Here is a 125,658-nt window from a genome sequence, read left to right on the forward strand (position 1 = left end):
CCCTCCCTTAGACTTCGGAGAGCAAACTTGCTCCCAAGCCACCGGAGGAGAGGTAGAAGAGCTACCCCAAAAGAAATTCCTCATTTCCTTGTCAATGGATTTGGAAACCGAAGAAGGGCATTTAAAGCAAGAAAGAACATGGTTAGGGACAGCAGAAGCACTGGACTGCAGAAGAGTTAGACGACCAGCCCTAGAAAGGGTAGAACTCTTCCAACCACTAAGCTTTTTAGAAATCTTAACAAGCAATTCTTTAGCATTCAGGAGGTCTTTCCAGAAAATAATATTGTGAATACCTAGATACTTGCCTATAGTCGTTCTATGTTGTATACCCAAAATATTAGCGATCTGGAATTTAGTTGAGGCATTTAAGTTTGAGGAGAAATAGATAGAAGACTTATCTAAATTAATGTGCTGGCCAGAGCAATTAGCAAATCTGGTAAGAATCCGTGTGATATTCCGAGCAGCTTTAGGAGAACCCCTGGCGAAGATCATACTCAATTTGCTTTGATGTAGCAGTGTCATACCAGAAAGATAACTCTATAATGAAGAAGCATAATTATGAATAGCACAGCTTTCCCACTATGCTGCCGCACGGAAATAAATCCGGCGACACTCAATTTCATCTTGCCACTAGGAGGTTGTGTCCATTTGATCAAGCAAATAGCTCACAGCCTCGCTAGGCCAAACAAGGCACAATTAGTGTGCATATCGGGACAAAGCCCGTATTACCCTACCGAATTATGATAGGGTACTATTGCCGGCATAAAGCCTCTTACCAAATATTAAAAACAAAAATTAAAAAAAGAACAATAATTTGGGCCCAGAGCCGAAGCCCAGGCCCAAGTACCAGCTTTCCCACGCTAGAGAGCTCGAATCTGCAGTTGGCACAACGCCACAATCCCACCGGCGCCCTCTCCTTCCGACCACTGACAGCATCGCCACCTCTACTAGCTTGTTGACGAGAGACCGCAATCCGTTCATGTTCCCCGTTACGCTAGCTAGAGGAAACGTTGCACCCAAGATTGACCACAAACCGTCGAAACCAAATCGGATCCAATTGATCCGATCTCAACGTCGATCCCAAAGCTTCCGCCACCCAGTCGTCACCTTCAAGTGATCGCCGATCTCACAACAGCAACCCGGATTGACCCTGCCTCGACCGTCTGCGCTCTGCTCTCAAGTAAGGCAACACCGCATCGAACCGCCGCAATCATTCACCATTGGAACCCCCACTCGGTCGAGACAGTGCAGCCATCCCCCCACAGCCCTCACTCCGACTAGGCTACTCTCCACCGGACACTAGGTCCCCTCGGGCCCGTCCGTCAACGACGTTGCGAGGGCGTGCTGTCGGACAGAGCATCTCTCAATGCAGTCTATGTTTTCTCCTCCGATACTTCTTTATAATTCAAAAATAGACTAGCCTGCTTATCAACTAAATTGTTTAAGAACTTACACAAACAAATATCAAATGGAACAGAAATCAAATAAAAAATTAGACCACAAAATTTTTCGGTACATAAATTACACCAATTTTTATTAAGAGTTTTTCTATTGGAACCTCCAAATTTACTCACTTGACCTCTATACTTTTTACACCTCTTATCAAATTTTCAAATACTAAATTTACTCACTAAACCTCACTAAACTTCCATGGTGCTGGCACGCCTGCGCAATCACACGCTCAAAAGAGACAGTTTGCACACCAACTGGTTTTGGAGCCAAACAGCAAGGTCGGGATTGTTGATCTCCTACCTCTGTTTTTAGCTTTTCAGTATGTAATAGATTGGGACTTCCTATAATCTGAGATCGATATGGTAGAGGACCAAATATTCAATCTTCTTTTGACTTTGTTAGTATAAGGAGTGACAAAATAATGTGAGTTTGTTTTTGTGCCTACAATTTAACAAAGTCAGATATCATTTTGCATATCAATTTGGATAGGATGATCATAGTATGAATTGGTTTCTTTTGCCACTTTCCGCCTACAACTTAACAAAGTCAGATATCATTTTGCATATCATTTGGATAGGACAATAATTGGTTTCTTTTGCAGGGTCTATTAGCAGAATGCTAGAAGAGATCAGAAATAGGAACTTCTCCTTCTTGCCACCTGTCCTGTCTTTCGACGTCAAGTAATATAACTATTTTCCTCTGTTTTTCATTTTTATGTCATTGACCTTGGCTTCAAACATCATGTGCTTTTTGCATATCAGTACAGTACCTGATATTTTAGATAGTTTTTGATTCTTTGCTTGGATAATTTCGAAGTTTTTAAATTATTTGGGTGCATATGCTTTGGGAATTATTTTTGGTAGTCATTCATGAACATGGACCTTTCTTATGAGGAAATTGAGACAGCAAAAAATTCTACATGTCAAAATTTGTCATTACAAAATAACTACAGTTTTAAATTTACGAGTAATAGTGGTAGACTTTTTAATTATTTATCATTTATGCTCATTTGTAATAGTGGTATTAACCAGGAAAGAGGAAGGGTTTTTTGGGGGTAAGCTTTGTTTTTTTTTTTTTTTTTTTTTTTTTTTTCGGGTTGTCATCGGCTCTGAAAGCTTCCAATATGTCTAATTTTTGTTCAGTGCGGTTTTGTTGCAGTTGGCTACTATTTGATTGGATTCAATGGATTATTGTTTGAATAAAGAGTGTAGGGATTCCTCGGATGGTAAACTTTTTTCATCAATAATATCTTATTTTTCAGATACCTGTTTATGTTTGATTGGATATAAATTTGATTTAACAACTATATATTTGTTTGCAAGTCGTATGATTTGTAAAGGATGCATTTCAATATAGCATGCAGTATGTCATATAGTTACATAGCCATTGCAATGATTATCTTCAGTGGGATATATAGCACCAAATACAGCAACTTTCTGCATCCTTATCTTTACAAACATGCATGTTCTATGACCTTCTATGGGCAGAATTGTATACTATAAAACCAATCTACTAACTTCTATTTGGGGGTTTGATTGAATTACATACAAGCTATATATGTATACTATATATTAATAGGCTATCATCATTCCGATGCTTTCAGAGTTTTACCAATTTCAACAAACTTTCTATAGGAAGGATGTAACTGAGAACTCTCAGAGGAAGGGGTATCTTTTAAACACAAATCTATTAACAAACTAAATATATATACTATAAAACCAACTGCATTGGTTTCTCATCTTAGACATAATTCATTATTAGTTTAATGCAAAAACAGCCAACTGGAAAGCAATAGTCATGTTTCTAATCCTCCAGTCAATAAATCTATGTAGCAAGCAGCGAGTAGCAAACACAAAATATGTTGTGCTACTTAATTTACATGGTGGTATGTCATATACATTTATTCATGTTCATATTGATGAGAGCCCTTTGCTTTCAAAGATCCAGTTTTACAAATTAAAAATGATAATTCCTGTGTTTGGATCATTTGGTTTATCTTACGTGGTTGATGCCATTTGGGAAACATCGGTGTATGGGGACGTCATTATGTAGGATTGGTATAACCATCTGCTGGTTTTCCCTTCAGGTAGGCTGTTTTTGCATTAAACTAATAATGAATTATGTCTACGATGAGAAACATATGCTAATTATTTGACATTTGTTTGGTTATGCCATGTAGACAAATGATGAAATGAAAGTGGCTGAATTGGAAGCTAAAGTTGGCAAGTGAGATGGCAAAATTGAAGGCCTTACTTATTGGCAAGTCTTCCAAGCTACTAATATTTTGGCGGCCAAATTTAATTTGCTGAGCGTGATTTCTTCCCATGTCACAGAAAAAGAAAAAGGGATTGTGTCTTAAATCTTTTAGAGCATGACACTCATGGCTTATTGAAAAAAGGAACTATTAATATGTAAAAGATTTCCAATAACCATTTATATTTGTTCCAAGAGTGATTGTCAATAAGAATACACTATTCTTATAATTCCACTGGTTTGTCTCATTCATGTAATGTCAATACATTACTATAAAACCCGAGGCAACGCGCGGGGTGCTGTTTGTAGTTCTATGTTGTTTATGATTCATGATACTACATGGCCATCATAAATTGTGTACATGCATATTTTATATTTTTAATCATAAAAGAACATTGAAAGGTTAAAGGTAACAAAGTTAGAGTTTTTCTCTTTCTTGACTAAAAAGTTAACGTCTTCATAGCACATATTCACATAAATATTGAACACTTCAACAAATGTAAGATTGTAACCACAGAAAAAAAAAAATCAAATCCTGCCATTAGAAATACATTCAAAGTTAGAGTCTTTCTTTTCTTTAACTATAAAAAGTTAAAGTCTTTTTTCTCGTTGACTAAAAGTTTAACGTCTTCTTTTTTAATAAAACTTAACGTCTTTGTAATCCATAAATATTGAACACTCTTACAACTGTAAGATTATAACTATAAACGAAAATCAAATCCTACAATCAAAAACGCGTTTAAAATTCATATCAATCAACGAAAGAAATGTCCAAACTTTAACCCAAAAGGCCAAGACACACGCACAAGTATCACCTCAATCAAGTCTACAAGATTTAATGTTTCATTTTAACTTTAGTCACACTTTGGTAATAACGTGCCCTCAACTTGGTCTAAAGAAATCAAACCTTTCTATTTCTGTTCATTCCCTATCGAACCCACCCTTTGTCTCCCTCACTATAAATACACCACGCTCTCAATTTCTCTCCTCCAAGACTGTCTCTCTCTCTCCCCTCCTTTTTCTTGTTTCAACCACTGAAACCTCATCGATTCAATGGGCTCCGTGTTGAAGAAGCTGAAGAAGGCTCTGACTCCGAAGCAGCGCTGCTACTCCTCCTCCACCGCAACCTCTCCGCCTCACCCCTCCGAAACGGCGTCGTCGTCTGAGCTCTCCACTACATCTTCCAGCTTCTCCCGCGAGGTCGATTCCGATTCCTTTATAAATTTCTCGTTCCTATATACATGATCTGATCGATTTTCATGTTTGTATTGTGGTTGTTTCCATGGAAATTCTTTATTTTTCATTTTCTTTTAGTTTTAGCTTCTTCTTCTTGTTTTTTTTTTTTAATTTTTGTCCTTTGACCAGGGTTATTTTTGTCCTTTGACCAGGGTTTTTGTTACCTGGCAAGGTTTTTTATTGAGGCAACGATCAAAGCGTCATCACCAAGTTTGAGCGGCACAAGGGTGAGTGTTGAAGGATGTCGACATCATGTGTGCTTCTTCAAACTAGGGTTTAAAGTTGTAATAGGAAAGTGTTCTAGGTATCCAATTGTATTCGGATTCTATTACCTTTTGTGTACCTTGTAACTCCCTATATAAAGAGCTCCTATTATCAATAATAAACACACAATTCTAATTCTCTACAACAGCAACTAATATCTTAATCAAGATTACATTTATCCTTGCAACTTATAAGTTTTTTTTTTTTTTTTTCCTTTTCTTGAGACGACGAATACAACTTTATTGGATAAAGAATTACAACAGAACGATGAAAAACTCATCCATTACGAGAGGGGCTATATCAGCCTGTTCGCAACTAACTAACCAGATAAGTTTAGCATCATGAATTTCATAAACGAAGATAATTTCACACAACATATTAAAATCACATTACATGCAGCAGTTCAATAAATGGACGAGACACGTACATACTACACTCAACTGATGAAAGCAAGTAAAGCAACCGAAGCAAACTACGAACAATTCAATACATCGATCAATAGCTATATATGAAATATCAAGAAGCTAATATTAATCAACTATCGGCCTCCATCATAAGGCTTCATCATCAGGGGTTGAATCTGGATGCACCGGTCGTAGTCAATACTGGTTATAACTTCACCTTCATCACCTCTAACATCAACAACGTAGAAAGTGTGAGCTCATAGAATTATAACCCTAGGAGAGCCTCCCTCTCGAACCTAGAGAGAGCCTCCCTCTCGACTTTAGAGAAAACCCTAGCGCCGCTCCCATGGTCCAGCTTCTATGGAGGCCTTTGCCGCCTCCACATCCTCGATTGCTCCAGGTTGTTGATCGGCCCTTTCCTCGTTTCAGGGAAGGGTGGATGGCATGTTATTTGGATTGGCTCAGCTTCCGGCGGGGATGGTTTCTTGGTTGGAGGAGGAGACCCGAGATCGGGTTCAAGCGGCGTCTCCCTTCTTATAGGGATTGGAAGATTTTCGATGGAGGTACAAGAATGGCAGCAGAGTCTTTGCAGAAGGGAATCAGAGCCTTACTTTGGTGGAAGATCATGATGTTGTGGTTGTTGTTGGTGAAGATCGATGGCGGCGACGGGATTGGTCAAGCACTGAGTCTGGATGCCGTGTTCTTGGGGGTCCAGATCAGTGTGATGGGGTACTCACGAGATCTATGGAAGATCTGGGTTTGGGACCCAGGGATTAACAATCTGCCCGCTGGTTTTGCCAGATTTTGGTGGTTTTTTGCCACCGGGAGAGTAGTCTCCGATCATATTCAAGGGCAAGGAGGAGAGGATCGAGCTTGGGTCGTTTGGGCCTTAGTTCGAATATGGTGTCAACAAACCATATCTCGTGACCTGCTGGATCTTCTATTTGTGGGAGACTCTTTACAATCTACTAGTATTTTCGTACACCAATTGAGGTCTCTAGGCGAACTTACTTGTTGTTCAGTTGCTTTGAGTCATGTATCTTTCACTAGGTTGCGATTTTCTCTTGTTTGTCGCTTGTCTAATTGTGCGTATTTGTTTGCAATGAGGGTCACCTGTCATATGTTTGGCGGCTTGTGCCATTCGAATTCTGTTGGTATGAGACAACCTATGATGTACGTGCCTTCTGGCCACGGATAAGTAATGAAGTTATCTATTTCTCAAAAAAAAAAAAAAACATCAACAACGTAGGCTTTTGAATGTGACGCAAGCTGCAAGTAATCAGTCTCTTTTGGTGAGGCATCAGCCTTTCCCCATGGATGCTTTGCCATAACTTGCAATACTCCCTCTAGCTTCATTGCTACTTCTTTCATGGCAGGCCTATCGCTCCCTTTCAAACTTAAACAACTTTTGGCCAGATGGGCTACTTGTTCAGCTGTTTCAAAGCTCCCCTCTTTGATTATTTCATGATCGAGAATCTGATCTAGGCGATTCTCTTCCACAGAAGTAACAAAAATTTTTGCTAAGCTTCTCTCCGCCTCAGGCTTCTGATAAGAAATTGCCACTTGACTTGTTATTAGCTCCACAAGGACTACGCCGAAGCTATATACGTCACTTTTCTCTGTCAGTGTGTTTGACTGAAGATATTCAGGGTCCAAGTACCCTATCGTCCCTGATGCAGAACAGATGGCAGCCCAATTTGAAGAACAGTTGGATCGTGTTAAAGGAGGAAAACGAAAAGTGACTAGTAGACTCGAAACGGGCTTTCAGAGTCCGATTGGGACGTACCTTACCTTTCCGGAAAGGGAATCGCGCCAGAAATTAAACTCGTTGCTTAGCCACGACCTGTGGTCTTTTTCTGGCTTTCAGGGTCGTTTAGGGCCTTAAGACTGCATTTTTCTATTTTTCGGTATTTTGGTTTTCCTAGTTATTTTCAGGTTGTTTTCGTTTTTACCCATGGGCTTTAGGGTTTCATTGTTAGTCGCCCTAGGGTTTATTTTCTTATAAATAAGCCGCCTTAAGGCTGCAGAATGGATCTTTTTTTATCTTTTATCAATAAAATTGAGATTATTCTCTTTTATCTCTGGTGGACTCCAGAATCCTTTGCTTAAGTTTATTGCTGGTAAATCTAGATATCAATCCGTCTGCGTCAGTCCCTTGCACTAAAGTAGACAGTTGATTTTGATCTTCGGGAACCAATTTTGAAGCTCCAAAGTCTGACACTTTCGCTGTGAAATTCTCATCCAGTAGAATGTTTGCTGCCTTCACATCTCGGTGCACAATTTGCATCGAAGTAGAGTAGTGCAAAAATGCTAGTGATGCTGATGTTTCTGTTGCTATCTTCATTCGTAGCCCAAAGGAAAGCGGTCCCTTGCCATTCTTTTTATGAATATGCTCATAAAGTGTGCCGTTGCTGACGAACTCATACACTAATAAAGGCGTTTGGGTCTCCAAACAACAACCTAGAAGCTTCACCGCATTTCTGTGGTTGATCTGAGAAAGAACAATCACCTCATTAATGAACTGATTACTTTGGGTCATTGGGGCACTACTTTTTGACACCTTTATGGCAACCTCATTTCCATTTGATAATGTTCCTTTGTAAACAAATCCATAGCCTCCTTCACCAATTTTTAAACTGTCATGGAAGTTGTTTGTGGCCTTCTTAAGTTCTTCTCTAGTAAATATTTTGGCTGCTTGAGGTCCATCGAAATTCTCCAATTTTTGTTGTAACAAGAAGCCACCATTGTCTTTGAAGTACTTCTCTTTGAGTATCTTGAACTTTCTTCTCTTCAGTCCGCAGTATATCCAAAATGTTACAAGCAATACCCCTAAGAAGCTGAGGGAGACACCTACGCACGAATTCAACCAATCACTATAATTAGGGATACCAAGGTGTCATGACCACGAAAATATAACAGACACACTAACCGTCGCAACAATTCTAAACTGCAAAAAGAATGCAACACATGCTAGCTAGCTAATTAACATGTAAATCAAATTGCTATCTAGTGCAAAGTGAAAACCAATGAAATTTGCAGTAAAGGAAGTTCCATTAATGATTTTGATAGAAACTTTTTTTGTTATTTCCTTGTTTTGGTTGTAGTGGAGGGGGATCGAATCCCTAAGCTAGCATAATCGTAAGTTCCTAACCTTATTTCATAGTTCATGCCCTTCTTGGATAACCCCTATAAGAGCATTGTCATCATTCATTGTCTCGGTTTATATTGTTGTTTATATTTTATATTTAAGAAAAAAAAAAAGACCATCAAGTTTTTCAGATTATCACATAAAGTCAAAAATGCATAATTGTTCAAAAAATTACAAAAGAGTTTAAATCATAGCTAGGTAGCTGACATAAATACGTGATAAGAACATATTTAGCAATTGTAGAGGAAAAAATACCCAAGGAAACTTTCAGGGACTTGTTCTTTGATATAGGAGTGTTCTGTACGCAACTCTTTGGGTTTTCGTTTCTGAAATTACATGTACATGTGTAATCTCCATCTGAATTTTTGCACGTTCCATTGTTGCAGGGGTCCGTTGAGGCGATGCACTCATTAATATCTGATAAAGTCAAGCAAGATAAACTAAATAACCAATTTCGAGCTGCAAAACTGACCTGCATATATATATATATATATATATATATATATATATATATATACACAGGTCCCTTCTAGTGAGGGATCCCTTTTTTTTGTCTTTTATAGGGATAAGTATTAGACCAACTTTTTGATCATATTTTCACATCTTAACCGTTCAGTTTTTAGGTCCTAATATATAGATCATTTATGCAAATTTTCAGCCAAATTGGTGATCGTTAAGGCATCCAAAAATGCAATTTACACGAACGGACCGAATCTGTCGAACCGGAACCGTTCGTGTTTATAATGGTAAATTGCAGTTTTGGATGCCTTAACGATCATCAAATTGGCTGAAAATTTGCAGAAGTGATCAATACATTAGGACCTAAAAACTGAACGGTTAAGATGTAAAAATATGATCGAAAATTTGGTCTAATACTTATCCCTATAAAAGACCAAAAAAAGGGATCCTCACTATATATATATATATATATATATATATATATATATATATATATATATATATATATATATATATATAAGAGATAAGGATCACGCACCTTGACAGCCATCTGGGAGATATGGGTTGCCTTGGTCCATCTGTGCAAAACCTAGCGCATGCTGCAATCTTTCAAACTCTTCCCTGCGGCTTATTTTTGTCTCATAGAGAAACACAATATGGGGCCTATTTTGAGTAATCAAATCCTTCAGCACCCTGACCGTTGCATCATTACATATTCCTCCACAATTCCAGCTGAGTACGTCCAGATTCATAGTAGACCAATTTACTTTCTACCAACGAGAAAGTAACCCTAAGGCCAGAACGGCTTGGTCAAAGGAAATTTCAAAAGGGTTTATAATATATATTTGAACACATATTATTCTTACCTCCACGACAAACCTCTTCAATTTTTCTGTTTACTTGTAAAGTATATATATTCTTCCTCCATCATCTTCCTTTTTACTCTTTCTGTTTTCATTCAAAGAGAGAAAAAAGATGACGCCAAAACATTAACCCAAGTTATTATTGAATCCCAAATATGATTGCAAGAACAACCCAATCCAATTGGAGTACCATCAACCCAAAAAAAAAAAAATTTGGAGTTCCAAATTCATGGAATCATGGCTATAGTCTCCAAACCCATCTTACAAACACAGACTTAAGATTCCAAATTCAAAGGTCCTTCTAACCTTCTCCAAATTGTACAAAAACAAAAATTATATCTTGAGAGAGTGCCTGAAGAATTATACTTCCGTCTTTCAAACTCCAACCCCATAGTTAGGAAATACATGAATAAAGAGGGTACATCGACTTTCATAATCACCGAATCGGATGAGTCTGATGGTTAGAGAATGGTGGAAGATGATGATACAGAATCTGGGTTTTAATAAAAGGATGGTAAAAAGGTTGTGGGTGGAGATCTAAGATTAACTTGCTTAAACCAAATTTCCATTCGAGTGAGATCACTTGTTTCAACTTCACGTTATTGTATGTAGTTCATGATTATCAATAAAAAAATTTCTTCATGTTAGTTGTGTAAGGGTATTTTGGTAAAATTAAGAAGGTCTAATTAGCTATATAAGTATTCAAAAAAGTGATTTGGAGGTTTAATAAGCAGGATAGGTCCAAATATCAAATTTGGAGGTCTAACTAGAACGACCCTTCAAAATATTACTTTTGCACATCACTTGTTCAATTTTGATAAAAATATGGAGGAATATATGAAATTTGGCCAACGACTTCATCATTTAGTAACTAAATATTCTATATTGGTTAATTATGATTCATGATACTACATGGACCATCTTAAATTGTGTACATGCATATAGAAAAATGTATTTTATATTTTTAATAATAAAAGTACATTGAAAAGTTAAAGGTAACAAAGTGTAACGACCTGTACTTTTAATAATATTAAGAAAGTAAGATATAGTGAATATTTTATTTTTGCTTGAGTATTAACTTATATTCTTAATTATGGGTGTGTGTATATGTATAATTATTTTATGGTGTGATATATATAAATATACACACACACACATCACCAAGACGTGTTGTTTAGATATAAGTATACATGCTATCTCTATATTTTTAGACCAGCCCATTATTTGTTTTATTTATTTATTTTTTTAAAGCCCATTATTTGTTTTTTTTTTTTTTTAAACCCAAGTTAATTTTAAAAGCCCAAGACCAATTGATTTATACTTCTGTTGGATGTCGTTTAACGACAAACCAATCTCAAAACCCTCGTCTGCTACCTTCATCGTCTTCCTCCCCTATTTTTCTCCTTGCAAGCACCACTCCACCTAAACCAAAGGATCAGTACCACTACGATAGACCACCCATATAAGAATAATCTTAGAAGCTGGAGGTGTCGATGTTGCTGAAGAGCCTTGGAGAGTCAGTTACCAGAGTTGTGAGTCATCAAAGCTAGACGCAGGAGGTGGATCCCTAGAAGCATGTGGTGGAGACCTAGAACCAGGAGGTGGCAGTCCTTATCGAAACATAGAGGAAGCCGATAGTGTTGGCATCCAAATCTACTCTCTGTTGTGCTTATCTAGAATTAAAATATGACCTCTTTGCCATACACTATAAATATCCAGGTTTGTTCTACTTTCTTTATTGCGTTCCCCTATATTTGTTTACAAAAAAAAAGGGAGTGAGGGAAGGAGAAATTTTGAGACTAAGGAGGAACCTGAGAAGTATAAACTAATTTCCGAAACAAGGTAGGGGGATCTGGGGAAACCTCTATTTAATTTGTTTGGTTGCTGTGTTGCTATATGTGATTTTAATTATGAAATTTGATTGATGGTTGAGTTAATGGGTGTTATCTGTTGTTTATCATATTGTTTCATTAGCATGTTCATGAAGGTTGAGGCATGGTTTTGATAGAATAGAATGGGAATGAAATATGTGGGAGTATTCTTTTGTGTAGTTGAGCTTAATCCGTAAGGACCAAATTTCAGGTGGGCTAATAGAGCTGTACGATTTTGGTGATCGAGATTAAGTAAGATGACTAGCAAAAAGGGAATCATGGTTTGGGTTGTGGGGTTAATTCATATGTTATTTCATCTAGAGTCACCTCAAAAAGGTAAATTACATGGTATGGGACATGTAGACTCTTTGTGTCTTAGCATGTGAGTTAACAGGTAATAGATGAAAATAGCATTGCATACGTCCATGTATTACTGTTTTGATTGTTACTGGTTTGTGTTGTTTATTTAAAGAGGCTTAGCCTCCTACTGAGCTGTTGATGCTCACCCCTATCAAATATTGCAGGTACTGAACATGAAGTTTAATTTTCCCTTTTGAAGAGCTTGTGATTAATATGAAGGAAGTGTGAGACTTGTTTTGTTTAGTTTCCTAGAATAAGAGCAAAGGCTGCCAGTTTGTAGTTTGCCTTTGAAGTATAGGTTTGAAATTTCTGTGGGAATAATGAACTATCAAGAAAGTTTGTACTATAATTGTGTTTGTTGTATTATAAAGTTCTTCTTTTTTTTCCATAATCCATGCTATGTTCATTGATTCTGTTATGTCTTTTAATTGATTCTATGTTCTTTGATTTGTTTCATTATGTTCCAGCTCTTATATTTAAAATTCATTGGCTAAATTCAAGGTAGAACAAAGGTCAAATCTGAATTTGTGTTTCTGGACTTTTGATGCAGTTGCCTTTTTACTGAAAACTGTACATTTTGGTTGGGTATTTGAAGTTGGTGTCTTCATGAAAGTTGCAGTAGACATATTAAAGATCATTTCAGAATTGGAATCTCTTGAAAACGATTTTTCTAGAATTAGTTATGATTTTTCAAAGTTACAGGTCTGTTGCATGATTTTTTTAAAGACAGCAGCACTGTCATGTTCTTGGTATTTCTTTTACTAGCTTTCTATTCAATCTTGCTTGGAGGCACCAGCATTTTAAAACTAGACATCCCCATGTTTCAAATGAAACAAACCTTTTCCTTTTTGGAATTCATATATACAAAGGATTTATGTCACCATGAAGTTAGCATTTTGCATGAGTAATTTTGCTGGAAAGGCAACTTGGTTATTTCTTTCAGTACTTCAAATCTGATTCAAATGGACTACGAATTTTCTTTATTATGTTTCTATTCTTTAGTACAAGTCATACCTTCAACTCAAAAAAAAAAAAAAAAAAAATCCCTGAGTTGGGGTGTGACAAAGTGGTATCAGAGCATAGGGATTAGATTCTTAGAATAGGTCAGAGCATAAGATCAGTAGTAAGTCTAAATTTTGTGTAGTCTTCGCATAAAAAAATAATTTTGGAAATCCTCAGAGTTAGATTACTTTTCATTTGGCTTATATGGTTTAAAAGTGGTCCGGAGTACAATTCACTTTCATGATGATCAATTTGTGGTTTGATTTCTATGCTGATTGTAATACACTTTCTGTGGAAGAAGGTTATTCAACTTGTCTTTATTTCAGTAGTAGCTCCACACGTATTGATTGCTAGAGTGGCATTGCTTTCATATGTTTCAGGGCACCTTATTGTCAAGGTTCGGTAGCTTTGTTTAGTCCCTGTTTTGCTGGAGTCTTGTGTGCAGTCTGCCCTTGGTATTGTTCTCTGTTGCTCTTAAGTTGTTTAGTACCAGTATGATTATGTTAGTCTGTTATATTAAAACATTGGTTTGATTTAGTTTCTCTTATTTTCTCCTTCATCTAGTAACCATAGAAATTTATAGGGGAGAGAGTCATCTCTCACACAACGCAACAGGAGTGAAAAGATGTGTGGGTCTAGACTTCATCTTTATTGTTTGATTAAAAAAAAAAAAGGAGTATATATCTATTACTTGATCCATTTTACATTATTTTCTCTGGTTTTTGCTGAAGCCAGGTGAATAGCTGAGTGTCATATGGTTGAAATAGTATTTACAGAGTTATAGGCTACCATGCTTTAATCCTACTGATGACTTCACAATCAACTATTGTCTAGGGAGGGAGAGAAGTACCATTTTTTTTGTTAGCAAGATTTTCCGATTTAAGTAAGTAGAATTTGACATCTCTTTGATGCTGCATTTTGAGAGACGTGTTTTATGTTATGTAGTAATCATTATTAGTATAGGTTATGCTTCTTGAGTATGATACCACATAGGAGACAGTTTTGTACATGCAATTTAGTATTCCTAAGTTTGGTTGGTTGAGCCATTTGATTTATTCAAAGCTCCAGTAAGATTTGGTTGTGAGTTGTATTCATTCTGTGTGGAATTCATGTATATATATATATATATATGTATATATATATTTTAATACTTGTTCTGTGCTTGATTACTACTTCTATCCTATTTGATATGTTTCTCATATATGTGTTTTGAGCTTGATTTGTTTTAAGAGCTGTGATATTTTATTTTGTGATTTCAGTAGCATTATATAATAAGTTCTATTGTCAAATTTTTCTTAACTTATAAATTTCTTGACTAAGAACCTAAGTAGCATCAACTAGTTATTAGTTAAACAACAGTTTGGTTGTTTATTTTTATAAGATGGCTGGAATAGAAGGACATGACAATAGTACTTCTGGAGTTCTTGAAGCCATACAGGACATGGCTAGTGCGATCAGGAAAAACAATAATTCTCATCAAGAAGATGCTGGAGGAAGAGTTATGAGGATTCAAGGAGAATTCCGCAAGTGTCAACCACCAATATTTAAGGGAGTTCCTGATCCAATGGCTGCAGAGGATGGATACGTCAGATTAAGAGAAAACTGAAAAATCAAAGGGTTCCTGAAGAACTAAAGGTAGAAATTGCTTGTACTTATCTGGAAGAACAAGCTTACCATTGGTGGGAATCTGTTTTGAGTATGCCAGATACAGAGATTACAACTTGGGATGCTTTTGAGAATATTTTCCTAGAGAAATATTTTCCAAGTACGGTGAAAGGGATGAAGGCTAGGGAATTTGTTAATCTTGTTCAAGGTGAGCTGTCCATAGCTGATTATCAAGCAAAATTTGAAGAACTGATGCGTTTTGCACCGAATATGATTCTTGATGAATATACTAAAGCAAAGAGATTTGAAGATGGTCTTAAGCCAATGATTCGGGAAAAGGTGGCAATTCTGAAATTGAATAGGTATGCTGATGTGGTGGAACGAGCTCTTATAGCAGAACAGAGTGTTTTAGAATCTTTGAAGACATTAGATTTCAAAAACCCAAGTCCACCCACAAGCGAGTCTCAAAGGGAAGGACAAAATGGTAGACAGCCTAAACCTGATTTTCCCTCTTATAGGCAAACACAGAGGTTAGAGAGGACCGCTCAAGATCCCCGAGTTTGTTTCCAATGTGGAAAATTTGGACATATCCAAAAGAACTGCCCACTGTTACAAATCCGTGCCCCACAACGTCATACATATGCTCCTTACCCACCTCAACAGAATTACCAGAGGCCACAGTATGGTCAACATCCTAGACATCAAGGAGGAGTACCTACTCAAGCTAGGCCAAATGGACCAACAAGTGGAAGACAACCTGCACAACTCGCACAGGGTCGAGTGTATTGTTTGGGTCAAGTTAATAATCAGACTGATCTCGAAAGGGTGGAAGGTATACTTTTAGATAAAATGTGACTTAGTTAAATTTGCTTTCCTAGTCTAAATTCACATGCTGAGCAGTTTCTACTATTAATTGAGTTTTTCTTAGATTTATTCATTATGTAGAATTGTCTTTATGGAGTTGTGCCAAAAGCATACGGGATCTTGTAGTCACTAAATTGTTTTTTTTGAACAAATGTTTTTCCACTTAAATGAATTTTGTTGACACTGTTGTAGGTAAATTTCGGGACGAAATTTTTTTTAAGGAGGGTAGAATGTAACGACCTGTACTTTTAATAATATTAAGAAAGTAAGATATAGTGAATATTTTATTTTTGCTTGAGTATTAACTTATATTCTTAATTATGGGTGTGTGTATATGTATAATTATTTTATGGTGTGATATATATAAATATACACACACACACATCACCAAGACGTGTTGTTTAGATATAAGTATACATGCTATCTCTATATTTTTAGACCAGCCCATTATTTGTTTTATTTATTTATTTTTTTAAAGCCCATTATTTGTTTTTTTTTTTTTTAAACCCAAGTTAATTTTAAAAGCCCAAGACCAATTGATTTATACTTCTGTTGGATGTCGTTTAACGACAAACCAATCTCAAAACCCTCGTCTGCTACCTTCATCGTCTTCCTCCCCTATTTTTCTCCTTGCAAGCACCACTCCACCTAAACCAAAGGATCAGTACCACTACGATAGACCACCCATATAAGAATAATCTTAGAAGCTGGAGGTGTCGATGTTGCTGAAGAGCCTTGGAGAGTCAGTTACCAGAGTTGTGAGTCATCAAAGCTAGACGCAGGAGGTGGATCCCTAGAAGCATGTGGTGGAGACCTAGAACCAGGAGGTGGCAGTCCTTATCGAAACATAGAGGAAGCCGATAGTGTTGGCATCCAAATCTACTCTCTGTTGTGCTTATCTAGAATTAAAATATGACCTCTTTGCCATACACTATAAATATCCAGGTTTGTTCTACTTTCTTTATTGCGTTCCCCTATATTTGTTTACAAAAAAAAAGGGAGTGAGGGAAGGAGAAATTTTGAGACTAAGGAGGAACCTGAGAAGTATAAACTAATTTCCGAAACAAGGTAGGGGGATCTGGGGAAACCTCTATTTAATTTGTTTGGTTGCTGTGTTGCTATATGTGATTTTAATTATGAAATTTGATTGATGGTTGAGTTAATGGGTGTTATCTGTTGTTTATCATATTGTTTCATTAGCATGTTCATGAAGGTTGAGGCATGGTTTTGATAGAATAGAATGGGAATGAAATATGTGGGAGTATTCTTTTGTGTAGTTGAGCTTAATCCGTAAGGACCAAATTTCAGGTGGGCTAATAGAGCTGTACGATTTTGGTGATCGAGATTAAGTAAGATGACTAGCAAAAGGGAATCATGGTTTGGGTTGTGGGGTTAATTCATATGTTATTTCATCTAGAGTCACCTCAAAAAGGTAAATTACATGGTATGGGACATGTAGACTCTTTGTGTCTTAGCATGTGAGTTAACAGGTAATAGATGAAAATAGCATTGCATACGTCCATGTATTACTGTTTTGATTGTTACTGGTTTGTGTTGTTTATTTAAAGAGGCTTAGCCTCCTACTGAGCTGTTGATGCTCACCCCTATCAAATATTGCAGGTACTGAACATGAAGTTTAATTTTCCCTTTTGAAGAGCTTGTGATTAATATGAAGGAAGTGTGAGACTTGTTTTGTTTAGTTTCCTAGAATAAGAGCAAAGGCTGCCAGTTTGTAGTTTGCCTTTGAAGTATAGGTTTGAAATTTCTGTGGGAATAATGAACTATCAAGAAAGTTTGTACTATAATTGTGTTTGTTGTATTATAAAGTTCTTCTTTTTTTTCCATAATCCATGCTATGTTCATTGATTCTGTTATGTCTTTTAATTGATTCTATGTTCTTTGATTTGTTTCATTATGTTCCAGCTCTTATATTTAAAATTCATTGGCTAAATTCAAGGTAGAACAAAGGTCAAATCTGAATTTGTGTTTCTGGACTTTTGATGCAGTTGCCTTTTTACTGAAAACTGTACATTTTGGTTGGGTATTTGAAGTTGGTGTCTTCATGAAAGTTGCAGTAGACATATTAAAGATCATTTCAGAATTGGAATCTCTTGAAAACGATTTTTCTAGAATTAGTTATGATTTTTCAAAGTTACAGGTCTGTTGCATGATTTTTTAAAGACAGCAGCACTGTCATGTTCTTGGTATTTCTTTTACTAGCTTTCTATTCAATCTTGCTTGGAGGCACCAGCATTTTAAAACTAGACATCCCCATGTTTCAAATGAAACAAACCTTTTCCTTTTTGGAATTCATATATACAAAGGATTTATGTCACCATGAAGTTAGCATTTTGCATGAGTAATTTTGCTGGAAAGGCAACTTGGTTATTTCTTTCAGTACTTCAAATCTGATTCAAATGGACTACGAATTTTCTTTATTATGTTTCTATTCTTTAGTACAAGTCATACCTTCAACTCAAAAAAAAAAAAAAAAAAAATCCCTGAGTTGGGGTGTGACACAAAGTTAGAGTTTTTCTCTCCGTTGACTAAAAAGTTAACGTCTATATAGCACATAAATATTGAATACTTCTACATATGTAAAATTGTAACCACAGAAGAAAATCAAATCCTAAAATTAGAAATGCGTTCAAAGTTAAAGTCTTTCTTTTCCTTAATAATAAAAAGTTAAAGTCTTTCTTCCTGTTGACTAAAAGTTTTAACATCTTCTTTTTGAATAAAATTTAACGTCTCTGTAACCCATAAATATTGAACACTCTTACAACCGTAAGATTATAACCATAAACAAAAATCAAATCCTACAATCAAAAACTCGTTCAAAATTCATATCAATCAGCAAAAGAAATGTCCAAAATTTGACCCAAAAGGCCAAAACACACGCACAAGATTTAATGTTTCACCTCAATCAAGTCTACAAGATTTAATGTTTCATTTTAACTTTAGTCACACTTTGGTAATAACGTGCCCTCAACTTGATCTAAAGAAATCAAACCTTTCTATTTCTGTTCATTCCCTATCGAACCCACCCTTCGTCTCCCTCACTATAAATACACCACGCTCTCAATTTCTCTCCTCCAAGACTCTCTCTCTCTCTCTCTCTCCCCATTCTTGTTTCAATCACTGAAACCTCATCGATTCCATGGGTTCCGTGTTGAAGAAGCTGAAGAAGGCTCTCACTCCGAAGCTGCGCTGCGACTCCTCCTCCTCCACCGCAACCTCTCCGCCTCGCCCCTCCGAAACGACGTCGTCTGAGTTCTCCATAACATCTTCCAGCTTCTCCCGCGAGGTCGATTCCGATTCCTTTGTAAATTTCTCGTTCCTATATACATGATCTGATCGATTTTCGTGTTTGCATTGTGGTTGTTTCCATGGAAATTCTTTATTTTTCATTTTCTTTTAGTTTTAGCTTCTTCTCCTTCTTTTTTTTTTTTTTTTTTTTAAAAAAAAAAAAATCTAGATGCTCGTTGTCGAGCTTTAACATATCGTATCTCCATTTTGTCGTCACTGAGATTCTCGCCGAATCTTTTGCCGCGAAGACTCTAGCAGACTACCGGCCCTACCAACTTTCTCACTTGTATAGACCAAAATACCCTACTGCGATTCGTTTTTATCGGTTCCATGTTTATAGTTTAAAGCTTTTCTTCGTGGTAGATTTGGAAATTCCAGTTGCGCATTTATTCTGCATTTAGGCGCATAATTTTTGTTTACGTGTGTAGTTAAGTGATTAGCAATAAAGGGATTTAATTCGGTGGAAATCTTTCCTTTTTCTTTTTCTTTTTCTTTTAATTTAATTTTATAGGAGATCCAACTTTATAGAGTTGCCTAATTTTTTTAAAAAAAGAGCTTTCCTCCTTTCGAAAAAGAAACTTTTTTTTTAGAAAGAGCTTTTATACAAAGGAAAAAAGAACAGTTTGAAACAAGGCATTTTGTGCATTTTTTTATTTTGACTATTGAATTTTGATATGAAATTGAACATTTGTTTGGGGAGGGCAGAAGTCCTAAAGGTTATATAGGGCTACACATGGTAATGTTCATTGTCCTTGAACTATCTTGTAGTAATTTGAATTTGGAACCTCTAGTATTAAAATTTAGAGGAGAAATGTTGGGCCAAAGAGGCCAAGAAATACCCAAAGATACATCACTTAAGGAGATTTTTCTTTGGAATATATCTTGGATAGAATGATTACATTTTACTGTGAAATTCAAATATGATATTTGCCTTTTCCACTCTATTTATTTTGGTTTCCAGTTGGCAGAGTTACCCTTTAGCTGACTTTTAGATCACATTTACTACAGAGGACGTCTTTCCATGTTTGTTCTTTTTGGATGTTTTGTCTTGGTTTGGGCCATTCTCGTTTCCAGTATATATTCTGTAAAGAGCATTACTTATTTTCTTCTCTTTCTCAAATTTGGAAACAAAATGACAAGTGCCAGTTGTATATTTATTGTGTGCTCATTAGTATCTGGAAATGTTAAAGTTGATGAGAAATGGTGGAAGGATATTATGCTTTGTTGGAGGTCTTCATCTTGGAACCGTCTGACCTTGTCCTTTCTCCCCTTTTGTTTTGTTTAATGTTTACAGTCTCTTTTTTGAAGCAGAAATACACTCTCTCATGCTGAGACTGATGAGTGAAATGTACTGTTTCATAGGTGTCCTCTCAGTTTCAGTGCTAGCCAGGTTGATTAGCAACAGTTCTAGTTATATTCTGTGTAAGTCTTTATTTTCCTTGCATTTATTCAAATTGGCCTCATGTCATCTCTCCTTTTCAAGTGGAAAAGATTCGTTCCATCAAGTTCATAGTGTGACTTTTGAGGTTTGACTGAAGTAGTGCTATACAGGTAGTTGCTTTTTACTTTCTTTTAGAATAACATGTGTTGCTTGTGGCTTTACACTTGGGTTGGCAGGATTGGCAAAAGCAAGGATCTTGCCTTGGTTGGCAACCTCCATCCAAGGTTCGAGCCCCAGGTTGTCAATTTTTCCCTCATTGGTAGGTTGCTGAGTGCTGGGGTCTTGCGGGGCCCATGTGAACGCTGGTGAAATGTGCCAACTTCACGGGTGTCTAAGTCATCTTGAGGCTTGATTGCGGATGCCTACGGGTCCTATCACCTTCAGTGGGGCAGTGTGGGCTTTGGGACGTTGCGGGGTTTGTCTACTCTCAAGGAAAACGGTCGATCATAAAGTTCCTGGGCCGGGGGACCTGCCTCCCCCCTCCCAAATACTTTTCACCACTTTTGACTACTTAAAGTACGAATTTAAGGCACTTGAGTACTCATGCACAGCACTTGATTTACTTCCGTCTGAATGTGGCAAGATTTTTCTTTCTTTCACCCAATGTTAGTGTTAAACTCATGCCCATTTTCTCTGTGTGTTATTGTTGAGACAACTGTGCAAATATTATGCAGATTTCTTTTTCCTTCGAGTGAATTTTACTGGAATATTGGAATGTGACTGACTGATTATTGAATATATTTTTCCTGTACAGAAATGTTGCACCATTTGCCTGAGTAACGTGAAAAGAGGGCAAGGCCAAGCCATCTTCACTGCTGAGTGTTCCCACTCTTTCCACTTCGACTGCATTGCCAAAAACGTCGAGCATGGAAATCTTTGCTGCCCTATCTGCAGGGCCAAATGGGATAGAATTAATGTACCGTTCCAAGCTCCCAATGATAGTGTGGATCCTCAGCGAAACCACTTGGGCAGTATCCATCCTCATCCTGAGCCCTTCTCTGACGATGAGCCTTTACTTACCACCTCTTCTACTCAGTCATCTGTCTCCCAGAGTGTGACAATTAAGACTCACACAGAGTCACCTGCGATCTCTGCTTCAGAATCACGGGCAAATTTTCCTGTGCTTGTCAGCATTCGTGCACCACCTCTTGAGGACCCTAATGGCCACAGTCGTACACCCGTTGACCTTGTAACAGTTCTGGATGTAAGTGGCAGCATGGGTGAAACAAAGCTTTCCCTTGTCAAGAGTGCTGTCAAATTTCTCATCCAAAACTTGGGGCCTTCAGACCGGCTGTCTATAGTATCATTCTCAACAACTGCTACAAGGGTGTTTCCTCTACGAAGAATGTCTGATGATGGCCGTGAGAGTGCCATCCTAGCTGTTGAATCACTTAGATCAAGTGGTGGAACTAGCATTGCGGAAGGACTCAAGAAAGGAACTCGAATCCTTGAAGAACGAAGGGAAAGGAACCCAGTAGCTAGCATCATGCTCTTATCCGATGGCATCGATTCATACTATCCAGGTGGAAGCCAACTGAAGAAGCAATTGCCTGCCTCCATTTTTTCTAGCAAAACAGAACATGGAATTCCAGTCCACACATTTGGGTTTGGCAAGGACCATTGTCCAACTACTTTGCATACTATATCTGATGCATCAAGCGGAACCTTTTCCTTCATTGAATCAGTTGAGATGATACAAGATTCCTTCGCTATATGCATTGGTGGTCTTCTCAGTGTTGTGACTCAAGAATTGCGACTGACACTCAAGTCAGCAACACGTGGGGTGATGATTGTAGCAATACCATCAGGGAGATATTTCAGTGAGATTTCTGACGAGGGAAAGCAAGGTGTTGTTACTGTTGGAAATATGTACGCAGAAGAGGAGAAGCAATTTCTGGTATACCTCTTTGTTCCGAAATCCTCAAGAAGTGCCACCAAAACATCATTGTTGGAGGTGTTATGTATGTACAAAGATCTAGCTGCAAATGAGTTGATTCAGGTTCCAGGTGAAAGAATAGAAATACTGAGACCTAAGGTTTGTTCCCCTGCTGAAAAGGCAGTGTCTTTGGAGGTTGATCGGCAGTGCAACAGGGTTTCAGTCGCTGAAGCTATTGCAGAGGCACAACGGATGGCTGAGATGGGAAATCTGAAGGGTGCAAAGGCGACTTTGGCTCAAGAAAGATCAACTCTCTTGTCATCACCAGCTGCCCAAGCCGGGGACAGCCTCATTACTTTGCTTGAAGCTCAGCTCACCGAAGTCATTCATAGAATGGCAACAATGGATTTGTATACACTGACCGGCCGTGCTTACGCTCTCTCAGAAATGAGCTCGCACTCATTGCAAAGAGCCGCAGCTACAGGTGACTCGACAACCTGGAGTCTCACCATGAGTGAAGGTGGAAATTCTGCCACCAGTAGTCGTGCGTTTGAAACACCTCATATGAGCAGAATGCTGAGGTTATCGCACAATCTTGGGACTAATCCTGCAGCATGACAACAACTAGTATACTGATTAACTAAATAAGTCTTGGCTTGACCCCAATTTGGTTAGCTATGGTGTGACTAGGATACAGCATTAATCATCGACTGCTTCATCCTTCAGTAATAGACTGATCGGAAACTCAAGAAATGTTTTATATTTCCGATCAGGAATCGTCTTCATAGTTTGTATGGATTGGATTTATCTTATAATAGAGGATCAGTACTAATAATTCGATTTTCTATTTATTCATATCTTGTTGCAGGAATTTTCATACTTGGTATTTTCTGGTCTGTGCTTCTATTGAGATGGTTTCACAGAAAAGCTTACATTGTCAAATTCATTCATTGATAACAGGTCTGGTCCTTGTAATAGAAGAACATTCTTGTAATAAAAAAGTGAAAGAAATAGATAGCGATGAGTACAATGAGGCCCGAATATACTTCCATAGTTTGAAATTTATTTTGGGTGAGGCTATTGACACCCTATCATTTTCTTTGTTCACCCTACTTGCTCATTACACCCTACGTTTTAATTTCAATTATTAAATTTACTTATCTAACCCATTTCTCTTTCCAAAAATATCCTTATATGACATATCCAATTAAAAAAGAAATTTTTTTTAACGAAATCTCTAATTTAATTTGTATCAATAAAAATTAAAATATATTAAAGTTTTCTGATAAAATCATAATCTGATTTACTTTTATTTTTTAAAATTTTTTCTTTCAGTTTCAATAGTTGTCTATTTCAATCTATGTCAAAAGTTTAGTAAGTCAACAACTATGAGCAATGAAGAAGATATTGATTTTTTTTTTCCGTGTGTTCTATTTTTACATTTGGTATTTTGCCAATTAGAGATAATTTGCAACGCAAAGGTTATACGGGTGATATGGAATGCTTGATGTGTCCCCATCAGTTGGAAGATAGTTTGCATTTATTTTTCACTGCCCATATGCTCAGGAGACATGGAATGCTGCAGCTATTAATATGCATGTGCCAGCCAATATGACGTTCCAAGAGTGCTTCTTGCACTTAGCGACTTCTCTCTCCAAAGATGCTTTTGCTAAATTTCTTGTGATTGTGTGGGCTCTTTGGAAGAATAGGAATAGCCAGTTGTGGGATAATACAAAGCAATGACCAAGTGAGGTGTCTATGCCTAGTTTGGGCTGGCTTCATGAATTTTCTAAAGCTAATGAAGTGAGTAGTGGAGGCACTAGGCCCCGGCAACATGCATGGACACAACCTGCTACCGGTTGGAGGAAGTGCAATTCTGACGGTGCTTTCATGGCTGGAACGCGTCGAGGCAGTAGTGGGGTGATTATAAGGGATGAATTTGACCATTTTAATGCAGCTGCGGGCCGGCCTTTTGTTCAGATCACATCTCCTTTCCACGCCGAGTTGAATGCATTAAGTGAAGGTATGAAGTTAGCCGAAACATTGAGCTATGAGCAAGTTATTTTTGAAGTAGATTGTATGCTCTTAGTGCAAGCCTTGGTGCAGCAAGATGCTGATTTGTCAAGTTTGGGTATACTCATCACAGAAGTGAAGGAGATTATGAGCAGGCATGTAGATTATAAGGTAGTTCATGTCTCTCGTGAGGCTAACAAAGTAGCTCATGTATTAGCTAACCATGCTTTGCACTCGAAGGAGAGTCAAAGTTGGTTTGCTGTTGCTCCCGATTGTCTTAGTGATGCCATTCTAAGTGATTATAATCACTAATTGATTCAATGAATTCCAGTTCAAAAAAAATAAGAGTATTGCAAAGATTTTAATAATCGAAGTTAACACTAATGGTTTTGTGAATTGAATAACGAATTAACGATAAGAATGCAACAAAAAGATAAAAAATAAATAATAAATTCAAATTTGGACGGAGAAGATGAAGATTAATGCTATCCAATGACTACTTAATTATTTAATAATTGGTTATATATTTAGATATCCTTACATATTTAGATTTTAGACAATTAATGTATTTATTAGTCATTTTACACTTGGGTAATATGGTCTTTCAATAATTCAAATATTTGTAGGGTGAACTAAGAAAATGATAGGGTGGCAATAGATGCACCCTTTAATTTTTGCTCTACCATGAGGCTTATGATATTTACACCCATCTATTGCTCATAATACTATTCACAACCCATTTTCTCTTTATCAAAAGGCACAAAAATGAGTATCGATGTTTTGAAGAGAAAATAAGGACTTCACATATTTGGTCGACATTTTTTTTTGGAAAATTGACTGGTGCGACTGCCCTCAAATTTTGATTAATGAAACTACAGAATATAGGGGGGACGTGTTGAGCCTAAACCCCACATTACTATAAGCGTAAAGAGAACATCCTGAAATAATACCAGAAGTCTCCATTAAATCTATGTATTCTACAAAGCACCAATTAGCAAAGAGTGCAGAGCTAGCAACTCTATTTGTTTTGACAAAGCGATGACATAACAGAAAGATTACTCTATCACGAAGAAGCATCATTACAAATAGCACAACTTTCCTACTATGTTGCCACATGGAAATAAATCTGGCAACACTCCATTTTATTCTGCCACAAGGAGGTTGTGTCCATTTGAATAAGAAAATGGCTTGTCACCTCGCTAGGTCAAACAAGGCACACTGAGTGTGCATACTGGGACTAAGCCCACGTCACCCTATTAAATAGTAATAGAGAATTATTACCATCATAAAGCCACGTTTAACTAAAAGTAAGAGCTAGAAAACATAATATAAAAACAGTGTGAGACTTGAGCCCAAGCCCAGGCCTACAAACCATCTAGCCCAAGTGAAAAAAGTTGACTGCTTGAGTGACCGCGCTGCTGTTGAATAAAAATTACACACAGTGAGCATAAATGTCACCCAATATAATTTCACTCGTATTCATTTAGTAAATAGAATTTTTAATATTTCGTGTTCGACCCATTCAAGACAGAATATGTCTCTTAATTATATCCCCTTGTTATAGGGAAACACGATTTGTTTCCATTTATGAAGAAATCAATTGTGGATGTGTGTTTGTTTGTTTGTTTTTGCGGCTGCACCCAAATATTTGAATGGATTGCCTACGTACCCTTGGAGAGGGATCAAGTCACTCGTAATTCAAGAGTTCCAATGGGTGTACGCATTGGAGGGTATTGCTTTTGGGAATGAGAGTAGTTTTTAGACGAATTTGGTGTGAGAGAACCAGAGATTCGATTTTCTTAGATTTGTGTTTGATGTCATTTTGGGAATGATTTGACTTTTCTGGTGTTTGGATAAATTTGACTGGTGGAGTCAGGGATTCTGTTTGGACTTGCGGTTACATCTAGTGGGTTGCTAGATTACCTACGTACCCATTGTGGGATTAAACCGACTGTAGTTCATATGAATTTGTATTTCTAGTGTTGGGAGAATTTGACTGGAGTCAGTGATTCAATTTAGGACTGGCTAAATTTGACTGGTGGAGTCAGGAGTTCTGTTTGGATTTGTGTGTGAATTTGACTAGTGGAGTTAGAGATTCGATTTGAAATTGTGGTTGCATCTAATGGGTCGCTAGATTGCCTACATACCCTGTAAAGGGATCAAACCATTATAGTTCAAAAGAATTGGTATTTCTATTTTGTACCAACTCTCATGTTTGACTGATGTATATATTTCTTAAATCCATCAAATGTATTTCTTTTGCAGGCATTCAGATTTGTAGAGTGTCTGTTGATTTGATCCGATGATCCGATGTACCAAGCTTTGCAGTGGGCCCATAATTTGAAAGCTTTGCACTGATTTTCCCTTTGTCATCGGACCATAATTAAAGTGATATACTTCAAGTGGGTAATTGCTTTAGACACCCGAGTTGGGCTTCAAATCAGCCCAACTAAATTTCCTCCGTATGTATTGATCCAACCTTATCCGGTGAATGATATCTCCACTCTGTATAGGAGGGGGGGGGGGGGGGGGGGGGGGGGGGGGCGCTACATACTCCCTGGATTCTACACCTCTTGCATCATGGGAAAAGACCCTTCTCTCTGAGCGTCTTTGATATTGAGATCGAGTTTTCTTGTCCTGCACGTATTTGACAATTGACCTTTCTTGTTTTCACTTGTTAGTGCTATTTGTCGAAAAACCACATACTCATTGATCTTTTGGCTCTTCTTTGAGCATTCGGTGAGAACCTCTTTTCATTTTGGAGTTCTCTTCCACCAAAATTGGGACCTGCAATCATCTGGACATTGTCTTTGCTAATTAAGTTGCATCCCTACATTTTTTTTTCCACAATTGCTTTTATATTGATTTCAAAAGCATCTGTCTTTTGTATGCAAGCTCTAATTACTTAATTCTCTACCATTTGACTTTTCAAGTTGGTATCACATGCAGTAGGAGGTGTGATGGCTTTGTCCAATGCTTGTAGGAGCAATTTGAACCAATGTCAAGTACATTGTCTCTTTTACTTTGCATAGAGAAAAGAATGCCATAGCACTTTATTATTTTCTCTCATTCACAAATGAAGAGTTGCAAGAACTATTATTCTTCTGCTTGTTTCATTCGAGAACGACGACAGTGTCAGTTTAGATGAACAACCAATTCTATGCATCGAGCCATGCACGAGCAACAATATTTCAAGGGAGCTTTGAGCATTGAAATGAGGCTGTTCGTGAACAACCGTATTGTTTCGATGCATTAAACATCGTCTTATAGACACTGGAAAAACTCTAATGGTTGTGGTTGTTCATGAATGGCCTATTAGAGTTTTGGAGGGCAACAAGATATATGAGGATCAATTGGAGAAGGTTGTATCACAGGGAAGGCAGACTTGTTTTTCCTGTCATTGACATCATTTGGGAAATTTTGTCTACGAAAAATTAACCATAATGTAGCCTTATACCTGTAGACTTCTCTTTCTCTTTCTCTTGTAACGAGACTTAGCTTCACTGCGTAGTTGTATCTCCTTTTCCTCTTTTTTCTTTCTGTATTTCTGCTCTGTAACTTTTGCTCCTCTCTCTCTCTTTCTCTCTCTCTGCTGCGTGTGCTCTCTGTATTTCTTTTTTGTTCGCCCCTCTATAGCTCTTTCTGCCTACCATTGCTCTTGAGGATGAGCCCTTTTATAGGTAGCTGAGAACCAAACAGTTGGTTGAAGATAAGGATGACTTGGAATTTAAATTCAAACTCTTGAAGTTATAATTTGTTACTTCCAAGATGATCACAGCAGCAACGAATCTCCAACTTTCATGTTGGAAGCTTGAATTGGTAGCTTCCTTGTTTATTCAAACTTTGGATAGGTACAAATCTCTTCCATCATGACTTGGTCTTGAGTTTGTAAGAGGTGGATATGATCCTAATTTGATGCCTTCACATTGAAAACTAGTTCACATGAGGCTGATTGCTTTTTCTTCATTCATTGAAAGAATCATGGTCAAAGCCAACTCTTCATTTCTTGTTGGTTTACTGTTTCTCTTCCTTGAGAGATAGGCATAGAGACCAATCACATTTAGTTTGGCCTACCTCCCTTCGTATTTGTCTCTTATATGCTTGGACATTTGATTTTTATTTTTTTTGATCTCATCAGCTGCCATCTTGCATGCCGAGTCTCCGACGATCCACCATCGACGGCATACCCGCCGCATCAAGCACACGCCGGCTGTTCCTCCTCCCCGTCATGTCAGCAAGCGTCGCCGCCCCATCTAACCAGCCTCCTCCACAGGACGGCTTCAACCGACCCAAACAAGATCGAAGCACTCCAATCCGATCTTACCCTTATTGAATCTGTCACCGCCTCCGTCCCCTTGTCACCACCAGGCAACCTCCACTCTACTCTTGAGGAGAACGACACCAACCCTCCCTGCCAAACACCGAACCCGACAGAGCCTCCTCGTGATTTGGTCAATGCAGCCACCACCACACAGCCTTCCCTTTGACTGAGATTATTCCAGGAACAACAACTACTGGACATGGAGTCCACTCTGACCCATCTGACGACGACGCCACGAGGACGTGTTGCCGGATGGAATTTGGTTTTCTCTTGAAACTGCAGAGGCGACGCTCTCTAGGTTTTCGCTCTCAATCCTCATTGGATTTTGTTGTTATACTAGCTTATTTACTAGATACACACCCCCATGTTTTTTGAATTTTTTATATATATTACATTTGTACTCTTTTGACATGACAAGGAAAAGAAACAAAAGCACAAGAACTTAGAGCAAGTTCACCTGTAGTCAAGAAATGTCAAGGTCGAGAAGTCAAGAATTCGACCAGTCAAGTTACTGTTTACTGCTACTGGACTTGGGTTTCCACCTGTTTTTTTTCTTGACCGGTCAAGACAGTTCATTTTAACTGTTCATGTAATTTCACTGTTCATCCAGTTGTTTTTTCTGTTCATTGAATTTTTTTTTTGGCATTTTTTTTAAAAATAAAATGTATTTGATGCTAATAATGGAGATTTATGGATAATTAATGTCATAATTATGCAATTTACTTTTTTCAAAAATATTTTCGGTGGACAAATTATGAGCCACCGACAATTTATCTTGAAATGAGTGAAGGCACAACTGACAATTTATCTTGAAATGAGTGAAGGCACAACTGACAATTTTCCTTGAAATGAGTGAAGGCACCACCGACAATTTTTTTGAAACGTTTGAAATAACAACCGACATCTTTGAACGGACCAGATCATTTGCATACTATTCAATCTAACGGTTATTGTTGATGTAATCTTATCTAAGATTTCAGATCAGATTAAGTCGAACCAGGAGTGGACAAGTGTCCTCGAAGTATGATCACGTTTTATGTGAAAATTGTAAACAATTACTACAATTAAAACGATATTATAATTACTACATTATTTATCAAGACATATTTTACTATAATGTATCAACAAATTAAATGATTTATCAACAAATACATACCTCATCAACCGCATTCTAACCGCTCTTGTACCAATTTTTCGCTTGCCTTAATGCACAATGCCACTCAAAGAGTTCAATCTTCAAAATTTTCCACCTTCCCTGCAAAGAGGAAGCTGATCGGCTCTAGGGCAAATTTGAGTTAAAGTGTCGCTTCACGCAATCACGCGCCTCCATATCTCCTTTTTTTTCTGATTTGTGCCCACAGCCGGATCTTGGCTTACAATTTTCCAAGACTTGCACAATTGAACATCTTCCTCATCCGTCCATCTCCTTTTGTCTTGGATATTATCATCTTCACTTTGATCTCCCTCTTGTCCGGCCACTGGAAGTATGTTTCCCCTTTGTTCAGCCATATTGGATATAAATAAATTTGGAAGATGAGAGCTATATGAAGAGAAGGAAGCACAAAATTGGGTTACTATGAAAGATAATTTTTTGGGTGTGAGATGTAAAATAAATTGTAGGTATTTATAGAGAAATATTTTTAAAAAATTTAAATTTTTTTTGTTACCGTTTATTAACGTTACAAACATATATATACATGTTAATTGTAAGCCGTAGGATTGGCCATTTAATTGAAATGAAGGGCTGGGATTAATTGACCGTTAGGCCCAGATTTCAAATAGGACCAACGACTATCTTCCACGTGGTAGGCCAGCCCCCTCTCTCTGTCGCTACACGACAAGCGATTGGCTTCACGCCTAGTCTCTTTGCGGCGCCACGCTTCGTCAAGCTGTCGTCCACGTCCCTCCCTCGGCGCGTCGTCGTTTGCTAAGATAGTGATCATGTCAGCCACGATCAGGCCTGGGCCGAGCTGGCATGTGGGCTTGGTCGATCATGGAAATAGTCATGGACTTGACTATTTTCTTGGCTGTAGTCAAGAAGGGGAGGTGGCTGTAGTCAAGAAGGGGAGGGTTTTGCCCGGTCAAGCTTCCACCGCTGGAGCTGCATAAATTCCACAGTCGGTCACCACATCAGCTTTCTCTTAACTATGACCAGTCAAGTTCACACCGGTGGACTTGCTCTTGGATAAGAACCTCATAGCAAAGATGAGAACCATGGTCACATCACTCAATCGCGTGTGTTATTCAAGCCCAATCTTCAATAAAAGATTGAAAAAATAATAATTAAATACAGCAAAGCCCGGTGCATAAAGTCCACTACTTCTCCAAGTTCTTTACCATTCTCTTTATATTTTTTTTCTTGTTTTTATTGGCAGGTTAAAAAAAAAAGTACTAATGGGTCAATTTTTACAAAGCCCAATAGGTTAAGAAGAGTAGCGGAATACAAATCTTAATGAGGCTAGGAAACCAAAGGCTTCATATACATTGATTATATTCTCCTATATATAAGGCCACAATAAAACCATCTCTATCCTCCAATACATCGATCATGTCGCGACAGTATAGTTTACGGTCTCAGGGTCCATCTTCTCATGTAAGTAATTTTGTGATTTGTGGTCGAAATATGTAACTGTTAGGGTTTTTATGGTGTTTGTGAGAAAATAACCAATCTTTCTGCCCCGGCCACTTCTTCAGGAAAATGTGAATTCTATAGATTAAGGTCTCATCATGAGTTTCAAGTTAGTTTTTCTGAAGCTAGCTGCCGATATTGGGTAACTTTGGTGTTGGTTTGGAACATTCTCGTTTCAAGTGATTAGTATATATATATTCCCTAAAAATCACTATTTTGTTTTGGTTCCAGGGTACGTTGTTCAACCTCATAGAATCATGTTCATTACAACTTTGATTTTTGATTGCATTGATTTTAATCAAGGCTGGCCGGTGCAAGTTATGTTCCTATAACATGGTTCAGGCATGCATGTTCATTCCTTTGTTTGCTGGGATGGGTCAAAGTTTTTCTTCACTCAAATTTATGTGGCACAGTATCATGTTTATTTATTCCTTTCTTTTAATTGTGTGTTGTTCTTGAGAAAAAGGTCCAAATATGTTGAGCAGCTTTAGATTCCTCTACCTCGGCCTTTCGCCTTTTGATGAGTTTTGTTTTCGTGTACAGAACATTTGCTCCATCTGCTGGAGTAACTTGACAAACGGGCAAGGCCAAGCCATCTTCACTGCCGAGTGCTCACACTCTTTCCACTACCATTGCATTGCCAACAATGTCCAGCATGGAAATCTTTGCTGCCCTGCCTGCAGAGCAAAATGGAATAAAAATAATTTACCTTTCCAAGTTCCCCCTCTTCAACAAAATAACAAGAGTAAACATGGCTTCGCCGATGATGAACCTCTCTCGTCCGCCACACTCCTCAAAACTTCTGGCCCCCAGAATGTAACAGTCAAGACTCATACAGAGACCTCTGCTATCTCTGCTGCCGAATCACGCCCCCATTATCCTGTTCTAGTTAGCATTTGTGCACCACCCCTTCAAGATCCCGATGGTGAAGGCCGTACACCCATTGACCTTGTTACAATTCTGGACGTAAGCGGTAGCATGCTTGGCCAAAAGCTTGAACTTGTCAAGCAAGCTGTCAAATTCGTCATTGAAAACATGGGGACTTCGGACAGACTGTCTATAGTATCATTCTCAACAACTTCTAAACGACTCCTTCCTCTCCGTAGAATGACTGTTAAGGGCCGTGAAAGTGCAATCCAAGCTGTCGAATCTCTTAGAGCAGATGGTGGAACTGACATTGCAGAAGGACTCAAGATAGGAACTCATATCCTTGAGGAGCGAAGGGAAAGGAACCCTGTTGCTAGCATCATCCTCTTATCGGATGGCCAAGATAACCACTGTGACAACCCAAGCCAAATGTTGAAGAAATTGCCTGCTTCAATTCGTTCTAGTGACATGCAACATGAAATCCCAGTCCACACATTTGGGTTTGGCAACGACCATGATGCAAAGATTATGCATGCTATATCTAATGTATCAGGGGGAACGTTTTCGTACATTGAATCAGTTGGCATAATACAAGACGCTTTTGCTCTGTGCATTGGTGGTCTTCTCAGTGTTGTGGCTCAGGAACTTCGCTTCACGGTGAGGTCAGCATCACCTGGGGTGAAGATCGTGGAAATACCATCAGGGAGACATGTCAGTCAGATTTCTGATGAGCAAGGTGTTGTTGATGTTGGAAATATGTATGCAGAAGAGGAGAAACAGTTTCTGGTGTACCTCTCAGTTCCACAATCCGCAGCTCCAGATACCAAGACGTCTTTGGTAGACGTTTTATGCGTGTACAAAGATCTTGGTTCAGATGAGTTTATCCCGGTCCAAGGTGAGAAAGTAGAGATAACGAGACCTGATTTTTGTTCTCCTGCAGAAATGGCAGTGTCTTTGGAGGTTGATCGGCAGCGGAACAGACTTTTGGTGGCTGATGCTATTGGAGAGGCACAAAGGTTGGCTGAAATGGGCAATCTGGAGGCTGCACGGGCGGTTTTGACTCAGCGAAGAGAAACTCTCATGACATCAACAGCAGCCAAAGCTGGGGATGATCTGAGTCATATGTTTGAAACTGAGCTTAAACAAATCATGGATAAAATGGCAAGTATGAATTTGTATGAAGAGGTGGGGCGTGCTTACGCTCTCTCAGGGATGAGTTCCCATGCACGGCAGAGGGCCTCGGCTAGGGGTAACGCAGCAGGCTCGTGCCTGGCCGACAAGGCAGGTCGCAAACAACTTGCTACTAAAGCAGCGGGTCGTGCTACTTTTGAAACACCCGCTATGGTTAGAATGGTAAGAAAATCACAGAATAAGAGGAAGTCTGGTTCTAAATAAATAGAAGGTTAAGTTCGTTTTGTTAGCCTTCAGGCTGGATTTTGTTTCAATTGATTAAACAACTATGATTTTGTTTTTGTTTTTCTGCGGTCTATGATAGATTAAATTCATTGGGATTATTTATATTATTACTATTACTAAGTTTATAATCAATGCTGTGCTTGGATTATTGAGATCTGCCAACAGATAAGTGTTTTTACTTTGTCCTTCTAGGAAAATATATAATGAGAGGACAAATTAGGAAACAAATGCTTGTTACATTTTAAAAAGGCAGAAATATCACTTTGGTCATCGAATTATGGTTTGCTCGACACTTTGGTCATCCAACTTTTAAAAACTTCATTTTGGTCATCGAACTATATGACTGTATATCACTTTGGTCATTCTGTCTGTTTTCTCTTTAACTCCAGGGGTATTTTGGAGATTAAAAGGTTTACTTGCCATTTTTATAACTTAATCCAATTTTTCCCGCCTAAACATAAAATTTCATCCAATTTTGCCAACTTTTCCCTCCTTTTATAATTCCTCGATGTATTAAATCAATCTCTTTCTTCCTCTTATATTCCCTCACTTTGAATCATTCTTTGACTCGATCATTTTTCTCCGTTGTATGCTTTGATTACTGATAATGAATGCATGAATAAAAAGAGGGAAAAGTTGGCGAAATTGGATGAAGTTTTATGTTTAGGTGGGAAAAATTGGATTAAGTTATAAAAATGGCGGGTAAAATATTTCATCTCCAAAATACCCCTGGAGTTAACAGAGAAAACAGACGGAATGACCAAAGTGATATACGGTGATATAGTTTGATGACCAAAATGAAGTTTTTAAAAGTTGGATGACCAAAGTGTCGAGCAAACCATAGTTTAATGACCAAAGTGATATTTCCCCTTTAAAAAACTTTATAGAGTGCCCTTCCACTAAGGGATTCCTTTTTTGGTTTTTTCTAGGGATAAACATTAGACAAACTTTTCGATTACATTTCGGTATCTCAACCGTTCAGTTTTTAGGTCCTAATGTGTAGATCATTTCTGCAAATTTTCAGCCAAATCGGTGATCGTTAATATATCAAACTAGATTAAATCAATGGATGAACCAAATCTGTCAAACCTGAACCGTTCATACTTATAATTTTAAATCCCAGTTTTGAATGCCTTAATGATAATCAATTTGGCTGAAAATTTGCAGAAGTAATCTACACATTAGGACTTAAAAACTGAACAGTTGAGATGACGAAATTTATTCGAAAAGTTGGTCTAATGCCCTATTCCTGGAAAATACCCAAAAAATGAATCTCTCACTAGAATGGCCCTGTGTGTGTGTGTATATATATACCGCTGAAGTCTTCCAAATCACACCCTTTTGAAGCTCCTTTGATCTAAATGGAAGAATATTTTTGTGCTTCTATTGAGATGGTCTGACTCCTTGATCTCGTTGCTTTTGTTAGCTTGTCTCCAAATAGTTTCATGCGTTGATCTAATCCAGACTACGTACACTTGAGACATGATACATGAAGATAAAGGGCACTCTTGATTAATGAGAAAAGAAAAGAAAATCTACCATCGAATATAGATTGAGATTTTGAAATTAGCCTTACTAATGAGAAATATATGTTGATTGTCATGGAGACTCCAATAATGATGAAATCTCGACCAGAGCAGCCTAATTCCATTCTGATAATTTTGATAAGTTATTGTTAACTAAAATTTATATATCATAAATTGTGTTGTCAGCTATTCGATTCACTGAGTTATAACTCTGAAAAAAAATGAGAGCGAGGGCTCTCTCCTTTCCGCCCATTTGGCTGTGGAGAATCCTAGCTTTAGGCTTTCGTCCGTCGCAATCTTTGGCTCCTGTGGAGGCCCCCCTTCCTCGTGGTGCCTATTGACATGGTCAATCTCCCTAAGATCACTTCTCTCCCATGTTCAACTCATTGGTTGTTGCACCTGGTTCTCATCGGCTAGTTATACCCTGATTACTTTTTAAAATTAGATGTGCTTGTGCATCATGTTGTGTTTTATTGCTTTCTTTCAATGCGTTTGCATCGTTCCATGTACTACTCAGTTTTACTTATAATAAAATTTGTCGTCTTTCTCTTTAAAAAAAGAAAAAGATTATATTCTTGTGCAACTTGTAACCAAATTGAAAACAGATGAAATATATCTGACTATCGATTTATCAATTTTTTTTTTTAAAAAAAGAAAAAATCGATTTATCATTTTATATAACTAAACGCATCTCCCAATAATAAAATAAAACTTGCAACAACGAATAGTGATACACTATTCGAGCCTCTAACCACTCGAATCAACCATGATAATGTGTATCTATAAATTAGTAATGGGTCTTATTGGCTTCAAAGTAGACGAGTACAAGTCCCCTAGTCCTAGTGGGTTAAAAAATCGATTTTGACCCAGCCCCAACCAGCTCCCAAGTTCTAAATAGCGCTCCAGTTCCTCCAAACTCATCGTCTCCACCACTCCTCCGCCGCAAACCGACCAGCTCCTTACCGCCATCTCTCTCCTCTTCCGCAATTCCAAGCTCTCCGGCATCTTCAGTAACCGCACATCTAAGGTCAGCTTAATTGATCTTTCACACTCTCTCTCATAGCTAGTCTCATTCATATGTAGACGATATGATCAAAATACTTTTCAGTTGTTTTGCCCGGAAAATCTTTAACTCGGGAATCTCGGCATCGAGATTTTGACTCAAGGTTTTTCCGCCGCTGGTTTTGCCGCGAAAAATGGGGACTGGCGATTGTTTCTCTCCACTAAACCGACGTCCATTTCTCACCGTAATACCCCTCCTCTTCCCTCTTATTTACTGTTCTATGCTTTCTATATGTGGCGCTATTAGATGGCAGATTGGGAAAGTTAGATGTACGCCTTTAATCAAGGTTTATGATAAATGTTTAAGAGTTCAGATAAAGAGGAGTCCGGCAATTAAGGCTTTCTAAATGGAGATTGAAAATCTTATTAATAACATAACTTGAAGCCCAAGAAAGTTCTCTATTCTCCTATATATTGGCCGCTATATCTCCTTTCTTCAAAGAATACCTTCTTCTCCATTAGAAAACAACATGTCGTCTCAGGATGCATCTGCTCAAGTAAGTAGTTTTGTGATCTTTGCAACAAAAATTCTGGGTTTTAATGAGTTGTATAGATTAATTTTGGGTTTTGATGAATTTGCTATAGATTAATTGAAGTTTTGAGGTTTCTTTATGATGAATACACTTCGATCTTAATATGAGATTCACTAGACGTCTTTTTAGAAAACAAAACTGTTGCCCTAAATATCTCTATATACTTGGTTTTGGTTGCTACGAATTTTTCATACGTTTACAGTTCGGTTCGATTAAGTGACACTACCATGTTCATAACAACTTTTGTGTTTGGACTGAACTTAGACAGGAACTTTTTGTTATTAGATCGTGCATCCACAGTATCATGTTCAGTTTTGTTCACCAGGATCATGTTCATTCTTTTGTTGGGATCGGGGAAATTTTTTTTTTTTCAGTGATGTCGATGAATATGTACTGCTTAATTTGGCCTTTGCATGATTGCTAATATTGTATTAAATTGTTGCTTTCGTGTACAGAAAAATTGCGCAATCTGCTGGAGTAACGTGACAACAGGGCAAGGCCAAGCCATCTTCACTGCTGAGTGCTCACACTCCTTCCACTACCCTTGCATTGCCAACAATGTCCAGCATGGAAATCTTTGCTGCCCCATCTGCCGAGCAAAATGGGATAAGAATAATGTTCCTTTCCAAGTTCCCCCGCTTCAACAAAACAACTTGGGTGCACATGGCTTCGCTGATGATGAACCTCTCCCGTTCACCTCACCGGCTCAATCTTCTGTCCCCCAGAATGTCACAATCAAAACTCATACAGAGACCTCTGCTATCCCTGCTGCCGATTCACGCCCACAATATCCTGTTCTAGTCAGCATCTGTGCACCACCCCTTCAGGATCCTGATGGCGAAGTCCGTACACCGATTGACCTTGTAACAGTTCTAGACGTAAGTGGCAGCATGCAGGGCCAAAAGCTTCACCTTGTCAAGCAAGCTATCAAATTTGTCATAGAAAACATGGGGTCTTCAGATAGACTTTCTATAGTTTCATTCTCAACAAATTCTAGAAGAGTCCTTCCTCTTCGAAGAATGACCGTTGATGGCCGTGAAAGTGCAATTGAAGCTGTCGAATCTCTTGTAGCAGGTGGTGGAACTGACATTGCAGAAGGACTCAAAAAAGGAACACAAGTCCTTGAAGATCGGAGGCAAAGGAACCCAGTTGCTAGCATCATTCTCTTATCCGATGGCCAAGATAACTACTGTCGAAGCCCAAGCCAAATGTTGAAGAAATTGCCTGCTTCAATTCGTTCCAGCGACATGCAACATGAAATCCCTGTCCACACATTTGGGTTCGGCAACGACCATGATGCAAAGATTATGCATGCTATATCTGAGGAATCCCGGGGCACCTTTTCATACATTGAATCAGTTGGCATGATACAAGACGCCTTTGCTCTGTGCATTGGTGGTCTTCTCAGTGTTGTGGCTCAGGAACTTCGCCTCACAGTGAGGTCGGCATCACATGGAGCGAAGATTGTATCAATACCATCAGGGAGATATGTGAGTCAGATTTCTGATGACGGCTCGCAAGGTTTAGTTGATATTGGAAATATGTACGCAGAAGAGGTGAAACAATTTCTGGTGTATCTCTTAGTTCCACAATCCTCAGCTTCAGAGACTAAGACATCATTGGTGGACGTCTTATGCGTGTACAGAGATCTAGCTTCAAATGAGTTTATCCAGCTCCAAAGTGGGAGAGTAGAGATATCAAGACCACAGTTTTGTTCTCCTACAGAATTGGCAGTGTGTTTGGAGGTTGATCGCCAGCGGAACAGACTTTTGGTGGCTGATGCTATTGGAGAGGCTCAACGCTTGGCTGAAATGGGAAATTTGGAGGGTGCACGCGAAATTTTGACTCAACGAAGAGAAACTCTCTTAGCATCAGCAGCAGCCAAAGCTGGGGATAGTCTCAGTAATATGTTTGAAACTGAGCTTAAAGAAATCAGGGATAAAATGGCAAGTATGAAGTTGTACGAAGAGGCGGGGCGTGCTTATGCTCTGGCTGGAATGAGTTCACATTCACGCCAGAGGGCCTCTGCTAGGGGTAACGCAGAAGGCTCGTGCCTGGCCATGAAGGGTCGCAAACAACTTGCTACAAAAGCAGCGGGTCGTGCTTCCGGGGGTCGCGGTGTAGCAGTGACTCTTGCTGCCGGGGGTTTTGGTGGCAAGGGTGGTCCCAAAGGCAAACGCTCTGCAATGGATCACTTAGTGGCTGCTATGGGAGACTCTGATGAAGATGATGATATGGGCTTTGCTTTATGTGACGGAGGTTCATTTGACGGAGGCAATGATGTCCATCGAGGTGCTTTTGAAACACCAGCAATGGTAAGAATGGTACAGAAATCACAGCAGAAGAATCAATCTAAATAAGTCCAAGCTCTGGTCGTTTTGGCATTATACTCGATTTTGAGAGTATTAGCCTTGGGGCTACTTCTTGGTTCAAACCATGATTTGTTTTTGTTTTCCAGCTTATTATAGACTGAATTCATTGGGATTATTAATATTAATATTACTAGAAGTTCAATATTAAGACCCTGTGCTTGGATTGAGATGGTTTGCCAGCTGTGCTGCTCCATACTTATTTGTTCATTTTTCTTTTGGCGTGCCTATATCTACTGTAATTTTGTTTGGGAGAAATGTCTTATATATTACTAAACTAAATGTTAGTCACCTTTATATATGACTAGCCTTCCTGGGCCATGCTCGTACTTGCTATTAGGTGGTTTCTTATGAATACAATTATACCACAGAATGCTCATTTGAAGTTTATACACACACACACATACATGCGCGCGGATGCACACTTAAAATGCGTAATACTTTTTGTGTACGTGCACCCTCTGTTTCAAACTGCCAAGAGTAATCATGTTAAGAAAAAAGAAGAAGAAAACTATATTTTAGAACAAAATTGGATTCAAAGATGGAACAAACTCGGGATCAGTTTACAAACTGAATGACAAAAGAATATCAAACAAATTCGAAGACGTAAAACATTTACCCAGATGCCGTAAGATAACATTGATCATATTGAATTATTGATCAATGATTTTAATTAAAAACATTCTTTGTTGCCTTTTATTCAAAAAGAAATTGTAGTAGGAATTCCTTGAAGCGCACTACACAAAGAAGGAAGAGAGGAGTTCGTGAATCAGAACAGCCAAACTAATTTTTTGAGTTCCGAATAGTGCAGAGATTTCGATCAACCAAAGTCAATTCATTAGCTTGTATGTGGGTACTGGATTAGATCTTGCTTATATCTGTGACAGATTACTTCCTACAGAAAAACAGAGCAACTTGATGGAAAATTTAAAATACAAACTATAGCCATTGCTCCAATTACTAAACCTGAAAAAAGAAAACCTCCGAAATCAATAACCTTCCTACAATCCCCGTCTTTGGGTGCAATAAAATGGGCGAGAAGCTTAAAGCGAATCAGGGATTAAGATCGGCAAAAAATGAAATTCATAAACTCCCTTAAATTTCAAAAGCAGACCTCATCTTTCTTTCACATTTCCAGTTCTCACTTTCTCCTTTACGCTTGGTGAGCTTGACCGGATTAGATAAGTAGATAGGATAGGATTGGATTTGATTGTAATAGATGTGTTTGGTGCAGCAGGATTTCAGGATTTCTTAAGGGATATTGAAAATATTAAAATATATATATATATATATATATAATTAAAAAAAAGAACCTCCTCCGCTCGACGATTCCTCCGGTCACTTGCTCACCGTCGAGATCAGCAGCCCCGGTGCCGATCGGACTGTCGGCAAAGACCGCTCCCGGAGCGCCTGCCAGGTCTCCTGGCTCTGGCTTCTCAAATTCCAACAAATCACCGCCTCCTTCGCCTTCGTCACCAATTCCTTCGTAGCCCCCATCCGCACCGCGAACTGCGTCTCCCGATTCGCAAGCCGAGTCGGCCTCGTTGCGGCTCTACCGAGTCATCAAGGGCCTTCTGATCTTCGTGCTCTTGTTGCTCTGCGTTGAGCTCGTCGCCTACTTTAATGACATTTCAGTCCGCCGTCGGAATCGTCTACGCCAATTGGCTCCACGTCAGAGTCAATTACCTGGCGCCGCCGCTGCAGACCTTCACCAACGTCTACTCTGCATTGTGCTGTTATCAAGTAGAAGAGGTCGAAGAGAGTAGAGAGATAACCGGTTGGATTTGATTTATCTTACCTTTTCAAGAGGATTTCTAATCCAAGTCTGATTGGAAACAATATTTCCGGCCCACACTTAACTGGGCTTCCAAACATGACAACTTGCCTGATTGGCAATTTCTTTTCATATCCATCCCTTATATCAGGGCAAACAAACGCAGCCTTAGTTCGTTTGCATTTTGAATGAAAAGAACCACTTCTGAAGGTGGGAGATGGCTGACTCAAACCATTGAATCACGCTTTGCTGTTAATTTTCTAGCTCCCACGTCTTTTTTAATTTCTGAGTTGCTTTTGTTTGACATGGACATCAATAGCCTTCAAATTTTATTTTTTCTACTATAGGCTTTCTAACCTATAGTAGGGTGTGTACTTACATAAGCATTTGCAAGCATAATTAGCTATAATGAGCCACGCTCATGATACAGCCAGCGGTACCAACTACCGCCAACTGTGTGACATACGGAAACACAGCCAAACAGGCTATCGCTTAAAAACTGACTTTTTTTAACATCACTCTAATATTAATAAGGACTAAATTAATATTACTAACAATTCATAATGGACCTTTTTATCAAAAGGGAAACTAGGTGACTTTTTTATCATTTCACACTCTAATGTGACATTTTCCATCATTTCTCTATGTTTATTTTTCAAAAAAGATACGTGGGCTTGTTGTAGCCTTGGTAACCAGTTCATAGATCTACCATTGACACGTGTCTACTAGTGTTCATGACTCCATGTATAGAACTGATTCGACTTGAGATTTTTATAACCGGTTTAGTTTTCACTTACTTTTTAAAGGTAGTTCGCAACAAATTTGTATTGCCCATAGTAAATATTTAGCATGATGAGCCCAAGTTACGGCAGGTCGCCATTCAAAATATGCAAACAAACATAATCATTTGTCACGGATTTGTGAAAGGGACCGTGAACACTTACCCAATTTCAGCTTTAAAATTGCCCACTTACTCCACTAAGAGTTTTTTAACCTCATTTACCCAATTCAGTGTTAAATGACAATTTCAACCTTCAACTAATTAAAAAATTACAGGTTCACTCTCTCTCCTCTATCTCTCTCTACAGCTGCAAACTCTCTCCCTCTCTCTCTCTCTCATCTCTTTCCGGCGAGGAACATCCCCATCGATTTTGGCGGCGCAGGTTCGGATCCTGATGGCGACGGAGACGGCGACAACACGGTGAGGCTGAGTGACGCCGACGACGCTGCTTTTCCCTTGCGGCTTTCCTTTCCCGGACAGAGGCGAAGCTTCGAAGCTCCACGCTCCAAGTTCGGGTCTGGGCTTCACTCGGACGCTTCAACATCGCTCAGACGACGTCGTTCTCCAAGTTCAGGTTTGGGCTTCAAGTTCTCAGAGAGTCGTTCTCCAAGTTCTCGAACGTTGACGCTTCAACGTCGCTCAGACGCATCGTTCTGTTGGATTTTTTTTGGGGGTAAATTTGGCATAAGGCTTATACATGTCTAAGGAAAGAGGAAAGAAGAAAGAAAAAAAAAGGTTTTATCGAGGAATTATGCATGTCTATTGCGGGTCAATAATATGATTATTGGGAGGCAATAAAATTATTATTGGTAATAATAAGATTATTTATTTGGATAAACCTACAAAAACTTTCAAAATTATAAATATTTTCATTTTTCACTAATTATTGATCCCCAATACCCTTGTTATTGGGGAGCAATAATATGTTTATTGAGGGGCAATAACATGATTATTGGGGGGCAATAATATGATTACTGGGTATTATTGGGGGGTAATAAAATCAGACGCCGAAATCCAATCACCAGTCCAGCAATCGGATCCTGGATTCGGGTGACTGGTTGTCGGATTCCGGTCACTAGAAGCCGGACTCCGGTCACCGGTCACCGGAGACCTCGACCGGCCATTGGTCACCGGAGCACAGCAAGGTGAAGGATGACTTCTCTCTCTAAGTGAGAAAGGAGAGGGCAAAAAAGTCCCAAAAATAAATAAAAAGAATAAAAAAAGAATTAATTGGGTATTAGGAAAATAATCTCTTAGAGTGTTTTGGGTAAATTGGGTTAAAAAACTGTTAGTGGAGTAAGTGGACAATTTTAAAACTGAAATTGAGTAAATGATCATTTCCCAAAAATCGTAATTAAAACGTACTAAGCCTAAAACGTCATATCTAGCAAGCAAAAGTTTGCGAATTTGGATTGTAATCGGATTATCGGGGTAAACAGCTAAAACCCAATCCATTTCCTCTTTTAATTGGTAAAATCAAAGAATTAGTGAAGTTATTGCCAAAAAAAAAAATCGTGAACTGCTGGTATATGGGCTTCAAGGTTCGATCCAATATAACGAATACTGGGTAGATGGGTTTCAAGTATAGAAGATTAGAAGCAGTAGAGGGTTCATCCAACTCCGATGAGGGCTCTCTCAGTTTCGAAGCTCTCGCCGCTCCAAAGTCGGTTTTATCACTTATCAGTTATCAGTTAGTCAGCACTGAGCACTTTGTTTTTGCTTTGGAAAATCATTTGTCTGATTCATACATAAAATATATGTATATGTGAATATGATTGATCAATTTTTCCGTCGTTGTTGTTTGTATCATATTTCATATCTTCATTTTGCTGCCGCTGAGGTTTCAGCTGTGAAACACTTGGAGGCAATATACTAATGTTCATTTTGACCAGGATACTTTACCCTTATGTTTTATTTACAGTTCATATGCTCTGGATTTCTCGCAAAGACTAGGAATGTCTCTTTCGGTTTACATGTGTATAGATGAGAATTCCCAATCGGTTGATTATTATATTTTACGTTCTTATTTTAATGGGAGATTATTTCTATGGGAAATGATCATATCTTGGGGGTTAAGGAAACCCAAAGGCTACCTGGTGCATGGTCTCTTATATAAAGGCTCATTTCTTCAAAGAATTGGTACAATACACTTTGAGGCTGAAGGTTTCTTTGTTCTGAAAATTTTAGCTGATAATCAATCACATAGTCCTTGTTCTCTCTTCTGGTGTTTGGTGTTTGAAGACTTGTTTGATCACTCATTCACTCCAAACATGAATTCGTCTGAGGCTGCATCTGATCAAGTCAGTAATTTTGTGATTTTTTGGGTCGAAGTTTTTTATGAGAAATATGCTTGATTTGGTAGACTAAAACGTACTAGTATCGCAAGACTTTTTCATCTTTTGGGATGAGGCACACAAGAAATCCCTTTTTATATCTATATTGGTTTGTTTTTCAGTTGACAACACGATTCTATACCGCTCTACCTTCTTTATACTACCTTCTAGCCATATTTAGTTCATTTGAGATTTTGTTCTTTTGAGACATGCTTATGTCTTGTATATATTAGTAAACATTTTGTAAACAGTACTTTGTTTTGGTTATGACTTTTGAATCTTGACTGAATTAAGACTAATTATTTGTGTGGTAATATTCCTTTGTTGTTGTAGGGATGTCAAAAAGTTCGTTTCTTCATTCAATGTAGTTGATAGAGCCTCTTCTTTTTTGTTATTCCTGAGAAAACTAACCATATATACATGTGAACAACTTATTGATTTTTGTTTTTGAGCAAGTCTTACTGGTCTGGTCATCTGATGACTGACTGATTATTGTTTTAAATTGTTGTTTCGTATACAGAACAATTGTGGCATTTGCAGTAGTAGCCTGACAACAGAGCAAGGCCAAGCCATCTTCACTGCTGAGTGCTCACACTGTTTCCACTACCCTTGTATAGCCAACAATGTCCAGCATGGAAATCTTTACTGCCCCATCTGCCGAGCAAAGTGGAATAAGGATAATGTGCCTTTCCAAGTTTCTCCTCCACAAAACAATAACTCAGCTGCGATCCCTCCTCACATCCCATTCCCATCGCAGCAGCAAACCCGTTGGTATCAGTACCCATCCATGCAGGAACCCGAGTACCCTCCTGAGCCACCTACCTTCTCTGACGATGAACCTCTCCAATCGTCAACCTCACCTATTCAATCCCTTGTCCCCCGGAAAATAACACTTAAGACTCATACAGAGTCCTCTGCTATCTCTGCGGCAGAATCAAGCCCAAATTTTCCTGTCCTTGTCAGTATTCGTGCACCACACCTTAATGATTCTGAAGGCCATGGTCGTACGCCCATTGACCTCGTAACAGTTTTAGACGTAAGTGGCAGCATGCGAGGCACAAAGATTTCCCTTCTCAAGCAAGCTGTCACATTTGTCATAGAAAACTTGGGGCCTTCGGATAGACTTTCTATTGTTTCGTTCTCATCAAGTTCTAGAAGAGTCTTTCCTCTCCAGAGAATGTCCGTTGATGGTCGTGAAAGTGCCATCCTAGCCATTGAGTCTCTTAGAGCAGGTGGTGCAACTAACATTGCAGAAGGACTGAAGAAAGGAACTAAGGTCCTTGAAGATCGAAGGGAAAGAAACCCAGTTTCCAGCATCATCCTCTTATCTGATGGCAAAGATACATACAATACAACTGCAAACCGACTGTTGAACCAGTTGCCTGATTCGATTCGTTCTAGCAACACGCAACAGGAAACCCCAGTCCACACATTTGGATTTGGCTACGATCATGATCCCAGCATTATGCATGCTATATCTGATGTGTCAGGTGGCACCTTTTCGTTCATTGAATCAGTTGAAATGATACAAGACTCCTTTGCTCTGTGTATTGGGGGTCTTCTCAGTGTTGTGGCTCAGGAAGTTCGCCTAACAGTAAGGTCAGCATCACCTGGGGTGAAGATTTTAGCAATACCATCAGGGAGACATGTGAATGAGATTTCTACTGAGGGTCAGCAAGGTGTTGTTCATGTTGGAAATATGTATGCTGAAGAGGAAAAACAATTTCTGGTCTACCTAACAGTTCCAGAATCGTCAGCTCCGCAGGCGCATACTAAGACGTCATTGTTAGAGGTGTTATGCATGTACAAATATCTAGCTTCAAATGAGTTGATGGAGGTGCAAGGTGAGAAAATAGAGATACTGAGGCCTGAGGTTTGTTCCCCTGCTGAAAAGACAGTTTCTTTGGAGGTTGATCGGCAGCGGAACAGAATATTGGTGGCTGAAGCTATAGCTGAGGCACAAAGGTTGGCTGAGATTGGAAATCTGGAGGGTGCACAGGCTCTTTTGGCTCAACGGAAAGAAATTCTCTCAACATCAACAGCAGCCCAAGCAGGGGATTTTCACAGTAATTTGTTTGAAACTGAGCTTAGAGAAATGATGGATAGAATGGCAAGTATGAAGTTGTATAAACGAACCGGGCGTGCTTACGCTCTCTCAGGACTCAGTTCCCATAAGTTGCAAAGGGCCACAGCTAGGAAGTGTCGCAGGGTTTCCCATAGTGGGGGCTTTGAAGGTCGCAAGGCTTCCGGTGCTTCATCAGGTGCTACTCCAGGTGAATCGCCTGCCGCCGTTGGTGCTTTTGAAACACCTGCTATGGTCAGAATGGTAGAAAAATCACAGAAGAGGAATCAACCTGCGCCAGACCAAGTCTAAATCCACTCCATTCTGGCACTAGTAATAATCAGAGATAGCCTTCAGCCTGCTTGTTCTATTTTGGTCTGGTATGTGTCGTGTGTGTGAATTTGTTTACTGTAAATAGTTTGTCATAAATATGATCTTCCGTGTTGTTTGGGTTTTGTTATTTGCACTTTCTGTAGCTGGCTTTTGGTAGTTAGAAATCTTGCTGTGAATGGAAGATTGTGGATTTTTCTTAGTATTTCTATACTTAAGCTTGCTCTTTGCAGAATATCATGGCTTGCTATTCTCAAAAATAAAAAATAAAATCGAAACTATGCCTTGCTTTGGTTCCCTACAGACCATGTAATTCATAACAGAGTTAAACTCATGAAAAACAAAATGGGATTTTGACAAATAACAACTATATATTCCATGATTTTGAACATACCAACTTGGTGTAATAGCTACTCGTATTCCGTGATAAGTTATAGAACCGTTGTGCTAATAAAATACATCTAAAATGAAATATCTAACAATCTAACAAGTTACAAGTTAGGAAATTTTGTTACTAAATCCATTTCTCAACTATTATTTTCATTTTTGAGGGCAACGGAAGACATAGTCATACGACCTCACTCGGTCAAGCTTGAGAGCTTCGAAGACCCCTCATATTACATATCGATACTCAATTATTAAAAAGACTAAACTCCGAAGAATCAGAGCCTCCCAAAACCTAAAAAAAAAAAATGCAAGAAAAAAAATGCAGAAATAGAGAATTCCTATACAACCCTAAATCAAAGCAAACTGTCTGACATGTCTTGACGCCTAAAACATATCTAGTGTACATCTCCACTCATCAATCCGACAAACAGCTTCGACTTAGAAACTGAATAGGAGCAAGAGGAGGATAGGCCGCCCCAGAAGGCCCAGACATAGCCCAACCCAAATGAGGGTGAGAAGGGAAACGGGCTAGCCTTAGGACCAGCCCAAGAGGCGAAGGCCAAACGTCGAAGGCCTTAACCTTTCATCTCCCCCACCCACGCTAACCTGATCTAAGCCTGTAGAGAAACAACCCCTTATCTAACCCAGCCTTCCCCCATCAAGACAGCTGAAAAGGACGTCGCCTTGGATCTAGCCTGGTAAGCAACTATTGATAAAATAATTTGGGATTCACATCCAAAACCAATTGGCAATGGATGGAGTGGCCCAAACCATTATAAACTACTAGGTAAGGTTATATTTTTCCAATGTGAGAGTTATATTTTTCACATTCTCAACACGTCCCCGCACGTGTGGCGATTTCTCAAGCCATACACGTGGACAAGTTATATTAGATGACAGTGAGCACGTGTGGCCATCGCTGAAACCAAACACTTGGGTAACCCGCTCTGATACCATGATAAAGTAATATGTGGTTCACATCCAAAACCAATTGGCAATGGATGAAGTGGTCCAAACCTTTTGTTAACGTTAGAATCCGAGGGGACTCTAGTTAGCTATAAATAAAGAGAGAGAGAGAGAGATTGACACAAGATGTATAGTGGTTCGCCTCCGCATGAGCGGGAGACTACGTCCACTTGAATGTTGTACTAGTGTGTCGAGCCTTGCGGCCCAACAAGATTACAAAGTATGTAATGGGATTGTGATGGAATGGATCCATGTTTAAGTGGGAGGAGAGTTCCTTTTATAGGTGAAGGAAGCCATCTCCTTTACATTGTTTTCGATGTGGGACAAGCAACAACTATTCTAGTATAGAAAAGCCTATTTGTGAGGGCAACTTGGCAAAGCCGGAAAGGTGGCTTCCCGGCGGCGGATTTGCGACTTCCGGATACCGTGGCGTAGCTTGAACATAGGGCTACACGATGGATGTCTCGGTTGGGCCTTGCCATGTCTCGTGGATGTCCCAAAGTGCGTGTTACTTATGCTTGGTGAGATAGCAAATACTCCATATTGTTGGAGGTATGTACAAGTCCCCGAAGTCCCCGAGTAAGAGTAGCTTCTTGGTTGGGGAGTTTATAAACAAAATGTCACCAAGCATAAGTAACCGGGCGGTACGGAGTCCCCACAAGTCCCCGAACTCCGTAAGCAAGAAGGGACTCGTTAACCTGTAAAACAAAGACAAAACAGGCATATGTAGGATTCTCGTTGTATTGGGCAACAAATGTGAGTTGCACCTATATGCGTTGGCATATACGAACGTATGGGGTGCATGATACATGTTGATGTATACACTCGAATGGCGCCGAGTACGATCGCTTATGACGTACAAACTCGAGAACGCGTATGGTCGTGTGAGCATATGAATTGCATACGATAAATGTAAGTTGTATGAGTGTTGCGGAGGTAAGCGTTTGTAATTCGTGAGTGTTGAATGCTTGAACGCTTGTGTTTGTTTGGTTGTCGCTAGTATTAATGGAACGCGAAAAGAATTCAATTTGTCGCAGGCGACAAATGGTAGAAGAATTCAATATTCCATTAACGTGTGGTGTGTTGAGTAGACATGAGTGTAAAGCTCGAGGATTGCCGGGAAGGCATGAGCGGAAACTCAAGGGTTGCCGGGGAGGCGTGAGCGGAAGCTCAAGGGCTGCCGGGGAGGCATGAGCGGAAGCTCAAGGATTGCCGGGTAGGCATGAGCGGAAGCTCGTAGGGTTGCCGGGAAGGCATGAGCGGAAGCTCGTGGGTTGCCGGGGAGGCATGAGCGGAAGCCCAAGGGTTGCCGGGTAGGCATGAGCGGAAGCTCGTGGGGTGCCGGGAAGGCATGAGCGGGAAGCTCGTGGGTTGCCTGGGAAGGCATGAGCGGAAAGCTCGTGAGCGGAAGCTCAAGGGTGCCGCGAAGGCGTGAGCGGAAGCTCGGGGTGCCGCGAAGGCGTGAGCGGAAGCTCGGGGTGCCGCGAAGGCATGAGCGGGAAGCTCGTGAGCGGAAGCTCAAGGGTGCCGCGAAGGCGTGAGCGGTAGCGGAAGCTCGGGGTGCCGCGAAGGCATGAGCGGAAGCTCGGGGTGCCGCGAAGGCGTGAGCGGAAGCTCGGGGTGCCGCGAAGGCATGAGCGGAAGCTCGGGGTGCCGCGAAGGCGTGAGCGGAAGCTCGGGGTGCCGCGAAGGCGTGAGCGGAAGCTCGGGGTGCCGTGAAGGCATGAGCGGGAAGCTCGTGAGCGGAAGCTCAAGGGTGCCGCGAAGGCGTGAGCGGTAGCGGAAGCTCGGGGTGCCGCGAAGGCATGAGCGGAAGCTCGGGGTGCCGCGAAGGCGTGAGCGGAAGCTCGGGGTGCCGCGAAGGCGTGAGCGGAAGCTCGGGGTGCCGCGAAGGCGTGAGCGGAAGCTCGGGGTGCCGCGAAGGCATGAGCGGAAGCTCGGGGTGCCGCGAAGGCGTGAGCGGAAGCTCGGGGTGCCGCGAAGGCATGAGCGGGAAGCTCGTGAACGGAAGCTCAAGGGTGCCGCGAAGGCGTGAGCGGTAAGCTCGTGAGCGGAAGCTCAAGGGTGCCGCGAAGGCGTGAGCAGAAGCTCATGAGCGGTTGCCGCTGAGGCGAGAGCGTGGAAGCTCGGCGGTGCCGCTGAGGCACGAGCGCGAAAAGCTCTGCGGTGCCGCTGAGGCACGAGCGCGAAAAGCTCGGCTATGCCGCTGAGGCACGAGCGCGAAAGATCGGCGGTGCCGCTGAGGAAGCTCGGCGGTTGCCACTGAGGCACGACCGCGCAAGCTCGGTGTTGCCGCTGAGGCACGAGCGCGAAAGCCTGGCGGTGCCGCTGAGGCACGAACGCGAAAGAGTGGCGGTGCCGCTGAGGCACGAGCGCGAAAGCCTGGCGGTGCCGCTGAGGCACGAACGCGAACGCGTGGCGGTGCCGCTGAGGCACGAGCGCGAAAGCCTGGCGGTGCCGCTGAGGCACGAACGCGAACGCGTGGCGGTGCCGCTGAGGCACGAGCGCGAAAGCCTGGCGGTGCCGCTGAGGAATTAACGGGTAGCTCGAAGGTGGTGCCCTGAGGCATGAGCGTGACCGTTGCTAATTATGCTTGGGCTGTATGTATAAGTCCCCGAAGTCCCCAGTCAAGGAGGGTGTCCTTGCGGGTTGATACCAAAGCGTAGCTTTGTGCCGCATATCAAGCATAATTAGTGCGAGTGCGTCGTCCATCTAGAATTGGTCGGAGCGAACGCTTCGTGCCCTTTCGGGTGGGCCCCTGCTAGGCCCGCCAGGGAGTCCCCACTCCTGGCTATAGACCTCCGGATGGTCGGGAAATTGTTTGATGAGGGGAGCTGCGCGGAGCAGAGGGTGTTGGGTAGCGAGCCCAATCTTAGATACCCAAGCGTCGGGGTTAACTGCCGGATCAATGGCTGCCGTGGGCTGTGTTAACTAGTCCCTAGCTGTTTTCTCGAAGGAGAAACTTGACTGCAATGCCGCGTAGCGGTCATTGTCATTATGAGGCGTTGCCTCACCGCTTGGCGGTTGGTGTGAATGAAAAATGATAAACACATAGAGCAAGTAATAAAATTTTGTTTGAGTGTCCCATACTTATTTAATTGAGTTGCACTTAAAAATAGAAGCATGAGATATGTGTATAGCATGTACTTGTAGGAAAGTTGCTAATAACATGCTTAAAAGTAGTAAAAGCATGGCATTGGCATGGTAGTAGCTCTAATCGCAAGAGCGGAAAAGATAAGATGAAGTTACTTATCTTGTGCCAATTTGGAGGCTAGCGGAGTTTGGCTGAGCGTGACGGTCCATTGCTTGTGGCGGATAAAGTATTCTGATAATGCTCGTCAACCCGTAATTGAGGTTGAAGTATTGGTTCCGTTTTGAGGAAGTTGCCGAGAGAGCTAATCGAACCTCAAAACAAAGCAAACAATTAGCATATAAGTTTGTAAAATTATTAAATGTTTGATATGTGCATTGACCGGGGGCCAGGGTAATGCATTAGTATTGTGGACCGTGGACGTTTAAGTGGCATGGTGCCATATAATGTCTAATGCATGCATCACATCATGTAACATGTTTTGATTGGCATGGCTTATTAGTCACTAGCCGTATACCATGTGTTCTGTTTAATTAAGTTGGACCACAACTATATATACATATGCACAATTGATGTGCTTCTGCCACATGCATAATTAGGTGAAGAAGTTCTGACATGTGTGTGTACTAGTAATTAAGCTATAGCCGTGTGCAGGCGCATAGAAACATAAGCCAAGTTTAATCATCAATAGGCATAATAGTTTGTGTAAGCAAAGTGTCCAGTTGAGGACTTGTACCCTCGCATGTGCCAGACAATTAATGTAATTTGACCAGAGCATGCACGTGTGTACGGTATACAAGTCTGTCAAGTTATATGAAGACAAAGCATAGATAATCATGGTCACGTTGCAGCATATAGATGCAAAGCATGTGCAAATTAGTGAGCATGCTGCACTTAAAGTGAGTGATGATACGTGTCTTGCATATGTGCGCAAAAAACTATAATTTATGTGTGGCCTTAAATTGTTAGTCATGTCTCTGCATAGGCACGTGAGTATCACAGAAAGGGATAGTAAGGCTTATCTCTTGGTCGGCCTTTGTTGTAGAGGAATTCAGTTCAAATCAGAGAGATTCAGTGTGGCCGAAGAAGAAGATCAGCGGATGATTTGGAGTCAGCGGAGGACTGCCAGCGAGTGAAGACTTGGTTCTCAACTGAGATGGAGTCAGCGAAGACGCTGGATGGCAGGCCTAGCGGAGGCTGGTGCTCAGCGGAGAAACTTCTGGCTAGCGGTTGGTTGCTAGCGGTGTTGTGGCTCCTAGCGGAGTTTTGGGATCAGGGGAGCCTGGGCATCAGCGTTACCTGGCCGGCGGAGCCTTAGGACATCAGCGGTAACCTTGATGCTCCCTCAAGATTTCGTTGGCGGTGATACCTAGCATGAGGTTGATTGATTAGTTGTTCGGTTGATGCCTGCTCAAAGCTTCATGGGTTGAGCACCATTCTCCTTGACGCTGATCGAAGAAGAAGATAGAAGTTGTCATGGGTGTCCAAAGTATATGTAGTGGTGCCCAAATAATGGTTGACGGAGGCCTTTGGCGGAGCTATTGCTAGCAGTGGCTCGTTAGCGGAGGTGTTGTGCAGCGGGACACTCGGAGCTCAGCGGAGGAAGTTCAGCGGAGGAACTCCGGCGGAGGAAGCTTCTTCAAGAACTTTGAGGCTGGCGGTGCCATGCCCAGCGGAGGATGCTCGGCGCAGTGACGGGCTAAGTGGATTTCAGCCGTAAGCCTTGGCCGCTGAAGAAGTGTGGCGGAAGATTCGGCCCCGGAGGTTGGCGGTGCCAGTGAAGTGTGGCGGAGCTGGTTCGGCGGAACAGAGGACCAGCGGAGGACCAGAGCTGCAGTAAGCGGAGGAGTTGGGCGGAGGATCTATGGCTGGCGGAGCGGAGGAAGTGTTATGGCAGCTAGCGGAGGAGCTGTGTAAGCTGTCGGAGCTGGGCGGAGCTTCGAAGCTGCAGCGGAGCAGTGCAGCGAGTGTGCAGCGGAGCGGAGCTCATGGGTGACGGAACCGAAGTCTGGCGGTGATGACGCTGGCGCTGATGATGTTTGAAGAATGGTGATGGGTGTCCAGAGTAAATCTCTGGGTGTCCAGAGAAAAGTTGGCACCTAAAATTTTTTTTTTTTTTTGTGTTCAGCGGAAACTTTTTTGAGTTGGGCGGTGACTTGCCCTTGACTGGCGTTGACCGTCTCCGCCGGGCGTTGACCACGTGTTGACCAACCCCGCCGGGCGTTGATCAACCCCGCCGGGCGTTGACCAACCCCGCCGGGCGTTGACCAACCCCGCCGGGCGTTGACCAACCCCGCCGGGCGTTGACCAACCCCGCCGGGCGTTGACCAACCCCGCCGGGCGTTGACCAACCCCGATTTGATGTTTGAACGAGCGTTGACTCGATACCTTCGGGTCGAAGTTCGTGGTAAGTGACGAAGCCTTTGTGTGTCGGCTTCCCACAGACGGCGCCAATGTTAACGTTAGAATCCGAGGGACTCTAGTTAGCTATAAATAAAGAGAGAGAGAGAGAGATTGACACAAGATGTATAGTGGTTCGCCTCCGCATGAGCGGGAGACTACGTCCACTTGAATGTTGTACTAGTGTGTCGAGCCTTGCGGCCCAACAAGATTACAAGAGATGTAATGGGATTGTGATGGAATGGATCCATGTTTAAGTGGGAGGAGAGTTCCTTTTATAGGTGAAGGAAGCCATCTCCTTTACATTGTTTTCGATGTGGGACAAGCAACAACTATTCTAGTATAGAAAAGCCTATTTGTGAGGGCAACTTGGCAAAGCCGGAAAGGTGGCTTCCCGGCGGCGGATTTGCGACTTCCGGATACCGTGGCGTAGCTTGAACATAGGGCTACACGATGGATGTCTCGGTTGGGCCTTGCCATGTCTCGTGGATGTCCCAAAGTGCGTGTTACTTATGCTTGGTGAGATAGCAAATACTCCATATTGTTGGAGGTATGTACACCTTTATAAGCCCATGGGTAAGGTTATATTTTTCCAATGTGGGAGTTATATTTTTCCAATGTGGGAGTTATATTTTTCACATTCTCAACACACCCCACACATGTGGCGATTTCTCAAGCCATACACGTGGACGAGTTAAATTGGGTGACGGTGAGCACGTGTGGCCATCGCTGAAACCAAACATGTGGGTAACCCGCTTTGATACCATGATAAAGTAATCTGGGGTTCACATCCAAAACCAATTGGCAATGAATGGAGTGGTCCAAACCCTTATAAACCTATAAGTAAGGTTATATATTTCCAATGTGGGAATTATATTTTTCACATTCTCAACAACTATAACCGAGGAGGAGGAGACCCCAACATGAACCTTCCTCGCCTCCAGCAAAGCACCAATGAGTGCTTCACGCCTCCACAGACCGCTGACACCGACCACTGCACACAGTATGCCAACGACCAACAATCGCTTGAAAGAAGTCAGGTCAAAGGACACCCCCGACGACCGCACCCGAACGGTGCTGGCACGCCCACGCAAGAAAAGAGACTGTTGACCAGCTGCAATAAAAATGGAGCCAAACAACCGCCTCAGATGCGGCTTTGATCTCAAAACCAGCTTCAATTACAAGTCGAAGCTGATCACACCACAAGACTGCACAACCCACGCTTCGCACCATAAATAGCGACGCTGGAGTCACCCAAAGCAGACAAAGAACTGAAGGTCACCGCCGCCCTACTACTCAAAACCTTTAGGGTTTCGATATTCTCAAGTCCGAGTTTCCTCGAGCAACTCTCAACTATTATTATCATGCTCTCAAATGACAATTCAAAATTATTTCATCTTCAAAATAAAATTATATTTTTAAAAAATGTAAAATTTGTTAATAACAATTTAGAATGTGTTAATAACTATTCAAAGTCTCATAAACCATATATGTTTAGTATTAATGGGTGGGTAAAAACTCCAAATTCTACCTTAACTATTGCGAAATGTATTTATAGGTACCAAAAAATACATTTTGCAATAGTTCGGTTATTTGGTGTTTTTATTAAAAGAAATATATGTCACGTAGGCGATTTTAACGGAAAAGTTAACGTATGTACTATATTTGATAATGGGAGAAATATTTCAGGTACCATTTGAGGTAAAAAAAAAAAATTCATAAGTACTAAAAAAAATATTTTACAATAATTCAAATACCATTTGAAGTTTTTACTCTTAATGGGTATATGGGCTTCAAAGTATATAACAGTAATGGGTTAAACCATCAGTGTTTTTTTATCTCCTCTCTCAATTTCGAAGCTCTCCCAGCTCCTTATCACTGGTAAAGAAAAAGAAAAGTTCTTAAAGAAAACTTTACCTCCTTCCTAGCTGAAAGATTCAGACTTGAGCCATTTTCAAGAGCCGAGATTAGTCCAAAAATGAAGAATTGGGCTTTTTTGTTTTTAGTTGATTCAGAAAGGGAAAACCAGAGACATTGTGGTTATCTAAGAAAACCCAACCATCATGGTCAGTCTTATCTCCTTAATTATTATCACGATGGCTGCCATTGTTTGCTTTCTTTTGTCCTTTGGAAGATCACTTTCTCTTGTTCATATATAAATATGATTGATCAATTTTTCCGTCGTTGTTGTTTGTATTATATCATATCTTCATTTTGTTCCGGCTGAGGTTTCAGTTGGAGGAACCTGCCAGTTGTTGACATTTTGACGAAGATACCCCTGGCTTTGCACTTATTTACAGTTCGTATGCTCTGGTTTCTTACAAAGATTAAGAACGTCTCTTTCAGTTTACGTATGTATAGACGTATGGTTGAAAATTTGGGAATTAAGCTTAATCGGTTGATTATTATATTTTACATTATTAGTTTAATCGATGATGATTTCTATGGGAAATTATCAATATCTTGGGGGTGAAGGAAGCTCTCAAAGGCTCACATATAAAGATTTCATTTCTTCAAAGAATGCAATACCTTAGCTGATAATCACAGAGCCCTTGTTTTCTGTTCTAGCTTTTGGTGCTTAAAGGCTTGTTAGACCGGTCCAAACATGAATTCGTCTGAGGCTGCATCTGATCAAGTCAGTAACTTTGTGATATTTTGGGTCAAATTTTTGGTATCTATTAGTACGTAATATTATTAAAGAACCAATCTTTCCTCCCACACTTCCCAAGAGAGATTGTGAATTCTATAGGTTAAGGTTTTAGGGATGTTATCAATCATTAATTTAGTTTTGTGAGGTTTCTGAATCTTTCTTATGTGAAATTTTCTGGGTATTTTATGTACAAACAATATAGTATTGCAACTTTGCAAGGCTTTCTCATCTTTTGGGATGAGGCACACTTGAAATCCCTTTCCATATATATCGGTTTCTTTACACTACCTTCCAGCCGTATTTAGTTCATTTGGAAATTTGTTCTTAGTTTGAGACACTCTTATGCCTTGTAATTAGTAAACATATTCTAAACACCACTTTTCTTTGGTTATTGCGGTGTATTTTTACAGTTCAGTTCAGTTAGCTCACAGTATCATTTTCATGTTGCAAAAATATGCAAGTAGTTTATCATGACTTTTGAATCTTGACTGAATTAAGACTAATCATTTACGTGGTAATTAAAATTCCTTTAGAATTTGTAGGGATGTCACAAAGTTCGTTTCTTCATTCAATGTTGTTGATGAAGCCTTTCCTTTTATGTTATTCCTGAGAAAACTATCAAAATATATGTGTGAACAGCTTTTCGATTTTTGTTTTCGAGTAAGTTGACTGGTCTGGCCTTCTCATGACCGACTGATTATTCTTTTAACTTGTTGTTTTCCTATACAGAACAATTGCGGAATTTGCAGGAGTAGCCTGACAAGAAGGCTAAGCGAAGCCATCTTCACTGCTGAGTGCTCGCACGTTTTCCACTACCATTGCATTCTCAAAAATGTCCAGCAAGGAAATCTTTGCTGCCCTGTCTGCCAAGCAAAGTGGAATAAGGATAATGTACCTTTCCAGGTTCCCCCTCCTCAGAACAACAACTCGGGCACAATCCCTTGTCACTTCACATTCCCATCACAGCAGCCACCCCATTGGTTCTATCCTCAGTACTCATCCATGCCAGAACCCGAGTACCCTCCTGAGCCACCTACCTTCTCTGACGATGAACCTCTCCCATCGTGCACCTCATCCATTCAATCCTCTGCCCCGCAGAATATAACAGTCAAGACTCATACAGAGTCATCTGCTATCTCTTCTGCAGAATCAATCCCAAATTTTCCTGTCCTTGTCAGCATTCTTGCACCACCCCTTCAGGATTCTGAGGGCCATGGTCGTACGCCCATTGACCTTGTGACAGTTCTGGATGTCAGTGGCAGCATGGAAGGCACAAAGCTTTCCCTACTCAAGCAAGCTGTCACATTTGTCATACAAAACTTGGGGCCTTCGGATAGACTTTCTGTAGTTTCATTCTCATCAAGTTGTAGAAGAGTCTTTCCTCTCCAGAGAATGTCTGTTGATGGCCATGAAAGTGCCATCCTAGCCATTGAGTCTCTTAGAGCAGGTGGTGCAACTAACATTGCTGAAGGACTCAAGAAAGGAATTAAGGTCCTTGAAGATCGAAGGGAAAGAAACCCAGTTTCCAGTATCATCCTCTTATCTGATGGCATAGATACATACAATCGAACTGCAAACAGACTGTTGAACCAGTTGCCTGATTCGATTCGTTCTAGCAACATGCAACATGAAATCCCAGTCCACACATTTGGATTTGGCTACGACCATGATCCCAACATTATGCATGCTATATCTGATCTGTCAGGTGGCACCTTTTCATTCATTGAATCAGTTGGAATGATACAAGACTCCTTTGCTCTGTGTATTGGTGGTCTTCTCAGTGTTGTGGCTCAGGAAGTTCGCCTAACAGTAAGGTCAGCATCGCCTGGGGTGAAGATTTTAGCAATACCATCAGGGAGACACGTGAATGAGATTTCTGATGAGGGTCAACAAGGTGTTGTTCACGTTGGAAATATGTACGCAGAAGAGGAGAAACAATTTCTGGTCTACCTCTTAGTTCCAGAATCCTCAGGTCCGTATACTAAGATGTCATTGTTAGATGTGTTATGCATGTACAAAGATCTAGCTTCCAATGAACTCATCCGGGTGCAAGGTGAGAAAATGGAGATACTGAGACCCGAGGTTTGTTCCCCTGCAGAAAAGGCAGTGTCTTTGGAGGTTGATCGGCAGCGGAACAGAATTTTGGTGGCCGAAGCTATTGCTGAGGCACAAAGGTTGGCTGAGATGGGAAATATTGAGGGTGCACAGGCTCTATTGGCTCAACGGAAAGAAATTCTCTTAACATCTCCAGCATCCCAAGCTGGGGATTATCACAGTAATTTGTTTGAAACTGAGCTTAGAGAAATCATGGATAGAATGGCATCTATGAAGTTGTATAAACAAACCGGGCGTGCTTACGCTCTTGCAGGAATCAGTTCCCATAAATCACAACGGGCCAGTGCTAGGGGTGACACAAGAGCTTCCTGTCTCAATTCGGGTTCAGTTGTCTCCAGGAAGAGGGGTCCCCGTAGTCGCAACAGTACCTACAGTTTTGCTCCAGGAGAGTTGGGTCAACCACCTGCCGCAGTTGGTGCTTTCGAAACACCTGCTATGGTCAGAATGGTAAGAAAATCACAGAATAGAAATCAACCTGGGCCATACTAAGTCAGTCCAAGGCTCTAAGCTGCACTCCGTTTTGGCACTAGTAATAATTCTGGCAGAAGTAGTCTTCAGCCTGGCGTGTGTGAATATGTTGTAAATAGTTCAAGTTATAATGCCTTCTGTTTGTGCTGTTTGGATTACCTTTGTTTGAAGCTGTGTCTTATTACCTTTGTAAGATTAGAAAAGTCTTCTTTTAATCGGAAGATTGTGAATTTTTTTACAATAATGATTCTGCGTGTTCCTGTCATGCAAAACTCGCCAAAGTTTAGGGATTTTTTTCTAGTCTAGAAATGCATGCCTGAGTTGAAACTTTGAAGCTGTTCAATGACATGGCCTTCTCTCACTTATTATGGGAGAAGTTTATAAACAAGAAAGGTATAAACAAAGACTTTAGGAATAAAGAACAAATTGTAATTATTATAAACTAGAAAAACTACAACAACAAAATGAATCAAAGTGGGTTGTTCAACACTTCAACCTATAAAAAACAGAATTTGTGGCCGACATGATTTTAAGGAGGACACCGTCGAGATTGGCGTGTTTGTTCATACTTTTTGAGAAGCAAACATTGTATTCAATTTGGTGATGAAAATCAATTGGGTCTATTTTATGCCTTATGAATTGAATATGTGCAGCACTGGAGTGGTTTTTGACTTCTTCTTTTTTTTGTATTTCACTACTGTAGAGTCACCAGTAGCCATGTGGACAATTAGACTGTGTTTCTGAGAGGAAAGAAGATTGGATGATGCATTATTTATCTGCAATTTTGTTTAAACCTGGGGTCAAAAAAAAAAAAAAAAGAAGAGGTTTAACCTCTGACATTGATAAATCTGTTCCACCAAAAGAACAACGTACTGCGTATATTAGTAAATTTTACTGCGTATGAAGTACTCATGCGTAAGTTAATACTATACGAGTTAAAATTTCGAAGCTCTCACTCATCGTCGTCCCTCCAATTCCTCCATTCTGCTTGTCGCACAATTTCGAAGCTCTGCCAACTCAAAGGTCACGCTTATCCCTCATCACTCACCACTTTGTCCTTTTTTTTTTTTCTTTTCTTTGGAAGATCACTTCCTCTGATCCATTTTTTCACTTTCTCTGAACGAATGCAACTTCGTTCTCTATTCTTTCAAACCTGAAATGTGGATCAGAACTTCATATATAACTAATCAGTTATTTCTGTAAATTCAAACCAAGTTGAAATTAATTTAAAGCATTCTAATATCACCGTGACTTGGACGAAATTATTGTGTGATTGCTCAATTTTTTCTGTCGTTCTTGTTTGTACTATATCGATCATATGTCCATTTTGTTTGCTTGCCGCTGAGATTAGCTTTGAAAAACTTGGAGGCTGCCAGTTGTTTTCCCCTGGAAACCCACTATCAGTTTTTGACCGAGATACCCCTTTGCTGTTATATACGGTTCATATGCTCTGGATTTCTTGCTTAGATTAAGCAGGTCTCTTTCTGTATAGGTGTGTACAGTTAACAAATTGGCAATTAAGGCTTTATTTGTGGATTATTTTATCGATATTATTGTTATTTCAACCAGCGATGACTTCTATGGTAATGTTGATGTCTTGGAGGTCAAGGAAACCCAATGGCTCCCTATTCCCCTGTAAATAGGCTCATTTCCTTCAAAGAAAACAATGCCTCGTGGACCGGTACTTCCATTAGTTCTGCAAAACTTAGCTGATAATCTCATATTCCCTTGTCTCTCTTCTAGTGTTTAGTGCTTCAAAAGTTAAAAGCTTGTTTAACCACTCCAAACATGGCTGCATTTATTTTGTGATTTTGTTTTTGGTCAAAGTTTTGGTACCTATCAGGAATATTGTTAAAGATCCATATTTCCTTTCCCTATTGCTCAGAAAGATTGTGAATTCTATAGATTAAGATTTTATGAATCGTATGAATCATTAATTTAATCTTGTAAGGTTTTTAAGTCTTTCTTATGATATATACACTAAGAATTTTACACACTAAAGTACTATGGAGAGGTTTTTACTTGTTTTCGTATGAGATACGGTAGAACTCTTTTTTCATGTGTATCAGTCAATCTGTTTTCAAGTTGACAGCATTCTTTACCTTTTTTTACGCTACCTTCTTGCCATATTCAGTTCTTTACAAAAGTCTTTTCTTCGTTTGGACCATTCCTATATCTTGTAATTAGTAAACATGCATCTTCTGAACAATACTTTGTTTTGGTTATTGCGGTGTATGAATTCTCCATACGCTTACAGTTTTGATGATTTAGATCACAGTTTTCTTGCCCTTTTCCATGTTTCCAAAAGCATGTTTGTATTGAATCTTGACTGAAGTAAGGCTGTATACTTACGTGGTGAAATTCATGTTTTTGTTTTGTAGGGATGTGGTTTCTTCATTCAATGTGGTTGATGAAGTCTTTATTGTTGAGAAAACTGTGCATATATACATATATGTGAATAAGTCCTTATTTTTTGTAGGGATGTGGCAAAACTAGTTTCTTCATTCAATCTGGTTGATGAAATGATGAGGCTTTTTACTTTGTGTTATTCTTCAGAGAAGAGTCAAAACTTTATATAATGTATAAGCAAGTCCTTTTCCTTCTTGTACGGATGTGGCAAAGTTCGTTTCTTCATTCAATATGGTCATGAAGTCTTTTCAGAGCAAATTTTAGTACTGCTTTGGCCTTTGCATGACTGACTGATTATTATTTTTCAACCCATTGTTTTCCTATACAGAAAAAATTGCGGCATTTGCAGGAGTAGCCTGACAAGAGGGCTAAGCGAAGCTATCTTCACAGCTGAGTGCTATGATGTTTTCCATTACCGTTGCATTGTCAACAATGTACAGCATGGAAATCTTCACTGCCCCGTCTGCCGAGCAAAGTGGGATAAGAATAATGTACCTTTCCAAGTTCTCCCTCAACAGCAAAACAACTCGGGTGGTATCCCTCCTCACTTCTCATTTCCATCGCAGCAGCTACCGATTTGGCCTTACCAATCCATGGAGGAACTTGAATACCCTCCTGAGCCACCTACCTTCTCTGATGATGAACCTCTCCCATCCTTCACCTCACCTGTTCAATCCTCTTCCCACCAGAATATAACACTTAAGACTCATACAGAGTCCTCTGCTATCTCTGCTGCAGAATCAAGCCCAATTTTTTCTGTCCTAGTCAGAATCGGTGCACCACCCCTTCAGGATTCTGAGGGCCATGGTCGTACACCCATTGACCTTGTGACAGTTCTGGATGTCAGTGGAAGGCACAAAGCTTTCCATTCTCAAGCAAGCTGTCATGTTTGTCGTAGGAAACTTGGGGCCTTCATATAGGCTTTCTATAGTTTCATTCTCATCAAGTTCTAGAAGAGTCTTTCCTCTCCAAAGAATGTCACATGATGGTCGTGAAAATGCTCTTAGAGCAGATGGTGGAACTGACATTGCAGAAGGACTCCAGAAAGGATGTCGAGTCCTTGAAGATCGAAGGGAAAATAACCCAGTTGCTAGCATCATCCTCTTATCCGATGGCCAATACACATATAATAGAGGCAGAAGCCAACTGTTGAACCAATTGCCTGATTCACTTCGTTCTAGCGACATGAAGCATGAAATCCCAGTGCACACATTTAGATTTGGCTATGACCATGATGCAAACATTATGCATGCTATATGTGATGCATCAGGTGGCACATTTTCATTCATCGAATCAATTGGAATGATACAAGACTCCTTTGCTGTGTATTGGTGGTCTTCTCAGTGTTGTGGCTCAGGAAGTTCGCCTAACAGTAAGGTCAGCATCGCCTGGGCTGAAGATTTCAGCAATACCGTCAGGAAGACATGTGAATGAGATTTCTGATGAGGGTCAGCAAGGTGTTGTTCATCTTGGAAATATGTACGCTGAAGAGGAGAAACAATTTCTGGTGTACCTCTTGGTTCCACAATCCTCAGCTCCATATACTAAGACGTCATTATTAGAGGTGTTATGCACGTACAAAGATCTAGCTTCAAATGAGCTGATGCAAGTGCAATGTGGGAAAGTAGAGATACTGAGACCTGAGGTTTGTTCCCTAGCTGAAAAGGCAGTGTCTTTGGAGGTTGATCGGCAGCGGAACAGAGTTTTGGTGGCTGAATCTATTGCAGAGGCACAAAGGTTGGCTGAGATGGGAAATCTGCAGGGCGCACAGGCTCTTTTGGCTTAACGAAAGGCAATTATATTAGCATCACCAGCGGCCCAAGCCGGAGATTTTCACAGTAATTTGTTTGAAACTGAGCTAAGAGAAATCATTGATAGAATGACATCTATGGAATTGTATACACAAACCGGGCGTGCTTATGCTCTTGCAGGAATGAGTTCCCGTATGTCGCAAAGGCCCACAACTAGAGGTAACAGAAGAGCCTCCTGTCTCTCTGCTGATTTAGTTGCTTCCATGAGGGGTGTCCATTCCTCTGTTGGTCATGATGCCTCCGGGGCAAATGCTTCATCAGTTGACGCCCCAGGTGATTCTTGTTCCCCAGTTGGTGCTTTTGAAACACCTGCTATGGTCAGAATGGTACTAAAATCACAGAAGAGGAATCAATCTGGTCCATTCTAAGTAAGTCTGTGCTTCACTCCATTTTGGCACAAGTAATAATTCTGGCAGAAGTTGCCTTAAGCCTGCTTGCTCTATTACGGTCTAGTATGCGTGTGAATTTGTATAATTTTAAGTCATATTGTCTTCTCTTTTGGTATTCTGTTCTCTTTGGATTATTTTATTTGCTTAAGTCATTATATATTCTGTCTGAGGCTGTGTTTTATTGGAATTGTGTGGATTAGACAATTTTTCTCTGGACGGAAGATTGTGGATTTTTAATTTTCTTATCGTCTGAAGCTGTATTTTGTTAGTTTTGCATGATGGAAATCGAATCATTTGAAATTTTGGAAGCAAAGAGTAGACACTGGCACACAATATGGTATTTAGGTTTCTTGTTGATCTTTATCAACAAGCAAAAACTGAATTGAATTTGCCGATTCAAATAATTTTATGGTCTATTTTGTTGCCCAATGAATTGAATTAGTGCTGCAGTGGAATGGTGTTTGTATATCTCAGTACTGTAGATTCATCAATGTGTTCCTTAATAGTTTCCTTCTGAGAGGAAAGAAGATTGGGTGATGCTCTTATTTAGATTGCTGTTTATCAGTGTAATGCCTTTTGATGATTTTTTAAATAATTGTAGTGATAGTTTATACTACCTTTCTTTTACTATAGCTCTCTGGTGCAGTCCATATCAGCATTCTTATTTTTCTTCATTATGAGCATCAGTTCTGAAGAAATTGATTTTCATTCATTTGTGCAATTGCACTCTTTACAATATATAGTAGTATATATGGTTACATTTACAGAAAGCATTCAACTGTAATTACAACAATATCAAGCTGCTCAATCCTAGCCTTGTAACTGATGCTAAACTCTAGCCATAACAGATCCTTGACAATAGCAATATCAAGCTGGAGATAAATCAATTAATGGCGGAGACTTGGTTGTTGTAACTGAAGCTTGATTGGAGGAAGAATCTGTGGTTCTAACAAGTTCAACTTTTCCTTTCAATTAAATCTTGCTGGTAAGGATCAACATGTTATGATAAGAAAATGACCGATGATCAATGGTAAAAAAAAAACAGGAAGGTTCTTGAAAATTGGCTGTTTTGGGGGAAATTTGAATCTGCTTTCATATTGCTAGCAATACATATATATAGGTCCCTCCATGTATATTTTGTTACTTTAATATTGCTGTCTTGTATGTTGAGTATTTAACCTGTGTATTGTCACTATTGTCTATTAGTGTTTCATGAAGAAAATTTACAAGAATCTGATCCAAAGGGGAGAGTGTTAGAGTTTCATTGTAAAGAATTGAAACTGTTTGGTGTCATATATATCTATATATATGACTAGGAAAATTGTGCTTGGTTCTTAAGATCCAAAACAAAAGGAATGCAATTCGGATATAGTAATAAAGAAAGCACCCCAAATAAATAATGAAATCCGCAAGGTACTGCCACGGTACTACCTTCATATCATTCATCATTCCATGATTGAAGCAAGGATGGTCGAGATATTCATACTAGTACAGAAATCGATCTTCTTTATTTATATAATTATATATCTCTACAACAAATCCAAAATTTACATAGAGAATTAAGGATATATAAAAGACTAAAAGCACAATAGAAAATCAAGAACTAGTCTTTTATCATCTCTCAATACTACTACTGGCCGGAGATACAGCCTAGCTCCACCTTCCTGCACTCACTGCTTGTCTTCTATGATTGATGATCACTTGCATTGTAGAGTTTTGACCGTCTTCGTAGACAGATCAAATGCTATTGTGCAGTCCATTGCTGCATTCTTGTTTTTCTTCATTATGAGCATCAATTCAACTTTTCCTTTCAATTGAACTTGGCTGGTCAGCGTCAACACCCCACTGCTCAATTCACTGCCAAGTGTAGAACTACTTGGCAGTGCATTAGTATTCACAGCCACCTCGACGTTGAGCTTCTTGGTTGAACGCATTCCGGCCTTGCTCTTAGGAATAACAACTTGCCCAATAGTCGCACCTTGGTACAGAAACGTAGCAGTACCTGCATTGAACTTATATGGACCCCAATTTGTGTTCTTGATCCTGATTTGGGTGGTGAAGGTTGCGTCGAATGAAGGTGTTGCAGGGACAGAGTTGAGACTTTGGATGTTGATTTCACCCAACCTAGCCTTGGGGGTCTTAACTTTCATCACAGTAAGACCAAATACCGTCATCACTATGATCTGAAACACAATGAAGATGCCAATATAAGTAAACAACTTGATTCTCTTCTTGCGTTTGAGCTCATCTTCAGCTACCAAAGACTCTCCATCACTTCTTGCGTAACCATTTGCTGGGGCAATAGGATATGCCTGGTGGGTCTCCTCAGCCATCTCTCAATATAAGTGACAAGAAGATCTCTCTGCTTTTCTGTATTTGTTTTGAAAGGATGTATGAAAAGAAACTATAGGAGATCGATTAAGGAACTGTAATGATGGAATGAAAGAGTAGAAGTGTGTGTGTATATATAGTGTTTGGAGTTTTGAAGAATTTGAACAAATTACACGGGAATAAGCTAGCTTCCTGGAACGTCTTGTATCAGCGTTTTTGATTTGATCAGGAGACGACGCTATTTCTTCCATTAAACACGCGTCCAAAGCTAAGGGCTGGAATTATTGACTTCTAGATCATCCACTTCTAGAAGAATATTCACCGGGGAGGACCTTTTAGGCTTTTGCTATAGGAGATGGGGGCTAAATATTGATGACAAGTGAGGCTAGCAATATCTTCGTTCACGTCATGTGAGCGACGCTAACGATTTCTATGCATGGTAAGTTAGGCTAACGATCGATGCCCATGCTCATGCAAATGCCAACACCCATGTCCACACAAGCGAGGCTATCGATATCAAGGCCTTTAGGACACGTTTACTTACTTGGAAGGAAAGGGAATGATTACGGGGTAAAAATATTCGTGCGTTTACTAACACATAAAGCAATCGGAATGATTCTGGGGTAAAAGAATTTATGCGTTTACTAACACATGAAGGAATCGGAATGGATGTAGGTCTCACCTCCTTATCAGGAATCGATTCCTGAATACTCAGGAATTCGATTACAAATGGGGGAGATGGGTTTAGGAATCATTCCTCCTGAATCAATACCGATTCCTTTCTTCTCCCATTCCACTTGTCTCCGATTCATGATTATTTTTCATTCCAAGTAAGTAAACGTGCCATTATTTCTTTGAAATTTTTCTATATCATAATTTCACCTTAATAAACAATGATATTTAGAATGTGCTTCACTTGACGCACTTCAAAAATCTCAAACGGATTTTTATTTTTATTTTTTTTACAATTTTCTCGGTTCTAACTTTAGAAAATCATAAAAAGACAAAAATAAATCAAGATTTTTTTCATGCCGTCACTTACCCGGGTTTTAAAATTCACATGTTTTACCAATGATAAGATTATGACATAAGAGAACTTTAATAAAGAAAATATCTTGGCAATACGAGTATTTGAAATGTCCTATGTTATAAAAGTCGACTGAAATTCATTTGTGAAGAATCAAATGCCGTATGCCAATCGATAATAAAATTATGGTAAAAGACCAAACCTTTGAATGCCAATAACTCCATGCTCAAGCATCGTTTTTCGACTTCTAAAGATGTCATTTAATCTAATTCTTCATTCCCAAAAAAGAGGTCGTAATAATAACCATCCCCCCATAAAAAACGTGGTCAACCAATAGTCAAATAAACAAGAGGTACATGGGCTTCAAAGTCCAATTTAGTATATTTCTTGAGTACCCAACATGGGCTTCAAAGTATAAGAGAGCAGTCAATGGGTTTAAAGTAGTAGTGTGTAGTGGTGTGCGCAGGAAGCTAAACAACTCCTTCACTCCCAAGTTCTCCTCCGACTCCTCATCCATAAAATCTCATCGGCGTCTCTCACAATTTCCAACCTCTCTCCAAGGTCAGTTTCTTTCCTCGTAAGCAAACTATGATCACTTTTGAGTCATACACACACATATAATATATATATTAATATGATCGATCAATTTTCTGAGTCAGTTCTTGATTTTGCATTATGCTTTTGTCTGCATCCATGTTCTGTTCTCTTCCTCATTGTCACTATCTCTCTGTATAATTTACCACCTCCGTTTCGTCGCCGCTGAGAAAACTCGGCGACGCCGGTTGATTCTTTTTGACCGAAATACCCCTGCCGTTCTGTCTTATTTACCCTTCTTATGCTGTTGATTCCGCTTGATTGCTCCTTTCCGTAGGGGCGGATTAGGGAAATCTTAAATACCCACTTAATCACGTCTCTTTCAGTCTATAAAGTGCTTAGCTTTTACGTGTGTTATTGTTAAATCAGTAGAGTTTTTAATTAATTAATTGCTCTTATTATTTTTAGGATTAGGAATAATGGAAACCAAAGCGTTAATTACTTGTAGGCCAATGAAACCCACAAGGCCCAAAAGCTCTCCTATATGAAGAACAGAAGAACCCTTCTTCTTCCTTCTAAGAATTTATATTTGACGCACAAATTCTGTTTCTTTTGACGCAGAAGAAGGAAAGAGCTTTTGACCCAGGTGATCACTCCGAACATGTTTTCGTCTATGGATACTGCATCTGTTCAAGTAAGTAGTTTTTTTCTTTTTGTCTAATTTTTGGTGCAAGGTTTGAGCATCTATCAACAATTTTATTGTTAAAGATCCTATCTTTTATTGTGAACTGTGTGGAGTAGGGTTTTGTGAATTTAGGGTTTTTAAAACTCTTTTTAACAGTGTAAAGTTTACAGACTAACAATAATATGGTTTTCTTTACCACAGGGTTCTGTTGCTGGTGGGCTTGGGGATCCTGATCGGATTTTTTTTGGTGGATTCCCTTACTACTTTAAAGAAGAACAGATCAGGGAGTTGGTAGAGTCCTTTGGACCCCTTCGCAGTTTTGAACTAGTGACAGATGGAGGCAGAGGAAACAACTCAGTTGCTGCCCATTGCGTTTACCAGGATGTTTCAGTTACAGACATTGCTTGTCATGGCCTGAATGGGATTCGAATCGGTGCCCAGACACTGATTGCTAGGCGTGCTAATCATGGTGCCAACCAGCAGCCGGAACCACATTCTTCTTCTCAAGTAAGTAGTTTTGTTACTTTTGGTCTAAACTTTGGCATTATCAGAATATTTGTTAAAGATTCAATGTCTCTCCCGCTTCCTTATTGTGAAGTTAATAGATTGAGGTTTTAGGAGCTTTATTGATCAACATTATTATGCTCGCGAGTTTTTTAAATCTTTTGTTGAAAAATACACTGTGAATTGCCTAGACTTATGAAATAGTTTGTGAGGTTTTTACATTGGTATAGAATAAAATAAAAATTAATGTTAACAGCATTCTGATCTTCTTCTTTTTTTGTGGTTTCCTTCACTACTGATTGATCTGATTGGTTGTTTTCATGTACAGGAAAATTGCAGTATTTGCTGGTGTAGCCTGACAACTGGCCAAGGCCAAGCGATCTTTACTGCTGAGTGCTCCCACCGTTTTCACTACCCTTGTATTGCCAACAATGTCCAGCATGGAAATCTTTACTGCCCTGTCTGCAGAGTAAAATGGGACAAGAATAATGTACCTTTCCAAGTTCCTCCTCCTCAACAGACCAGGATCCCTTTCAGGCAGTTCCCAATGCCGCAGCAACCCCATTGGAATTATCCTCACCTCCCATATCAGCAGCCGCATTGGAATCCTCCTCAGTACCCATTTGAGCAGCAACCCCAGGACCCTCCTGAGCCACTTACCTTCTCTGATGATGAACCTCTCCAGTCATTGACCTCACCTGTTCAATCCTCCTCCCACCAGAGTGTGATAGTTAAGACTTATGCAGAGTTCTCTGCTATCTCTGCTGTGGAATCTAGCTCAAAGTTTCCTGTCCTTGTCAGCATCCGTGCACCACCCCTTAAGGATTCTGAGGGCCATGGTCGTACTCCCATTGACCTTGTAACAGTTCTGGATGTAAGTGGCAGCATGACTGGCTCGAAGCTTGACCTTGTCAAGCGTGCTGTCAAATTTGTCATAGAAAACTTGGGGTCTTCAGACAGACTTTCTATTGTCTCATTCTCATCAAATTCTAAGAGAGTTCTTCCTCTCCAAAGGATGACTGCTGATGGCCGTGAAAGTGCCATACTAGCCGTCGAGTCTCTTAGAGCAGGTGGTGGAACTAACATTGCCGAAGCACTCAAGAAAGGAACTAAGGTCCTTGAAGATCGAAGGGAAAGGAACCCAGTTGCTAGCATCATCCTCTTATCTGATGGCCAAGATAACTACTGTCGAAGTGGAAGCCAAATATTGAACCAATTGCCTGCTTCCATTCGTTCTAGTGACATGCAACAGGAAATCCCAGTCCATGCATTTGGATTTGGCCAAGACCATGATGCAAGCATTATGCATGCCATTTCTGATGCATCCGGTGGTACCTTTTCATTCATTGAATCTGTTGGCATGATACAAGATGGTTTTGCTTTGTGCATTGGTGGTCTTCTCAGTGTAGTGGCTCAGGAGCTTCGCCTCACAGTAAGGTCAGCATCAGCTGGGGTGAAGATTGTTTCAATACCATCAGGGAGACATGTGAGCCAGATTTCTGATGAGGGCCAGCAAGGTGTAGTTGATATTGGAAATATGTATGCAGAAGAGGAGAAACAATTTCTGGTCTACCTGTTAGTTCCACCCTCAGCTTCACATGTTAAGATGCCATTGTTAGATGTAACATGCGTGTACAAAGATCTTGCTTCAAATGAGTTGATGCAGGTGCAAGGTGAGAGAGTAGAGATACTGAGACCTGAGGTTTGTTCCCCTGCAGAAAAGGCATTGTCTTTGGAGGTTGATCGACAGCGGAACAGAATTGTGGTGGCTGAAACTATTGCAGAGGCACAAAGGTTGGCTGAGATGGGAAACCTGGAAGGTGCACGGGCACTTTTGGCTGAACGAAGAGCAACTGTCTTAGCATCAGCAGCAGCTCAAGCTGGGGATGGTCTCAGTAATTTGTTTGAAACTGAGCTTAGAGAAGTCATGGAGAGAATGGCATCTATGGACTTGTACGCTAACTCAGGGCGTGCTTACGCTCTCGCAGGGATGAGTTCTCATTCTCGACAGAGGGCTTCAGCTAGGGGTGACACAATGACCTCATGTCTCTTTGCTGCCTCCAACCGTGTGAATTTCTCCAGCGGTGGCAATGCCTTAATGCAGCAGTCAGGTGCCTCTGCTTGTTTTGGGGCCCCTGCAGGTTTCGGTGGTGCTAGTTTTTCATCCAGTGCCGCTCCAGGTGGAAGTCAATGCTCTTCTGCAGTTGGTGCTTTTGAAACACCTGCTATGGTTAGAATGGTAGAAAAATCACAGAAGAGCAATCAATCTGGGCAATAAGTTTGACTGCGCACGTATGCGCTTGGAGTAATAATTCTGAGTTTCTGGCAGTAGTAACCTTGAGGCTGCTAGTTCTTTCAAACTGTTGTTTTTGTTTCCCTTTGATGGTAGATTGACTTGCTTGGGATTATGAATGTTACTAGTGTTGCTAGAAGTTGAATAACAGATTCTGGGTTTGTATTAGGATGGTTTGACAAGGCTTCTCCTTGCATTTGTACTTTTTTTTTTGTATAGTTCAGTACTTCAGTTTCCAATTCCTTTGTTAAATGCCTTCCATTTTCTTTGGCTGTTTTATTGTTACTCTTGAATCTCCACTTTTAGGACTTGTTGACAGGTGGTTTTCCTTGAATGTGTACATGAGTAGACTCCTATAATTCGCTACAAAAATGTTGTTTTAATCTGCACACGAGAAACACCAAAATAAAAATCAAGCTCTCCAACACTAGTGTATCTGCAGAAAGAGCCACAACATGTATAGAATGTGGAGAGGTGACCAAGTCCATTATACACTTCTGGGTTCTTTTAAGTTCATAATCATGCACAATATGTGTTAGGGTCTCGAAGATTAGCTCGACTCCATTGTCTCAATGAAAATTCCGTCGTTTTAACGTCATCTGGTCCCCGTTTGCACATTCTTTTTGAGGAGTGAAACTGGCGCGCACCCTGTTTTTTACAAATCACGCTCCTTGCTCATTCGTGAGTGTTTTAATGCTCATGTGCATGAGAGTAGGAGAAAGGGGGGTGTGGCCAGTTTGTAAAAAAGAGGATGTCAATTTCAACCTCCGAATTTTTTAAGTTAATGTAAATTTTAAAAATCTATGATAGAAAATATTTTATCAACGGAAAAAGATTTATGTTATCAGATATAGATTAGTTGGTTATAGATTAACTCGATACAACTCGAATTCGTATTATGCACTGCTTCTTTTTAACTCATTCGACCTCAACTTGTAAATGTAAGTAGTATGTTCGGCTAGTAGAACTCACAAGAGGCTTGTATTTAGTCACAAAACTACTCAGTTTTGAGTTTGAATTGACTAATAAAAAATTTGTTCGTTCACTCAAGCTCAATTATTATGCCTAATTTTTTTCAATATTTTCGTTAAAGTCTAATAAACAAGGAGGACTAAAATGAAAGAAACAGAATCCCTTTTATAATTTCTATTAAAGTCTGATAAACAACGATAAAGTTTTAAAAAAAATAAATAAATAAATAAAAAAACCTCGAATTTTTTTTAAAAAATTTGATGCTAAAATTCGAATTAAAAAGAAAACGAAGAAAGGAAAAAGACGGTGGAGGAAATATAGGGATTGACGTTAGCCCAAACAAACCAAAAAAAAAAAAAAGGCGAAGAAGGAGAAGAAGCAAGAAAGCAAAAACTCGAAGTTTGTTGATGTTACTGTAGAGGCGAGAGAGAGTCCAGAACTCACAAACACTCCGGCATCTTCCTACCGGTGAAGCTCCGTCGTCGGTCTGTTGACTTCCGGCGATCACCCACAGCTTTCCAAGTACGGCTCTTCTCTTCAATTTCCAATCTTTTTACTCTCTTCTTATTCGAAATCCAATTCGATCAGCGAAAAGAAGATTAAGTTCAATTGTTTAGTGATTCTTGAAACGAATTTGGTATGATTAAATGCACAATGGAATTGGAATTGGTTTCAGTGCAGTGATGGAATTGTTTTTTGTAAATTTCGCTGCTTTAGATTCATCACTGTGTGTGCGCTTTGAGAATTTTAGGGCTAGGAATGAAGATTGAACAATGCTCACATTAGGATTGTTGTTTATCACTGTAAATGCAATTTGGTTTCAGCTTGGAATTTGACTAGTAATTCGTATGCTGCTATAGCTCTTAGAGTCATATATCTTAGCATTGTGATTGGTTTTGAATTACAGGTTGTGTGGTATTTTATGGTGGTCATATTGAAGCACTAGAATTTGATTATTTCTGGGTTACATGGCCAAGCCTGAGCCCAGGGCTCGCACTGTCCTTGAACCGCTGTCATACTTCAATCTATCTGAGCAGTCTCGTGCGCCGGTTAGATCCCTCGCTATCTTCAATGTGTCTGATTCGCAGTGTCTAATATACCTTGGGACTCAGTTTGGAGGGCTATTTTTGTTCTCTGTAGACAATAAGGATCTCAATGCTGCATCTGCGTCCGATCCTTCGAACAACCCTTCGGTCCCACAGAGCATTAAGTTTGTGCGAAACGTCTTGGTTGGAAATTCCTCGGTGGACTATATACATGTGTTTGGTGAGATTGGGAAGCTGTTGGTGCTTTTGGATGGCTTTTTGTTTTTGGTTGATTCACTTCTGCTGCAGCCAGTGAAGAAGTTGAGTTTCCTGAGAGGAATTTCTGTCATTACCAGGAGGTTGCGAAGTAGTGAATCAGAGTGCTCAAATTTGTCAGAAGGTGCTGCCAGTTCATCAGAGTATACGAGCACAAGTCAGCGGTTTTTGAAAAAATTGGGAGGTGGGATAAGAGCAAATGGCTTGAAAATGAAAGAATCAACACAGCACCGGGTGGGCAATCATGTCTTTTCTGTCGTGATTGGTAAAAGATTGATATTGATAGAGTTTGTTTTGAGTAATAGAGTAGGTAAAAGTGACCAAGACATCGATGATGGGTCTTTTGTTATTCTAAAAGAAATTCCATGTATCGATGGGGTTATGGCCATGGTATGGCTCAATGATTCGATAATTGTGAGCACACTTAATGGGTATACTTTGTTTTCATGTGTTACGGGACAAAGTGGTGTCATATTTTCGTTACCGGATGTTTCTAGTCCACCACGGCTTAAACTGTTGCGTAAAGAATGGAATGTTCTCTTGTTGGTGGACAATGTAGGCATCATAGCAAATGCCCACGGGCAGCCGGTTGGTGGGAGCCTTGTGTTCCATCGTGACCCAGATTCTATTGGAGAGATATCTTCATATGTGGTTGTTGCAAGGGATGGAAAGATGGAACTGTATCATAAGAAAACAGGTAGGTGTGTTCAGATGGTCACTTTTGGTGGTGAAGGGGTTGGAGGGCCTTGCATTGTTGCGGATGAGGAAGATGGAAGTGGAAAACTTATTGTCGTTGCAACACCCACCAAGGTATGAAAAGGTGTTGATCCAAGAGGTTATTTGGACTTATTCCTTCAGCTTTTATATTAAGTAGTTTTGTTTTTCCTGATTTACTCAAATCTTCATAGTTTCTGCTAAATGGAAGACAATTTTTTTTTTTGTTTGACTATCTAGAATGCTGGGAAATGTTTTTCTCGAATTTGATTAGAGCTAAAAACAATTATTACAATCACTATATTCTATATAGACAAGAGCACTCTTCTGTTCTGTCGTTGCAGATAATAAACTTCCGGAATGTCTTATTTGAAACATGTGTTTATAGAGTAAAGAAGGGCTCTTGAACTTTATGCTTTCCTTCGACATGATTGCCAATTGCTACTACAGCTTGTGTTACTCAACCTGATACATGATTGTTAACCATTGAAAGTTGACAGTGACTCTTATGTTTTTCTGATTTCTGAGTTGAATGTTCAGAGTTTTCTACATCTCATCCTCTTCATGTTGCAAATTTCTAGGTTATTTGCTATCGGAAGTTACCTTCTGAGGAACAAATTAAAGATCTGTTGAGAAAAAAGAACTTCAAGGAAGCCATCTCCTTAGTGGAGGAGCTTGAATATGAAGGCGAATTATCAAAAGATATGCTGTCATTTGTTCATGCTCAAGTGGGTTTTCTCTTACTTTTTGACTTGCATTTTGAGGAAGCAGTGAATCACTTTTTGCAGTCTGAGACAATGCAGCCTTCTGAAGTTTTTCCATTTATAATGAGGGATCCAAATCGATGGTCACTACTGGTATGAAGTTGGACACTCTGGTACTTTACTCATATGCATTATTTTTACATTCATAGACATGTTCTAAACCCTTAATTAATAATTATTGTTACTGATATGCATTCTTAGGTTCCTAGAAACCGTTATTGGGGTTTGCATCCTCCCCCTGCACCTCTGGAAGATGTTGTGGATGACGGATTAATGGCGATCCAAAGAGCAATCTTTCTGAGGAAAGCAGGTGTAGAGACTGTGGTAGATGATGCATTTCTCCTTAATCTGCCAAGCCGAGATGATCTGTTGGAGTCAGCCATCAAGTCAATTACTAGGTGTGTACATTTATTCTGGTTATTCGTTGTTTATATTTTTTTTTATCCTTGAATTTCTATTGCTTATTCTTTAGGAAGGGGTAGGGATGGAAATGAGATTATTTAGGATATTTTTTTTTTCCCCAGAATTTGGGCTCAGATATAGCTTTTAATTGCTTACTTGATATTGCTACAATTTGGATTATCATTTGGTTTTATTTAATGGTAGTCACATGTAAGTGTTTCTGAATACATTCTTGTCACAGGTATCTGGAGGTTTCCCGTGATAAGGAATTGACTCCATCAGTGAAGGAGGGAGTTGACACACTATTAATGTATTTGTACAGAGCTTTAAATAATGTCAATGAAATGGAGAAGCTGGTATCTTCTGCAAATTCTTGTGTTGTGGTATGTTTTCTTATTTCTTCTTTATTTATATTTTATTTTTTTCTGTTCATTCGCTACTTCCTTTGGTACATTCTTTTACAATGCAACAACAGCTCTTGTTTCCATCCTGGAGTATTTTTACTTCTAAAGAATCCTGATCAACTATAGGAAAAACATAAAAGTGGAGGAAAGTGGAGATGTTATACAGTGTCTTAGAAAAGAACTTTGAAATACCAGAGTATATGAACTATTACGGAAATAATAAGAAAAATTAGTAGTGCTTTTGTAGACCCAAGTAATTAAATTAATTTTACCATTCTATAATATTTGCTATTTTCATTTATGCCAAAAAATAAATCAGACAAAATGTATTAGTGATGTGAGAGTACAATGAGATGGGGGTCAAATAGTATAGTTGAAAGAAAAAAATCAACACAAGTCCACACTCAAACTGGACCACAGTAATGGTCAGTGTCATATTAATGGGGTTCTGGGTTGAAATGCATCTATATTTACTTTCTAGATGACTGTTTTGGGATTTTAACTAACTAGAAAGGGCAACTTGTCCTAGATTAGTGTTTTGGAAGCATTTTATTTATGTTTGATTTGGAATCAAGAGCAACATACTTTGTGGGCCTCAAGACAATGCATTGTGAGGATGTTGGTTAAACCGTGGAATCTTAGCATCCCAATGCACTGAAAACGGCCCCATTTATTGTGGAGCCTGCTTGAAGGATGACTGAAGAACTTGCTTGGGCGGTGCAGGAGGAGTTGGAAAGTCTATTAGATGACTCTGGGCATTTGCGAACGCTTGCCTTTCTATATTCAAGTAAAGGAATGAGTTCAAAGGCTCTTGCTATCTGGCGCATTTTGGCAAGAAATTATTCATCTGGCCTTTGGAAAGATCCTTCTTCAGAGAGTAGCTCAGATTGTGGTGGTACAAATATTATCTCTGGTAAAGAGACTGCTGCAGCTGAGGCATCAAAGATTCTTGAGGAATCATCAGATTCACAGCTGGTTCTACAACATCTTGGATGGGTATGTTAATTGTGCTGTAAACTTGTTCCTACATAGTTGCGGTGGTCGGTATTATTTTTAGAAGCATTGCGATTTTAGTGTGTTATGATTCACAAGTGTGATATTTGATAAGAAGCTGGTTGGTGTTGTTAGGTTGCAGATATCAACCAGGTCTTTGCGGTTCAGATTTTAACATCAGAGAAAAGAGACAATCAGCTCCCACCAGGTGCGACCTTTTAATCTCCTAGTAAATTTGGTTCTGATGTTGACTTCATTGATCATATGCCTCTGTTGCGGGTTGTTTTTTGACAAAATTCAGGAGGTTTCACAAACTTATATGTTCTTATGGGTCTACTTATGTCCCATGTGTAATACTTCAATTCTTTCTCGGTGGAGTTCTGTAAATTATGGCAGATATCACTTGTTATTTTGAAATCCTTCAAATATTTTCATTTTATCAGTATATTGATTCTAACTAAAGGTAAAGGTAAACTCATTATGTGATTTATTTGAAGTTAGCAGAATACCATTTAAAACCTATAATCATCTTGTCATATTCTCGGCCTTTTGTTTTAATTTTTGTATTGGATAGTACCTAGCTATATGACATCTAGATACTTAATGGTTTAGTCTATTAGAGAAATCTTTGTAGTACTGGATCCTTAGATATTGTTTCTTTTGACTGCAGAGGAAGTAATTGCAGCTATTGATCCAAAGAAAATTGAAATACTTCAAAGGTATGTCATTATGTTACTGCACTAAATGCTTCCCATGGCAATAATTGTGCTTGTGTGTAAGTTTTAAGAGAAGTAAAAACTAGAAAGTCATTTAATGTTTGCGTGAGTGCAATTGGATTGGAGATAAGAGATCACCATACTGCTCAGCTAACCTTCTGCACCAGATAAGGTTTAGCACTTTTCTATGTCAAATAGAGGATCAGAGAGTGTAGGAGGGAGGGAGAGGAGAGGAGAGTTTGAGATCAATTACCATATCATATATTTCGGTTGAAATTATTGCTTATCAATTATGTGTGCGTGTGTGTGTGTTCATCCTTGTGTTATTTGGCCTTCACATTAAGGTCATTTATCTGGACAGGTACCTTCAGTGGTTGATTGAAGACCAAGATTCTAACGACAGTCAGTTCCACACAATATATGCTCTCTCACTTGCTAAGTCAGCCCTTGAATCATTCGAAGCAGAAGTTGCCTCCAAAATCCTCGATCCTGTAAGGAGAGAGGAAACAAGCATTTCTGAATATAGAACCAGTGCAATATTTCAAAGTCCTGTGCGGGAAAGACTCCAGATTTTTTTACTGTCTTCAGACTTGTATGACCCAGAGGAAGTTCTTGACTTGATTGAAGGATCAGAATTATGGTCAGAGAAGGTCTGTCATAGTTCTATTAGGACCTTATCGTCAATTCTGCATTTTGAAGTTCTGCTAGCTGAGTATGCTGATTATATACGATGAGGCCAAGTAGAAGTTAATTTAATTTAGCATTTAGGCCAGCATTATTCATGCCTAATATTAATAATGTCGATATACCAAAATGGTTAGTCTTCCTTGGATGATATTGCTACTGCTGGTCTCTGACTCTGGATTTACTCAACAGGCTATACTATACAAAAAACTAGGGCACGAGGCACTGGTACTCCAAATTTTGGCCTTGTAAGTTTCTTCATACTTTGTAAAGAATTTGCGAGGATGTTATAAAGTTCATGGTTCATTGGTTCAAATGTTGGTTGCATGTGATTGTGCACCATCCCTTGTTTATTTATATAGTTGCTTATTTTTATACAAAAACCCATGATATACTCCAGTATTATTTTCATAATGGTGTTTGCTTTGTGCATTTTTTAAATTTATTAAATCATATTCTGAAATTTTGTGGAAATATGTTGAACAATTTCTTGCATTGCATGGATTTATGACTAGCAATAGTAGTAAGAGCTTAGGTTATCCAAGTGAGATAAGTGAAAGAGTATATTCTCTTGTTCTACAGAACTGAATCTTGCTCATTAGTTTTCATTGCGTTTCAAGGCATAATGAAACATCTTTTCCATTGGCTACTCTAAACACGGAATTTCAGTAGCAGCATAAGCTGAAATGTGAAAGAATTATTATATTAAATATGAAAACTGCATTGGTGAAATGTTTAGAAATTTGAACTGATATACAATGGCCTTTTAGGAAGCTAGAAGACAGTGAAGCTGCTGAGCAATATTGTGCTGAGATTGGCAGACCAGATGTCTATATGCAGTTGGTTCTCTCTCTCTCTCTCTCTCTCTCTCTCTCTCTCTCTCTCTCTCCACTTATGCACACACAAGCAAAGAAAACACCTAAAAACACGTGCCGGCATGCATATGTGAAGTATGCCTGCAATGAACTTATTATTGCTTCCCTAATTTTTCTTTTTGTTTGTGCTGTGAGAACTCAGGTTACTTGATATGTATTTGGATCCACAAGATGGTAAGGAGCCTATGTTTAAAGCTGCTGTTCGCCTACTCCACAATCATGGGGAATCATTGGATCCTTTGCAAGTATTAGAGGTATCCGATTTTCTTTCTCTCTTGTTTTTTGGAATTTAAAAAGAATCAGAGAAATACTGGAACTTTGCACATATCCACCGACTTTTCTTCAGTTCATTGAGAATAGAATTTTATTGTTGAGGACTCGTGTGTTTAATGTTGCAGAGATTGTCCCCAGATATGCCCCTTCAACTTGCTTCAGAGACTATATTAAGAATGTTGAGAGCTAGACTTCATCATCATCGTCAAGGACGTGTAAGTTTTTCATTTGGTTTTTATTGGAGATTTTGGTATTATGCCATAAGATCATGGAAGAATTATACAAAAATTCTTAACTGCAGCGAGTTAATCTCAACCTTTTATTGTAGTTGTGGGACAGTATAGTTAGTGATATGTCTTATTTGATCAGTCTTTGCATTTGCCTTCCTTATTTTGGAGATTTTCATTCCATATTAAGCCATACATTGATTGCTTTTCAGATTGTGCATAATCTGGCCCGTGCCTTGGATACTGATGCAAGTTTGGCAATATTAGAGGAAAGATCAAGGCATGTGCAGATCAATGATGAAAGCCTTTGCGATTCTTGTCATGCACGCCTGGGAACTAAACTTTTTGCAATGTACCCTGATGACACCGTAGTTTGTTATAAGGTTGGCAATGTTGACCTTTACTTATTTTATGAGTTTTATTGTTTTTGGAATCTCACTAAGTCACTAGTCCGGCATTCATAGTTTATTTTCTGAAATTCAGACACAAAAACAAAACAAAACAAAAAACAACTTACTTTCAAAAACCTACCAGACAACCCCACTGTCTTTACTATTGTTATTACCAAAAAAAGGCATTGTACTACTGTTGAGATGCCTTGTATGGTTCAATGTTGAGGCACGTCCGTTAGTGGAAGTAACCATTATTTTATTTTTTTATTTTTTTAATCAATCATAGGATTTAAAATTTCTATAACATTGATATTTTTGAACATTATGAAATGACTATACCAGTTCATACTGTATTGAGCAAGGAAAGTAAAGGCATACCAGTTTCCTGACCTAAAGGCAGTAATATCATTATGAGTTCTGCAACCTTGCAGCGTTCCACATTTTATTTTACTTTCACCAAAGTTGAATAATCATGAGAACATGTAGTGAATATCCTTTCTTGTGCAGTGTTTTCGTCGCCAGGGTGAGTCTACTTCAGTCACTGGTCGCAACTTTAAACAAGATGTCCTAGTAAAACCTGGTTGGCTCGTGACCCGGTGATCCAGTGAAATTTGATATGATAATGAAACTGAAGATTGAGGCCGCGCGGTCTCTGTTTTTATGGTGTATCTTGAGGTGGAGAATCAGAACTTTCAGGTAGTAGATTGCTGAAGCGCTCTGGAGGACAAGGGTCTGCATTTTTCTGTTGGATACAAGTGACCAAGTCCCAACTTTCTAGTGTATTGTTCCATAGAGGAAGACAATCTTCACGGGGAGTATGTGTTCCTTGTTCAGTTATTTTATCCTCAGCAATCCCAGTTTTGTAAAAGGAAGAAACTGCAAGTACAATATCACAGTTCCTGGGTTCATTTGTGACCTGATTGAAGCTCTAAAGAAACATGGTAGTTCAGAAGTTTGAGATCCGGCTAACCATTCTTGCTCTATGGCGCCTTACAACTCAAGATCAGAGAATAGAACTGTGAGTTTTAATAATGCGAGTTATATTGACCAAATACTGTATGTATAATTGAAGTTCGAGGGATCAGGATTCTGCATTGCTCAGTCTTGTAGATAACACCGAGCATCGATCTTCCTGCCTACACTCTTTCTGTCGTCAGAGTTCAAGTTCCCACTAGAGGTTAAAAACAATGTTAGATATTCAAAATTTTGTCAAATTTTTTTAACATGCATACAATCAGTGTTCATTTCTGAGGTGAGGAAGGTGGATGGACCACTGATTGAATTCTCCAAGATCGCATAGTTCGTAAGCTGTTCATATAATCCAACTATAGCTGACTACGTAGGCTGTTCATATTCCTATCTGAATGATTTATTTGTCGTAAAAAGAATATTAAAAGAATTAAACACAACCTTCTCTTTACTGAAGATAAAAAAAAAACTCAGAGTAGGACCCTGTGAATGGTTTCTTACTTTCTTTTGCTGGCAACTTCACGTCTTCACTGAAGAGGCCAAATAATTGGTATCCCTTGTACTAGAATGTTGTCCTCATTTGGAAATGATACCATTTTACAAAGTGAGTATTACAGATGGTTTTTTCTTTTCTTTTCTTTTTGGTGCTTATTTCTTAGAGAGGTTCTATTCATACCTTCAAATTTTATATTTAGACATCTTCTCACAATTTTGCCATAAAACTTCCAACTTTACCCTTTATTTTTCTTTCTTATTTTCTTTATCTTCGATCTTCTACTACTCTCTCCGTCGAGCTAGAGAGTCGCTGCTCAAAAAACTTAAATATTTGAAATCTTTAACCAATCTACTTCTTGTTGTCTTTCAAGTGGTCCTGATCATAATCTCTTCTTTCTCCACTATTTGGAGATTAATTGTTATTCATGATATGATTCCATCTTATTTTATCTCCAAAACTTCTTACTCTTGTTCACTGTAATGGGAGAACAATTGTCATTCATGATATGATTTCTAAGCTATTCCTACTTTATTTGTAACTTTTATATGTGAATTTAGCAGTCTGGTTCTTTATCTCATGTCTTATAATTTGACGACGTCGATCTTGTTTCATAGATATTAGGTTTGTTAACTATTTCATTATGGGTTCTTGTCCTCTTCTTAATTAACCTAATAGAGTTGGAAACAACAGAATACTATGACTATTGTGGTGAAATATTTCCATTAGTTTAGCTGAAGCATACACCGAGAACAATGTGAGAGGATTGAGGTTGGACATCTATCGTACTTGAGTTGGGATAGTGTTTGAGTATTTTTGTTTCGGAGTAAAAAAAGGATTTTTAAAATTTAAAAAAAAAAATTAGAGTTATGAATAGAAACCCTCTAATTTTAATAAAACATTTGGATTAAGCAAGTGGAAAGTACACAAAATCCACAAAATCATGGACTATGGTAGACCTCTCTTTATCCACAGATAGCTTCAATAGTAGGATGGATAGAGAGAAAATCTAAGTAACCCACAACCAAACAGGCCCCAACCAATGATGACCATCCAACTCAGCCTCCTTACTCCCTCCACCTTATCCCTCTCTCTCTTCTTCCCTACACCACCAATCTTCTGCTCCAAGAATCTAAAAACCTGTCCTCCACACTCTCCCTTTCAGATCTTCATCTCCTTCCTCTTCTCTACTCTTCATTACAATCCCCACAAACAAAAAACACAACCCAATACGAGAGGGAGGAAGTAAATCAAGATGTCTCTCACTATTCCCACAAACCTCTCAAAATCCATGTTGAAACCTAAGCTCAGCTCTCCCTTGGCCCTAAAGCCAAGGACCATGGTCACTGTGTGCTCAGCCACCCCAAACCCAGAGAAAATATCCACTGCTTCAGCAATGAAGACTTTCTCTGCTGCACTAGCACTCTCCTCCATCATCTTGGGCGCAGCTCCCATCCCAGCCATGGCTGACATCTCAGGCCTAACCCCATGCAAAGACTCCAAGCAGTTCGCCAAGCGCGAGAAGCAGTCGATCAAGAAGCTCGAGTCCTCATTGAAGCTGTACGCACCGGACAGCGCACCTGCCTTGGCCATCAATGCAACAATAGAGAAGACCAAGAGACGGTTTGACAACTACGGCAAGCAGGGTTTGCTCTGTGGGTCTGATGGGCTTCCCCATTTGATTGTGAGCGGTGACCAGAGGCACTGGGGTGAGTTCATCACTCCCGGGATTCTGTTCCTTTACATTGCTGGGTGGATCGGATGGGTTGGAAGGAGCTACTTGATTGCCATTAGGGATGATAAGAAGCCAACACAGAAGGAGATCATCATTGATGTGCCTTTGGCTACTGGCTTGGTTTTCAGAGGCTTCAGTTGGCCCATTGCTGCTTACAGAGAGTTGGTGAATGGTGAACTCATTGCCAAGGACGTGTAAACTTTCACGTCATTTTGTGTTCATTTGTTTTAATTTCTTGTATAATATGTAAAACTTACATGGATTATGTGTATGAAATGCTTGTGTTCGAAACTGATCTATCCAACTTTAACATTTCTACCTTTGTTGCCCAGCACAATTAAGTATTAATTAACAGTCATAGATAATTAGATATGGTGTTTGTGCGTTACTTTCTTTAGGGTGTGTAACCTATTAGTAACAAATAGTCGTTCTCTCGCACGAAGAGGAGAGCTTCAAAATATAGTTTTTGAAATAGTGCCACAAAGAGGGATGATAGAAACAGGTAATGTTTCAAGAAATGAATTGAAAGCACGAAGAAAACAAAGAATGCTTCAAGAATTAAATCATGCTCATACTTCAGCATTCGTCTGAAACCCTCTTAACAGAGTTTCAATCTATCATGCATCAAAATTTCAAGTGTAGTGATCCTAAGAGGCATGAGGTGTGTGAAATATATGTGAAAAGCATGAAAACCTATTAGGAACAACACATGGTTAGATATGAGCCTTTAGCCAGAAAAGACAACTCAAGTATGATTCTTAGATGCATAAAAATATCAAATGCAAATGCAGTGTATGACATATCTTTTGGCAAAGATCCATGGAGCTCCGGAGAACCCGGAGAGGCTCAAGCATTCACTATTTCGAAAATCTAGCTTTGACAACTTCTACTTTGAAATGTCACAAACACGGTAGATATGAGTCATATGACTCCTAGATGATAGAAACGTTCACGTATATGTTTCAAACTATGAGATGAAAGCACGTTGAAACAAAGAAATGCTTCGAGGAATAAACCATGCTCATATTTGACTATTCGACCGAAAGCAATCTATTAGAATCTAATCGTTCATGCATCATATCTCCAATCTAAACAGTGTAAGAGTGATCCCTTGTGATCGAAGTGTTTGAAATACACATATGAATACCATGAGAACCTTCTGGAAACAATCCGTAGACGATTGTGAGCCTTTAGCCGGAATCGTTCATGCACTGAATTTCACCTTGATTATAACTTGCGTGTAATTCCTAGATGCATAAAATGAATATCAACGGATATCATGAAGTGCATAATATATCCTAGGCAAAGAACTAATGCTGAAGCCTCGGAGAGGCTCAAGCATTTAGTACTTGCAGAAATGTTGACAGCGCGCTTCAATTTCAGGAGCCAATGCCACAAAAACAATCCATTGAATTACTTGGTTACAAGCAAATCATCATTTTAAGAATAGTATGATTGATCATAAAAATACTGCAATTACAAATATCAATATCATATGCGGGAACAGATTTCCAATGACTGAAGCGTGACGAGCATCTTCCGAAAGTCTTAGATGAAACAAAGGTATGTTTCTTTTAAAGAGTATAGGGTCTAAGACCGGTTCTGAATTGAACCCATTTATGTAAAGTAGCATTTTTCTAGGCAAAATGGTTCCTTTTTTTTTTTTTTTTTTTTTTTTGCAGGTTCAAGTTTCTTAGAAAAATCAAAATCCTAAAACTCATCTTAGACATTTGGACAACAGTCTAGTCACGGAATATCTATTCTCGGGCTCAGGTAACAATTCCTACCTAGCTTTAAGCATAAAGACTCTTACCTTCCATTCTCAAAAAAAAAAAAAAAAAACACTCTTACCTTCTAGTAAAGAAGTTCTAATTCTACAGTTCTGCCTTCTTTCCATTCATTTTTCCTTTGCAAAGGTATGGATATTTCATGAAAAGTATACGTATAGGAGGACTTTTCGACACAAAATGGTTTGAACTCCAAGTCGCGTAAAGACTTTCTTCCTGTTGAGGTTTGACACCCATCTTAAACATTTGGAAGATGCCCTAACCCCTCAGTATTTATTTCTTCGTTCAATTTTGTTGCGAAATGGAAGTCTTTAAGCTCATCTAAACTACATGTATTGCACATATATTTTAGGCAATAGAATTACAAGCTCCAACTCTATTAAATTTTTATACAAGACCTTAATCACATCAAAGCCAAATAAAGGATACAACACAATCAGGCCATAAACGTTTGCACTCCTCATAGTCCTTGGATGATCACGTTCTCCTCTTCTTCTTCTTCCTTTTTTCCATCTATTTATCTATATACGTGTATCACGCACATGGATCGTTGGGTGTGAGAAACAACGATGCAATTCAGCACCTTAGAACATGCCATCAATCAAAAACACATGCAATTCACAAAGAAAGTCTTCTTTCATAAGTAGCAAAGCATCAATTAAATATTCAAATATTGAGACCAATAAAAGAGTCATCTCTCTCGTCTCCAGTACTATCCCCCTTCCTCTTTCAAATACAGTGCCCAACTCTACTTCCCAACCCATCTAAATAGGTTGGTGCCTTCAAAGTCATCAAGCACTCGAATCAAATTACAATACCAAAGTCATAAAGTCACTTGACTCAAAATGAAAATAAGTCCCACAAGCCAATATATGATTACCCAATATATAAAAAGTTAAAACTATATTTACAATCTAGCAACTCATAGAAACCGATCTCGGATCCAAGCGGGCGAATAACCTTAGTCAGTACCATCACTGTCCTCGCCGCCTCCGCTTTTACCGTCACTAGATTTTACCCCATGTATAGTAAGGAAAGCAAAATTAAGCATGATCAATTACTCTCGTAGAGTAGAAGCTAATTAGTAACTCTCAGGTAATTAAGCTCAGCAGGACCACATAGACTCTCCCAATCCCAAGCTGCTATGGTCCATCATCATATCCATGTCGAAAATGGGCCGGGACTGTGAACCAATGAACCGCGACGACGGCGAGCCGCTATTGCTTGGGCTCGCGGGGCTCAGCCCGTGGTTGGAGATGGACTGCGTCTGCCTAACCCTAAGGTGCACCACCTCAGCCTGAGCCAGAGCGAGTTGAGTTTGAAGCACATCAATCTGTTGTTGCAGAGATGATATGGCCCCGACGCACCCGTAAACCGGGTCCCGGACCCTTGCATTTGCTTCATACACCATGCTACTCACCGCATCTCCTCTCTGGTGCTCCGGTAGCTCCTGAAAGTGTCACAATGAACTTAGTCTTGGAATCTTAACCATGTACTATCTCTCTCATTAAAGGCCGAAAAGTTAGACCAGGTACGTAGGCTTGATGTAATAATTACATCACAGAGATCACATCACTCTGTGATCTTCACAGAAGCTTAATCACGCGTCATTATTTATATATGCATGCTTATTTACCTGAAGAAAATTACTCATGGTCCCAAAATAAGGTCATGCCTCTCTATGAGGTATCATTGCCTTACCCTAAAAGATTTTTTTTCCTTTTGGATGGTACTGGATTTTAGTATCTTTCTTTTTCTATCACATCTGATGGGTCCAAATCAAAAAAGAAGAGTGTCCAAATAAAATACGTACTTCCTTCTTTTTTCTTCCAACAAACCAATTTTTCTTATACGGAATAAAATAAAATACTGAAAGATGCAAGAAACAGCTTCACGTGATGAGGTAAACAGCCTTGGAAGAATTTGGTACAAAATTCAAAACAGAATTATCTTTTTTCTCAGTAGAAAAATGAAAAAGAAGGTGACTTGGTTCCCCATGTCCCCAGCCATAGTGTTCTGTCATATCTTACATTGACTGTGTTACTACTCTTGTCAGATTCAAAGGAATTGAGATCGCTCTCCATCTCTAATGAGTTTAGCCAAAAGGGTTTCTAGAAATAACTTCAAAGATGCAATTCTTGATGTAGATTACAGTATAAACTATAAAGTACGTTGTTTACAAAAACGCCTTGATGAAAGTGTTCGATGAAATACCTGCAACATTTTGTTGACATTACTGGCACCAAAGACTTTGTGAACATTAGCGAACTTCTGGGGCTCATCTGCAGGAAAGTAAGGAGCAAAAACACAGTCCTGCGCACACCTCCTCCTCAGTAGCTTACAAGCTGCGCATGGTGAAGCTGCACCCTGTTTCCTACTGCAACCATTTTCCTTCATGCTGCCTACTGCCTATAATGAAGCTCAAGGAGGGCTAGCTAGTTGCTAAGGGAGAAGTAGAAGAAGAAAAGGCAGGGCAGAGAAGAAGATACCAGACAGTGAGACTGAAATAGAAAAAGATGAGAGGAGGGTGTGTAGTGAGGCATTTTATAACAAAAAAAAGGTCACATTACTATCTGAGGTGGGGCGCGGTCCTACAAGAAAACTCTTTAAGATTTTGGTCGACAAAAACATCAATCCGGAGTTCCGGACCTGACATATTTATTTGGCGCCCATTTCATTTTTTTTTTTTACTTATGTTTTTTCCTCATGTAGATAAGATAATAGCTAATTATTTCTAATAATTAATAAATACTAATAGTATAAGTAATCATGAAGTTTTATAAGTATGTGCTTTTGGTGTGTGATATTGGCTCATTTTGTGCCGTTGAGGTCTCCGCAAATGTCAATGATCAATAGTACTAGTTCACTAATCTCAATCACAATACATAGAATATACTTATAATTGAATTAGGTTAATATATCTTATAGTTGAGGATCCAATGCATTTATAGAACCCTAATATATCTTTATGAGCAGCACGATCGAGTAGTTGGAAACCTGGAACTTAGAAAACCAGATGAGAGTGTGAACCTATGGACTTCTACACTGGTAGAGACTTGGAAATTTGGAATATACCAAAGGGAGAAAATCAGCTAGATATGACAATTCAAAAGAAGTAGTACCACATTTTCTCTGTAAATTAGAATTAAGTTTTATGAAAAGATGAGAAGACATGCATAGAGGATGGGGAGAAAGAAAGACAAGTCTTTCTTTGTCCAGTAATATAAATAAGACGTGTATGAAAATCAGCTAGATATAACTAGATTTGCATACACAAGCAAAATACAGTACTCCTCCTAAGTCTTTCTTTTTTCCAGTAAGAGATGGATATGGTCTTTTTTAAAGTTAATAATGGAAATTACTAGGCATGCACTTTGCTCTAAAAAGTTGGAGCGTTACATGACTTTGGTCCCAAAATCCCAAAAAGTAAAAATAAATTAAAGGATATAATTTTAGTAAATGGTAACCACCGAAGGCGGGTACCTATATGTTAACCACCTTTGCTAATCACTTACTCGGTGGGATCTACAACAAAGTAGAACTGATTTGACGCATGCACTCATGTAGTTAACTTGTGATAATCACCTTCTAGTTGGTGAACACAACACTGTCTCTCTATTCCTTCGTAGGGTTTATGTTTTGTTGATGATAACCTCGTTTTTAGACATCAGAGAAGTGCTTGAGCGTGTTTAAGTCATGTTATTGTGTCATATATATGTAAGAATACAATTTTATTTTATTTTATTTTATTTTTCTTTGCTAATGAATACTGATATATACTCCACTAATGTCATAGTCTTAAATCCTGGTACCAAATCAAAAAAACTATCTTGGTTGCATATTTCCCAATCCCAAGTCTTGGTTATCAATAATTAGGTACCAGATAATTGTGTTCCCCTCGATCCCTCCCTTTATTTTGAGTTAATTTTTCTTTTCAAAACTATATGTGAATCTTTAGAGTAAAAACTATTTACCGTTGACTTATGGCATAAGGATCAAAGTGCTCCCAAGTTCCCATTTCTCTAATGGGATGCGATATGATTACCAACTAGAAAACCCTAAACATAATTGGATTAGTTTAAATCATTTCGATACTAATCGTAGCGCAGAAGTTATAAAACCCAGTTTGTTCCTTGGCATAATGCAAGAGGCCAGGCATGTGTGCCACTCCTAATATTTGTGTATAATAAAACCTATGGTATGATAACAACATGCGTGCGCTACATGTATAATTAATTAAAAGTGGGGTTATCATTAATAAATAGAAAGTTGGCAAGCAATTTTTTGCTAATTTCCTATAAAAGAAAAGGCAAGTGTGATTCGATATAAACATTAAAAATACTGTACATATTGATTGAGTTAAGCACGTATCACCGTTTCTATAATGTTAGGTTTCAGTTAGGTGCATTCAAAATAGGCAACTAGTTCCAAGTAGTCTAAATTGGGTCCATGATCATCACCAGTAAGTATTACTAGAAGTAGTGTAGTTTTGTATCACTCTGCATTTCTTTGTCAGATTCTCATGTTAGGTGTTCCATACATATTTATATAGCTTACTATTTACATGTCCAAACTGGGCCATGCATGAATGATCGAACAGTTTTGGAAATACTCTACTACGTATTCATGTCTATCCAACCAAAGGCATGCATCCATTGTGGATCGAAGAAGGAAAGTAGCTAGAGCTAGGATAATTAGTTAGGTAATTAAGTAACATAGATCTATTTCGTTTAGGTCCCAATTTGGCCGATTGAAGATACTACGAGTAAACTACAAAGTACTACAAGTACCAATAAACAAATCCCAATTTGGCCAAAAAAAAAAGAAGATACTACAAGTACCATTTTGGCGACTTACCCCGTTTATATCGATTTGGAAATACTACCGTGGTAATTAATGATCACAAATCACAAGTTTCATACATATCTAACCACAAGCATCTGTGGATGCATGCATATTCTTCAATTTTAACCCAGAGAACGTGAGGAAGAGGAATTACGTAGGTAAGTTAAATTGCTAGCTAGCTAGCAAGATAACATGGATGAGCGGCGGGAGCACATGGACTTGTTTGTATTGTATTGGATGATTAGTAATAGTGCTTGCACCGTCACCCACGTCCAACTGATTTAATTTTCAGAAAGTGGTAGTTAGTTTGAGGACTAGAATAAATCGAGCAGAGAGGATCGAGCCGAAACAAATTATGAACTAGATAGATACCGTTACAAACTGTCGGCAGCCACCTATCCTCTTGTTTTTCATATATATCTTTTCCCTTTCACATTAAGAAGATTTTATCTTTTTAATTTTGGTGTTATTAACTTAGGATCATCCCAACTGCCGATCGATTTCATTCTCATTGTTGGTTTGGTTTAGAGTGCTAAGACTCTATGATTAGCAGTCTATGATTTTTTATATTAATTAACAAAGAAAAAGTTGTAATTTATAATAGTATTGATCACATAAAAACAGATTAATTAATATTTCAAAATATAGTAACCGTCAAATGACATTGTCTGCAGATACAGTTCCGTAAGTATGATTCCCTCTCAGTATGCAACTCATCTCTTAGAAAGTACTCCAAGAGATGAGGTCATAGTGCATGATGGTGAGAGTCAATTTTCATAAAAATATAAAGGCAATATAAGCTAGCTAGGGATTTTTTTTATTTTTAATTTTTTTATAAGAGTTTAGGGTTTAGATTGGTGTTTTACGAATATCAGGGTTTACAGGTTTGGGCAAGAAAAGAAAGAAAAAAATAAATATAAAGGCAAACCAACTAGCATTCAAAGTTAAAAGCCATGCACAGATATCATATTCTAGAAAAGGTATATGACTAACATTGTTTATAAAATCTTTACACCTTTAGGCACACCCAAACCCACTTCCACCAACAGAACAGATACAAAAAGGAATAGCATTAACAAAATTTATATGCACGCAAAATTGCAAATTGACCATGTATGGCCGTATGGGATGGTCCCAGAAAACAAACTGACTCATGGTCGATGATGAGGCGTACGTTCATGAATGCCAAGATCTTTGAGGTTATGGCTTCAATAATGATATTTTTTCCAGTCAACTACGGGGTCTACTGGCAGTTGGTGTATGATTATGTTTCAACAACACTGATTAGAGCTCCACTACACTAAAAGTAGTGAAATAAAACAACCTCGAATCATCGCAAAAATTTGTGGGGGACGTATTGAAAGCGTTTGTTTTAATTGAGGGTTTGTTTTAGGGTTTATATTTTTTGTGCGGATGGATATAAAAATTAGACCTGTAAATGGACCGAATTTAGATCGGATCGACTTAAATTCAAATCTGTTTACTTAAAAAAAAAATTTGATCCAAACCCGCTCCGTTAACCCGGCGGATCATTGATAGCTTGATCCAAATCCGTATCTGCTGGATTAACAGATACCAGATCCGCTAATCCGACCCGTTTATAATTTCAAATATTTTAAAATTTTAAATAGTAATATTAAATTTATATCATGATACCTCATAAAATATTAATAAAATATTAAAACAAAATGAAAAGTATCGCCAAAAGTAGAATTACATTATCAAAATTCTTAATGCTTGTTGAAATCTTGGGTAATGGACTGTCCCTTAGATTTTTACAAAAAAATTGTATTTAGAAATTATTCATATTTTATATTTTATATTTAAAAAAAAAATATTTTATTATTATGAAAACGGGCCGAATCATTAACGGATCGGATCGACCTAAATCCATATTTGATCCGTTAAATAAACGGGTTAACAGATTCGGATCATCAATGGATCAAAATTTTCGATCCAAACCCGTCCAATAACCACTAATCTTGAGCGGATTCGGATCAAAATTTGGTCCATAGTCTAATTAAAATGCCTTTGCTTGAGGGTTTACATTTTGATGTTAAAAAGATGAGCTATATATGATTGATATTGGGAATTTTTGTTATACGATTCTAGTTACTTATGGGAGAATACATATTATGTTACATATTAACTACGTACAACTGTTTTCTTTTTCTTTTTTGTTTTGAGAAACATATTAACTACTCTTACTGATAGCATACACCTGAATTGATTTGATGCAAATAATAATTCTTAGTTATAATCTTCCATAAATATACCTCAAAATTTTCCATGGCACGTTAATTGAGAATGGATATGAATTACTTAACTTTGATGATTACTAATGCTCTTGTTTCTAATCTATCATTATTACAACAAATTATAGTTAGAAATGCCGCTAATGATGAGGTTATTTGACTCTATTGATCTGCTGCTCTAATTTTAGAATGAAATTTGTACGGCATTAGTTTGTCCCCCCATTTGCTTTTTCACTTCAAATCAAAAGTTATGTTGAAAATCTTGATGAATTTTACTACCTATCTTTAGCTACTACGGCTTGTAGGTCGAATCTTACACCACTAGTTTCCAATCTCTTATCCTTCCTTCTTTTCCTTTGTGTTTTTTTTTTTTGCTGACCAACACTAGTTGCAATTCCGACCATTAAAAGTTTCTACATGAAATTTCAAAATATTTTTACGTGGAAGATAAGACTTCATTATCAAGCAGAGTCAAACAAATTACATTAGTTTTGATATTTTAACACAAAATGGGTAGGGCTTTGCATTTTTTAATTTTATATACCTCTCATTTTCATAATATAATGTAATGATTTTAAACTATTTTATTCTTTACATTTTTCTGTACTTTATCAGCTTGTTCGATTAGTTTATACAATTGATCACATTTGTCTACAAACTTAGTTGAATTATGTTGTTTCGGTTTTCAATGGTTCATGAAAACTAGTACCGAATTTTTTTGGCCCATGCATATTTATTAGATCATCCTGACGTCCCGTGCTCTTCTTTCTCGAATCTATTACCCTTTGTTTTTAGGACTCTATGCAGAGAAGTAGTGGTCGAAAAAACATGAATATATGCACAATTTTTCAAATAAATGCTACATACATATACCGGTACGTGTGTGTTTGAATGACTCATTCAAACACCAATTTACTTGATCATTTGATTGAGAATTATTTAAATAGAGTTGTAATAGACTAAAAAAATAACACTTTAATATGGCCAAGTGATACATAGCTGAAGATGGCCTGTGGGGGTCAACCAACAAAAATTCCATTGGCAGGTGAGTTTGGTAATCCATCGATCAATCATTCGTCTGATGGAGAATTAACAACAACCCTGCTTTTTGGGCAAACGAGTTAGGTGGTCTCGCTCAAAACGGTGGAAATTCGATCAAACTAACTAATGATATTTAGCTATTATCTACAGTAAATCATATGACAAACCTTTGGAAATTCAACTGTCAACTTTCGTATATATATGGACACATTATTCATATGCACATTCAACCCTTGAAGTTACGGAAAAGGGAGACTAGCTAGTTCTTTTTGGGTTGGTAGAGAAAAGGAGGGAATTGGCAACAAGAATTTCAAATTCAGAAACCCAGAAAGGCGTGGATTTTGGATTTTCAAAGCAAAAGGGTCCCAACTTGGTAGGATAATTCAACTTTCTGTCCCCAAAACACCTTCTTCCACTATATGGTGGTTCATGCTTTTTCCATTATCGCATTTAAAACCCTAGAGGACCAAACATCTCCAACGAAGAGGGAACACACACACCAATACTTCTTTTGTCTTACTATTATAAGATAGAAATGTTAATTCTGTATACCTAGCTCATTTATAGGGCATGCAGTCGATCTAAGGCTGTGAAAGTCTCTTTGACACAACTCAGTGTTGACCTTCTAATATGTCTATATGCTCCATGGCTGAATTCATCTTCAAAAGGCGACATTATAGTGTGTGTGTGTGTGTATATATGCTATACATATAAGTGATATAACATGAAAGCTTTTCCGTACATTAATGAGAAGGTACTTAGTTACTTGAGTAATAATCATTTTTGCATAAAATCAGCTAAATCAAATATATACTATACCATCTTGACATATTATATCTATATGTCTATATTTACTTGCATTGTTAATATAATCAACTGAATTTCAATTTGGCTAATATTCGCATAGATTATGCTTGCATATACGTACGTAAAACACAGACGGTTTAAATTAGTGAAATCTTTTCTAGTGCGTGCATATGTCTGAACCATTTTACACGTAATCTCCTTCAAAATAATTAAACATAAAAAATAATATCGTAAGAAAGGCTCTCTGCATCTATAAGTGACCAACATTTTTTGTATCATGTTCTTTCAAGCACTAAGAATTAAGTAGTTTTCAATCTCACATACACACATGCCGGCAGGTTGCATTAAAGCCTGTTCTTAAAGTATTTACAAGCAATGCAATTAACTCATCCAATCTATTCTTAACTAAATCTTTTCATCACCAAATGGAGGGGTAGAGGTATAATAGTGATGTGATATTTCTCTTTATAATAGTTATAATACTAGTGAAGTAATGTCACCAAGATTTCTCTTGATTACAATCGCAAGATCCTCATGCATGAACAAAATCAAGGATTCTATCCGACACTGACCTTTTATATCTCATTAATTTGTTTAAGTAATTATAATTTGGACCCTTTATGATATTGACCTTAAAGGTCCTTACCCTAGTCATATTCATCCGTAGTGATCTATATGTAAAACCATGTTTGATAATTGATATGATATAGCAGTTATGATAAATTAGATAAAGCTCGAACCCTCATTGGTGAAAGAAGTTCCATGGTTCAGACATCCCATGTTTAGTGATCACATGGTCCGAGATTTTTTATTGGAACATAACATCATTGAAAGTGAGCCTCCCTTGATGCTTAAGCAAATCGTTTGCGTCTAATAATTCCCATTATCCACTAATCTAAAGTGATTACTACTCAAACCGACACTAGAATACATATAATTATCCTTGGGATTTAGATGCGATACGGTTGTTGTGCATGTATTCCTCCTGTACGCATCCTTTTCTAGCTAGCTAACAAAGATTACTTATCAAATAAATAGTTTTCCAGTCTTCCGGCATTATAGCGGAGCCACGTGCCCACGTTTAACCATAAGGTGGCCTTGGCACCCAAAACTTCCATGTGGCTATATTTCATTGGTTGAAGTTTTTATATTAAGGAAATTTATCAGCCCCCCAAAAAATTTGGCGCTGGCGGGAATTTGGCGCTAGCTCCCGCCACTGCAGGCATATTATCTTAAGTTGTTATTCCATTCACAAATTTATAAAATACTAAGTTGCGTAACATTAAATAAAATATACTAATAAACACAAAAAATATAATATAAATGTGATATAAATAATTTTATTACATATCTCTTTATACGGCTTGATACTTGATGGGACGTTATGTAGAATCACAAGTGGCGAAATATTGTACATTACACGTGTTATACGGTAAATATATGTCACACCAAAATATGCGAAGGAGACCTAAAAAATTTGGGAGGGGACAAGTTGCAATATCTTTAATCATTAATTTGGTCTTAATCATACTTTATGAGCTTCACTTTAATATGTTTATGCTCTTCCTTTGAAGATTACAAAACAAAGCATGGGAGATATCTTGGTAATGGCATGATGAGTTTGACTTTGGGAGAAATTTCTATTTCTCAGTGGACCAGAAAGAAATTTTTGCTTCCAAAAAGAAATTCCACAATAGAGGCTCTCCATTCTAATCCGGTCTTTGAAGCAAAGTATATACCGTACACATTTGATTAGTACTAATCAATTTTTTTCTTCATACTCTAGTTTCCCGCTTTGATGCATGCTCAGTCCCCCAAAATGGAGTGGGAAGGCAAATGGGGTTTAAGAAGATAGGACAATGTGTAGGAGAATTTAGTTGTACATAGGGGTCCCAAAACCCCTTTATTGCCATGCGGTGCTAAGAACAAGTAAACAAAGCATGGCCAACAAGAAAATCATGCTCTTGTCAGTTGTCACCAAGGCAGCACAAAATAGATAAGGGTGGAGAAATCACTTCACACATCTTCATAAAGATGTTTGATTTTGAGGTTATTGGGTTCGAACGTCACCTCCATCTGTCCCCTGGGATTCCCATGAGCTCCATGATGGGTTAGTACTAACATTGTAACTACACTAGCACACACCAGACACAGCAAAAGTGGGGAATTACAGCAGAGAACACCTTTGAGATCCAAGACCTAATAATAAGCCTGCACCGTAAGGACGTGATCTGAAGATGCAGTCATTACTTGCAAGTATCGATGCCGTCAACGATCGCCTTCCTCCTTTTGTCCCCCGGGAATCCATCAGTCCCATCACAGAAAAGGAGAGTGATAAGAACCCAGAAACCGATTAAGACTCAAAACTAGGATTCACAAAATTATAATCTCTCTCAATTTAACATCTACTTCGATCAAAACAAGCTCTTTAACTGAAAGAAAATAATGGGAAGTGGCTAGAGGAAAAGAATTTGTAATGTGATCTTGTCATTAATATATATATTTCCAAAATTACACATCAAAATTGCAAGGAATTTATAGTTTGGTCTTCACAAACAAAACACAATGAAATGTGAATGACCAGGATGGTGTACAACAGCATATTTGTAACCCATATTCTTGAAACTCAATGCTCTCAAACAAATTCCAATTCCTCTCTACCTTCCTACTGCAAAGCCTGCTTTCATACTCCGCTAGTTCCAAATTTTTGTTTCTTCTGGCTTAGCGTGGTTTCATTCAGTGCTATACTGTTACAGAATCTACACACGTAACAAAAAAAATTAAAATAAATATATAATCAAATTATTGGAGAGGAGCTAAAGAGAACCTAATGCACAACTACAACACACATTACATGTCTTTTCACTGGACAAAAATTTCTGGTAAGATGAAAAAACATTGTGTTTATACCAATTAGGGTAGGATATCCCAAGGGTGATGACCTTGGAAGAGAGTGCAGCAAACAAGGAGGAACTAAGAAACCCCAAGGCTGGGCCAGGGGAAATTGGTGTCATTTGGAACACAATTATCTATTCCATACCTATACTAAGGAGCATAAAAGGAAGACTTGGTATGTTCTTTTATTCTTTTTTTTTTCTTTTCTATTTGAGACAAAAAGAAGAAGGTACTAGTTGTAAAGCCAGCTGATGGTACTAATTATATTGAATAATTTGATCTCTAGCTTCTGTATTCTGCAAGCAAGTTATTGTCTGTACAAAACAAAGAAGTATTACTTGCAGCCTCAACTAACCTTTTACTTGCTTCCTTTCTCAAATGAATACCAATGCATGCCTTTATCTCTTCAAGACTCATAACGTCACCAAGGTCACATTTCAATAGATTGCAACTTTCCATAAATGCAGCAGAGTCTTCAAAGCCCGGAACAAGTGACAAATCCTTAACCTTATCTTTGATACACGTCATCAGAACAAACGCTGCACATTATGAGGATATTCAAGTCAGAAGATGTACCATAATCAGGTCACAAGTATGATTACCAGCAGCTTGGGTTTAGTACAGTGAGACCTTCCCAAACTACAAACCAGAAAAATAACCCCCAAAAACCCAACCCTATTTGGATATGGTTTGCAACCTACAACCAACCTCTCCCACACAAAAGAAACAAAGCTATAAACAAGAATTTGTTCTTAATCACAACCATTCCCTGCTATCTCTGTATAACAAAAGCAGCAAAGGATAAACATCATAGGCGATCATTTTAAAAAGAAAGGACAGCCCAAATTACAACTCTTAAGAGAGATCAATTGGAGATCAATATTGAGATGTCAGCCTCTGCAGAAGTGTGCAAAAGATGTTAACATTAAGTGCATGATTATGAGGTCCTATTTGAGTGGATAAATTAGTAGCGTAATGTAATTGCTATATCATTGGTCTAATCTGAAAAATATACCATCAAGTTATGAACTTATTAGTTATTCAATGCCATTTTTGGTGTCCTGAATAGCAGGCCTCTGGGGAAAGCATATGAGCCAAAAATCAGGGATAGTTCTGTAGAGACGTATAAAACTTCAAACTCTCAATGATGCCTTACAGTAAATATATGTACGGATCTTTTCACAACCTCCCTCTAAGTAGGATTATCCACTAAAATGGCATGCTTAGTAGAAAAATAGATAAAGCAATGAGATCATAGTCAACAAGTCTATTATTCAACTTCTGCTGCTAACCATACTACTAAATTTTTCACATGCAAATTGGAATTTGGCATGAGTCTCTTCAGTTGCTAATCATGAAGATAAAGATAGTTAGCTAGGCACCTAAATCAATATAAAAATTAGGCAAGATCATACGGAGAGTTTAAGTCAAAATTAGCATGTAAAAACCGGTTTGCAAGATAAGGGTGTCCAAAAGCTCATGTACTAGTCCAAGATCTCTGCTTTTTTAACATGGGACATCAGAATCGTAACATCATTACATACAAACAGAATTCTCCCTCCAAATCCAATATAAACAACCACAAAACTAGAAACCTCTAAAGCTTGCTCACATTACACCCAAATATATTAACAGTATCTATTCAATAATTCAAGCCAAGAACAATGCAACCAACAAAGCTATTATCCAGATTAAAAAAAAAAACCATTGTAGACATACATACCAAGAGCTCTAAGCACCTTGAGATCAAACTTGACAGCTAGTTCTTCATGCCCAATCACGCCTGCCCTTTGGAGAACAAGCTTCTTTAAGCTGATCAGCAAATCCTATTGAATCAACAAGCATCAAAGGTCTGGTCTTTAACCTTAACCTCAAGAAGTCTACTTTAAAGTGAAATTTAATCTGACCCATAAAAAAAAACGACAAAGTAATTAAGTTGTTTTGATTTGTAGAAATACTCACAAGCTCAGACTCAGAGAGGGAACAGAGCCAGCTGACATCTTCAAGTCTGTTCTGCCCTAAATTTGGGTCCATCCTCTGATTTTAGGTTCAGGGTATGAACTCTCCCTAATTCAACAACACAAAAAGAAAAAAGAAAAAGAAAAAAAAAAACTCAAAATTCGTGACTACCAAAACTGACAAAACGTGCAAATCGAACCGAGATTGAAAAAAAAAAAAAAAAAAAAACGCCAAAAAAATTTACGGCATTACAAACTGGCGCAGATTGAGATTGCAAGGAAGAGTGAGTACCTGCGACGAGCTTCAATGGCGAAATTGAGCGGCGCAGCTGGAAGACCCAGATTAAGCGAGTTGGTACCGCGTCGAGGAGACAAAGCGATTGAGAGCCGTGCGCCGCCGCTTAGTGGCTGTACGGCAGAGTCCTGACCGGGTTACTGTCGCGGGTCGGCGAACGGATCAAGCCCCTTTTTTTTTGTTTGAAATAGATCAAGTCAGTATATCCCTGGGATCAATGGTTTAGATTAGACAGTGATTGGAGTTAATGGTCCATATCGCACTGCGAATTTTCTTTTATTTAAAATGAATTTACATAATTTTCAAGTTTTATAAATTCATAAAAATTAGCCCCAAAAACTTTCCAAAAAAATTTTACGAATTCGTCGCATCGCCAGATTTATTATCGAATATTTTAGAAAATATTTCTCATAGGTCACAAAGTCTAAGAAATCTATAAAAAATTTCCTTTTTTTTTAGCTTGAAATTTCTTTAATAGTTTTGTTTCAGTAACTGATTTTGTAGAAAATTATAATAAACTACATATTACTTACATCTATACTATTATTAAGAAAAGAGGGTTTATTGGCCAAGATCTAGAATTTTGACAGAAAATACCTTGGAAGATTAATAAATTTTGAAAATTAATTAAATCAGAATGATAATTAAGACATATACAAAATATATTTTTATTAAAAGAATAAACAAAAAAAAGTATCTACAACCCACTTTTCTCTCCCCATTATCTTTTCTCTGCAATAACTATTTTTTTATTTTCTGAAGAAAAAATAATAATAATAATAAAACAGTTATTGTAGAGAGAAAATAATGGGATAGAGAAAAGTGGGGATTGTGGGATAATTTATTTTTAATTTTCTTAGTAAAATTCTACTTTATAATTGTCATATTTACCCTTGTGATTTAATTTATTCTCAAAGTTTTTTAATCTTTCAGGGGTAAATCTGTCAAAAATTTCAATTTTGGCTAACAAAATCTCTTATCTTAATAATAGTATAGATGCATAATTATTTTTATAACCAGCATTTTTATTTCAATGGTTGAGATGGACTTTTTCCATATTAGGCATATTTTTCCATATAATGCAAAATTCAAAGAAAAAATGAAATTAAAAATCGATAAATTTAAAAAAAATTGTGTTTATTGCGTAGTAATATGTATTACGTAAAATATTAACTCAGTCCATCGTCGTTTCGACATCACTCAAAGCGACCAATCCTATAAATCTTATACTTTCATAAAGAGAGCCGAATCACAATGAGATAAATGTCCTAAACTTTTGGATCGCACAAAACCTTATAGCCTACTAATGGAGTCTAGCTTGCTTGTAGGGAAAAGTATACCTTTCAAGATGAACAAGGTGAAAGAAATAGAATTTGACAAATTCGACCATTGGATGTGATCAAGGCAAGGAAATATGTCCATAGGAAAAAATTGACAGTTTTCGTCATCATTTCGGCCTCGATCCACAAGGTCAATTCTAAATACTCATCAAACTAAAACCCTCATACCCACTCCCTCACAACTCTTTTTCTCGATCTATCAGCGCTCACACTCTCGCGGGGACGAGGTATATCAACCCGTGTAAAAATTTCGTGACATTTATCTTTCCATGATTTGGCTCCCCTTAGGAAAACATAAGCGTATATTGGGTTGACCCCTTTGACCAATATGAAAACAAAGGCCCACCAAGTTAGTTTTTTACACATTACCTATTAATACGTGTTAGATACATGGGTAATGCCAAATCAATCGATTTCCAATTTGTATTATTTGGATCACACAAAATCTTTATATGCCTACTAATGTTGTATAGCATGTTTATTGATTGTAGAGAAAAATATACCTTCTAAGATGAACAAGGTGAAAGAAATAGAATTTGGCAAATTCGGTCGTTGGATGTGATCAAGGCGGGGAAATATGGCTATGGTGAAAAATTTACATGTTTTCATCATCATTTCAGTCTCGATCTACGTGGTCAACCATAAACTCTAAATAGCCATCAAACTAAAATGCTCGTAACCACTCCCTCATAACTTCTTTTCTCAATCTGTCAACGCTCACAGGCTCATGGGGATGAGGAATATCAACGCATGTAAAAAATTCGGGACTTTTATCTTCCCTTGATTCGGCTCCCCTTAGGAAAGCATCAGCATTTATTGAATTGACCTATTTGACCAATATGAAAACAAATGGCAACATGGTCAATTTTTTTACATACCTACTAATACTCTTTAAATATATGGGTAATGTCAAATCTATCAACTTTCAATTTTGATTATTTGGATCACCCAAAATCCTTATATGCTTACTTAAGTTATCTAGCATTTTTATTGGTTGTAGGGAAAAATTTACCTTCCAAAATGAACAAGGTGGAGGAAATGAAATTCTGCAAATTCAACTGTTGGATGTGATCAAGGCAGCGAAATATGGGTTTTGGTAAAAAATTTACATGTTTTCATCATCGTTTTAGACTCAATCCACGTAATCAATCCTAAACTCTAAATAACCATTAAACCAAAATGATCGTAACCATTCCCTCGAAACTTCTTTTCTCGATCCGTCAAAGCTCACAAGCTAGTGGGGACGAGGTGTATTAACTAGTGCTGTCACTCGGTCGGTTCGAATCGGTTATAGGTATTACCAACTTCAAAACCAAAGCTTTCGGTTTCAAAATTGAGTTACCAATTACCAACCAAAATTTTCGGTTGTTAATTATATCTACCAAATTCGGTATTTCGGTTTTCGGTATTACCAACTTTAGAACAACTAATTCTTTATAATATAAATTAGAATGAACAAAACTAGGTTTTTGAATTTATAGTCATAAACTTTGTATTCATCTACTAATTATAGCTTTCTTTTGTATATATGACATCAAGTTTTAGCAATTTTCAATAAAACTAGGTTATTTAACCATCGTTGACTAGGTTACTTAAAATACATATACTATTAATGTAGTATATGTAGTAATGTTCATACTATTATAAAAGTTTTTATGTTTATTTCTTAATATACATGTATGTGTATTGAAAACTGTTGTATATAAATCTAATATTTAAATAATCGGTAGATTCGGTATTTACCAAAACCAAACCAACTTTTTCGGTAATTTTCGATTTCGGTTTTATCGGTCTCGGTTACCAAAAAGTCGGTTTACCAAACCTAAAACATCGGTTGGTATTCGGTCGGTTTGGTAATTACCAAACCAAGTGGCAGCCCTAGTATTAACGCATGTAAAAAAATCAGGACGCTTCTATCCCGACTCCCCTTGATTTGGCTCCTCTTAGAAAAGTATGAGCATATATTGAGTGGACCCCTTTGACCGATACAAAAACAAATGCTAATAGAGTTAATTTTTTTTTACATGGTACCTATTGATACGCGATAAATACATGATAATATCAAGAGTGTTCAAGAAAACCCTAATTTGTGTTTGGCCCAAACTCTAGGTTACTTGACCTAGTGGTAATAGGGTTAAATTAGAAGGATCTAGATTCCTATTCAATGTACGATTACTTTCCTTGTATGATTGAGATTCTATACATTGTAATCCTCTATATAAAGAGGCCCCTATTATCAATGAGAATGCACAACAATTTCCTCTCAATTTTAGTTTCTCTACAACACGTTACCAGCACGAGCCCTAACCCTAGCCCTAAAAACAAAAAACCCGAAAACTCTTCTCACCAAAACTGCCGCAAGCTCCTAGCCCTTGTTAGCCATGCCCTATGCTGCCCCTGTAGCCCTGTGTGCCGCCTACTGCCCTTGCAGCATTGCCGCACGCCTGCTGTCCCCTGCAACACAGCAGCACGCTCGTTTCTGTGCAGATCAGCCTACTTTCACACGCCGAAACGTCTTGTTCGGAACCTCTGATCAAAATACTTTCTTCATTAAAGTTGTTCATCTATGTCTCTTCTATCTGACCTCCAAATTTCAGCCCTATTGGAGTCGTTTTGAGACATGTAAACCATTCGAGGTGGGAGCTGTTCAGCATGCTCGTTTCTGTGCATATCAGTCAGTTTGCAAGCCCCAAAACGCCTAGTTCAGAACTTCAGATCAAAATTCTTCCTTTAAAAAAGTTGTTCACGTCTGTCTCTTCTATATAACCTCCAAATTTAAGCCCTATTAGAGTCGTTTGAGACCTGTACACCAATCGGAGTGGGAGATATTCAGAAGTGAATTTGCTCCAAATTTCAACAAGTTTAATTCGCCTAGGACTGAAGCTCGTCTGCAATCCTACAACGAGGATCAAATACGCTCTGCAATCCTAAGAGGCATGGTTTACTAAAAGTTCCTGTTTTTGAAGTTTTTTATTCTTTTTCGCTTCTTTTTCTCGGGGACTTGCAACCTCCCTTCTTCTACCTCCCTTTCTTTATCATAGGGGAGACCAAATTAAGCCGAACTGTGGGGGTTCGTGCTCACTCCAAGCTTGGAGCTTGTAGAGTTCTCCAAACTTAGAGTTTGTTGAGATAAAACGATCGACCGCAAACATCATTGTTTCGATCTAATCCAACCCCTCTTGGAATCGAATTTCTTGGAAGCGACTACGCTCAGAAATTTTATTTGTTTTCGTGGTAGCCTTTTTCGCTCCGAAACTAACCCTAATTTCTTGTTCTCTTTCAGGATGAGTAACCTGAACAAATTGGACTTTCCTCCATTGGGAACAACTGACTCTGAATATCACAGGTGGGTTCGTGATATCCGCCAGCATCTCAAGGCCGATGGAATCTTGGATACGATTCTCGAGCCTAGCCAGGACGTGCTAACTGTTGAGCAAGCTCAAGCTTTGGAAGCAAATAGAGCAGCCTTAGAGGCAAATAAAGCGAAAGTCATCATCCTAATGACTCGTCATATGGATGATTCGCTCCAGTACGAGTGTATGAATGAAGAAGACCCCAGAAGGCTGTAGGTCTCACTAGAAGATAGATTTGGCAACGTCCGTGACTCCCTGCTTCCTGACCTAGAAGTGAGATGGCACAGCCTCCGCTTCTGTGATTTCAAGTCAGTTCTTGACTACAACTCGGAAGCACTTCGCATTAAATCCTTAATGGAATTCTGTGGTAAATAGATCACAAATGCGATGTTGATTGAGAAGACTCTCTCTACTTTCCCCGTCTCTGCATTGACGGTTGCTAAGAACTATCGAATCGATGTTACTGCAAGAAGAATCACAAGGTCTCATGAGCTCATTGGAGCTATGAATGTCACTGAAAAGCATGACAACATCCTTGTGAAGAACTATAATTCGAGATCCGTGGGAACAGAGCATATTCCTGAATCCAATTATAGTCGCGCCCCAAAGAGAGGGCGCCAAGAGCGAAACCCTAATCTCAGGAATACATTTGGTCGTTCTGGTCCATATAATCGCTCTACTTGGGAAGGTAATCGCCAAAATAGGCGAACACGGAACCGAAGAGGTAAACGTGGAAAGAGAGAGGGAGGCAACGTCTCTGGCCATGTTGGTGGCGCCACCAACACTAAGAGCCATCTAAATGAAGCTTTCAAAGAGCCTCAATCAATGGAATTTAAGCAAAGAGATGTATGTTCTCGATGTGGAGTGTCTGATCATTGGGCACACATTTGTAAAGCTCATGAAGAAATTGTCGCCGCCTACAAAGCATTTTGTGAAGCAAGGGAAGCTCACTATTTGGAACAAGAAGATCAAGAAGATGATCTAGAGTGAAGGGTTGAAGACTACAAATCTGGCTGGGATCCATAGATCGCCAATTCTGTTCAAGTCTTTATTTTTTCAAGAGATGTAATAGCCAATTGCCATATATTTTTGTAGTAAATGCCAATGATTTAGCTTTTCTTCAAAGTAGACTCACTCAAAGTAAGTGTGATGACTAGGAAGGTTCTGAGATTAGTGGTACTTAAGCGAGCCTTGCTCCACCGACATCTCTCTACTCACCTGGTCACATTTATTTTGGAATTACCGAAAGAAGTTAGACGACTACCATTGTTTTGCATTAGCTATCATTTTGGATTAGATTTTGTTTAGTCAAAGAGACAATGATGTAACTCCGTTGGCTTATGAATAAAACTTCGAGTTCTTTATGACTCCATTTTGATTCTGAGCATATGACTTTTGTGACTACGATGGCTGGGCCATCAGTATTAATTCAAGGACATGGAATAGCCCAAGTTCTACTTGCCAAATGACACCTTAATTACTGTCACAGAAACTCTCTACGCTTCTAGGGCGAATCACACTATGAATAGCCGACGGAATCCATGCGAAAACGCATGTAGAGAACGGAAATGAGTTCCTTTGCAATATCTCTAATGATTGCGAATAAAGGCGCATCTTAGGGAAGTTTATGTGTCTCTCTAGTGGATTTATATCACTATTCGAGCTATTAAATACAATAAAGTTACGAGAGAAGATCTCTTGGATTTAGACACATATTGGCTTTATCACGACAGGGATAGGTCATCCTGGTCATGATATGATGATCCGTCTATTAAAGACTTCACATGGACATCATTTCCTTTGAGCGAAATGAAGCATGAATCAAAAGTTGATTTCTGGACTAAGTGTGACTGACGCAGCTGCCTAAGGCACCGCCTCCGTCCACCACCAGCCTAGGGCTGACGCATTCCCTATCCATAAAGCCATGGATAGCGTCCATCATAATGATGGCGCCCCAGGTGATGTTGCAATCACAAACTTGCTTCAAATAACGTTTCAGACGCTCGGGCCTAACCAAAATACTCATCTGGGCTATTCCATGTCCTTGAATTAATACTAATGGCTCAGCCATCGTAGTCACAAAAGTCATATGCTCATAATCAAAATGGAGTCATAAAGAACTCGAAGTTTTATTCATAAGCCAACGGAGTTACATCATTGTCTCTTTGACTAAACAAAATCTAATCCAAAATGATAGCTAATGCAAAACAATGGTAGTCGTCTAACTTCTTTCAGTAATTCCAAAATAAATGTGACTAGGTGAGTAGAGAGATGTCGGTGGAGCAAGGCTCGCTTAAGTACCACTAATCTCAGAACCTTCCTAGTCATCATACTTACTTTGAGTGAGTCTACTTTGAAGAAAAGCTAAACCATTGGCAATTACTACAAAAATATATGGCAATTGGCTATTACATCTCTTGGAAAAATAAAGACTTAAACAGAATTGGCGATCTATTGATCCCAGCCAGATTTGTAGTCTTCAACCCCTCACTCCCCAGATCATCCTATTCAGTCAATTGGATTTGACTATGCTAGAGAGTTTACATCGAAAGACTTTCGATGGATATTGCAATGGGACTGATGTTGGACATCATATTCCCATGTACACACCCAAATGGTCTTGCGGAAACGACTACGATGATAGTCCGGACATTGGTAATGAGCACCAATCTCCTTATATCCACTTGGGGTGATGCAATATCGCATGCAGCTATGCTAATTTGTCTACGACCTACCGCCATTCAATGTACCTCTGCGTTACAGCTAATGATTGGGTACAAGTATCGTACTTACGCATATTTGAGTGAGCCATTTATGGGCCAATTGCGCCGCCACAGCGCTCTATGATGGGTCCTTACAGACGAATGGGTAACTACGTTGGATTTGAGACTCCAACAATCGTCCGCCACTTAATGCCCTTGCAAGGCGATCTCATTACCGCTAGATTTGTGGGTTGTCACTTTGATGATACAGTCTTCCCGTCATTAAGGGGAGATAAGAACACGGATGTTTAGCAGGAACGACAGGAATTGTCGTGGCCTGTCCCCACTATGTCTCATCTCGATCCCTGTTAAAGTGACGAGATCACACAAATATGCTGCAAACAAGTCTGCAAGGAAGGACGTTCCTACGAGAGGATGTAGCGCCACCCTACACGGAGGTAGGCATGGCGCCAACGCCAAAGAGAGTGGCACTCTGGCGTTACAGGCCATGGCCCCATCTAGGATGCGTGGGAGGCTCGTAGGTTCGAAGGACACTTTGGCACATTCCAATCCTTTGATCATCAAGACTCAAAATCCGTCTCATGAGAATCTTCCGGGTTAGGGTTATCGTTGGGGGACGCCTCAACGTCAGAACCTATTCTTGAGAATATAGAGCTCTATAAAAATTACACTAGTGTACTTGAGAAATGAGATAGAAACTCCATCATAATTGATGATGTAGTTGTGCATTTCGTTGCGCATGAGTTTGTTGAGTCAGATGATATCGAACCACGCTCCATTGATAAATGAATGCCAACGTAGAGAGATTTGGCCTAAATGGAAAGATGCGATCCAGGTTAAGATGGATTCTCTAACGAAGAGGAAGGTTTTCGAGCTAGTGATGCCAACACCTCCTAACATAAAACATGTTGACTAACGGGTCTTCGTTAGAAAGTGTAGTGAGAAAAAGAGATGGTAATCTCGCCTTATGGCGCAAGGCTTCTCATAAAACTCCCTGAAATCGATTACGATGAGACATATTCTCTCGTATTGGATGTCATTGCACTCCACTACCCTATCAGTTTGGTAGTTTCTGAATAACTGAACATGCAGCTTACAAATGTGGTCACTACGTATCTCTATGGGGATCTAGATACGGAATATACATAAAGGTTCATGGTGAACTTCATTTACCCAAGTCAAGTGGCTCTAGACCACGGAGCGCGTTTACAGAGAGGTTGAAACGCTCGCTAAAATGACTACTTGATTGGGAAGGGATATGCCCACGCGTTTCCATAACAAGTTTCGGATTCCATCGCGGTTCATGTTGGACATGATCTTCATTAGAAGCTCTTAAAGAGTTAAGGGAAACCGCTGAACACTTGAAATCCGATTTTGAGATGAAGGATTATGGGAGAACACGATTATGTCTCAGTTTGGAACTTGAGCATCGTGTCGATAGATGCTTAGGCATTTTCACAAGGTCAAATCTTCAAGCACCCCTATGATCGTCCATAGTCTTGATCCTGAAAAGGATCCTCTTCATTTGAAGGATGATGACGAAGATGTGCTAGAGGCAGAAGTGCCTTACTTGAGTACAATAGGCGCATTATTGTACTTAGCTCAATGCACAAGACCGGACATCTCGTCTGCAGTGAACTTGTTAGCTAAGGTATAGCTCTGCGCCAACGCGACACCATTTTAATTGGTGTAAAAGATATCTTTTAGTACTTGAGATGTACGATTGATATGGGTTTGTTCTATCCCTACAAAGAGAAGATGGATTTGGACCCATCACACACCAGAAACGACGCCAATGCTGGCCTGCGTTCTCTATCCCCATCCCAAAACGATATAAGTGTTTTGGAAGGTTTTGCTGATGCTGGGTACCTCTCTGACCCACACAAAGGTCGCTCCCAAACTGGTTAAGTGTTCACTATGGGAAAAGACCGTGATATCTTGGAGGTCTACAGAATAGACCGTAGTCGCTATATCTTCTAACCATGCAGAAATTATTGCTCTTCACGAAGTGGTTCGTGAATGTTTATGGATTGGATCCATAATCACGCATGTTCGAACAATTGTGGTTTGAAGTTTACCACAAGATGAGCCTACGAGCATTTAGGATAATGCTGTTCGTTTTGAACAAATGAAGCAAGGCTACATCAAAAGTGACAACACCAAGCATAATCAGCAACAACAGACTCTCCTCAAATACCAAAGTGAACTAGGTTCAATCTGAGGATAATGTGGCAGACTTGTTTACTAAGTCATTGCCCAAATACATGTTCGAGAAACATGTGGCAAGAATTGGCTTGCGGAAATTATCTGAAATCCCATGATTGTAATCATCAGGGGGAGACGCAGACATCAGGGGGAGATGTCTACATGTTCACCTCGAAACATGAAGGGTGTGTTGTGCTCTTTTTCCCCTTCGACCGAGGTTATTTTTGTCCCATTGGGTTTTTGTTACTCGGCAAGGTTTTTAACGAGGCAACAAGAGAAGCATCACGTTTGGGCAACACAAGGGGGCAAGTAAATCCTAATTTGTGTTTGGCCCAAACTCTAGGTTACTTGACCTAGTGGTAATAGGGTTAAATTAGAAGGATCTAGATTCCTATTCAATGTACGATTACTTTCCTTGTATGATTGAGATTTTATACCTTGTAATCCTCTATATAAAGAGGCCCCTATTATCAATGAGAATGCACAACAATTTCCTCTCAATTTTAGTTTCTCTACGACAAAGAGTTAATTAGTGAACAATAATCAATAAATTTAAACTAGCAAATCCAGTTTGTTATAAAGTTAAAAAACAAAAAAAAATAAAATAAAAAGTGTCAAATTCAGTTTGTTATAAATTGGAACAAAAAACCAAAACATTTAAAAAAAAACAACAGAAAATAAAAGATAAAAACAACAAAAAGGAATGAGCAAAACAAAAAATACTAAGAAAAAAAAATAATAAAAAGAAGAAGATAAAAACAACAAAAGGGCATAAGGTGGCTCGATCCCATGCGGCCACCATCAATTCTACGTGCCTTAAGCCAGAGCATCACCATTGCAGATCAATCAATACTATCTTCAATTAAATAAAGTTGTTCTATTTGATTGCATCGAAAGGCGCTGGCCTAACCCAATGAACTAGGTATCTTCTTGCTCTTCTTCCATCTCATTCTTCTTTTTCCTTCTTTTTGAAATCAAATATGGGATAAGGTTAGAACCAAATTAACTGAGCCCAGTTCTTCAAATTTGTAAACATGCGAAAGTAGATCTCCTCCTTCTTCAAATCAAAATTGAAGTTCATAAACAAAATTAATGATTCTTTCAGTTTCGGGTTCTTCTTGTATGCTTTGTGTTTCTTTGAGTCTGATGACTTTGATCTTTATCAGAAGACTTGTATAGTTCGATCAATTTTGTCTTTTGAATTATAATCTTCAGTTGCAGAAACAGAGATTGAGAGAAGCATATCAAAATTGGGTTTTGTAGTTATCAGCTTATCGCAGAGTGTAGATGGTTTATAGTCGTTTGATCTCATCCAGAATCATAATCTCAATTCAATCTGTCCATCTGTTCACCCATAAAATTCGATCGAACATTTAAGTCCTAAACCATATATTCTTAATCAAAGACGATCTCCGTTTTGGGCTTTCTCTTTGGATTTTATTCTTCGTTTCTTTTGAGTAGCAAATATCTGCAATGGGCTTGAAACTTTCTGAGTTCATGACAGATGCTCATTGCCTCCAAGTGGTTCTGCACTTCTGCACTTCTACATCAGTGTGAAGAGGTTGGTCAGAAAATACTACAAGCAGAGGCTAGAGAAATGGCACGTGAGAGGGAGGTTGCCTCAGTTAAAATTTTTCACCCACTTCATCTTGTTTGTCGTTTATGTAAATAGGAATGACATATTTTCCCTTCCGTTAAAGATCATTTGGGGCGTACGCTACGACCGGCATAGCCAAGAATTATGCTTCCTCAAATTTGTAATTTAATGGAAATAGAAGTGTGTAATAACAATTATATCTTTATTTTTTGTTTTTCAATACGAAACAATTATACTTTTGTTAAACTTGGGTTTGTTAGTCTTTTGGGTAATATCATGAATATATCATATTCAAAAAGGTGCAAACATAAATGATACCTTACCTAGCCGCTTCCGTCTAGGGTTTTCTTTTCCTTTAGGGAGACTACCATCTTCCACCATGAGCGTGGATATTGTCAGTTGGAATTGCAGTGGCATTTGCAATGCGACTACAACCAGAGCCTTACGTGATCTGATTGCACAAAACATGCCTCAGATCGTGTTTTTGTGTGAAACAAGGAAAAGTCAATTGTCAGACTTTGCAAAGATTCATCGAGAGTTAGGTTTTTCTTATTCCAAATAGGTTTTGAGTGAAGGCCAAGCAGGGGGATTAGGGGTGTTCTGGATTGAGGACCTGCATATCCAGATATGGACAGTTTTGTCTCATCACATAGACATGGAGGTCAGTGCAGGGCCAGGAGAACAGCGCTAGCGGCTTACTGGTTTTTATGGCCATGTGCGGACCTGTGAACGTGATTTATCTTGGCAACTCCTTAGGGACTTGTGTGATCTAGATTCTCTCCCGTGGGTGATCATCGGGGACTTCAACGAAATCTTGAATAATAGAGAAAAGGTTAGTGGCCCTATTCGCCCGGAATGTCAAATGAGAGGTTTTAGAGAAGCGCTGAGGTATGGAGAATTGGTTGACCTAGGCTTTCACGGGAACAAGACAACCTGGTGGAATTCTGAAACACAACTGAGGCTGGACAAAGCTGTCGCTACTACTTCTTGGAGCGATATCTTCGGTTTCTCTAGGGTGCGACACTTAGCTCCGGGTGACTCGGACCATATTCCTATCCTGTTACAAGCTAGCATTATTCCGCTTCCTTTGAGACCTAGAAGGCATCGCTTCAAATGTGAATCATTTTGGTTACAGCACGAAGAATGTGATCCTCTTGTAATCCCTAAATGGCAGACTAATTTTGAAGGGGTACCTATGTATGCATTAACGAGGAAGATTATGTGTACTAGGATTGTCTAGAAAATTGGTAGCGTAATACTTTTAAGTTGAGATAGCAGCAGATGTTAGAAGTGAGAGGCAGATTAGAATGTCTAATGGGGGAAGTTGTTTCTAACACGGTCAATGAAGAGAAGTCTTCCCTGATGACTTCTTTGCAAGGTCTTCTAGCACAGGAAGAAGCCTTTTGGAAGCAAAGGGCCAAGATAACTTGGTTGCAGGAAGGGGACTGCAACTCAGGTTTCTTTCATAGGAAGGCGGTCAATAGGAAACAGAAAAACTCCATACTTGGCCTTTTCAATGACAATGGAGTATGGCAGGAGGATGATAATGGAGTGTAGAGGGTTGTTACCTCTTACTTCTCCAATATGTTTACTGCGACAACTCTAGATAGTGAAGCAGTTGAACTTACATTGGCAGCCCTACAACCTTGTGTTACATCGGAGATGAACCAGAAACTTTGTGAGTTGTATACGGAGGAGGAGGTCAAGATTGCTTTCTTTCAGATGTATCCGACTAAGTCGCCTGGCCTTGATAGGATGCCCCCTCTTTTCTTCCAGCATTATTGGGAATCAATTAGTAAAGATGATACTATTGCTGTTCAAAGTTTCCTACACACGGGGTCTTTGTTGAAACATATAAACTTTACCCATATCTGCTTAATCCCTAAGGTATAGCAGCCTGAAATGATGAGTGATCTACGACCTATTGCCTCTGTAATGTCATTTACAAATTGTGTTCAAAGGTCATAGCCAATAGGTTGAAAGTCTTCTTGCCTGACATTATCTCTCCTTTTTAGAATGCTTTTGTCCCTGGCAAGTTAATTACAGATAACACTTTGGTAGCAACTGAAGTTGCTCACTCTGTTCATAACAAGAGAGAGGGTCCTGATGGCTATATGGCTCTCAAGTTGGATCTTAGTAAAGCCTATGACAGGATGGAATGGTGGTTTTTACGTAAAGTTTTGGTTCGTTTTGGTTTTGCTCAGGTTTGGATCAATGTTGTCATGCAGTGTGTGTGTTCAGTCCAATATTCTTTCCTAGTTAGAGGTAAACCTAGAGGGTATGTTATTCCATCCCGTGGACTGAGACAGGGGGATCCGTTATCACTATATTTGTTCTTGCTTGGGGCTGAAGGTTTCTTGGCTTTGCTTCAACAGAAACAACGACTTGGGCTACTTCTTGGTATTGCAATATGTCTAGGTGCCCCTCATGTTAATCACCTACTTTTTGCGGATGATAGTATGCTTTATGCCTAAGCCTCTTATGTAGCGTGTTTTCATATAAAAGATGTGATTGAGATTTATGGTAGAGCATCTGGGCAGGTTGTGATGTAACGTCCCGTATCTTAATTTATCCGTTTACTAGTCATTTGGTCGGTAAACGACAATTACTTTCACTTTTTTCTTTGTTTCGATACTTTTAGTGGCCCTAAAAGTTGACTTTTTGTTCGGGTCAAAATTTGAGAAATGTTCTTCATGAAAGTTGTAGAGGACGTTAACCCGAGCGCGTGGATATGTGGTACGTAAAAATCGGAGTTCGTATGCGAAAGTTATAGGCGAAATACTAAAGTTATTGTTCATATAGTAAGTTTCTATAAATAACCGAGTTACTGTGGTAAGTTGCCATTTTTGGAAACTTACCCAGCTTTTCTCTCTCCTCTCCCCCGACCCTTTCTCCTCTTCGGCCCGATTTCTTCTCCCTCCGATTTCTTCCTCCTCCGGCCACCCCACGATGGAATCCGGGCACCGGCAAGCTCACCTCTTCATCCTTGTCACGCCTGTGGTGGTGTTTTGCGGTGGCACGGCCGGTGGAGCTCGGATTTGAGCCGTGAAGTTCACTGTAGCAGTTTGGGAGTTTTGTCGATTTCCGGCGATTCCGGCCGTCTCCGGCCACCAAACCGGCGTCGAAGGTTCGGTTTTTGACATAGATCATTTCCCCTAAGGTCTTTCATTTCAATTTGCAGTGTAGAGGTCGAACTAACAATTTCAATTTCTAGGGTTCTTAGAATTTCTGGAAATTTTTCACTGGCCAAATTGGAGCTCTTCCAGGTAAAATTGGAACTTGTTGTAGTTGAGAAAGAGGTTGGGTTTGTTGAGTAGATGGTGCTGCCAAATTTTGGTGGCCATCGGAGGTGGTTGCCGGTGGCGCGTGGAGATGTGTAGGGCAGTGTTTTAATTTCAATTTTTAGCCCAATAAATTGTATAAATGTTGTAGTGCTTGTATGTGAAGTTTGGTGAATTTTGGAAGAGTATGGAATTGTTTGTGAATTTCCGAAGTTCGGAGTTGTGTGATTGAATTGTGGGAAACCCGGCCGTTGGATTTCCCTCGTTTTCATTGCAGAATATGTCAATTGAGGGATTGGTGTTGTGGGAGAGATTTGGGTTGAATTGGAGAAGCTGAGGTTTGGGTTTTGAGACTTAATAATTGATTATCGTAAAATTATTTTCAGTCCGGTAATTATTTATGTACGAATAATTGTGTACAGGACGAGGTACCGAGCTTTTGCTCTACGAAGGAACTCGTACACGTGGTCGCCTATAGAGTACTGTGAGTGGACTTTTGTTTTTAAATAATGATGCATGCATTTATTTCTTAAAATAATGCTCTAGTTATTAATCATATTACATTTTGAGCAAATGAATTGATTTTCGGAATTTGATTTCGGTTTATCTTGTGGATTTGCTTTCAATAATGAGTTTCAAAGGTTGGTTATGATTTATAATATTATTTGACGAATTACTTATTTCTGAGATAATTGCCGGAATTAAGTATATTTCTAATCGCCGATTTAAGTTCCTGGAAGATTTTTCGAGACGAGTTTCGATGGAGTTGGATTTCTCATTTATTTATTGACTTTCGGTTTGGCATTGGGAATGCCTAATTAATGATTTTGGATTTGGTTTGTTTCTTGGAGATTTTTTGGAAATGGGATTTGCTTATACTAATTTCCGGTTTTGGTTACGGATTTGAGAATATTTTGGCGTGCGGGGTCACGTCATTGGAATATTTTATTTTCTCGTGAGATATTGGGGAAGCTTTATGGATTTACTGGTTTTCGATTGTTTTTCCTCACCATACTCGGGTCATTCGATTAGGTCTCCTCCTCACTTACTTTGCGTTTGTAAGTGGCAGTTGAGGTAGCTTATTCTCCTCCTCACTTACTTTGTGTTTGTGAGTGGCAGTCGAGGTGATTTATTCTCCTCCTCACGTGAGTGGTAGTCGAGGTTATTAGTCTCCTCCTCACACAATCTATGTGTGGGTGGCAGTCGAGGTTAGGGGTTCCTTTACCCGTATGGTGACAGCTTTTCCCCATATTCTTTATGTGTTACTTGACTAGCGGGGCTAGTCCAATTCTTTTAGCCAGCGGGGACTGGTATGTTTTCACGAGACTCCGAGTTTTAAAGACATACGTTTTATAAACGTTGCATGCATCGAAGTTTTACGAATTTAAATTCGTGGGGAAGCAATACAATTCCTTTTCTTTTAATTTATTTATTTAGTCGTTTATTTTGTCCACTCACTCTAACATGTTTTTCAATTACTTTCTCCTGGGCCCTTCGGTTTCAAATGCCCAGTTTGCAGGCGAAATTAGTTGAGGTCAGGCGTACATTGGAGTTGAGGCATAGTCAACAACATGGCTTCCGCATTTTTATTTGATTTAGGTTTTCCTCGATTACCTTGCTATTAGAATTGCTCTGATTACCTGAGGAAGTTGATGTTATTTAAGTTGTGATTTGTGTCATGTGATTTTTGGTTGATGTTGTAATTTGGGGAGCAGGGTGGCTCCAGGAGAAAAGGATGGATGATTTAGAAGTGTAAATGTTTTCCTACAGGTTTTGGGTAGCCTACTTTTAGGGGAAGTTCCGCCAAATTTTTGGTAGAATTTCTTCTAAGGTGGGCCCCGCAGGGCCACTTCGGATTTCGAGCTGAAATCCGGGGTTGGTCCTGTCATGTGAATTTTCATAAGAGCTCCGTGGTGTTTAGTAAGAATGTGGGTGTTTGCAACCAAGAAACAGTGGCGAATTTATTAGGAGTGGAGATAGTGGAGTCTCATGAGCGTTATCTAGGTCTGCCAACATATACGGGACGGAAGAAAACTGCTACTTTTGAGTGTATCAAGGAGCGTCTGGCGGAGAAAATGAAGAATTGGCAAGGCAAGTTGCTTAGTGGAGCAGGTAAGGACATCTTGATTCGGGTAGTTTCCCAAGCTCTTCCTAATTATGCTATGAGTGTTTTTCAACTCAAGAAGAATTTTTGTGAGGATCTTGAGCAATTGTGTGCTAGATTTTGGTGGGGCAACACAACAGATAAAAGAAAAATTCATTGGAAAAAGTGGGACAATCTCTGTCATCCCAAAGAAGTGGGCGGTTTGGGGTTTAGAAGTCTCTCAGAATTTAACATGTCGATGTTAGCCAAGCAAGCTTGGAGGGTGGTTTCTAATCCTACTTCTTTGGTAGCACGATTGTACAAAGCTTGTTATTTCCCTGATAGCACGTTCTAGAATGCTTCAGTTCATGCTTCTCCTTCCTATTCGTGGCTGAGCATTTTTGCCACGAGGGAATTTATTCAGTCAGGTTCTTTTTGGTAGATTGGTGATGGTCAAAAGGTTTCAGTTTGGGATGATGCTTGGATTCCATCTTCCTACTTTTAGACCACAAGGCATATTACGGCGAGCTGAATGTCCAACTTCAGTGAAGGAGCTTATTACTACTCCAAACTCTTGGAATGAAAATAAGATCCGGACTGTCTTTCTTCCTGAAGATGCTGAGGCTATTCTTTCAATCCCTTTGAGTAGGCAAACCCATGAGGATCGGTTAACATGGCAATTGGAAAAGCAAGGTATGTTTACGGTTAAATCTGTTTATCGCTCTGCATTTATCAGGACTGCTTCACATTTATCTCCTGCGGTGGTGGCTAATCAACGGGTTTGGAAAAAGATATGGCAGGCCAAAATGCCAAGCTCAGCTAAAGTGACTGCCTGGAAGATTTGTCATAACATTTTGCCTACAATGGACCGCCTAGCTTCTAAAAATGTGGCATAGGACTCTCAGGTGTGTGTTTTGTGTAATTCTGAACCAGAAACGATTATTCATTTATGTCGTAATTGTCCCTTCTCTAGGGCGGTTCTTAGAACTAATGATGGCATAAGGAGGTATTGTTTTGAGGTTACTTCAGATCAAATGGAAGCATTGAGTTTGATACATTTTTGCTCTGAGAAGCTTACAAGTAATGCATTTGCTCAACTTCTATTTTTTCTATGGGGTATCTGGAAAGAAAGAAACGCTCGTGTCTGGGAGAAGAGAGCAGCTTCAGCCATAGATGTTGCAATCCTCTATTCTACGTGTGTTTGTACCTATTTTTGGTAAACTGGCCCGTAAATCAATTGGCCGATAGATGAGGAAAATATAATGCTTTTCTTGTTGATACTTGATAAATTTCATATTTATGCGATTTTATTAGATATTAACTTTTGGAGAAGAAATGAGAAGGGAAGGAAATAACGGCCCGTAAATCAATTGGGCGATGAATGAGGAAAATATAGTGCTTTTCTTGTTGATACTCGATAAATTTCATATTTATGAGATTTTATTAGATATTAACTTTTGGATAAGAAATGAGAAGGGAAGCAAATAACGGCGATAATTATTCTTTGATATAATTAATGCCGAGATTTTATTGAGTTTGAAGGCATTGAAGACAATATTGCAGAAATTAAAACAAATCAAATATAATGGCGCTGTAAGAAGGAAGTAGTAATAGTGCGGTTAAGGAATGAAGTAATATAGAGCATATCTTAATTTCGGTCATTAAGATCGAAATTCATTTAATTTAATTGTAATTTATTTCCTAAACCTTATGTATGTGATTGTATAAATATGACCCTCCTAGGTCATTGTAAAGGGTCCCCGATCAACACAACTCAAAATCAATACATCAAATTCTCTACAATCTTTTCATTCTTTCTCTAGCCTACTTTAATTTTTATCGCTTTCTTTACCTTATGCACTTTTTCTTTCCTGCAATTTACTCTTCAGTCTCTTTAAATTTCATGCAATTTAATTAATTCGCATTTAGATTATTGTTCTTTCACTTTTCGCACTTTACTTTCAGCAACCTACATCAAAAAAGAAAAAAAGAAAAGCAACATCGGTGAAGACGCCGAAAGTCCTTGCAACAAAGGAAAGAGAACCCAGCGGCCGAGAAGGTTCCGTCCTCGGCCCACAGTCACTTGAAAGAAGTCAGATCAAGCGCAAATCTTATCAAAACCTCGCTTCGCCAATTGGTCATGAGTTGGCACGCCTGTGTATCAAGAAGGACAATTGGAACGCAAGTCTCTCGGCCGAGACGATTTTGAGGCAAACAACGCAACTGAGTAGTTATGTTTTACATAATTCCAAAATGCAGGGTGGTACTCATACAAGGAGAGTTATGCGTTGGCAACCTCCTCCCCCAGGTTGGTTGAAACTGAACTTTGATGGGGCTTTTCATAGAACTAATGGGAAAACAGCTGTGGGATTCCTAATCCGTGATTCTGAAGGCAGCTTCATACAAGCAGCTGATATGATTGTTACTCATGTGCAATCTGCTGAGCATGTTGAACTCTTAGCTTGTAAGGCAACAATGGACTTTGTTTTGGAAAACAGTATGCAACCCATTATTTTTGAAACAGATTGTTTGGTCTTGCAACAGAACCTGTCTTGAAGGGAGCAGAATACTTCTTTACTGGGAAGAGTGTATGATGACATTGTTGACGACATGGAACTTATTCCGTGTTCAAGGGTCCTTCATGTACGAAGGGAGGCTAACGATGCAGCACACCTTTTGGCTGCTCATACTTCTTCTACTGAACAAGATTTTTTGCTTTCTTCTATTCATCCTTTCATTCAAGATGTAATTGCTGCTGAGCAGCTTGTACACTGAGTTTTACTCGACGCCCAATAAAAGCCTAACCTCCTTCCGCTAAAAAAAATAAAGAATATATCGGATTCAGCACTCGACTCATCATTATTGAATTTGAATTCAATATTAAACTTGAAATTTTTTTTTTTTGAGGGAAACGAAATCAGGTTCTGAATATATTAATCAAACGACGACTCTTCATCAAGCTAGAGGGATTCAAAAAAACCCCTCCTAATACAATCAAAGCACAAAGCATTCTGCAAAAACGCAGATAGTCCTAGAGAAAGCAGAAAAAAACACCAAACTAGCTAAAACACGAAACAAAATAAAAGCGTCTACACTTGTCCAACCCTGAGATAGGAGGGCGGAACAAGATGAGAAAATTATTCAAAGCCAAAAAAACAAAAGAAAACGCAGACCGACATAATCCCAAGCAAGCAGCTAGAATGGAGCATTGACGCCTAAGACCTCAATTGGTGTACATCTCCTCAACCGTCCCAGCAACAGCTTCACCAAGGACAATGTTGGACAACAACCCTAACCCTCTTGGGGTAGGGTGGTCTTCTCCATTACCTCCTCAACCGAGCCCACTATAGCCTAAGCAGGATTAGGCTTAGGTTTATTCCGATGACCACGAGGCCTACCCTTTTTCTTCGGAAACTTCCCATCAGTAACAGGAACCTCAACTAAGCCATCAGCAAGCTTCATGCATTTTCCGTCTTCAACCCAATCCTCCTCACGAAGTCGTCGCACACCCAACACTTTAGATGGGTGTCCAAATGAAAACATACCGCAACCCTCAGACCCAAAAAGCCCAACAGACGGCCCACTGGCCCTTTCCTTGGTCAACCCCGGCTCAACAGTCAACCCTAATTCATAATCAGGATTTCCCGCCGAAGACCTCGGAGGCGCCAAGGAAAGCACCGAACCCAGTTCCGCCTCCACCTGCACAGCCATGCCTGCATCCAGTCCACCTCCAACCTTCGGCACCACAGACCCAGAAACCACGACCTCCTTCAACGCAGGTGCCGGCAATGGCGTAGTAGCTATATCCGGTGACAACTCTGCATCGATCTCGGCCTCCCCCAGCAGCAAACCTTTGTCGCAGTCTTTTCCGGCATGAGTAAAGAAACCACATCCTTTACAGATGCCATGACAATTTTTTAATCAATATTAAACTTGATTGAAAATATGAGACGAAGTTATATATTTAGCATATGAAGTTAACAAATAACATATTTAGATTCAGGGATCATGTTAAAGTTTGTTCGACAACTGAACGTGTTTGAGTTTGAAAAAGATGAATTACGTCAAACCAAACTTTGAAAAAACTATTAAAGTTTGAGCGATGTTTGAGCACGTTAAAATCCATATAAGTGACTTTGACCATTTTATTTTGTTATTTTTTAGATGTTGTTTTTTTCTTTCTTCAACATATACAACTAATAAGTTTGAAGCTTTAAATATGAAAGTAAAATGCCAACTACATTTTGGGGATGGATTGTAAGTGTAATTGATCCAACAATTGTTCGCTTAGATCAGTAACGAGCAAGAAAATTATGCTCAATCACCATTAAATATAAATCCACTGGTATAAATAACTATTTTTAAGTTAAATTGTTTTGCTTATAACTGTTAGATTTACATCGAACCGTGATTGAACATAATTTCTTAGTTGGAAACTAACCATGTGAACAACATTGTTGATCCACAATAATGGTCACACAATCACGCTGACCAAGAAAATTATGTTAAATCTGTAAAAGTAAAATGACAATTGGAATTGGTCTACTCATTTCGTTCATAACCCCTTTATATAGGGATAGGATTACAACGAAAATATCAATTACATTGATGATACTAAATGCTGATTGAGCTGTGATTTGTAATTGCTTGATTCCCTCTTCGTCTGTTTCTTTGACGAAGGCACATAATGTGTCTTTCCTTTAACACTCCCCCTTGTGCCAAGTCAAAGACGAAATGGTGCATGAGTTGTTGCCTCACTAAAAACCTTGCCAAGTAACAATAAAAACCCTGTGGGACAAAAATAAAACTTGGTCGAAGGAAAAGAGCACAACGTACCTTCTACATTTGAGAATGACATGTGTGTGTTAGACTCCCCCTGACGTCTATACCTCCCCTGATCATTACATTAATCAAGTGAGCTTGGAAAGTCTTCGCATTCCTATGCTTTTCACATGTTTCTCAAATGTGGCCTTAGGCAGTGATTTGGTGAACAAATCTGCCACATTCTCCTCAGACCTTACTTGATTCACTTGAATCTTGAGAAGGGTCTATTGTTGCTAATTGTAGAACAACTTTAGCGATATGTGTTTTGTGTTATCACCCTTAATACAACCTAGCTTCATCTGTTCGATGCAAGCTGCATTGTGTTCATAAATGCAAGTAGGCTCTTCAGTGGTAGAACTCAAACCACTAGTCCCTCAAATATGTGTGATGATAGCTCTTAACCATACACACTCACGAACCGCCTCATGTAGAGCGATGATCTCTGAGTGGTTCGAGGAGGTAGTCACAAGGGTTTGCTTGGTTGATCTCCAAGATATCGTTGTGTTCCCAATGGTAAATACATAACCAGTTTGGGAACGACCTTTATGTGGGTCAGAGAGATACCAACCAAAACATCATTTGGCGTTTCGGTGTAGTGAGTGGCACTTTCGCCATCAATATTTTCTTCAGGGATTGCAGTTTCATCTGCGGTCCCTCTTGTCTCTCTGTAGGGAAAGAACAGTCCCAAGTCAATGGTCCCTTTTAGGTATCGAAGATGTTCTTGATACCATTTCAGTGACGCTGCGTTGGCGCTGAGCTAAATCTAGCTAACATGTTCACTGAGAATGCAATGTCTGGTCGAGTACATTGGGCTAAGTACAATAATGCACCTATTGCACTTAGATAGGGAATTTCAGCTCCCAACACCTCTTCGTCATCTTCCTTTGGACAAAATGGATCTTTCTTTGTATCCAAGCTTCGACCGATCAAGAGAGTGCTAGTAGGATGCGCTTTGTTCATGTTAAATTGCCTGACTTTTGGACATACACAGACTAGTGGATTAGTATTCCACAAACTCGGTGTTCTAGTTCAAGGCCTAGACAGAATCGAGTTTTCCCAAGATCCTTCATCTCAAATTCGGATTTCAAGTAGCTCGCGGTTTCTCTTATTTCATCAAGAGTACCTGTTATGTTCATATCATCGACATATACTGCTACAATTGCAAATCCGGAACTTGTTTTCTTTATGAATACACAGAGGCATAATTCATCGTTCTTATATCCCTTCCCAATCAAGTAGTCACTTAGACGGGTATACCACATCCGCTTGGATTGTTTTAATCCGTAAAGTGAGCGTTTCAACCTAGTTGCAAACGCACTCCGTGGTTTAGAGTCACTTGGCTTGGGTAATGTAAGGCCATCATGCACTTTCTTATATATCTCTGAATCTAGATCCCATAGAGATATGCAGTAACCACATCCATGAGCTGCATTTCCAGTCCTTCGGAAATTACTAAGCTAACTAAGTAGCGGAACGTTATAACGTCCATTATGGGAGAGTATGTCTCCTCGTAGTCAATTCCAGGACGTTGTGAGAAACCTTGCGCCACAAGGCGAGCCTTGTATATCAGGACTTCATTCTTCTCATTACACTTTCTGACAAAGACTCATTTATGTCCTACAGGCTTTACACTTGGTGGGGTTAGCACTACCTGACCAAATACCTGTCTCTTTGTCAGAGAATCTAATTCTACCTGGATTGATTCTTTCCATTTAGGCCAATCTGCTCTTTGTTGACATTTTTCAACAGAGCGTGATTCGATATCATCGTGCTCTATGATTCCTTGAGCAACAGTATATATCATCAATGTGTATGGAAGATCTTTCTATCAACTCATACGTACTCTCGTAATCCTTTGAGATTTCTTTGTTCTCTGGAATCATTTCAAACATCGGAGCGTCCTCCAATATTGATTTATGGACATAACTATAATCAGAGACAATCTCATGAGAGGGATTCTATACATTGATGATTGGTTTGTGCCATACTCACCCTCTTCTTCCTTGGGTGAGTGTCAATCGAACCAAGTGGCCTCCCCCTCTTCCTTTGGGAGCCACGGCCTCAACCACACCTCCACTAAGTGCGGTTGCAGTGCCTCTATCTGCGGCACCGTGCCCCTTGTTGGGGACTTCTAACCTTGCAGGCACATTTGCAGTTGGTATATGTGATCTCGTCACTTTTGCGATATCAGTAAACGTATCAGGCATCGAATCTGCTGCGTTCTGAAGATCGATTATTCTTTTCACTTCACTTTCACTTTGTGAAGTGCGGGGATCAAAATGAGACAGAGTGGGAACAAACCACGACAATTCCTGTCGTTCCCTTGGAAAATCATTTTTCCTATCTCCCCCTAACGACGGGAAGACTGTCTCATCAAAGTGACAATCCGCAAATCTAGCGGTAGAGAGATTGCCTGTCAAGGGTTCCAAATAGCGGATAATTGTTGGGGATTCGTATCCAACATAAATACTTAATCGTCTCTGAGGACCCATTTTGGTGCGCTGTGGGGGCGCAATAGGCACATATACTGCTCAACCAAATATGCGTAATTGTGAAGTGTCAGGCTCATATCCAGTTACCAACTGGTACGCAGATAATGGTTGGCTAGCTGTGGGTCTGAAACGAATAAGTAAAGCTGCGTGTAATATTGCATAACCCCATGCAGAGATAGGCAGGTTGGTGCGCATAACCAATGCCCTAGCCACCATCTGTAGCCTTTTGATGGTGGCTTCTGTGAGACCATTTTGTGTATACACATGGGGTACAAGATGCTCTACATCGATCCAAATAGATATGCAATAATCATCAAATGCTTTTGATGTAAACTCTCTAGCATTATCAAGCCTTATAGACTTGATAGGGTGATTAGGGTGGTGAGCCCTTAAACGTATAGTCTGTGCTAGGAGTATTGCAGCATTTCTTGTGGACAATAAAACGACATGTGACCAGATTGTCGAAGCATCCACCAGAACCATAAAGTACTTGAATGGTCCGCATTCTAGATGGATAGGTCCACAAACATTTCTTTGTATCCTTTGTAAGAATGGAATGTTTTGTTTTGTATCTTTAGCATAGGAAGGTCTCGATCCTGTTTTTGCTAAAGAGCAGGCTTTGCAAAACGAGTTATGTGCCTTTGAAATAGTCAATGAGGCATAATGGGAGGGAGGTAGTGCTTCTGGTACTTCAGAAGGCAATGACTGCATTTGAGCAATACTAGAACCGACACCTTGCAGTGTGGCGGATTTTTCTCCCATTTTTCACTCGAAAGAAGGGATGTCCGTGTGAGTTCTTTAAAAATACGGATCATCATGTCATGACCTCGGTGCCATAGGCGGTCATGCAAAAGCCTGTATGAGTCAGTGTCCCACATTTCATTGTTGGTGACAGTATAAGATTCAATGATCCGAATCGTAGTGAGGTACAGTCCACTAGATTGACTCATAATTTTCTCTAATATGTGTTTCCTTCCACAGTCATTAGATGTAATATCAAGGTATTCAGTTCCATTCTCACGGTGTGTTTTTACATGATAACCGTTGGCACAAATTGCTTTGAAACATTAACAAGGTTCGATTAGCTCTTGGTGCATACAGAGCGTCTTTGACTTTAAATATATCTCAGATTCTTTAGAGTAATTCTATTTTAGTAGAATGATAATCTTTTCATTCTAATAATAATTTTTTCTCTAGATGTATTGCTTTACATCTTTATATTGCAATTTCGAACCATGTAAATATGTGTATAGAAATAAATTTGAATAAATTCAGTGCTTCAGAATAAAATTCAAAATTTATTAATAAGCCAACGATAAGCAAATCAAGGTCTTTGTTCAGAAATCTAATTCATCAAACCATTCTTTAAGACCAAATAATAGTCTAATTAAAAATGAGGCATTATGCCTTCAGAACTATTTTGGAAAATAAAATGAATAAAGCAGATCAGTCAAGATTGAGAGCATCCATTGACTTAGCAAGTTCCTCTTTGCCATTGAAGTCTGCAATTGTAAGGTTGACGTCTAGGTCATGACCTCCTTCTTCCATATAGTGAGCCTCTTGTTCTTTAGACTCTCTATACCTCTTGTAATTGGCTGCTACTCTGTTGTTTCCACGTGTTGCATGGTTGCCACGTGGGTAGGGATCAGCACGTCTAAACCCCTTTGCATTGGAGTTCTTTTCACCTTTCATTTTTCCATAATGAGCCTCGGGAATTTTCTTTGTCCCAGTGGGCCTAGCATTGTTGTTCAAGAGAATCTCATTATGTCTCTCAGCCACTTGCAGTAGGCTTATCAACTTATTGAAGGTTGTGATTCTTTTGTTGTCATACTCCAACTGATACTGGTTCGCTAGTATAAAAGCTGAAGTAGGAAAGGTGGTAAGAGTCTTGTAGATCATATCATCTTCTGTGAGTTTCCTTCCAATGAAATTGAGACGTGCCTTGAGGCGCAACATGTCTTTGTTGAAGTCATTTACCCTTTTTTTTAGTCAATTAAGCGGATTTCATTCCACTGAACGGTCAGTTCTGGGAGTAAAGTTTCATGAATATTCCCAAAACATCCCTTAAGGGCATTCCACAGTTCTTTGGGTGTCTTCAGCTGTAGGTATTCCCAGCGTAGGCTAGTATCAATATGCCGCCTCAGAAAAATTAAGGCATCTGCTTTCACTTTATTAGATAGTTCATCATCTTTGGGATCAGTAATGGTGGCAGTGTAATCTTTTGCCACAAAGGCAGTTTCCATATCGGAAACCCAACGATGGTACTCAAGTCCTTCTGAGTCTAAGATGTCAAACTCAGGTCGAGTTGGATCAGCCATCTACATAAAACAAGAGAGAAGATATAAATTACGCAGTCATAAAGACATCCACGTAAATTATTTTCCAAACGTATGAATTAGATTTCAAGACCAAGATTCGTAATGGTCACACATTTTTTTCAATGCTATGTGAAAATACTTTATCACAGTAAGTGTGTGTATAATGCGCATGAATTTTCATTATCATGGCCAAACGGTATTGATATGTTGCATTAAAAATAATCATAGCACATTTAAATATAGCATATAAAAATAAACTACATGGCATGCTCAAATTTCACAAATATACAACAAATTATATACTACACATAATAATAGCAATAATATAGCATGCGTAAAATAAAATGTAACAATAGTAAAATACAAAGCATGCGTAGACATAATTTATATAAGCGTAAATAAAATAAAAACATGCTTAAAATTTCATAAATAATATATAACAATATATATAGATATATATGGCATGCTCAAAAATCAAATATATAATCATGGCTTAAAGATAATTATATAAAGCATAAATGACAAAGCATGCTTAAAATAATTAATATAATCTAACTAAGCATGCTCGAAAAATTTATAATAAAAGCATAAACAATAAAATATATAGCATGCTCAAGAAAATAAATAATGAGAATTTACCATAGTATGAAATTAAATAAATTAAAGAGAACATACTTGGTTTCGAAAAATAAAACAATCCTAGCGCACGCGGGTGTTGATGCAGGCGTGCGTAGCGATGTTTTTGGGCTTATGAAACTAGGCCGCTTCCTCTCCCTTTTCAGCAGTGGGCTTTGTTTTTTTTTTTTCTTTTTATTAGCCTGCTTTTTTTTTTCTTTCTTTTCTGGGCCGCAGGGCCTGTTTCTTTTTTTTTTCTTTGCTTTTTTTTTTCTCTGGGCTGCAGAGGCCTGCTCTTTTTTTTTCTTCTTGGGCCGGGTCTTTACTTCTGCCCGGGTCACGTTTTCTCTATTTTTTTTAAATTTGGGTCGGGTCACACTGTTTTTTTCTTCTTTGGGCCGGGTCTGATCTTTGAGCCCGGTCACCACTTTTTTTTTTTTTTTCTGTTTCTCTTTTTTTTTTTTTTTTTTTTTTTTTTTTCTCTCTCTTCCTCCTCCTTCGTGTCTTCTTCTTTCTGGTTCTCTGTTCTTCTTTTTGCAGATGGGTTGCT

At 39.1% G+C, this 125,658-nt stretch overlaps 14 protein-coding genes across 27 annotated transcripts; 10 read left to right on the plus strand and 4 right to left on the minus strand.

Moving 5' to 3' along the window:
• Positions 1 to 5,743: 5,743 nt before the first annotated feature.
• On the minus strand, positions 5,744 to 9,968 carry LOC112203198 (wall-associated receptor kinase 5). The gene is made up of 3 exons (XM_040505728.1): positions 9,755 to 9,968; positions 7,829 to 8,459; positions 5,744 to 5,837 (listed from the first exon to the last, which is right to left on the minus strand). Exons 1-3 carry the CDS (start codon positions 9,966 to 9,968, stop codon positions 5,744 to 5,746), a joined length of 939 nt encoding a protein of 312 aa, XP_040361662.1.
• A 1,122-nt stretch (positions 9,969 to 11,090) lies between these two features.
• LOC112201522 lies at positions 11,091 to 17,628 on the plus strand. 4 transcript variants are annotated; one of them, XM_024342416.2, is made up of 3 exons: positions 11,091 to 11,798; positions 13,693 to 15,749; positions 17,402 to 17,628. In XM_024342416.2, exons 2-3 carry the CDS (start codon positions 15,011 to 15,013, stop codon positions 17,419 to 17,421), a joined length of 759 nt encoding a protein of 252 aa, XP_024198184.1. In that variant the 5' UTR covers positions 11,091 to 11,798; positions 13,693 to 15,010; the 3' UTR covers positions 17,422 to 17,628. The 4 variants fall into 4 exon arrangements, 1 of the variants encoding a protein (XP_024198184.1); XR_002936798.2 differs by lacking the exons at positions 13,693 to 15,749; positions 17,402 to 17,628 and adding an exon at positions 12,475 to 12,701; XR_002936799.2 differs by lacking the exon at positions 11,091 to 11,798 and having other exon boundaries at positions 13,707 to 16,726.
• A 1,199-nt stretch (positions 17,629 to 18,827) lies between these two features.
• Positions 18,828 to 23,259, plus strand: LOC112202441 (E3 ubiquitin-protein ligase WAV3). 7 transcript variants are annotated; one of them, XR_005800755.1, is made up of 5 exons: positions 18,950 to 19,085; positions 19,788 to 19,823; positions 20,450 to 20,509; positions 20,705 to 21,133; positions 21,283 to 21,371. XR_005800755.1 is itself a non-coding variant. In XM_040507296.1 (2 exons), the coding sequence occupies exons 1-2, from the start codon at positions 18,939 to 18,941 to the stop codon at positions 23,020 to 23,022; spliced, it is 1,905 nt and encodes a 634-aa protein (XP_040363230.1). In that variant the 5' UTR covers positions 18,828 to 18,938; the 3' UTR covers positions 23,023 to 23,259. The 7 variants fall into 7 exon arrangements, 2 of the variants coding, with proteins under 2 accessions (XP_040363230.1, XP_024199223.1); XR_005800757.1 differs by lacking the exon at positions 19,788 to 19,823 and having other exon boundaries at positions 18,953 to 19,085; positions 20,705 to 21,044; positions 21,283 to 21,421; XR_005800754.1 differs by lacking the exon at positions 19,788 to 19,823 and having other exon boundaries at positions 18,953 to 19,085.
• An 8,019-nt stretch (positions 23,260 to 31,278) lies between these two features.
• On the plus strand, positions 31,279 to 33,629 carry LOC112203199 (E3 ubiquitin-protein ligase WAV3). The gene is made up of 2 exons (XM_024344196.2): positions 31,279 to 31,331; positions 31,911 to 33,629. Exons 1-2 carry the CDS (start codon positions 31,287 to 31,289, stop codon positions 33,627 to 33,629), a joined length of 1,764 nt encoding a protein of 587 aa, XP_024199964.2. The 5' UTR covers positions 31,279 to 31,286.
• A 2,688-nt stretch (positions 33,630 to 36,317) lies between these two features.
• LOC112203200 (E3 ubiquitin-protein ligase WAV3) lies at positions 36,318 to 39,278 on the plus strand. Of its 2 annotated transcripts, none has more exons than XM_040507182.1 (2): positions 36,318 to 36,423; positions 37,227 to 39,278. In XM_040507182.1, the coding sequence occupies exons 1-2, from the start codon at positions 36,373 to 36,375 to the stop codon at positions 39,129 to 39,131; spliced, it is 1,956 nt and encodes a 651-aa protein (XP_040363116.1). In that variant the 5' UTR covers positions 36,318 to 36,372; the 3' UTR covers positions 39,132 to 39,278. The 2 variants fall into 2 exon arrangements, with proteins under 2 accessions (XP_040363116.1, XP_024199965.1); XM_024344197.2 differs by lacking the exon at positions 36,318 to 36,423 and adding an exon at positions 36,593 to 36,735 and having other exon boundaries at positions 37,227 to 39,276.
• Positions 39,279 to 43,864: 4,586 nt separating this feature from the next.
• Positions 43,865 to 46,475, plus strand: LOC112166521 (E3 ubiquitin-protein ligase WAV3). The gene is made up of 2 exons (XM_024303388.2): positions 43,865 to 43,995; positions 44,549 to 46,475. Exons 1-2 carry the CDS (start codon positions 43,966 to 43,968, stop codon positions 46,400 to 46,402), a joined length of 1,884 nt encoding a protein of 627 aa, XP_024159156.1. The 5' UTR covers positions 43,865 to 43,965; the 3' UTR covers positions 46,403 to 46,475.
• An 8,646-nt stretch (positions 46,476 to 55,121) lies between these two features.
• Positions 55,122 to 58,751, plus strand: LOC112201495 (E3 ubiquitin-protein ligase WAV3). 2 transcript variants are annotated; one of them, XM_024342376.2, is made up of 2 exons: positions 55,122 to 55,330; positions 56,644 to 58,751. In XM_024342376.2, the coding sequence occupies exons 1-2, from the start codon at positions 55,328 to 55,330 to the stop codon at positions 58,516 to 58,518; spliced, it is 1,878 nt and encodes a 625-aa protein (XP_024198144.1). In that variant the 5' UTR covers positions 55,122 to 55,327; the 3' UTR covers positions 58,519 to 58,751. The 2 variants fall into 2 exon arrangements, with proteins under 2 accessions (XP_024198144.1, XP_024198143.1); XM_024342375.2 differs by lacking the exon at positions 55,122 to 55,330 and adding an exon at positions 55,689 to 55,899.
• A 1,317-nt stretch (positions 58,752 to 60,068) lies between these two features.
• On the plus strand, positions 60,069 to 61,826 carry LOC121049150. The gene is made up of 2 exons (XM_040505729.1): positions 60,069 to 60,080; positions 61,347 to 61,826. The coding sequence occupies exons 1-2, from the start codon at positions 60,069 to 60,071 to the stop codon at positions 61,824 to 61,826; spliced, it is 492 nt and encodes a 163-aa protein (XP_040361663.1).
• A 2,977-nt stretch (positions 61,827 to 64,803) lies between these two features.
• LOC112203201 (late embryogenesis abundant protein At1g64065) lies at positions 64,804 to 65,439 on the minus strand. Its single transcript, XM_024344198.1, has one exon. It carries the CDS (start codon positions 65,437 to 65,439, stop codon positions 64,804 to 64,806), a length of 636 nt encoding a protein of 211 aa, XP_024199966.1.
• Positions 65,440 to 66,897: 1,458 nt separating this feature from the next.
• On the plus strand, positions 66,898 to 70,719 carry LOC112164360 (E3 ubiquitin-protein ligase WAV3). Its single transcript, XM_040506370.1, has 4 exons — positions 66,898 to 67,025; positions 67,620 to 67,692; positions 67,885 to 68,190; positions 68,516 to 70,719. Exons 2-4 carry the CDS (start codon positions 67,660 to 67,662, stop codon positions 70,463 to 70,465), a joined length of 2,289 nt encoding a protein of 762 aa, XP_040362304.1. The 5' UTR covers positions 66,898 to 67,025; positions 67,620 to 67,659; the 3' UTR covers positions 70,466 to 70,719.
• A 1,035-nt stretch (positions 70,720 to 71,754) lies between these two features.
• On the plus strand, positions 71,755 to 80,556 carry LOC112168088 (vacuolar sorting protein 3). Of its 3 annotated transcripts, XM_024305212.2 has the most exons (15): positions 71,755 to 71,974; positions 72,360 to 73,563; positions 74,049 to 74,324; positions 74,433 to 74,629; positions 74,875 to 75,016; positions 75,761 to 76,033; positions 76,166 to 76,238; positions 76,701 to 76,749; positions 77,108 to 77,396; positions 77,623 to 77,678; positions 78,201 to 78,269; positions 78,448 to 78,559; positions 78,704 to 78,793; positions 79,018 to 79,188; positions 79,705 to 80,556. In XM_024305212.2, exons 2-15 carry the CDS (start codon positions 72,421 to 72,423, stop codon positions 79,795 to 79,797), a joined length of 3,033 nt encoding a protein of 1,010 aa, XP_024160980.1. In that variant the 5' UTR covers positions 71,755 to 71,974; positions 72,360 to 72,420; the 3' UTR covers positions 79,798 to 80,556. The 3 variants fall into 3 exon arrangements, 2 of the variants coding, with proteins under 2 accessions (XP_024160980.1, XP_040363148.1); XM_040507214.1 differs by lacking the exon at positions 78,201 to 78,269; XR_002924064.2 differs by lacking the exons at positions 79,018 to 79,188; positions 79,705 to 80,556 and having other exon boundaries at positions 78,201 to 78,273; positions 78,704 to 78,740.
• Positions 80,557 to 81,772: 1,216 nt separating this feature from the next.
• LOC112168089 (photosystem I reaction center subunit III, chloroplastic) lies at positions 81,773 to 82,714 on the plus strand. The gene has a single exon (XM_024305213.2). It carries the CDS (start codon positions 81,915 to 81,917, stop codon positions 82,590 to 82,592), a length of 678 nt encoding a protein of 225 aa, XP_024160981.1. The 5' UTR covers positions 81,773 to 81,914; the 3' UTR covers positions 82,593 to 82,714.
• Positions 82,715 to 84,798: 2,084 nt separating this feature from the next.
• On the minus strand, positions 84,799 to 86,699 carry LOC112168090 (LOB domain-containing protein 4). Its single transcript, XM_024305214.1, has 2 exons — positions 86,396 to 86,699; positions 84,799 to 85,631 (listed from the first exon to the last, which is right to left on the minus strand). Exons 1-2 carry the CDS (start codon positions 86,576 to 86,578, stop codon positions 85,287 to 85,289), a joined length of 528 nt encoding a protein of 175 aa, XP_024160982.1. The 5' UTR covers positions 86,579 to 86,699; the 3' UTR covers positions 84,799 to 85,286.
• Positions 86,700 to 95,586: 8,887 nt separating this feature from the next.
• On the minus strand, positions 95,587 to 98,495 carry LOC112201985. The gene is made up of 5 exons (XM_024342908.2): positions 98,275 to 98,495; positions 97,987 to 98,091; positions 97,748 to 97,850; positions 96,380 to 96,563; positions 95,587 to 95,888 (listed from the first exon to the last, which is right to left on the minus strand). Exons 2-5 carry the CDS (start codon positions 98,056 to 98,058, stop codon positions 95,813 to 95,815), a joined length of 435 nt encoding a protein of 144 aa, XP_024198676.1. The 5' UTR covers positions 98,059 to 98,091; positions 98,275 to 98,495; the 3' UTR covers positions 95,587 to 95,812.
• Positions 98,496 to 125,658: the final 27,163 nt, after the last annotated feature.

The sequence above is a fragment of the Rosa chinensis genome, chromosome 5, assembly GCF_002994745.2.
Source record: "Rosa chinensis cultivar Old Blush chromosome 5, RchiOBHm-V2, whole genome shotgun sequence".
In the NCBI taxonomy this organism is placed as follows: Eukaryota; Viridiplantae; Streptophyta; class Magnoliopsida; order Rosales; family Rosaceae; genus Rosa; species Rosa chinensis.

Excerpts from the sequence above, each read along its gene's own strand:
- LOC112203198 (XM_040505728.1), bottom strand. The coding sequence starts at position 9,968 with ATGAATCTGGACGTACTCAGCTGGAATTGTGGAGGAATATGTAATGAT. Across the intron at positions 8,460-9,754 it reads TCTCCCAGATGGCTGTCAAG|GTGTCTCCCTCAGCTTCTTA; the intron begins GTGCGTGATCCT and ends ATTCGTGCGTAG. Across the intron at positions 5,838-7,828 it reads GAGAATTTCACAGCGAAAGT|AGGTGATGAAGGTGAAGTTA; the intron begins GTCAGACTTTGG and ends TGTTGATGTTAG.
- LOC112201522 (XM_024342416.2), top strand. The coding sequence starts at position 15,011 with ATGCCAGATACAGAGATTACAACTTGGGATGCTTTTGAGAATATTTTC. Across the intron at positions 15,750-17,401 it reads TGATCTCGAAAGGGTGGAAG|GTACTGAACATGAAGTTTAA; the intron begins GTATACTTTTAG and ends CAAATATTGCAG.
- LOC112202441 (XM_040507296.1), top strand. The coding sequence starts at position 18,939 with ATGGGTTCCGTGTTGAAGAAGCTGAAGAAGGCTCTCACTCCGAAGCTG. Across the intron at positions 19,104-21,282 it reads AGGTCGATTCCGATTCCTTT|AAATGTTGCACCATTTGCCT; the intron begins GTAAATTTCTCG and ends TTTCCTGTACAG.
- LOC112203199 (XM_024344196.2), top strand. The coding sequence starts at position 31,287 with ATGTCGCGACAGTATAGTTTACGGTCTCAGGGTCCATCTTCTCAT. Across the intron at positions 31,332-31,910 it reads CTCAGGGTCCATCTTCTCAT|AACATTTGCTCCATCTGCTG; the intron begins GTAAGTAATTTT and ends TTTCGTGTACAG.
- LOC112203200 (XM_040507182.1), top strand. The coding sequence starts at position 36,373 with ATGGGGACTGGCGATTGTTTCTCTCCACTAAACCGACGTCCATTTCTC. Across the intron at positions 36,424-37,226 it reads ACCGACGTCCATTTCTCACC|AAAAATTGCGCAATCTGCTG; the intron begins GTAATACCCCTC and ends TTTCGTGTACAG.
- LOC112166521 (XM_024303388.2), top strand. The coding sequence starts at position 43,966 with ATGAATTCGTCTGAGGCTGCATCTGATCAA. Across the intron at positions 43,996-44,548 it reads CTGAGGCTGCATCTGATCAA|AACAATTGTGGCATTTGCAG; the intron begins GTCAGTAATTTT and ends TTTCGTATACAG.
- LOC112201495 (XM_024342375.2), top strand. The coding sequence starts at position 55,870 with ATGAATTCGTCTGAGGCTGCATCTGATCAA. Across the intron at positions 55,900-56,643 it reads CTGAGGCTGCATCTGATCAA|AACAATTGCGGAATTTGCAG; the intron begins GTCAGTAACTTT and ends TTTCCTATACAG.
- LOC112203201 (XM_024344198.1), bottom strand. The coding sequence starts at position 65,439 with ATGGCTGAGGAGACCCACCAGGCATATCCTATTGCCCCAGCAAATGGT.
- LOC112164360 (XM_040506370.1), top strand. The coding sequence starts at position 67,660 with ATGTTTTCGTCTATGGATACTGCATCTGTTCAA. Across the intron at positions 67,693-67,884 it reads TGGATACTGCATCTGTTCAA|GGTTCTGTTGCTGGTGGGCT; the intron begins GTAAGTAGTTTT and ends TCTTTACCACAG. Across the intron at positions 68,191-68,515 it reads AACCACATTCTTCTTCTCAA|GAAAATTGCAGTATTTGCTG; the intron begins GTAAGTAGTTTT and ends TTTCATGTACAG.
- LOC112168088 (XM_024305212.2), top strand. The coding sequence starts at position 72,421 with ATGGCCAAGCCTGAGCCCAGGGCTCGCACTGTCCTTGAACCGCTGTCA. Across the intron at positions 76,750-77,107 it reads AAAATTGAAATACTTCAAAG|GTACCTTCAGTGGTTGATTG; the intron begins GTATGTCATTAT and ends TTATCTGGACAG. Across the intron at positions 77,397-77,622 it reads CAGAATTATGGTCAGAGAAG|GCTATACTATACAAAAAACT; the intron begins GTCTGTCATAGT and ends TTTACTCAACAG.
- LOC112168089 (XM_024305213.2), top strand. The coding sequence starts at position 81,915 with ATGTCTCTCACTATTCCCACAAACCTCTCAAAATCCATGTTGAAACCT.
- LOC112168090 (XM_024305214.1), bottom strand. The coding sequence starts at position 86,578 with ATGAAGGAAAATGGTTGCAGTAGGAAACAGGGTGCAGCTTCACCATGC. Across the intron at positions 85,632-86,395 it reads ATGTCAACAAAATGTTGCAG|GAGCTACCGGAGCACCAGAG; the intron begins GTATTTCATCGA and ends TGACACTTTCAG.
- LOC112201985 (XM_024342908.2), bottom strand. The coding sequence starts at position 98,058 with ATGGACCCAAATTTAGGGCAGAACAGACTTGAAGATGTCAGCTGGCTC. Across the intron at positions 96,564-97,747 it reads CAAGGTGCTTAGAGCTCTTG|CGTTTGTTCTGATGACGTGT; the intron begins GTATGTATGTCT and ends CATAATGTGCAG. Across the intron at positions 95,889-96,379 it reads AGAAAGGAAGCAAGTAAAAG|ATTCTGTAACAGTATAGCAC; the intron begins GTTAGTTGAGGC and ends TTACGTGTGTAG.